This window comes from Rhinolophus hipposideros (assembly GCF_964194185.1).
Source record: "Rhinolophus hipposideros genome assembly, chromosome: 21".
Lineage (NCBI taxonomy): Eukaryota > Metazoa > Chordata > Mammalia > Chiroptera > Rhinolophidae > Rhinolophus > Rhinolophus hipposideros.
Window position 1 is genome coordinate 47589904 of NC_138067.1, and position 103950 is coordinate 47693853.

The 103950-nt window shown below is 54.7% G+C and overlaps 9 protein-coding genes across 23 annotated transcripts; 3 read left to right on the top strand and 6 right to left on the bottom strand.

Moving 5' to 3' along the window:
- Window positions 1–322: 322 nt before the first annotated feature.
- On the bottom strand, window positions 323–4947 carry UBE2S (ubiquitin conjugating enzyme E2 S). The gene is made up of 4 exons (XM_081032117.1): window positions 4750–4947; window positions 3978–4125; window positions 2300–2490; window positions 323–784 (listed from the first exon to the last, which is right to left on the bottom strand). The coding sequence occupies exons 1-4, from the start codon at window positions 4750–4752 to the stop codon at window positions 455–457; spliced, it is 672 nt and encodes a 223-aa protein (XP_080888243.1). The 5' UTR covers window positions 4753–4947; the 3' UTR covers window positions 323–454.
- A 10920-nt stretch (window positions 4948–15867) lies between these two features.
- Window positions 15868–31414, bottom strand: SHISA7 (shisa family member 7). 2 transcript variants are annotated; one of them, XM_081033151.1, is made up of 6 exons: window positions 31175–31414; window positions 26056–26786; window positions 24498–24652; window positions 23000–23065; window positions 22362–22511; window positions 15868–20644 (listed from the first exon to the last, which is right to left on the bottom strand). In XM_081033151.1, the coding sequence occupies exons 2-6, from the start codon at window positions 26733–26735 to the stop codon at window positions 20004–20006; spliced, it is 1692 nt and encodes a 563-aa protein (XP_080889277.1). In that variant the 5' UTR covers window positions 26736–26786; window positions 31175–31414; the 3' UTR covers window positions 15868–20003. The 2 variants fall into 2 exon arrangements, with proteins under 2 accessions (XP_080889277.1, XP_080889278.1); XM_081033152.1 differs by lacking the exon at window positions 31175–31414 and adding an exon at window positions 30347–31160.
- An 83-nt stretch (window positions 31415–31497) lies between these two features.
- On the bottom strand, window positions 31498–38465 carry ISOC2 (isochorismatase domain containing 2). Of its 4 annotated transcripts, none has more exons than XM_081033155.1 (6): window positions 38353–38454; window positions 34397–34534; window positions 34070–34279; window positions 33709–33779; window positions 33451–33568; window positions 31498–31907 (listed from the first exon to the last, which is right to left on the bottom strand). In XM_081033155.1, the coding sequence occupies exons 2-6, from the start codon at window positions 34529–34531 to the stop codon at window positions 31827–31829; spliced, it is 615 nt and encodes a 204-aa protein (XP_080889281.1). In that variant the 5' UTR covers window positions 34532–34534; window positions 38353–38454; the 3' UTR covers window positions 31498–31826. The 4 variants fall into 4 exon arrangements, with proteins under 4 accessions (XP_080889281.1, XP_080889280.1, XP_080889282.1 ...); XM_081033154.1 differs by having other exon boundaries at window positions 38288–38410; XM_081033156.1 differs by lacking the exon at window positions 33451–33568 and having other exon boundaries at window positions 31502–31907; window positions 38288–38410.
- A 1266-nt stretch (window positions 38466–39731) lies between these two features.
- LOC308490384 (uncharacterized protein C19orf85) lies at window positions 39732–46007 on the bottom strand (the record flags this gene model as incomplete). The annotated part of the gene is made up of 2 exons (XM_081032501.1): window positions 39732–40173; window positions 45835–46007. 2 exons carry the CDS (start codon window positions 46005–46007, stop codon window positions 39732–39734), a joined length of 615 nt encoding a protein of 204 aa, XP_080888627.1.
- Window positions 46008–54254: 8247 nt separating this feature from the next.
- On the top strand, window positions 54255–60909 carry ZNF628 (zinc finger protein 628). The gene is made up of 2 exons (XM_081032052.1): window positions 54255–54450; window positions 57575–60909. The coding sequence occupies exon 2, from the start codon at window positions 57580–57582 to the stop codon at window positions 60688–60690; it is 3111 nt and encodes a 1036-aa protein (XP_080888178.1). The 5' UTR covers window positions 54255–54450; window positions 57575–57579; the 3' UTR covers window positions 60691–60909.
- A 63-nt stretch (window positions 60910–60972) lies between these two features.
- NAT14 (N-acetyltransferase 14 (putative)) lies at window positions 60973–63774 on the top strand. Of its 4 annotated transcripts, none has more exons than XM_081032056.1 (3): window positions 60973–61277; window positions 61949–62055; window positions 62665–63774. In XM_081032056.1, exons 2-3 carry the CDS (start codon window positions 61984–61986, stop codon window positions 63211–63213), a joined length of 621 nt encoding a protein of 206 aa, XP_080888182.1. In that variant the 5' UTR covers window positions 60973–61277; window positions 61949–61983; the 3' UTR covers window positions 63214–63774. The 4 variants fall into 4 exon arrangements, with proteins under 4 accessions (XP_080888182.1, XP_080888180.1, XP_080888179.1 ...); XM_081032054.1 differs by lacking the exon at window positions 60973–61277 and adding an exon at window positions 61285–61557; XM_081032053.1 differs by lacking the exon at window positions 60973–61277 and adding an exon at window positions 61285–61551.
- A 93-nt stretch (window positions 63775–63867) lies between these two features.
- On the top strand, window positions 63868–88369 carry SSC5D (scavenger receptor cysteine rich family member with 5 domains). Of its 7 annotated transcripts, none has more exons than XM_081032046.1 (16): window positions 63868–64001; window positions 64182–64343; window positions 64617–64744; window positions 65240–65266; window positions 65581–65889; window positions 66055–66174; window positions 66356–66469; window positions 66763–67071; window positions 68003–68320; window positions 68539–68715; window positions 70645–70962; window positions 72426–72983; window positions 73057–73371; window positions 73532–73696; window positions 80484–80633; window positions 83484–88369. In XM_081032046.1, exons 3-16 carry the CDS (start codon window positions 64720–64722, stop codon window positions 84902–84904), a joined length of 4326 nt encoding a protein of 1441 aa, XP_080888172.1. In that variant the 5' UTR covers window positions 63868–64001; window positions 64182–64343; window positions 64617–64719; the 3' UTR covers window positions 84905–88369. The 7 variants fall into 7 exon arrangements, with proteins under 7 accessions (XP_080888172.1, XP_080888171.1, XP_080888174.1 ...); XM_081032045.1 differs by having other exon boundaries at window positions 64652–64744; XM_081032048.1 differs by lacking the exon at window positions 80484–80633 and having other exon boundaries at window positions 64652–64744.
- Window positions 88370–90925: 2556 nt separating this feature from the next.
- On the bottom strand, window positions 90926–95520 carry SBK2 (SH3 domain binding kinase family member 2). 2 transcript variants are annotated; one of them, XM_081031283.1, is made up of 4 exons: window positions 95458–95520; window positions 94391–94642; window positions 92472–92674; window positions 90926–92117 (listed from the first exon to the last, which is right to left on the bottom strand). In XM_081031283.1, the coding sequence occupies exons 2-4, from the start codon at window positions 94638–94640 to the stop codon at window positions 91527–91529; spliced, it is 1044 nt and encodes a 347-aa protein (XP_080887409.1). In that variant the 5' UTR covers window positions 94641–94642; window positions 95458–95520; the 3' UTR covers window positions 90926–91526. The 2 variants fall into 2 exon arrangements, with proteins under 2 accessions (XP_080887409.1, XP_080887410.1); XM_081031284.1 differs by having other exon boundaries at window positions 95423–95500.
- A 614-nt stretch (window positions 95521–96134) lies between these two features.
- Window positions 96135–101489, bottom strand: SBK3 (SH3 domain binding kinase family member 3). The gene is made up of 4 exons (XM_081031324.1): window positions 100875–101489; window positions 100165–100315; window positions 99467–99669; window positions 96135–98157 (listed from the first exon to the last, which is right to left on the bottom strand). Exons 1-4 carry the CDS (start codon window positions 100917–100919, stop codon window positions 97468–97470), a joined length of 1089 nt encoding a protein of 362 aa, XP_080887450.1. The 5' UTR covers window positions 100920–101489; the 3' UTR covers window positions 96135–97467.
- Between the last annotated feature and the right edge of the window lie 2461 nt (window positions 101490–103950).

A 103950-nucleotide genomic window follows, 5' to 3' on the forward strand; every position in this document is an offset into this window, starting at 1 on the left:
ATGCAGGAATACACATAAATCTTAAGGCCCGAGCTGGATCTGGTGACAGAACTTCGCCCTAGTCCAGGACGGATGGACAAGGCTTGTCAGAGGGAAAGCAAAGCACCTCATACCTGTGTCTTGGCCAGCAGGCCCCAGACCCCCTCCCCTCCACTCCAGTTTAAGTGGGAAACCTGACTCCATAGGCGGCCTCAGAGCTCAACCAGAGGGCCCACTGAGGGCCCAGTGTTGAGGCCTGTGCATGGATTTGAGGGTGGGGTGTCCACCACTTGGAGCCCACAAGGCACAGGCTGGTCCTGGGGCATGTAAGAGGCACAGCAGCTGCTTTTCCAACTTTATTTAGAAAAACAAATCCAGGTCCCAGTGCCCCCGTGCCCTCCCCCACCCCAGCCATAACTTAAATAACTTAGAGACAGAGTTGAGGGTTGGGCAGGGGTGGGGAGGGAAGAACCCATTACAGCCGGCGCAGGGCCCGCTTCTTGTCCGTCTTCTTCTTGGCCGCCAGCTTCTTGTCACGCTCGCCAGCGTGCTTCTTGGCCATAGGCCCCTCGGCTCCCCCTGGGCCCCCAGGGGCCGAGGGGTCAGCGGAGGAGGCCGCAGCGGCACTGGCCAGGGCCCGGCCAGCCTCAGCCCTCCCACTGCTGGGCCCGCCAGCACCGCCATGGATCTCTGTGAGCAGTCGGGCGCGGGCCGCGTACTCCTCATAGTTCTCCAAGAGCAGGCGGCCCGCCTCCTCATTGAGTGCAGACTCGGGGTTCGGGTGGATCAGCAGGCACTTGATGGTCTGTGGGGAGAGGGCATGGGGTCAGGGTGCCAGGCCAGCACAGGCCACACCACCCTCCACCCTGGCTGTTCCCTCTGCTCCTAACACTTCCTCCACATCTGACAGTCACCTCCTCTTGGTCTTCGCTCAGTGTCACCCACATAGGCTCACTGCGGCCTGGACTGGGGAGGAGAAAGGACTTCCCCAAGGTCCCTCACAAGGTGAGGAAGACAACTGAGGAACTCACATCTGGCGGGCCTGGTAGACTGCAAAGCCCCTTCCACACCGCGACAGTAAGGTGAATAGCCCCCGAGCTGTCCCTGGCTTTAACAGAAATCCCAAGTGCACACTCTGGCTGGGCTAGACCACATGCGAGAAAGGGACCAGGAAAGCAAAGGGGTCCTGCCTCTACATTCATTCTAAAAGGAAACCCAGAATGCCCCAGAATGTGCCTGGCCTTGAGCAGGTGACATAATCTTTCTGGACTATAAAGGAGGGGCAGTTACAAGTGCTACCCAGGGCGTTGTGACACGTGCAAAGCACCTGGCCCAGCAGACATCAAGGACCCAGGATCACACCCTAATTCTGCACTGCACAACAGAGGCCCTTCCTGTAGCTTCCTCATGGCCAACCCTGACACAGTACTGGCACCATGGCCCCCAGGGATCACCGGGACACTCAGAATTACTCTATGCTCATCGCCAGTGTCCCCTGGCAGCCACCACTGACACTCCAGGGAGCGGGAAACGTTGGGGGAGGGGGGGAGTGTCTGTTTATCTTGGAGTTCAAGCCTCCCAGGTGCCCTGCAGGAAATCCCAGTTCTCTGCCCTCCCTACCATCTTCCCCAGGGGCTCATGAGAAATCCAGTTTTCAAAAACCTTAAGCTTCAAGCAGGTGGGGAGGCAGCCAGTGACCTAAATGCTTTAGGTGGCCTGTGGGGACCTTGGAGCACCACTGTAGTCCAGGATGTCGCCATCTGGGCTCGACTGACTTTGGCTGCTGCTCACTAGGGGCCATTCTTGCACTGCAGGATGTGGAACAGCAACCCTGGTCGCCTGCCCCACTGGATGCGACAATTAAATGTCTCTGGACAATGCAAAATGTCAGAGGAAGGGAAGGCAAGGCACCTTACACCTGTCCCCTGACTGGCAGCTATTGAGAGCAGGCCCCGGCCTCCTCTCCTCAGACCATTTTAGATGGGAAATCTGACTCCAGAGGTGGGGCAGAATCACCCCGGTTGAGAAACAATGGTTTATGAAACCATTCTGGAATTACGGGGAGATGACTGCACAAACTTTGTAACTACTGAAAAACCCATGAGCTGTATACTTCAGGTGCCCCAAGTACTGAACAACCTGTACAATCACACTTGTCCTGGGTCCAGCACTGCCAACCCTTTCAGAATTTTACAGAAAAGCTGTAAACCCGAATTTGGAAGCCCCCAACCACTTCAGAGTTGGTTTTAAAAAATAAATAATGCACCGATGATGCTGAGATGTCACCGGGGTGTCCAGGCCCAGGGCCCCCAGATCTTACCAGCAGCACATGCCGGATGCCCAGCTCAGCCGTCCAGTCCCTCTTGAGCACGTTGACACAGATCTCGCCATTGGCGCCCACGTTCGGGTGGAAGATCTTGGTCAGGAAGTAGCCCTTGGGTGGGGAGGCGGGAAAGTCCTTCCCCAGCAGGAGTTTCATACGGAACAGGCCTCCAGCGTACGGGGTCCCCTCTGCAGTGTGAAGACGGGGACTGGGTCAGTAGGCTCAGGACTCCCAGGCACCCCGCAAACCCCTAAGCTCTGCTGCATCCTCCACAAGTCTAGGGGATTCTGGAGAGCAGGACCGGACTAGGTTCCCAGGGGCTACAGGCGTCCCCCTGAGAGGAAGCCCCGATTGTGGCCCCACTTGTGTTGCCACCAAATCCTCATCTCCATCCCGGATGCCTCTTCTCTTCCAATAAAGGCCCCAAGTCATGCGCCCTTCCCAAAAGACAGACACTGGCATCCACTTGTCTTCCTGGAAAAACATCTACTTGGAAGCCTTGCGGGGAAATGATGGGACAGTTGGGAAGTCCATGGTCCTCCCAGCCTCAGTCAACAGTTCTCCCGTCCACCCACTTGACCAGATAAAACACGTGTGGGAGCCAGTCTGGGCCCATCACTGTTTTTCTCACGCCCCAGTCCCCACGTGACCCATAAGCGGCCAGGAAGATGACCTCAGGGTCCGATCCTGACTGTCCCCACCTCAGTCCAGCTGAAACACTTCACCCCTCACCTAATGGCAGCAGTATTGATGGCTTCCTGCCTGGCCTCCAGCTTCGACTCCCCCGCCCCTCCAGTTCACCGACTGAAATCAAAGTCAATTCTGTAGAGACCTGTCACACCTGCTTTAAACCTGCCAACAACTTCCTTTCCAAATTCCTTACAGAGGCCTACAGGCCCTCAAAGATTTACTCCCTAAAAGCTTCACCTGTCCTTTTTCTTCTTTTTGTTCCTACAAAGCACCCACTGCGCTGTCTCAGGGCCTTTTGGGATCCTCCCCCGGCCCCTACCCCTCGTGGAGCACAGTGGGAATCACCTCAGGAAGTCTTCCCTGAGCCCTTCCCCACTATCCCCTCTCCTGACTAGGTCCTTCACTACACTCTTGTAACATCTTGGCTTACTCTGTGGCTTCAACTAACAACAGAAACCAAGTGCACCTGAAATGATGCGCTACGTCACTGCAAGATGAAACAATCAGACGCAATCACTCGGTTATTACTGTTATATCCCTCAGCACTCTGTCTGGCGAGTTGGCTGTTACGTCCTAAGAGATCCTGACAGCAGGATGGAGTCTGAGGTTGCCAGCCAGGCCCTGCCTGCTGATGCTGTTCCTACGGCCTGGCACCATCTCCTACTCCCACTGAATGCCAACCTATCTTCCAGGTCTGCCAGCCTTGCCCCAGCCCAGATAAGGCCCCCGTTAAATGCTCCCACAGAAACCAGGGTTTTCTCACAACCCTCACAGGAAAAGCATACACGATCATTTGTCACCTGTGCTGTCTGTCCTGCCCTGCAGGCTGAGCACCTCTAGAGTTAAGAGCCGTGCGGGTCCAGTCTACCATTACGTCCCCTGCAGCTGGCAGACTTCAGCTTACAATGGGAGCTTCCTATTCTTGTCCTAAAGATGACAAGCAATCTAGGAAGTGCGCCTCTCCCTCTTCCATTCCCACACTCACCAGGGCCCTCAATGGTGACCTGCAGGTCAGTGAGGTCCTCCTCGTTGGGAAAGACCTTGATGCCATCGGGAGGGTCCGTGGTCAGCGTCGTCACTTCCTTGTATACCAGGCGGATGATGTGGGGGGGTAAGTTCTCCACGTTGGAGTTCTGGGCACGGAGACAAGGGGGTGAGTGGCCGCAGCGCCCAGCAGGATCTAGGAAGCAGTGGCCCCCCCCTCTTGACCGTGCAGTCCCAGGCGGTCCATCGCACCTGGGCTCGCAGACCCCCACCCCGGATGCTTCAGGCGGCCGTCCCAGGCTGACCTCCCAGTAGAAACGGGGGCGGATCTCCGAGGGGGCCTGCGGATGACTCCACCCTCCCAGAAGCCCCCAGTGCCCGCTCGTAGCCCCGCAAGGGCCCCTCATGATTCCGGGTAGGCCACGGCCTACCCTGGTTCCTTTCCCCACTAAACGTTGGTTGAAACAATCCTGGAAATCCCAGCTCGGGTCTGGAGATGGCGGCCGAGCGGCTCCCGGAACACCCACGGGCGAGCCACAAAGCCCGGACCTCCCCCCTCCGCCCCAGGGCTCAACCAGGCCTTCACCTCCAAGGACCCTGCGGGCCGCCCGAACTCCTGCCCTGCCTACAGGAAGGCCCGTGGGCCCCTCCCCGCCGGGGATGCCCAGGCGGGCCCTCTAATACTGGACGCTGCCGCGAGAGGCTCCTGAGACCCCGCCTTCTTCTCCGGGGGGGCCCTCACCACCCTTCCCGGGTCTGGCCGCGGCGCTCACCATGACTGCGGCCGGCCGGGGGCGGGTCCCCCCGGCCCCCTTCCTGCGCTCTCCGGGCCGCCGGCCGGGGCGGGGGGCCCAACTGCTGCCGCTGCGGCCCTGACGAGGCCCCGGCGGGCCCGCTCCGTTACCCGCAGCCTCAGACGCCCACCTCCGACAGCACCCGCAACTCCACCCACCCCGGATGCCCGGCCGCACTCAGCCGGCCGCGCGCTCACCGCCACCCTTTTATATCCGGCTACAGGCCGCGCCCCCTCGCGCCCTCTGAGCGCCGCGCCTCGACCCGTGACGTCAACGCGCACGGCCCTGAGCATTCGACGCGCTCGCTCCCTTTCCGCAAGCTTCGAGCAGAAGCGGGAAAAGTTGTGGAAGGGGCGCGCGGCGGGCCGACCAATGGGGGAACGCGGGGGTCAAAATGGGGACCCCAGAGTATGGAGGGGCTGAGTCGGGAGAGTCGAGAGGGAAAGAACGCGAGAGGCAATACGACTGCTGATTGGCCCGTTTGAATGAAACGCCGCCATGGTCCGGCGTACGCGCGCGCACCCAGACGCTCAGGAAGTCGCGCTCGCGACTAACGGTTGGCCGCGGCGCTCGGGAGGGGCGAGGGGAGGTGGGACTTGGGGGGGTGGGGTTTAAACGGATAATGGAAGGCGCTACAGCCAATAGAAAAGCGCAATCGTGGGACGGTGTCCCGAGACTCGCACGGGCCAATCCTTGCCGGAGAAGGCAGAGCCGGGGGGGGGGAGGTTGGAGAGTGACCAATAGGGGCCCTGCTTAGCGCGGGCCAAGCCGCTCACAGCCAACGAAATTCGTTAAGTTTTGTATATGCATGAAGTGTGCGGGGTGTGCGGGGGAGGGCGTCCACGACCCCTCCTTAGCCTGTGGTGGGGGTGGGCGCCGGGAATCGCTCTACTTTTTTCCTTGAGGCGCCATTTTATGTGGAGAATGACCTGTGATATGTGTTCTGTGTTGTGGAGGTTCCAAGACCAGTCAGTGCGACCTTGAAGGCTTGGACGCCTGGCTCTCCGAAGTGTGACCCCTGACCCTGGCCAGGTCTCAGTTACTACGCCTCGCCTCAGTTTCCTCCTGTGGGAAATGGGCGCTGGGATCCCTCGTGATACCCGAGAAAGAAGGAAGCATCCCCAGGCCTTCAGGGCACCGCCCTCCCCTGGGACTGACCCACAGCCTCCAGGCCTTCGCTACTCACCTCCTCTGTCTGGGAAATGGACACACAGTTACTGGGAAAGGGGGGCTTCTCCAGGTCTCAGAAAATGGGCTTGCAGTGCCCTGAAAATAGGCCTGTGTTGATGCCAAGAGAGGAGAGACTCAGAGGCTGCAGTGGCCTAACTGGCTCGTCTGTGCATTGCGATTGTGGTGCCGTCTCAGGGCCTCTGAGCTCAGTCAAGTAGGGTCCAGCTTGGCCACAGTGTCCTTAACGGACTCCTGGCTACCATCTGCCCCTCGGCGCTTCCGTTTCTGGAAAAGGAGGCAGAAGGGTGTAAAAGACAGCCAAGCAGTAACACTCCTGGTGACAACTGAGGTTGGTAGCGGCCTGCCCGTGCGGGCATCTCCCACACCTGACCTTCAGTCTCAGCCTGCCCGTTTAAGAACAGACGGGGATACTGAAAGAAGAGCTGGCTCAAGTGACTCGCCCCGGCTCCCCCCAGCCGGGACAAGGCAAAGGTGATGGTCACATTGAGCCCTGTTTCAGAAACCCACCCGACAGACATGTTGATGACGGTAATGGATATTGTTTGTTACACACTTGCCATGTGCCAGGCCCTGTTCTGTTTGCACGCTTGATCTTAGGTAATCCTTGCAACAGCCCTGTTGGGGTAGTTTATGTTTCCTCTCCAGACACCTCCATTCATTCAATGAAGTGTTTGAGCTCCTGTGATGTGGCAGGCAGGAAGCTGTGGGATATGGCAGAGTCCAAAGCACAAAACCCCTGTGCTCATGGGGCTCACGTCCTTATAGGGGAGCCAGACAGTAAGCAAGGACGTCTACACCATCATGTGGCCAAGTGATAAACCAGGGTCAGGGGATAGGGAAGGTGGGCTGCTATTTGACCTCCACGGGGCAGGAAGGCCTCTCTGAGGAAGGGTCATCTGGGCTACAGAAAGGTCTATGGGAAAAGCATTTCGAGAAAAGGGAACAGCAGGTACAAAGGCCCAGGGAGGGGATTGTGCTTGGTGTGTTTGGGGCACCGCCACGAAACCGGTGAGGCTGGGTCAGAGTGAGCTGGGCAGGTGGAGGGCACTGAGGTCAGAGACGTCAGGGGAGCAGTGCCTTTGTCACATACCTGGGCAGTGGTGAGCAGTGTGTTCTTTTCCTCAAGCACTGGGGAGCCACGGAGGCTTTGACAGCATGACTCCACGTGACTTAGAGGCAGGAACAAGGGCCAATGGGGAGGTGATTGCAGCCGTCCAAGTGGTTATGCCGTCCGCTCTGACAGGTTGGTGGCAGGGGGATGGGAGAGGCAATGGGGTTCAGTGAAGTCCACAGGAATTGGTGTTAGATTGAACCTGTTATGAGAGGGAGGAAAGGGATGGCCTACACCCTGAACAGTTGAAACCTTTTCAGTAAAGGTTTTTGACGTTGTGGGCCATCAGTCTGCCCAACCTACTCAGCTCTGCTGCCATAGACGATATGTAGATGGAGGGGGTAGCTTTGTTCCAATCAGACTTTGTTTACAGAAACAGGCAGTGGCTGAAGTTGGCCCTCAGTGAGGCTGTCCTTTACCGACCCCTGAAATCCAAACGTGCCCCACCCCTGCTAAAAACCCTCGAAGAGGCCCCTCCATACTTAATTTTGAATCAATCCCAAACTCCCATGAGGTCCATCAGTACACTATCCCTGAGGCCCCCTTGGCCTTCTTTCCCTGGTCTAAGCCAAGCTCTGTCTCACCTGAAGATGTTCACATATGATTCCCCTGTACCTGGAGAGCATTCCACCTCCTCTTCTGTCCTCCTTGTGTCCTTGGTCACCTTAAAATGTCACCTCTCAGATCAACTTCCTTTGCCTCCACTTTCACACTGTTCACATCACCCTCTATGATCTTTGTGGTCCGTTAGAATTTGTAATTACTTGTTTACATATTTGTCTCTGTCTCCCTATCTAAATCAGACCCAGGAGAGCAGGGACTCTGTCCTCAGCCCCTTCTGGAATGCCTGACAGATTGAAGGTGTTCATTCCACAAATATTTATTGAGTACCTACTATGTGCCAGGCACCTTTCTGAGTGCTTGGGATATAGCAGTGAACAGACGAAGAAGATATTTGCTCTTGTGGGGCTTACCGTGGTGGGGAAGACAGACACAAAACCAAAATATAATAAATAAGTGAAATGCGTTGTATGTTACAAGGGAACGAGTGTTGTGGAAAAAGAGAAAAGTAGAGCAGGGAACAGGCTCAGAGTACCAGGTTGTGCAGATGCCCTGGTGAATTTTAAGCTAGATGGCCAGGGTAGGCCTTACCAAACAGGTGTCACTTGAACCCAGCTTTGAAGAAGGGAGGACATGAGCTATGTGCTTCTCAATGGAAGAGCATTCCAGGCAGTGGGAACAGCTGGAGCCTAGGTCTAGAACATTACAGGAGCTGCAAGGAGGCAGGTATGGCTGGAACAGTGCTCAAGGGGGAGCATGTGGGGCAATGAGGTCAGAGAGATGTATGTGGTCAAGGTTGGGGAGGGGTCATCATGCAAGTCCTTCAAAACCATGGTGAGGACTCTGGCCATTCCTCTGAGGGAGTAGGGAGCCACTGCAGCATTTTGAGCAGAGGACTGCTGTGGTCTGACTCAGGTTTTCCCAGGTCACTGACTGCTGGGTGGAGAAGAGAATGAACGGGGGTAAGGGCAGAGGCAAGGAGGCCAAGGAGGAGGCTGTTGCAGTGACCCTGAGAAGTGGCAGTAGTGGTCAAAGAAGATACACAAATGGCCAATAAGCACATGACAAGATGTTCAGCATCACCAGCCACCAGGGAAATGCAAGTCAAACCACAGTGACACCCCACTTCATACAACCAGATGGCTATGATCAAAAAGTCAGATAATAATAGTGTTGGGGAGGATGTGGGGAATTGGAACACTCACACATAGCTGGTGGGAATGAAAATGGTGCAGCTGCTTCGGAAAAGAGTCTGGCAGTTCCTCAAATGGTTAAACGTAGAGTTACCATATGACCCGGCAATTCCACTGGTAGGTATGTACCCCAGAGAAAGGAAAACATGGCTATACAAAAACTCACACACAAATGTTCATAGTGGCATGATTCACAACACCCAAAAGGTCGAGACAACCCATGGTCATCAACTGATGAGTGGATAAACCAGCTGTGGCACATCGGCACAATAGAATATTATATGGCCGTAGTAAAGAAGGAGGCTCTAACACTCACTACAACACAAGTGAGCTTTGAAAACAATGCTCAGTGAGAGGAGCCAGTTACAAGGGACCACATATCGTGTGGTTCCGTTTACATGAAATGTGCAGGACAGGCAAATCCATACAGACAGAATGATTAGTGGTTATTAGGGCTGGGGGATTGGGGAATAGGGAGATGAAAGTTAATGGGTATAGATTTTCTTTTGGGGATGATGAAAATGTCCTAAAATTGATTGTGGTGATGGTTACACAATTCTAAATATACTAAAAACCACTGACTTATACACTTTAAATCTGTGAGTTGTATGTGTGGTATAAATAAACCTGTTTTGTTTTTTAAGAATTGAAAAGAATGATGGGAGGAACTGAAAAGCAGCCAGAAGGGTGGGTAAAGAGAGAGACGTGAGGGAAGAATGTTCCAGGCTCGGAGAGGTATGCATGGAGGAGCCAGGCTTTGCTGGCCTGAGGGCCGTGGGGAAGGGCTCGGTAGAGCCCTGGGGAGCCAGTGAGGAATTCTGACCAGGAGGTGTGAGTGGATTTCGTATTCACACTGAGACTCTAGCTTGGGGCTACTGGGTAGAGACTGGGCTAGAGGCTCAGGTGGAAGCAGGAAATCCAGCTGTGAGTTGGTTATGACTTGGGTTAGGGTGGTAACCATGGTGTTCAGAGAGAAGCAGGTGGATTTGAGAGCCACTTGGGAAGTGGCTTAGTGGTGGACTTTCTGAGTCATTAAAGGAGGCTGGACTCGGCAGAGGATGGGCTGGAGGTGGAGTGGGGAAAGGGGTGCCCTTTTGCTGAATATTGGTGCCTCAAAACTTACTTTTGTACAATGAAACCCAAATTGTCCCTCCAGCTAGAATTCTGGCTTCAGAAATTAATTTTCATTTCTTCTGTTCATCTGTACTAAATTACAGAGAAATACATGCTTGAAGGGAAAGTCACACGGTTTCTGAAGTGCCAGAAGTACAAGTGGGAGGTGTGGCTTAGCCCTCCTTTGCCTGCCACATGGACATCCCTGTAGGCACCCACCAGTGACATCCGGGGTGTCCTCCCCACACATCCGGGGTGTCCTCCCCACACTTCCTGGACATTTACAGAGGTGCATTTGTCCACATCCCCATACATCCTGCTTGGGCAGTGCGCGTAGATCAGCGGGCCACGCAGCATTCCTGGATGAGAATACACCAGAGTTTCTAGCAGTCTCGGACTGACTGACGACTGGCTACGTGGAAGCTGCAGTGAGCATCTGCAAACATTTGTCTCCGGACACAGCTGTCTGCTTTCCTGGAGGAGAAATTCCTAGAAGTGGAATTGCAGGGTCAAAGGGCACATGTATTTGCTATTCCGCCAAGTGGCTTTTGGCAAGGTTGTACATATTTGCATCTTCACCTTCAGGGTCTGACCATTCATTCCACAAGTATTTATTTAGCACCAGCTGTTTGCCAGGGGCTGTTCTAGATGCTGGGAAAATATCAATTACTAGGACAGGAAGCAAATCCCCACCTTCCTGGGGTTTCCATTCTGGTGGGGAGACATAATGAACAAGAAGCCATAAAATCAAATGGCCAACCATCCGGGGTTGCCCAAGACGCAGGACTTTCAGTGTAACATGGGGAACGTTCAGGTGAGTATGCAGGAGAAGTTGGAGGTATCAAAAGATGTCAGTTACTATAAAATTGGAGCAGGGTGAGGTGGTTCTGGAATGCTGGGGGCAGGGACAGTAGATAGGTAGGGTGGACCTTCATTGAGAAGGAGACATGTGAATTAAGATTTAAAGGAGATGAGGGAGCAAGTTTTGTGGAAATCCAGAGAAGACCACTGTAGACAGAGGAAGCAGCGATAGCAACGTCCTGATGCAGGAATGAACCCGAATCTTAGCAGTCTTCAACATACTCGTACATGCCAGCCATGGGCAAGCAAGGGGGCCTTGCCACTCACTGTGGTTCCTCTCTTCCCAGTACGTGTGGGCATCTTTTTGTGGGTAAATGCCTTCCTCTTCATTTCTGAGTCCTCCATCTGTGGTTGCTAGCAGGCCCTCTGCCCCCTCGTGGCCTTAGTATTTCTCAGCATGTTGTCTACACGCACTGTGCAGGTATTATAACGAGAACCTCGTTCCTTGTGTCCATGAGCAGAGGTTAGAGCTCTCCGGGTGGGATGGATCACGGCGCTTCTTCTAATGACAGTCACACCAGTCATGAACCTCATCTGACTCTCCTCCCAGCCTTGCAAACCCTAGAACGCAGGGCAGAGACTTCGCATTGGATAAAAACAGACTTAGTACACTAGGGGCTTCCCTTTTCTCCCCCCTCTTCTTCTGCCTCCCCCCTCCCCACTCCAATTCAAGCCATTGTTTCTCAGTCTAGTTGTGTAGGACACAGCTCCCTGGCCCATGCTGGTATTATGAGCCTTGTTCCCCATGGCTGAGGCAGTCGATTGCTGGTCGTTGGTTGGCCGCTCACAACAGCTCATGGAAGCTCTCGCCATCTGCCGGCCGCTCACGCTGGCCACCGGCCACTCATGGCAGCACACAGCAGCCCACCGCAGCACACACCGACCTCCAGCTGCTCATGGCAGCCCAGCTCCAGGGAGAGCCGTTGTTCACAATCTTAGCTGTAGAGGGCGCAGCTCACTGGCCTATGTGGGAATCCAACCGACCACCTCAGCATTAGGAGCACGGTGCTCCAACAGCCTGAGCCGCTGGCCAGGTCCGGGGCTTCCTTTAATGGCTGTAAAACCGACACCTCTGATGCACATTAAGGTTAAGCAGAATAATGAATGTTGCTGGTGAGGGTGGGAGCAAACGGACATTCTCACTCACATATGTGAACTTGGCAGAGCTCACAGGATAGCAGCGTGGTGTTGGGGAGCCAAGTCTTCAAAACGCACCTGTCCTCGAGTTCAGATGCACCTGTTTTCCCACATCCTGGGAGCTCATCCTAGAGAAAAGTAAGTGAACGCAGCACGTGGTATGCACAAGGATATCCCTCAAAGGATTGTTTATAGTAGTGAAGAATGGTGGGGGAACCCAAACGTCTAGTGGTAGGGACTGGAATAAAAATTACGCTGTGCCTACAGAGTGTAGAATATTGGATAGCCATGGAAAATCCTGGTGACTTTGTGGTTGTTGAAATTATTGGCATCTCAAAGAATCTAATGAAGGTACTGGATTCTCTTCCTCGCCCACCAAAGCAGAAGCAAATGCAAGCTAAGTAATGCCAGAGGAGTGGTGAAGTCAGAAACATCATTTGGCAAACACCATAATATAATTGATTCAGGCAAGAGGATCAGCCATGGCAGCTCAAAGCAGCAGGAACAAGATATCTACGGGTGTCAATGTATCTCCAGAGAAGTTGCTTCCTAATTACAGAGGATGCCCTGGCCAAGGGGTCAAAGCCAATGTCTCCAGTGACGGCGCTAGTCAAGAGCATGGGCCCCCAACACTGATGTGCTACCATGTCAGCATCCCTTCTGTGGGTCTCCTGCCAAACACACAGAGGCCCGGGTCTAATCATGAGGAATCATGGACCCAAGTGCTGGGGCGTTCTACACAGCAGCCTTCCTGGACACCTCTGGAGCATCAATGTCATGCAAAAGACAGAGGGACTGTACATGCTGAAGGAGCCTCGACATGATGTAACCAGATGTGGTACCATACCCAGAGTAGCAGGGACTGAAAAGCAGATTGCCCTCAATGACAGTAGCGGGACAGCTGGTGAAACTTGAACATGGCCTTGATCAATGTTAAGTTCTTGACTTTGATAATTATACTGTGGCTGTGTAAGAGAATATCCTTATTCTTCAGAAGTGTCCCTTAGGGGTACAGGATTATGATGTATGCAACTTACTCTCAAGTGCCTCTGGAAAAAAAAATATTTACATGGAAAGAAAACCATATAGCAGTGTGATGAAACATTAACTGGTGAATTGGTGAATTCTTTGACTTCTTTTTGTATCTGTTCTGCAAATTTGGAATTATTTCAAAATATAAGGTTAAAGAGAAGTGCGGGGGTGGGGGGAACATGTGCACACAACATCTGATGTGGATTTCAGAAGTTCGCAATCCCACCCATTAAATGCAGCTTAAGAACAGATGCTCAGAGGCTGTGTTTATCGACATGGCGGAGGTGCACAACGAGCAAGTGTTAGGTTACAAAGGCACAAATGCTCCCATCCAATCTTATCCTCAACTTGTCCAAGTGAAGTATAGTATATGTGGATCAGGTTGAACACAAATGAAGGGGTTGACTGGGTAGGTTAAGTGGTAGAGGCCACGTTGAATGAAAAATACACAATTTAAGCCCTGGCATTACAACTCAGAGTGGGCTGCCAATCACCCTGTATGGGAGAAGGATGAGACACAGATCATCCCACACTCACGCCTGAGCATATGCCCAGTGAGGGGAATGGCTGCCAAAACCTGCATCTTTTACATTTCCATTCAAACTTTATTATTTTTTTAAGGTAAAACACTTACACAAAAATTCAGAAATGCAAAAGACTATACAGTGAAAGGCCCCCGACCCTCCAGTTCCCTCTCCACAGGCAATAGCATCAGCCAGAACAGGCTACACTCTCCTGCAGTCACAAGTAGCCCTGATTTACCAGTTGTTAAAGCAGTGTTTGTCTTACTCTCGCTTCTTGTCCACTGAGGGTTGGCCAATGCCCCCAGTTGGCATCATGCTTACCCTGTATCTATCTGGGATCCAGGCTAGAAACGGCAGCCCTTACCTGAAATAGTGCCAGTCACCATGGCAGAGGGAAGACGGAGAGAGTGAGGATCACACACTAACTCACAGAAGCTTCCATCTGGAAAGGCACTTCTGCTTCTACTTCAAGCACACCCCACAGGCACATCTAACCTCAGAAGAGCAGGGAAGTGCAGTCCTACTGTGTGTCCAGGAGGAGCATCTCTGAATGCTCAGAGAACCATTCTCAGATGCACTACATCACCACCCTTCTCCTCACCCACCTCCAGTTATCTGTGGACAAAGACTCCAATGCGAAGCGATTTCTAAGAATATGCAAACAGCTCTCATAGGCACTGAGTGGGGGGTGTTTTGCATATGATCACAACACCAGTACTTGAATGCCTCACACCCCCCCCCTCGCTCCATTAACCCACAGCCAAGTAAATGAACCTGAGCTGGTGAAATCTAGCCAATGTGAACACTTGACTGCACTGAGGAGAGGAAGCTTTCTCAAACACAGATCACATACCTTCCTCCAGTGAGCACTTCCCTGCAAGGAGCGTGTGTGGCTCACATTTCACGTACCCATTCGGCCAGCCTATGGTGCCCAGTTGTTGGGTCAAACACCAGTCCAGGTGTGGCTCTGAAGGTATTTTGTATATGTGATTAACATCTATAATCAGTTGATTTCAAGTAAAGAAGATGATTCTAAATCATGTGGTGGTCCTCATCCAATCAGTTGAAGGCCATAAGAGCAAAAACTGAGGTTTCCCAAAAAAGAAGAAATTCTGCCTCAAGACGACAGCATAGAAGCCTGCCTGAGTGTCTGGCCTGCCTGCCTGCTGGGTTTCCTAGTCCTCACAATTGCATGAGCCAATTTCTTAAAATTAATCTACACACACACACACACACACACACACACACACACACAATTTGTTCTAGTTCTCTGGAGAACACTGACTGATACAAAATGAAATCTAATATTTGGGAGGCAAACACTTAAATGCACTAGAGAGGAAGGGGTTTTCTTAATGATAAAATCAATATTGAAATGCACTGCACACACAATCCACACCGAAAGGGGTGTGCGAAGGAAGGTTTTGACGCAAGGTAAAATTCAGCAACTTGTAAAAACACACTTAGATGCCCTTCGGGGAGTGCTGTCCTCAAATTCACAAAACCAGGCCTTACAGGCACCTCCTGAGAAGGGGGTTGGGCAACTCTAGTCATCACTATGCAAATACTCTAATGCAATGAGTGGGAGAAGAGAGGTGAGGAAATGCTTCCTAGTCATCATAAAAACTGATACTTAGGCTGTACCCTGTCACATCCCCTGTGAAGGGTTGAATTATGTCCCCCAAAAGATGTTGAAGTCCTAATTTTGTGGACCTATGAATGTGACCTTATTTGGAAATAGCATTTTTGCAGACGGAGTTAAGACAAAGTCATTGGAGGTGGGCCCTAATTCCACATGACTGGTTTCCCTGTAAAACGGGGAAAGTTAGGCACAGAGACAGATGTGTATAGAGGAAAGATGACATGTACAGGAATGCCAACCACTGCCAACAAGCCACCAGAACTTAGGAGAGAGGCAGGCAACAGATTCTCAGCCTCAGAAGGAACCAGCCCTGTGATACCTCGATCTTGCACTTCCAGCCTCCAGAACTGGGGGACAATACATTTCTGTGCTTAAGCCAGCCAGTGTGCGGTACTTTGTTACAGCAGCCCCAGGAAACTAGTATAGCCCCCCACGCCAATGATATTCAGAGAGAATTCAAATAAAAGGAGCTGCAAACAGAATCTACCAACAGATGCTTAAATGCTCAGAGGTAAGAGGTCTTCTTAGGAAGAAACTGAGGACTTAAAGGCAACTTCCATGCCCCCATGTCTGACTCCTGCCTTGGTGAGGACACAGGGAGGCAGGACCTGACCACGTGTAAAGACACTTAGATGCCCGCCCTCCACCTCAGCCACACGGGGACTCCCCAGTGACCCATAAACGTGGAGGTGGAAACCCACCCCTTCCTGACAGTGAACTTGAGACTGGGGCTCAGGAAAATGTCTGTTTATTCCAAAAATATCAACTTGCAGCTCAGCTGGCTGTCCTCATCAAGGGATGGTGGGAGGGGCAGGGGTAAAGGGACCTGTGGGGGGGGAGGGGGGAGTGGGTTAAGGAAGGAGACAGACCTGGGGAGGGTCTTCTGGTCCAGAACCATTTATCTTCTCATCTCTGCACCACCCCCACTACCTATGACCAGAAAGGAAGGTGTGTGTGTATGTTTGTGTTCATGGGGTGGGGGCGAACAGGGAAGACTCAGATGGCGAGGTCCCAGCTCTGGAAGCATCCAGGGGATCTGGCAGGACACACCTACTTCCTCACCTCCTCAGGACCTTTCCCCACTATGGCTTATTTAAGATAAGAGGTCAAGGCCCCTGGGTCAGGCAGCCTGTGCCGAGTGAGTAGGGGGAGGGGGGACAAGAGACCTGGAACCCAGGCCAGGAGAGAGCAAGTTGAGGGGGCCATACAAAAGCTGAAAGGCCCCAAGCCCCCTAATTCCAGGGGCTGGAGAAAGCTGAGTCCTCTGTGGGGCTGACGAATAGACGGGTTGGGTCTGGGAGGGGCAGGTGCTCAAGCTGGCTCTTTTTGGGGGAAGTCACAGCTGCCCAAAGGGCACTGGGCATGAGAGGCCCTAGAAGGGGTTGGGGAGCCCACAGGAGCAGCTATAAGCATGGTATTGAAAACTAGCATTGGGGCCCAGGTAAACCCACCCCTGTGTTTCCTCAGTGTTTGTGGGAACAGAGGGCTGAGTAGGCATGAATCGAGGTGCCAGTACTGGGGCAAGGGAAGACAGAAGAGGGAGGGGGACGGCCCAAAGAAGAGAGAAGAGGCCCCCCCACCTTGCCCTGGGGGCTGTGGAAGGGGGCGTGTAGCCCTTTAAGAATGGGAGAATGGCCGCCTCCCCACAACATGGCTATGTACAAAGAAAATTGGGGGCAAATTGTGCATTGTGCATTGGGGAATCCTCAAAACCCCTGGGGGCTCCCCAGTGTGTGAGAGGGAGATGAAGGAGAGAATGCTGTTTGTCCAATTCTTGGGATGATGCAGAGCCCCTCCCCCCACCACAGATGGTGTTGGCAATGGTGTGGCTCTCCAGGTGTGCCTGCCCTAGGACCAGGCCAGCAGAGGACATGATTGGAGGCCCCAGGGAAGTCATCAGCTGTGGTCCAGCCCACAGGAGTCTCTGAGGAGCATTTAGCCCAAGCCAATGGAATGATGCTCCTGGAGGAGGTCCAGGTAACAGGGATTGGGTAAGGGGCTGTGGCGTCACCTAAGGACTGGAAAGCCCTACCCTCTGGTGGTGATGATAAGAGGTCTCTGTGTTGACCCTGTCACCAATCAGATGGTTGGATGAGGGCAGTGAGTTACCAGGAGGGGCCTGGTTGCCCTCAGCAGATGAGTGATGGGGGGCTGGCCAAGGCCATGTCTTGGTGGGTTTGTTGCAGGCATCAGCCTAAGTCACGAGTGAGTCAGTGACATCATCAAGAAGGGCCGGAGTAGAGATGGTGTCATCAGAGGGGGCCCCACTGTACTCCATTTTTGAGGCAATGGGAAATGGTGTGCATTGTGCTGGATTCTCTTAATGGAACAACTTGTAGATGCCATGTGACCCCAGAAGACAATTGAAATACAGCTGTTGTAGTACTTGGCTCCCAAGATGCTGGATCCTGGAAGATGATACATAGTTGAAGTGGATCCTGGTAAATGACAACACCATTGGGTGTCCTGGATCCTGCAAGGTGATGACACTATTGGGTGTCCTGGATCCTAGGAGACGATATCATGATTATGATGGATCCGCTAGATGACAACACCATGGTTGAAATGGATCCTGCCAGGTGATGACATAATTAGGTGTCCTGGATCCTGGAAGATGATGACACTATTGGGTGTCATGGATCTTGGGAGGTGATGATGTCATGGTTACGGTGGATCTCAGCAGATGATGACACCATGGCTGAAATGAATCCTAGGAGGTGATGACACAATTGGGTGTCATGGATCTTGAGAGGTGATGACACTATGGTTGAAATAGATCCTGAGAAGTGATGACACATTTGGGTATCATGGGTCCTGGGAGGTGATGTTATGGTTATGGTGGGTCCTGGTAGATGATGACACCATGAAATGGATCCTGGGAGATGATGACATGATTGGGTATCATGGGTCCTGGGACACCCCTGACTCTCATGGATGCTGAGGGGTGGTGACACCATGTCTGAAGTAGATCCTGGGGCATGCAGACATTATGGTTGAAGTGGATCCTACAAGTTAATGACACCACAATTATCATCAGTCCTAGTAGATCCTGGTAGAGGATGTTACCACCAGCCACAGAGAATTCTGGAAGGTAATGACACCATTGGTCATGGTGAATTCTGGGAGATGATGACCCACGGTTGTGGAGAATCATGGAAGAGAGTGACACCATTGGCTATGGGGAACCTTGGGAGAAGGTGACCTTATAGTCATGGTAAATTCTGAAAGATGATACCATAGTTGTGGTGGATCCGGGGAGATGAAGACTCCATAGGTCACAGGGAATCCTGGGAAATGATGTTATCATCAGGCATGGTTAGCATTTGACCCCAGGTGCAATGCCATCATGAGTGGTGGCAGTCTCATGGTGCTGATGGTGTCATCAGCAAGATCAATAGCAGGCAGACCCCTCCCCCTGACCCCAACAGGAGGCCCTGGCACCAACAGGAGGCCAGGACATTGTTGACACAGGTGATGATGTCTCTAGTTACAGCAGAGAGAAGTGGTGCAGTCCTTTGGGCCACCTACGAGTCACAGGATTCCAAGAGCCTAGTGGGCCAGAGTGGCTCTTTGAGAGCAGAAGCCAGTCTGGGAGTGTTGTCCTTCAGGAATCACACAGGAGGTGACATCATTGAACAGGGGTGGGACCCAAGCCCTAACCTCCCTTTAGAGGGAGTCTGGCAGAGATCCTGCAGGGCATGTTCCTGGGGTCAAGGGAAGGAGCAACCAAGCTAAGTCATGGAGGGACAAGGCAGAAACTGGTGACACCATCACAAGTGATGGCCCTCCAGGGTGGGCAGTGTTTCTGGTGATGACATCACAGCACTGGGGCAGAGCTTCAGACGGAGGTGTGGAAGCTAACAATCTACAGACAGACTGTCACCTCTGGGGAGACCTTTCCAGACAGGGCAGCCACCCCAGTGATGACATCCCTCAGGTGACATCGTAGGACAGGGCACTTTCTCATGGACTCTGGGCATGCCATGCCTTCTCATGATGTAGCAGTAGCAGTGAGGTGTCTCAGGGAGTCATCTCAGATCAGGCAAAGTCTGGTTGGTGACATCACAGAAGGACTCTCCCCTTTGGTGATGACCCCCTGGAAGATGTCTCTCTGGTGATGTCATAGGGCAAGGCACCTTCTCTAGCGAAGGCATCACAGGAAGGAGACGGAGTACCTGTGATGATGATGTGGAGTGTCCTCACTCCTTATGTCTAGTGAGGACACACTAGGTGAGGCATGTTCCCCTGTGACATGTCCCAGTAAGATGGCTTTGTCTGTAGCAACGATATTGTAGACAGAGGCATCTTCTCGGGAGGAAATATTTTCTTGGTGGTGATGATGTTAAAAGAGGCCTTTTGGTGACATCATAAGGATGAGACTTATCTCTGCAGTGACATCACAGGAAGGAGTCTTTGTCTCTAGGGATGATGTCATAGGACAAGGCATTGTCTCTGTGACATCACAAGAAGGAAGTCTTTGTGATGACATCATGGAAGTAGACAGGGCTTCTAGTGATGACCTCAGGGGTGGGCCTCCTCCTCTGTGAAGACCTCATAAGAAGGAAGTTTTGTCCCTGTGGTGATATTTTCATTAGTAATAACCTCACAGGCAGGCCTCTTCCTCTGTGATGACGTCATGGGAAGGAGGCTGGGCCTCAAACAGTGACATTGGAGCAGAGATCTTATCTGCATGACATTCTAGCAGGCTTTGTCTCCAGTGACGATTTCGTCCAAAGCAGTGTCCTAAAAGGCAGCTCACCCCCTCAGGCGTCAGGCCAGTCTGGGTCCTGGGACCCTGGAATTTGTTGGGGGACCCAGGCTGGGTTGGGGAACCACGAGGCTGCAGCCCCCAAACCCCCAACTTGGCCTCAGACAGTCACCTCGTTCTTGCTGGCGGTGCGCAAGTGTTGGGGCAGGTGATGGCCGGGAATGAACTGCAGCTGCTCCAGCGTGCCCTGGCGCTGGAAGGGCGGCCTGCGGGCCAGCGTGCCTCCGCCCCCGGCGTCCGCCATCCAGGCGGGTTGTGGCGAGGTGTGCAGGCCGTGGTGGTGGTGCGCGTGCAGGCCGGGCGGTGGGGGCAGCCCATGCAGTGGCGTGGGGGGGCCCCCGGGCCCTATCAGCAGATTGGAGTGGGAGGCTGCCAGGCCCGCGCAGGAGGAGGGCTCAGGGGGCAGCGCAGGGCTGCGAGGGGGCGACAGCAGGTGCTCACGGCTCTGGCGCAGGGCCTCGGGGGAGGATAGGAGCAGGTGCTCCTGCGACACTAGGCGCGCGCGCGGTAGCGTGAACTCATAGCGCGCCCGGCCACCGTCACCCAGCAGATGCTCCTGGGACATGACCCGCCGAGGGTTGGGCGCGGGCGCCAGGCCCAGCTCCTCCGGGCTGCCCCAGACTTCCCTGCGGTAGCCGCCCCCTGTGCCGGGTCGCCGCAGCGTGTGCAGGGGCAGCGTCCCGCGAGGCACCTCCCCCAGGTGCCGGCGCTTCAGGTAGGCGTCATCCAGGTCCTTCTCCGCTGGGAGGAGGGAAAAAGCCACAGGGTGGGTTCCCAGCCAGCCCAGACCCTTCTGCTCCCCTGCTTCCTTAAATCCTGCCCAGCGCTGGACCCGCACCCCAACGGCGACCCCTGGCATCACCCAGAACACTCTGGTCATAAGCCCGGGCAGGGGCCCCATTTTACTGTCAGAACAATCAGGCTAGCAGTGTGGCCAAAACACAGACTCCCGGGCCCCTCCTGCTTCGCTGAGCCAGAAGATGCGGGGGCTTTGTTTTTCCCTCGGAGTATCCTTTTTCTGGGGAGTAGAACCCAACGCTTCCTTTTGAGGAATCACCTTTCCTTTCCTTTTTCCTGTAGCAGTGGTTTTCAAACTTGGAGATGCGACCCACGTGTGGTTTGTGAAGTCAATTTTGTGGGTAGTGACTAGCATTTTGAAAAATGAAATGTCATAGAAAATTATTTTTATCAAAAGGCATCCCCATAATAAGGCAATAAAGGTGAGTACCGGTTCACAAAATTTTTATTTCAGCCGGCGTGAGCGGCCAGCAGCCTGGGAGAGCTGCCGTCAGCTGCTGTGAGCCACCGACCAACGACTGGCGACCGCTGGCCTCAGCCGGGGGAGCACAGGCTCCTAACACCAGCGTGGGCCAGGGAGCTGTGTCCTACAACTAGACTGAGAAACAATGGCTTAAAAACCGGGTCGGGGGGCAAAAAAAAAAAAATTTCAGTTATGTGTGTGTTAAATACTAGTGTATTAAGTGGCATAATACCAGGATTTGTTTAAAAATAATCCACCAAAAGGTGGGATGGAGGGAGAATAGGTTAACAAAAGGTTGCTCATTGTTCAAGTTGGATGATGGGAACATGGGGGTTCATTTTAGAATTTTCTCTGCTCTTGGTATGTTTGAAAATGTTTTGTTTTTGTTTTGAGAATTTTTATGAAAATTTATTTGAGCCAAACAGAGGATACGCCTGGAAGCAAGATCTCACAGACTGAGATAAATGCTACTGAAAATGTTCTTAATAACAACTTAATAAAAGCTTTCCTGTATCTAAAAAATACACAAATATACATGTGTCTCATGGGTCATAACGTAAAAAGCATTTCTTACTGTGGCTCCCAGTTTAAAATGTTTGAAGGACACTTCACTGCCAGGGATGGGTTACTGATCCAAAAATGTCCAATCAGAGTTACAGTGATTGGTTCAGGGATGAGCATGTGACACAATTTGGGCCGATGAGACCCAGGCCTGGAATTGTTGGCAGCCTGAAAATTCTCAGGCCACTCTTTGTTGTCACAAGGGGAGAATCTGTCTGAAAATGAAGCCATCCAACTCTTGAGCAGAGCTGAGAGATATAGAATCCTGGAGACAGATTTGAGCTCCTGGATCCAGCCACACCTGAAGTTCATAACCCCATAGCCTTTCCATTATCAAGCTCACTTAGTTACTTTTCTGTATGTGTGCTTAAGTTGTGTATTTCTATTAATTGCAAATTAAAGTCCTGATAAATACAGATCTTAGGGGGTGGGGACACCATGAATTTGCATTTAAAAAAGGGTCCCAAATAATTCTGATACAAAATTGTCTCAGGTACTTCCCAAACAAACGGAGAAAAACCTGAGGGAGGATCTAAACCTTTACAGGTCTGTTAGGCCACTGTCCACGGTCCTAAACCCAGGCCCTGGGCTTGGCCCATCCCACTGCCATGGCCACTCCCCTTCCCAGGGACTCACCCAGCCTCTTGAGGGAGGAGTAGCGGTTGAGTTCAGATTTCACAGCAGCCTCGTAGGACGGGGGCAGATGTGAGAGGTTGTGGAAGGAACGAGAGCAGGACAGTGTGGAGTAGTGCAAAGAGGGGCTGGGTGGCGGGGCGGCCCTCCAGTCTGGGACAGAGGGGCATGGCTGGGGTCAGTCCAGCCCCTCCCTCAGACCCAGGAGTCCAGGCCCCCAGCCCCTCCTCCCTCAGACCCAGGAGTCCAGGCTCCCAGCCCCTTAGGGAGTTCTAAATCTGGGATTCCAGCCCCTCAAAGCTCCAGCAGTCCAGCCTCCCTCGGCTCACTCTCCCATGTCAGGAGTCAGGCTCTTTGCTGGGGAAGGAGGACATGTCACAGGAGGAGGGGCAAGTGGCACTTGCTCAGCTGCTACCCCAGGCTGGGGGTGCATTCCATGCATCTTCCCCCCAACTCAGGTGGGAGGGAGGTGACCCCTTCTGGTGTCCAAATGGGGAAAGTGGTTCGCTTGGCTACCTCACCAGACTGTGAGAACACGCTCTATCCCGTGTCACATCTCTACCCCGTGTACCCAGCTTGGGCTCCGTCAAGGGTGGGAGGGAGAGGCGCCCTGTGGTCACTAGCTGGGCCCTGGTTCCTACCCAGCGTGGCGGTGTGGTGCTTGGGGCTGCTGACGTTCAGGTGCAGGTAGTTGTGCTGCAGGTTATCTGTGGGGATGGAGAACGGAGGGAGCATCACTGCTATCGCCTGCTCCCATCTGGTGCCACGGAGCTGGAAGGATCCCTACACATCCCACTGGTCCCCAGCCCTGCTCCTTCCTACCTCCTGAATCTCTGCCCTCATCTGCCTCTCCTTTCTGGATCATCAAAGCGGCTTTCTGGTCATCTGGCCAGACAAATGCAAGGTCCGCCTCTCTGTGGTACTCCTACGCCCACACGGTCCCTTGCCCCTCTGCTGCTCTGCTCCTCCCATGTCTTGTCACCCACATGGGACAGTCTAAGCCAGCAATGTCATTTGAGGCCCATGGCACTTGGCCCTAGCTGATGTCTGCAGTCTCATCTCCCATCCCTCCCCTCAAGCTACACTTCTCTTTGATATCTGAATGAGCCCAACTTGGTCCCGCCACGGGGCCTTTGCACATGCCGTCCTGTCTGCCTTCAATCTGTACCTCCCCTCCTTTGCCCTAAGAACTCCTTTTCATCTGTCAAGATCCAGTTCACATGTCTCTTCCTTCTGACTACTGTTCGAACCAGTTCAGTCCTGTCCTTTACAACCTGGATCGGCATGCCTTCCTCCTCTTGATCCTCCTTCTTCTCAGCTCTCATCTCTCCCCCTACACATAGCATAGTTTTCCCCTACTTCTGACTTTGCTCTAAACTCCTTCGTGGCTCTCCATCACCCTCAGGACAAAGGCAGGGCTCCTCAGCTCAGCTTAGCACTCAAGGCCCTTCACCAGGTGTCTGCTCGCCCTCTCCCTGGCCTAACAAGCTTTGCTGCAACCACCCAGAGCTCCCCCAGCGCAAGCAACTCCCCTCACCCTCCAGGAAACTGTTTCCTGAGGGAAGCCTTCCTCCTCCTTCTCAAGAGGAGACCCTTTCATCCTATTCCAGCTCCCAGAGCTTTCCATTGGTGCATTCACCATGAAATATAAGAACAACAGCTCACATTTACAAGGTGCATTTTCTGGGCCAGGCAGGGCTCTGAGCATTTGACTCATTAGTTCACTGTGTCTTCACAACAGCCCTATGAGGGGAGCACTATGTGCTTCTCATTTTATGGGTAAGGGCACGGACTTGCCCAGGTCACACAGGGGCAGAATCGAGATGTCAACCCAGGCAGTCTGGTTCCCAACAAGTTCTAACTCAATAGTTAGGTGTGTCCTTGGCTGTCGGGTGGTCTGACTTGGAGTTTCTCAAATGCAGGAGATGAGAATGTCTAAATCTAAATTACCATGGTGTCCATGGCGCCCACCCCATGGGTCCACAGGAGGCAGGAAGAGGGTCTCACTGTGAGGGCAGGAATGCTGCAGCTGGGGGTGGGGTCTGGGTCGTGGGAGGTGAGGCCATCTGGAGAGGGCGGGGCTACAGGGATGAGAGGCGAGGTCAGAGGCGGCCACCGAAGCTCCCAGGTCACACTCACCGAGATTGGAGGGCTTCATGGTGTTGTAGAGGTTCTTGGGCGTCCTTGGGGGCATGCTGTCGGGACCCCCGACCCCCGTGGTCAAGGAGCTGCTTCGTGCCCGGTCGGGGCGGGTCCCAGGCCCGGCTTGATGTCTCAGAATGTCCACCAGAGCCCTAGAGGTGGCAGAGGAACGGTCAGTGACCAGTAGGCTAGGGTTGGGGAGAGGGACCCAGCCTTCTTTCCCCTCCGTATTCTTACCTTCGGGGTAATTTGTCAGCTCAGCGAGGCTGGCCTTCTCCTTTGGCCACGTCCCTCGCTAATGGCAATCTGAGCATTGACAGCCCCAAAGTCCCTCGGACCACACTTCCTGCTTGAAGCCCACCTTCCTGCATTCATTTGAACCCTACCCCTTCTGTGGTCCCTCTCACATCGTCCTCCTTGTGGCCCTGCCCCACCCTGACCTGGGACCACCATCCTGTTGCAACTTTCCTCATGGCGATAAAGGGTGCCCCATTTACCCAGTTATTCAGATCCTACATCTTAGAATTACCCTTGACATCTCTTTTTCTTTCCTTCATGCCCTTCAGCAATCTTGTGGATTCGACCTCCAAAACATATCCCAAATCGGACCACTTCTCACTACCTCCGCTGTTACCAGCATCATCTGTCACCTGGGTCATTGCTACAGTCTCCAAAGTGGTCTCTGGCTTCTCTGCCCTTGTCCCTCGCAGTGTACTCTCATTACACAGCCTGAGCTCAGGACCCTCTCGTGGCTCCCTCTTCACCCTAGAATAAACCTGGCCTCTGCCTGCTTCTGGCCACCTCCTTGTCACCCACAGCTCTGCAGCTCTGTTGGCCCCTTCGCTGTCCTGCAAACACTCCAATTCAGGGCCTTCACATACTGTCCCTTCTGTCTGGAATGCCATTCCCACAGATACGTGTTTGGCTTGCTCCTTTCCTTCAAATCTGCTCAGAAAGGCCTTTGATGACCACTTCATATAAAACAACACCCCCCTCAACTCGCTATGCTGCTTTATTTTCTTCACAGCAGTTATCAGTATCAAATAGTATATTGCATATGTGTTTGTCTACTTACTGTCTCGACCGCTAACATTTATGATAATGGTAGCCAATATTTATTGAGGGCTTACCATGCGCCAGGACTCAACATGAATCAACCCAGTTAATCGTCATTACAGTCCAAATGTGTGGGGAGCGTTTATTAGCGCCATTGTACAGATGAGGAAACGGAGGCACAAAGAGGTTGAGCAACTTCCGGGGGGTCACACAGCCCACAGGCAGCAGACCTGAGATTGGAAGCCAGGTTTACGCACCAGGACAGGGACCTTGTTTTGTTCACTGCTGATGCCCAGGTTCTGGCCCACAGAAAGTGCTCAAGAAGTACAGTATTTGTTGAATGAATGAGGCCGGAGCCTCTCGGGACACTCAACAGCCAGGCATTGGCAAGCTCTGTCCACGCCCCTATTCCTGTAGCCCCGCCCTTCCTATAGCTCCACCCTCCATTGCCCAGGCCCCGCCCCCAGGTCTCTACCCTCCGGCCGGAGCGCACACACACCTGGGAACGTTGATCTCCCGGTGCGCCCTGGGCGCACGGGACGCCTTGCTGAAGGCCACTTTGGCGCCGACGCCCACGGCCAGGGCGAAGCTGATGACTCCGCACACTACGTAGGCGGTGCTGCCCCCAGGCCCCTCGCCCCCACGCACTCCAGCGCCCCCTGCCCGGCCCCCTTCCAGCCACCCGGCCTGGCCGGGCCCGGGCCCCCCGCCCGCACCCCCTGCGCCCCCGGCGCCCCCGGCCAGCGGCGGCGGCGTGGTGGCCCAGCGCGGCGTGTCGTAGTTGGAGCAGGAGGCCTGTGCCAGGCGCATGTGGCGGTGCTCGCAGCAGAAGCGGTAGTGACAAGTGCCGCAGCAGAAGCGGTAGGAGCCGGTGCTGCAGTTGAAGGTGGCGTCGTACTGGCCCATGACGTCGTAGTAGCCGTGGCAGAGCTCCGCGGGAGGAGGCGCCCGCGCCGCTGCGCCCGGCCCGCTCGCTTGACTGGTCCTCGTGCCGTTGGCGCCGGGGCCAGCCGCGCCCGCTCCACCCGTCAGCGCCCCCGTCAGGCGCCGCAGGTGCGCCAGCAGGGCGGGCAGCGGGCCCGGGGGCTCAGCGCTCGTGGCGTTGGGCGGGCGCGCCCCGGCATGGCCGGCGGTGGAGGCCAGCAGCAGGACGGTCCCGAGGAGCAGGAGGGCCGGCATGAGGCACGCAGGAGGTCGGACGGGGCCGCCAGGCTGAGCGGAGAATCAAAGCTGGAGCGGAGGGCGGGAGAGAGATGGCCAGAGGTGGGGAGATGTGGAGACGGTGCCCGGAGAGGATGAGGAGGGCGGGCCAAGGGAAGGTAGACGAATGGAGACAGAAAGGATGGATGGAGGGGAGAGGCATGGGCCCAACGTTGGCCGTCCCACCGGGCAGTGGACGGTGTGTGTGTGTGTGTGTGTGTGTGTGTGTGTGTGTGTGTGTGGCAATGGAAACATGCCCAGACCAGGCCAGAGTGATAATGGGAGGACAGAAAGGATCAACAGGAGTGATGGGTGGGGAGAAAGTTTGGGAAGGAGACGTCAGACAAGTGGACAAAACCAGAGGACATTTGTGACAGAAGGCGAAGGAACCATGGAGGTGGATAACGGAGAGTGAAAGGTGAGATGTGTGACAGAGAGGTCGGCGGGTGGAGAAGGGCAGAGGGGCAGGGCCATGTGGAGAGGAGGTGGGAAAGGTCAGTGGGGACAGGGAGAGAATGAAGGCAGATGGGGAGAAGAGGTGTGGGTGGGGAGAGGACAGAGAGAGTGTGAGATTGGAGTTGAGAATTTGAGATAGACGGGGCACGCAGGACCAGGGAGTGCACAGTTCTCAACCTCAGCAGTACCGACTTTTGGGGACCGATGTTTAGCAGCACCCACTACTAAGCTGCTGGGGTGACAGGAGCATTCACCCCCCCCCTGGTCGTGACAGCATAGGATGCCTCCACACATTGCCACATGTCCCCTGGAGGGCACACTTGTCCCTGTGAGAACCACTGGCTTAGACCCACATGGTCCTCAGTTCTCCCAAATGCTTATTTCTCTCTCTTATCTAGGTCTAATAATTAAGGAATTTCAAGCCTCAGTCTCTCTCTGTGTCTCTCTCTGTCTCTCTCTCACTCACACACTTCAAAGGAGGACACCAAGGTTCCAAGAAGTCCCCTCATTTGCCTGAGCCCCACAGTGCTCAAGCAGTGGAGCGGGGCTTTGCACTTGGGCCTCAGGGTATTACCGCCCACAGAACATGGATGATATTATCCCACACAGAGAAATGGTTGACATGCAAGCAGTGTCAACCCTTCCAACAGTGACACATACGTGCAGAGATGTATATATGTGCGTGTGTGATTCTTTCATTCATTGAGGGCTGCTGCATATGGTTGGGCAGATTGTGCACTGCACAAAGGGGTCTGGCTGGAATCCAGCCCGGCTCTCCTCTGTAAGGGGCTGTATCTGTCTGTGGCAAGGGGCACCATTTTTAGATTCATACAAGGGTGCCATCTGCCTGCCAAACCATAGACACTGGGGAGCTGCATTGGGCCAGTGGGCACCTTTGCCTCAGCTGCACAAAAGCTGTTGTATGGGCTGGCAGTGTGCCTGCTCAACGTTCACTGTGTCCCAAGCCTCCACTGGGCTCCATGGACACAAGTTCTCTCTCTACTTACAGAGCTCCTTTGTCTCCTCCAACTGCACACATGTGCATACACCCAGGGAAACACAACTCCAGGCCATTGACAACTCTGGGGGACAGGTAGCAGTGGCACAAGTTTCCTTAAACCCAGTGCTGCACCCAGACACAGCGTACGCACGCACATGATTCCTCTGGTGATGAAGGGACCCACAGCTTCCTGCCCCTGCTTCACACCTCCCAATGTAGGGCAGCAGGGACAGGTGCTGCAGGTGGGGCGCGGACACACACCTAGGGACACAGCGGCCCACGGCCAGGGCAAAGCTGATGACCCCACACACTACACAGGCAGTGTCCCTGGGCCTTCACTCCCATGCACCCTGGTGCCCCCTGCCTGGCCCCCTTCCAGCCACCCAGTCTGGACGCCCCCACCCGCACCCCCAGCTGATCTAGACACAAGGATACAGGGGAACAAGTTCTTCCCTTAGCTCACACTATGCATAGATACACAACAGAACTTATATACACACAATGACACAGAGTACAGGACACTCAGTGTCCCAGACACAACATTCAAGGACACCCAGTGTCATCTTGGTGGTATACCTGGGGACTTCTCCCAACACACACGCACAGCTCCACATGGACACACAGCCGTGCATGTCTATGTTTCAGCCCACAGCACACAAGACCCAAACACAATCTCAGATATTGTGACACACTGGGACCACACACAGCTTAAGAATGAGGCCAGGGCCCTGCCTAAGCCAGCTACATATGGACAGCCACACATAACAGCCCCGGTCATGCAATCTTGTGGGTGTATATACACGTGTGCAAACACACCCTCACCCAGCAGTGGAGATTCTGGAAACAGACATGCAACACACACACATACATACACACAAACACACACATGCAGCCCTACCACTGCCACCATCCCTGCTTACACACACTGAGGTACTTTCCTCCTCCACAGCTGGAGAGGAAGCACCCCCCCCCAACACCAATCTCACTCCCCATGCCCTGTATGCCCGGCAGCTCATGGCCACAGATCTGGCTGTAACCCTAATGCCCCCAGCACAGGGTCTGAGAGGCACAGATGTGGGGACAGAGATCAGCTGAGCCCGCTGGAGGAGGGGTCCCAGAGCAGGCCCCATTCAGTCCCTGGGCTCCTGGAGAACACCCGCTCTCCCACCTGCCACCCTGTACAGCACTTTGCCCCAACCCCTGCCCCCACGTCTCTCCTGACCCTACCAGCTGGAGGTGGGGACTAGGGCTGGGTAGGATGAGTGGGGCCACGAGAGTTGATTCCTGAGAAGACTGGAGGCAGTAGAGATTATGCGACATGGAGCAGGACCTGGGGTGGGGGACAAGGAGAGGGAGCCTAGGAGGGGAGTAAAGTTCCAGAGAGGGGGACAGAGAACCACAAAGGGGTAGAAACCCAGAAAAAGAATCAGAAGCTATGACCCAGGGAAGCTAGGGGTTGGAGGCCGGACAGCAGGAGGCAGTGGAGGGGGGCTCAGGGTTGTGGTGGGTGGCGAGGGAGAGGCAGGGGCCAGACGCTTGGGGTTGGAGTGCAAAGGGAGGGTCTCCCAGGAATATTGGGGGTTGAGGGTCAGATTGGCACAGGGATGTGGAACGCAGGCAAGAGGAGGCGGGGATCGGGGTTCAAGAGGAGGCGGACCAGCAGGTGGGTGAAAGCGGAGGAAGAAACAGAGGGGTCCGGATGGGGTGCAGCAGAGTAGGGGTCCAGCATTGCCCTCCATCCCCGCCAGTGGGCTGTCCCTCCCACGTTCTCATGGCCTCCTGCCCAGACCTGATCCTTGCGCCCCCCGCCCCGGTCCCGAGGCCTTCAGGTTTCTTGCGTCTCCCGGTCCATCTCTTCTCCTGGGACCGCTTCCCTTTGCCCTTCCCTCGGTAGGCGTTAGGTCTCTAACGGGATCTGTCCTAGGTCTTGGTCTCTCTTAGCCGGTCTCTACTAGTCTCATCGTTTCTCTGAGTCTATGTCCCATGTCTCCATCTCTCGCTGTCCCCTTCTATGAGTCTCAATTTTCTGTGTGCCAACATTTCCCTCCTTCCCGCTGCGGCCCCCCTCCCCGCGTCTCTGTCTCCCTGAATCTTGACTCTGTGTCTCCCTGTCTCCACATCCCCATCTCTCTACCTCTCTGACTCCATGTCTCTGTCTGTGTCTCTTTCCAGGGTTTGCAGTCTACAGATCTCTCTGTCCGTCTATCTCTGTGTCTCCTCGCCTCACTCTGGACTTTCAATCTCCCTTCCGGTCCCCCACTCTCTCTCAGCTCCGGGTTAGAGGGGCGGGGTGGGGGGGCGCTGCGGCTGGAGCTGTGTGTTCCCAGCGCAAAATAGACTCCTGTTGCCATGGCGACGTGAGCGCGGCCTCCAAGACGCGATGCTTCAGGCTAAGGGATGAGGAGGGGGGACACCTGGATCCGGAAGGCGGGGGCCCGGGGCGCCAACGCCCGGTCCCAGGGGCCCCTGGAGAAGGGGGGAGGTTGGGACTCCTAGGTCCCTGGGGAGAGAGGGTGTTGGGGGCTCTGACGGCGGGTCTGGGGACCCAGCCTTCTGGGAGAGGTCTGGGACCCAGGGTTGAGGGGCCTCTGATTCCTCAGTGGAGGCGGTCTGACTGAGAGCGCTGATACCTTGGTTCCTGGGAGACTCAGAGGTTGCCTTCTTAGGTTCCCAAGGCGGGGGTGGGGTGGGGATCAAGGACTGCGAATCTCAAGGGACTGAGGGGCCTTCACTGGGGCCAGGGTCTGTAGAGTATCCACTCCCAGATTTCCAAGGGGGCTGCAGAATCCTGGGAGCCCCCATGTGGATTTCCTGACTCCTGCGTCTTAGGGGCGCAGGGACTACTCAGATGAAGCTGTCTGTCTTCCTATCCGTTCATCCATTCATCCACATGCCAGTCTCTTCCTCCCGTCCCCATGTACCCCGTGCCTCAGTTTCCCCCTCCGCACTGGGATGCGCTCACCTCACTTTCCGGATGCGGGACGCTTGGGGAATCTGGGGTGGCGGCGGCGCGGGGGGATGGCCGGGGGAGACAGAGCTAGCGCGTGTCTGCAGCCGGCCGGGCTCGGCGTGCGCGCGCTGGTGGGGGGCGGCCGGCAGCGTGCTGGTCGACCTGGCCGGCAGTTCTCTTCCGCGCAGATGTGACAGGGCCAACCCTTGCATTTGCCTCGCGCCAGCTTGGCGCTGAGAAGAGGCACTTCCCCCTCCCCACCTGCTGGGGACCCGCTTCCCGCCCGCAGCCCCCAGTCGCCCCCGGGATACACCCCCCAAGGCCAAGAATGGTTCGGTCCACAGCCACATCAATGTTTATTCTGCGAGTCGTGGTCCCACAGACTGACACTCCCTCCCCCTCCCTTTCCTGCTTCTTGATGTGGCCCGGGACCGAGCCCCGCCCCCAGCACAGCTTAACCAACGGTCTTCCAGCTTCCAGGAGTTTCATTTGCATTTCCGGGAGCTGTCGCCCAATGGCAAAGCAGCACCTGCCTCCCCTCCCGAGGGGGCTGTACTCCCGATGGACTGCACTACTCTTGGGATCCTAGGATGGGGGGGGGGAAGCGCTTCTACCGAAGTCCAGGTGACAGGAGGGAGGTATTCTCTCCAGGCAGGGTGGGAGTTCAGGAGAAAAGGGGGTTCTGGCCTTGGAAGAGGCTAAGCAGCCCGCTGTCCGGGACGGGCTCCTTGATGATCTTCTGGATCTGCAGGGGCAAGACCGAGGTCAGGAAGATTCCAGGGTCTCCATTTCCATGGCAGATCCCAGGGACACTTCTCCCATTTTTTATCTCCCATGCCCTCTTGGCAGCAAATGGCCAAAACAACCATGTCCTGTTTTCAGAACTTTTCCTGGGTCTGCCCTTTCACCATACCCACCTGGATTAGCTCCTGATCACCTGCCATCTTGGTCTGCTTTTTTGGCTTGGGCCACTAAGGGTGATGGGCTTTGTCTTGGGGCTTCTTGTCTACACCTGCTCCTTCTTAAGTCATCTCACCTCTCCCTTCCCCCAGCTCCAATATCCAGCCCATGCCTTGACCCTCAACTCCAGACTCATTTATCCAACTGCCTCTTAGAGGTCGGTCGCCACTTGACTTTTCAAATTTGCTTTTCTGTCCAAATCAGTAGACAACATGAGCACAGCTTCTCAAGCCGACAACCTAGGGCCCTTCTTTGTGCTGCCCTCTCCTGAAGCCCCACATTGCACCCATCCGCAAGCCCTGTCATTACCTCCAGAAAGTAAACAGTAAAAATAAGCCAAGCCTGCATCCCAACACTGCCACCACTCTGGCTTCTCTTATTCCTGACACCTACCCACATCCACTGGACACTCAGAACCAAAGCTGTGCAAGGTCCCAAGACTGCCCCTTGCTAAAATCTCAAATCTTTGGGAAGACACAGCTTGGCTCCTCCACACTCTCCCAGCACTCATGCCTTGTTACAGCTCCTGAAAAAAGGCAAGTTCAGTCCCACCTCCAGGCCTTTGCCCCAGGTAGTCCCTGGGCCAGGAAAACTTTCCGCATGACTGGCTGCTCCTCCCCTTTCAGGTCTCTGCTTTAAGGCCACCCCCTGGGACAGGCCTCACTGCTGCTTATCTTATTTCTCATACACTCAGTATATTCCTTTCTCAGCTCTAGGCCACAATGTTTAATGGATTACAGATTGGCTTTTGCTGTTGCCGCCGCATTTGTCACAGTGGCTGGCACATAGCGGGTGCTCAGTAAAGGCTCCACAGGCCTGAACTAAGAGGGGAAAGGGCAGAGCTTGAAGGGTCAGGAATGTGATCCTGCAGGCCTAGGGTGTGAAGCAGTAGGGGTCTACCTGCTCAGACCTAGGAAGGCCACTGGGCAGTGGGTGTGAAGGCTGAGAGCCAGAGATGAAACAAGAGGAAGGGAGGGTTGGAGGAGGGTTCTAGGGGCTTCCATCTACAGGGCCTCTGCTGGATTGTACTTGCCAGTGTCTGCCTGGCTCCCTCCAGTCCTCAGTTCACTCCAAAATCACCTTCTCCCACCACCCTGTGCAAGTCCCTCCCTGCTTTCTCTCTCTAGTCCTCACTGCCCACCATCAGCTTCTCCTCTCATTGATTTATGGTGTTGACAGGGTGTCTCCCCCCAGAGAACTCAGCCCCCACTGGAGGCGGCAGCCTGCCGTGTTCCCAGATGTATGTATGCCCGGATGTATTGAGCAAAGACATGGTGGGTGTTGAGATTTGCTGGATGCATGGGAGGTGGGGGGTCGGGGGCCAGTACCTCCTTGAACTGGGGGTGGGCAGCATCACCCACAAGCTGCAGAATGAGCCCTTCGCTGGTGGAGAGGAAGGCACCGCTCTGCCGCATGCGGGCCAGCGCCACCACCCGGTCCACCTGGCTGCAGGGGGTGGGAGGCTGTCAGCACATAGCCTGGACATCCAGACTGCTGGCCAAATCAGCAAGGATCCCCCCCCCTGGTTCTTTCTGGGCTTCCCATTCACACCCGACATGCACCCACCCCTTGAGAGACCCTCTCACCTGCGGGAGGTACAGGCGTCCACCACTACATGGACCTGCAGCCCCCGGTCCAGTAGGTCCAAGGCCGTGTTCTGGGGGCAGAGAGAGGTGAGGGCCGACCCCAGACAATAACAGGGGTCCTGGGTGAGGGACTGGGAAGCAGGGATGGTGATGAGGGAGGCCTGGACAAGGGCAGGATGGGCACCCCAGGTGGAGTGGGGTCATGAGTGAGGATCAAGTCCCAGGTGAAGAGGGGGACACAGGTCAGGAAGGGGGTTCTGCTGGGAGGATAGAGGGTTTTGGGTCAGGAAAGGATATCCTTTTTAGAATGGGGCATCCCAGGTGAGAGTGGGAGGTTCTCAGGGGTCAGTCAGGGTCTCACCAGGATGCAGGCCTGTGTCTCAATACCACAGAGGAGCACAGAGCGCATCTGGGGCCGCGCGTCCAGCTCCTGCCGCACCACTGGCACCATGCTGAAGCAGGTCTTGGGCAGTGGCCGCAGGCCCTCAGCCCCTAGCTCAGGCACTGTGGGGCCCAGGCCTTGTGGGTACTGCTCCGTCAACACAACTGGCACCTCCAGCAGCCGGGCCACCTGTGCTGGGGCAGGGAAACAAAAGCTCAAGCCAGAAGGAAGGCTGGGGGCTCAGACTCCTGGACTCCTGAGGGAGGAAAGGACTGGACCCCTGGTCTGAGGGAAGAGGGACTGTACCTTGAGCATTCGGGCAGCCACAGAGACAATCTGGGGGAAGTACGCGATGTGACGGAACTTCTCCTGCATGTCACACAAGAATAGGATGGACGATCCAGGGAGCACTCGGCCCAGGCCGGGCCTCAGAGCCGCCATGTCCTGAGGGTGAGCAGAGGGGTCCAGCGGGGTCAAGCAGGGTGTGTGTGGCTTCTCTGCACATCCAGGGTTCTGACACTTAGACCCTTGAGGGCTCATAGAAGTCCCTTATTCCCACCTGCAGGCTTTGCATCTGCTGTTCCTGGGCCTGGAACACAGTTTTCTTAATGTGTCCTATTTAGCTGGGAGGTCACTTTCTCGGGAAGCCTCCTCTGACCCTCCCCCCCATCCCAAGATGTCAACCTCACTCCCCCTGGAGATCTGGGAAGCCAAGCCTTCTCCTTCCTGGAGATGGCGCAGTGTATGAGAACTTCTTCCATCGCCATTACCAACTGTCCTACTGCATCTCAGGTTTCAACTGTGACCCTCCCCTGCCCCCAGGGGTGAACTGAGGCCCAAGCAGTTCCATGGCATGCCCAGTAACACGGAACAGGATGCGATTCCTGAGGAAAAAAGCCGCATTCTCCCCAGCTGTGTCTCCTCCCTCTTCACGGCCTAGGATGGAGCAGCAATGCTCTGGGGGCCTTCAAGATGACTCTCCTACTTGGCTTCTGAAACTCAGTTCACCCACGTGTAAAATACCAGCTGAACCCCCTTTAAGGTCTGAGAAAGGCTGGTGTACTGTACAGTGGAATATTACTCAACCACAAAAAGGAATGAGGCACTGACACACACTGTCTCCTGGATGAGCCCTAACCCACTGCTCAGTGAGAGGCCAGTAACTAAAGGCCACATGTTGTAGGAGCCCATGTGTATGAAATGTCCCCAGTGGTCAATCCTTAGAGATAGGAAGCAGACTGGTGGTGGTCGGGGGCCCGGGGCAGGGCCGAGGCGGTGGGGTTGAGGAGTACTGCCTAATGGGTGCGGAGTTTATGCTTGGGGCGATGAAACCGTTGTGGAACTATGTAGGATGATAGTTGTACAACATCATGAAGGCACTTAAATGCCACTTAATTGCACACTTTAAAATGGTCAATTTTATGTTATGTGTATCTTACCACAATTTTAAAGAGAAAAGGTGGGGCTGGTGGAGACACTGAGATCCAGAGGGGCCTGAGGTCCCGCCTGCCTGTCCCCCTGTGAGAGTGTCGGGAGGGGTCCTGGAGCCGCAGCACGTCCCAGCCATGTCCCCAGGAGGCTTGTCCCAGAGCTGCTGCACAAATGCGGGTTCCAGCTGATTTTGTTTGTAGCTTTCTCAGCCTCTGCGGGCTCACCATTTATCCTTTAATTTACTTGGAAATCGAGAACCAACAGACCCAGTGGAGGGCAGGACAGCTACCATGGCTGACGGGGAAGTTGTCAAGCGGGGTGTTCATACATGCAGGTGCTTATAATTATTCTTTCAACCGAACACATCTACCAATGAAAATGTTCTGTGTGATATATCTGCAATTTAAAAACCAGTGGATGGTTGAAATGGTGGATTTTATGCTATATGAATTTTATCTCAATAAAAAATAATGGAATGGAAACGCCCTCCAAAACAAAACACTACACCGAATGAATTAATCGCATAATTTACAACTGTGATCTGAGCTGGGGTTTCTAGGGAGCCTGTCTTGGGCTCGTCAAAGTTCTCCCAGATGAACTGAAGAGAGAAGCTTTTGCAATTCTTTTTAACCTTTTAAACCACAATTACTTTTGCACCAATCTAATATTTGAAAACACAAAGCTGACCCTGTTACTCCCCTGTCTCAGCGCCGCACCCCCATGCTTCTCCCTGTCCTCAGGACTAAGACACCCCTCCTGCAAGGCACTGGGGACCATGTGCCACCTCAAGGCCTTGGTCCATGTAGTCCCTCCACCTGGAGGGCTCTCCCTGCCACTCATGGTACTGACTCTTCTGGAGGTGGGAGGGCCAGGGCCAGATGAGGCCGAAATGTCCAAAAGCCTATGGCAGGTGTCTGTAGCAACCAGGAGCTCCTCCTCAAGCTGGCAGGAGACCTATGGAGAGCCCCTAAAATTTTGGAGACATTTGTCAAAATTATAGGTACACAAAACTTCTGACCCAGGAAATTCGCTGCTATTTATCCTTGTGACATGCTTGTGAAAGGACACAAAGTTATGCACTATGGGACTCCGTCAGAGCAAAGGAGTAAAAATCCATCTACACATCCAAGGTTAGGGTACTCCTTAAGTAAATTATGGTATATACACACTATGGAATTCTTCACAGTCAGGAAAAAATTACAAGGAAGCTCTTTAAGAAACAATATGGAACGGTGTCCAAAAGATGTTAAAGGGGGAAAAAAAGAACAACAGTGTCCACAGCCATGTTCCCATTTGTGCCCCCTTAAAAGGGAGGAAATGAAAGTATGTGATGGCTGCTCTCTGTATCAGCTCTTTGGTAGGCACTAAGGAGCAGGGACTTCAGGTGGGGGAAGAGGTCACTGAGGGACAGAGTGTGAAGGAAATCTGTGATTTTCACTGTGTACCATTCTGTTCCTTTTGCATTTTGGACCGTGTGTAACAGGTTGTGTAGTCAGGAATACTTACAGCACAATAAGAGATTTACGTAAGGTAAGAATCCAGCCAAACCCATCTGCGACATTAAAGGTATTATAGTGGTTATCCTTGGGGGACAGTGACAGAAGGGTACAGGGGGCTTCTGGGGTGTGGGGGATGTTTGATTTCTGGATTTAGATGCTGTCTACACCAGAGTGCTCGCATTGTGAAGTAATTTCAGATAACGTATCTGTTATTTCTACATTTTCCTGCATATGTGGTATACTTCCATTAAAAGATGTCAAACCATAAAATAAAATTGGGGAGGGGCGGCCGTTTGGCTCAGTTGGTTAGAGCGCAGTGCTCATAACACCAAGGTCACCCGTTTGATTCCCACATGGCCAGTGAGCTGCGCCCTCCACAACTAGATTGAAAACAAGGACTTGACTTGGAGCTGATGGGCCCTGGAAAAACACACTGTTCCCCAATAAAAACTTTTTTTAAAGTTAAAAATAAATAAATAAATAAAATAGGGGAGGCCTTGCTGGTCACTGTGGGGCTGGACTGGAGGCAGAGGCCAGGGAGAAAGCTGGAACTGGGGTTCAGGGAGGCAAGGGTGAGGCCTAGAGTCCAGTTCAGGCAGAAGGCAGGACAGAGATTCAGGGCATGAGTGGGACTGGCTGTGGGGGAAGGGGGAAGAAGGAAGACCCCCAGGTTTCTGGTCTGTGGATGGCAGGTCCCAGGAATTAATTGGGGACCTGGACAGGGGAATGGTTTTTGGCAGAAGATGAAAAACTGGAGATGTATGGAGTGTGGGTGTGAATGTGGTAAGGTCTGGAGACAGATGTGGGGTGTTGTGGGGAGTGACGAGAGGGTCAAAAACAGAGCTGTGGGTGGGGGCAGCCCAAGGCCGGAGGAAGAGGGTCGGCCGGAGGTGGGCAGGAACCTGGGGGGCGGGGGGAGCTGCTTAGATCCTCACGTGGCCTCGGGTAACTCAGCCCTGCAGCCCAGACTTCCTGGCTGTGCAATCCTGGGCAAGTTCCACGCTCTGTCCGAGCCTCAGTTTCCTCCTCTGAGAAATGGGTGTCAAACCCACCCACCCACCCCGCAAGAACGATGCGAAACTTGGCCCCGGCGCGACCGCGGAAGGCTGGAATCCCTGGCCAGCCAGTTTTGTAAGGCCCGGGCAGGAGTCCTCGCCAAGGCTGTGTGACCTCGGCACCGGACGTCCTGGCAGAGCCTCAGTTTCGCCACCTGCAAGGTGGGAAGTTCGTGCCCCCCAGCGCCGGGGGCGACGGGGAGTGACCTTACCCAGAATGTAGTGTATTCGAGCCTGGCCCGCCGACCCTCCGCAGGTGAGTCCAGGAGTCACTCACCTCTCAGACCCCAGACTAACACCACTCAGGTCAGCCCGCGGGGTTCCCAGGCGAGGTCACTTTGGCAGGGTGGAGACACGTGGCCCTCCCCGTGCCCTGTCCGCGTCCCGCCCACCCTAGCTGAGCTGCCCAATCGACACTAGCCCAGCTCTGCCCCGCCCCCTCTCCCGGCCAATTCGCAAACGCCACTGCTCCGCCTGACAGCGTAATTGGTCTGCCGGGCGTGGGGGGTGGGATGAGGGAGCGGGAAGCTAGCAGGTGCGACCAATGGGGAACCGTAGAGGGCGTGAATGGCGGGCCCGGGGCGGGGCAGCACGGTGGGTGCTGAGACCGCAGACTTTAGCGGTAGAAGCTGGTGGCGACCCGCCTCACTGTATGCGTCAAATCACTGAGGTAGATGGAGGGAGGGGCCGTGCCCAGCGTAGGGGCAAGACCGGGGTTTCGAACCCTCGGCTTTGTGTCTAGAGACAGAAACTTACAGAGACCCAACCACTTTCCGGGAAATGGTTGAAGGCAGGATTAAGTCAGGAGCTGAAGTCCTCCCCTCTACCCACACCCCCCCAGTCTGTGCTCTGTGCAGCCTGTTTGCGCATCTCTACAGCACCTGCCTCCTAGGGGGGTGTTTCTAGTATTTAGACTTTGTGCTTGGAAATGGGGTTGAGAGAAACAGACACATAGAACTTCCCATCAGCCTTGGAATAAAATCCAAATTCCCAATTCATGCTCTGCCTTTGTCAACCTCTGCGACCTCACCTCTCTCCACTCACCCCTGCTCTCTCCACTCTAGCTACGCTGGCCTCCACTGCTGTTTTCCAGTGTCCAACCTCAGGACCTTTGCATGGCCAGCTCCTTCTTGTCATTCAAGGTCTTCCCTGACCGGTGGCAAATAGACACTTAGTCAGATTGTTGTTTTATTTTCTTCACAGCACTAATTCCAATGTGAAATTGGAAACTGAATTGATCTTGCATTTTAAAAACGTATGGATGTGCTCATTTTTGTCAGTCTCCTGACCAGTCCCCCACCCCCAAATGTGAACTCCACAAAGGTAAAGCTCTTGTCTGTTTTATTCAGTGCTGATACATCTTTGGGAATAAATGAGACCAGACCGGACATTAGGCAAAGGTGAACCAAGGTGAAAGGGGGCTAGAATGAGGACTATGAAGAGATGGGGCTAGGTAGGGAGAAGGTGGGGGAAGGACAGAGTAGGGGGTCCCCTGGAAGAGGCAGAGGTGAGGCTGTGGTCTAAGCTGGGAATCTGGTCATTTTTTTAGGGGTTACCAGGTGGGGACGGGGGCATCCTGGGAGGCAGAGGGCTGGAGAGCTGTCATAGGGGGGCCTCTGGTTTTTCCCGGGGCCTGGGCTGGGTTGTGATTGGGTGTCATGGGGGGCAGGTCCCCCAGCCCTCGGGGATACCGTGAGAATGGCAGTCACAAGTCACCTCCCACCTGCCCACCCAGTTCCCCTCAGGAGGCAAGAGTTTGTCTCCTCCCCGCAAGGCATATGGGGTTAAGGGCAGGGGATCATAGAAATGTGGGGCCTGGCTGAGGGACAGCTGGGACAGGTCACATGGCACTGAGAGACACTCTGGGGTGAGTGCAATGTCATCAAAGAGGTCGAGGGTGGAGGCATCCAGGGCAGTGGGGTTCAGGCTGGGGCTGGCATGGGGTGCCTCTGTGGGGGCCACAGCACGGGCCACCCCCAGGAAGGGTGATGGAGGCGGCAGGGGCGGCCTTTGGGGCGGTGGTCTTTGGGGAGGCGCTTCCTGGGACAGGATGGACAGGGCCAAGCGCTGGGTGGCAGCCTCAATCTTGGCAAACTGCCTGCAGAGAGAAGGGCATTATTAGTTGAGTGACCACGAAGGAGTCTCCTCCATTTTTCATCCCAGAAGTGATTTGTCCCTTCTTTCCCTCCAAATTTTTCTTTTCTATGCTAGTCTCCCCACTAGTCTCCCTGCCCCTGGATCCATTTTCTTGAGTTTGACAATTCAATATTTCTGACTCCATTTGTAGGAAAGCTTTGAACAGCTGTGGGGATTGTGCAGTGCACAAGGGCAGCACGTCTTGTCCTGCACTATGTATGTTTTTTTTTGGGGGGGGGTGGATATTGGGGAACAGTGTGTTTCTCCAGGGCCCATCGTTGTCCTTCAATCTAGTTGTGGAGGGCGTAGCTCAGCTCCAAGTCCAGTCCCCATTTTCAATCTTAGTTGAAGGGGGCACAGCCCACCATGCCATGTGGGAATTGAACAATCAACCTTGTTGAGAGCTCGCGCTCTAACCAACTGAGCCATCCAGACTCCTCTATGTACGTTTTTGACGTGTAGGTTTATTCAGACCATGGTCCAACATATAAAAGTAGAAAATGCCTTAAGGATAGGCTGCATTTAAAAAATAACTTCACACAAAGTGTGCTATGAATTAGCTGTGTCTGTAACAGTGACGCCCTATGGATTCTGCTTCCTCTTAGCTCTTGGATCTGCTCATCTCTCAGCATCTCCATCCACCACTGGCTGCAGTCTCCAGCTCCGTCCAACTGGACGACTACACTGGTCTCCCCTCAATAACAATAGGACGGATGGGTCTCACAAATTGTGATGGGCTGAACTGTTTCCCCCTGAGATTCATATATTGCCTGCTGTCCTAACCCCCAGGACCTCAGAATGTGATGCATTTAGAGAGAAGGATTTTAAGGGGGTAATTAAATTAAAATGATGTCATTAGGGTGGGTCCTAACCCCATAGGACTGGTGTTACAACACAGAGGGGGGACCAGGTGTGGACAAAGGAAGGAGCTGGCTGTCTACACCTGCCCAAACCCTGATCTTGAACTTCCAGCCTCCAGAATTGTGAGAAAGTAAATTTCTGTTCTTCAAGTTGGATGATCTATGGTATTTAATTATGGCAGTTCTAGGAAAGTAATGCCTAAGCGTAATGTGAGCAAAGGTGGCAAGACTCACGGGTAGTAGCTGTGTGACTCCATTTGAAAGAAAGTTGAAAAACTGGATAACCTGGTAGACGATAAGAGCCATCAGGATGGCGGCTGATGGGAACAAGCCACTGCTAGGGTCTCTGGGGGCAGGAAGTGCTTTATTCCTGGATCTGAGTGTTGGTCACATTCGTGGGTCCACTTAAATATAATCCTTCCATCTCTACACTGACATTTGTGCACTATCTGTATGTGTGAACCTTCCATGAAAAGGCTTATTAAAAAAACATGTATATAATTCTGTTTATAGAAATGTTCAGGATAGGCAAATCCCTGGAGATAGAGAGCAGATTAGTGTCTGCCAGGTGCTGGGGGGAGGGGAATGGGAAGGGACAGATAATGGGTACTGGGTCTCCTCTGGCAGTAATGAGAATGTTTTGGAACAAGATGGAGGTGATGGTTGCAAGACATTGTGAATGTATAAAATGCCGCTGAACTGTATAGTTTAAATGGTTAACATGGAGAATTTTATGTTCTGTGTATTGTACCACAATAAATATATATCTGGCTCTAAAGGAAATTAGTGAGAGCTATGACTCTGACACTTTGATGCCAAAGAGGATAGTTAAGCTCTGAGTGCCCCAGGGAAAACTTTGAGAAGTGGGAGATCAGGTTAAGTGAGAGGGAGATAAAGGGAGGGAGAGAATGAGAAAGAAAGATAGAGCCAGAGTTAGAGCTAGAGCTGGAGCTGGAGCTCGAGGTAGAGATGGAGATGAAGACGGTGACAGAGCTAGAGCTAGAGCTAGATAGATAGGTAGATGGATATTGAAAAAAGACATAAACAGACAGAGATAGAGGTAGAGATAGATATATAGGGAGAGACAGTTGAGATTCACAATCAATACATGTTCTATATGGCCCCCAACTTAAACAAATTAAGTATAAATGACATTAGGGCAGAAGAGCCGTGACATTTTCAATTTGTTTTAAACTTTTAAAAACACTGATGAAGGAAGAATGCTAAGACGGTATGGACAGCAGAACATAAGTAAAGGTACATGAGTGATCCTCAGGACATGGTTCTCAACAGGACACCTGGAAGGCTGGTGAAAACACAGTCTCAGGACCCCTGAGTTCCTGGTTCTGCAGGTCTGGGCTGGGGTCTGAGAATTTGCATTTTTAATGTTTCCAGGTGATGCTGAAGTGTGATGTTGTTGGTCTGGGGACCACCTTTGAAAACCAGTGCATCAGACAACTGTCTTGACTTTTCTGTAGGTTTGAAATGTTTCACAATAAAGTAAAAAATCTATAGGCATGGGTGGGATGGGGCTCCTGCGGGAGCCAAGCCCGAGGAGGCCTGGAGATGCTGAGGAGAGCTTGCTTATGATCTGGGTTTGATCTGGCTTATGATCTTGCTTATGATCTGTCCGGCTGAGCCTGGACACTTAGGGGAATGTCCTCTGGGCTGCCCAGCTGCCCCCAAGGCCATTGGTGGGGGGCTGGATCTCTGGGGAGCATGTGACAGAGCCAGGCACAGGGGTGGAATTGTCTGGGATTCTTCCGCAGAGAAGCTGGCCCTGGGAGCAGGGAGCATGAGTAGGGGAGGATGGGGAACCTGGGGTGGTGAGGAGCTAGCATTAGCATAGGGTCCAGACTGGTTGAGTACAGGGAACACAAATGGGGGCTGAAGATGGGGAGGGGCCCTGGAGCAGCTAATGAGGAGGGCTGAAGAGGAGTTAGAAGGCCCTATTTGGGGAGCTGCATATTTTCCTCTTCAGCTCCCCAAATAGAGAGTGGTAGTGAGCATTTTGCGTGTGGCCAGTGCTGGGCATCCTGGTGGAAGGAGGTTGTGGTGTGGGGGCAGGGGTTAGGCTGGACCAGGCTCCCGTTTACTCAGATTTGGTTCTAAGATGTCCTGGGGCAAGGTCGTGGGCTCGCTGGGAGGGTTACTTACAGAAAAGCAGCTCCTTGGGAGAGTTAATTTACCTCTCTGTGCCTCAGTTTCCTCACTGAAAAATGAGGATTAGCACCTACCTCCTAGGGTTGCTGTGGGGGATTAATGAGTTCACAGGCATTGTGTGTGACAATTATGAGTTAATACTAAAGTGCTTAGAAAACTGCCTGGAACATATTGTTAAATAAGTGTTAGCTACTATCATCACCATCACCATCACCATCATCACCATCACGACCACCATCACCATCACCATCATCACCATCACCACCACCATCACCACTGTTGTGATCACCATCACTATCATTCTCACCATCACCACCATCACCACCACCATCACCACCATCACCACCATCACCACCATCACCATCACCACCATCACCATCACCACCATCACCACCACCATCACCACCGTTGTGATCACCATCACTATCATTCTCACCATCACCACCATCACCACCACCATCACCACCATCATCACCATCACCATCACCATATCATCATCACCACCATCACCACCGTTGTGATCACCATCACTATCATTCTCACCATCACCACCATCACCACCATCACCATCACCACCATCACCACCACCATCACCACCATTGTGATCACCATCACTATCATTCTCACCATCACCACCATCACCACCATCAACATCACCACCATCACCACCACCATCACCACCACCACCATCACCACCGTTGTGATCACCATCACTATCATTCTCACCATCACCACCATCACCACCATCAACATCACCACCATCACCACCACCATCACCACCACCACCATCACCACCGTTGTGATCACCATCACTATCATTCTCACCATCACCACCATCACCACCACCATCACCACCATCACCACCATCACCACCACCATCACCACCGTTGTGATCACCATCACTATCATTCTCACTATCACCACCATCACCACCACCATCACGTCACCATTAAGTGCCCGACATACTGTGTCCAGGCAGGACTGCAAAGTGGAAAAGAGCCTGGGCTCAGGCCGCCTGGGGTTGTGTCCAGTCACTAGCTGTGCAGCCTTGGGCAAGTCAGTGACTCTCTCTGAGCCTCCTCGTCTGTTATAGAAGGATAAAGACAGATCCTGCGAAGCAGCTTTGCTGGGAGCTTTAAGTGGCACGTGTCCTAGCCTTAGTATGGTGTACCTGGCACACGGAAAGTGCTGCTCAAACAATAGTTACTGTCACAGGGCGAGGAGAGAGCACAGGTGGGGCTGGTGGTGTGCGAGAAGGAAGAAAGGCTTGAGCAGAGACCTGCAGGAGAAGAGGTCCCCATCCGCACCTCAGACAGGGAAGGACATTGCCCAGAAAAGGAAACAGCATGTGCAAAGGCCAGCAGGCTGAATGACTATGTGGTAGATGGCGAGCAGGGGCTGATGGGCCCAACCAAGTCTTTGTCCTGAGGGCAATGGGGAACTATGGGAGGTCCTTGAGGAGGAGAGGGGCTGAATGTGGTATGGGTCTTAGAAAGGGCTGCCTGGGCACAGCAAGTCCCTTGCTGCCTTCAAAAAGCCCTAGCGTCAGACCCCATGTCTGCATCGCAGCCCCTACCCTGGTCTGAGCTGTCATCATCCCTGGCCTGGTCTCTCACTTTCACCCTCGCCACATTACACAATCTTTTTTCCACTCAGCAGCCAGAGAGATCCTTTCAGATCCCCCCATACCCCTGCTCAGAGCCCAGTCCCTCCAGAGGCCTATGAGGTCTCCACCCACGTCCCTCATTCCTTTGAAGCCTAATTTCCTCCCGCTATCACTCTGCTCCAGGCACACTGGCCTTAAACCCACCAGGGATATTCCTGCCTCAGGGTCTTTTCACTTGCTGTGCCCAGCCTGGTGTACCCTTCCGTCAGCCACCTACTGGGCTCCTTCCCTCCCTCTCCCAGGCCTCTGCTCAGATGTCACCCTCTCAGTGCCACATTCCCCAATGACACCTTACCTAAAATGCCAGCCCTCCTCCAGCAGGCCATCCGCAGCATTTACCACCTTCTAACATACCATATAATTTTTAAAAATTGAGGTAAAATTCACGTAACTTAAACCATTTTAAAGTGTGCAGTTCAGTGGCATTTAGTACACTCAAGATGTTGTAGCACCACCTCTATCTACTTCCAGAACTTTTCATCGCCTAAAAAGGAAACCCCGTACTTGTTAATAATCACTCCTGTGCCCGTTCCCCAGCCCCTGGCAACCACTGATCTGCTTCCCGTGTCTGGTTTGCGTGTCCTGCTTCACACACAGTGAACCCACTCTGTGTGGCCTCTTGTGTTTGGCGTCTGGACCTCAGCATCTTGTTTTCAAAGTTCATCCATGTTGAAGTATTACACGTACCACTTACTTCTTTATTTCAGCTGCTCCTAACTGGTTGGCTTCCCCACCACTGGACACGTGAAAATAGGGAATGTGGTCAGCTTTGTTCACTGATGGGTGTCCTGGGCCTGGTATGCAGTAGGCGCTAAATAAATGCATGCCGGGTGTTGATGGCATTCAGCCCTGGGGGCCACTTCTCTCTGTTCTCCATCAAACCCAGGGCTCTGACCCCTTCCCACCCATCCCCCCTCAACCCATCCCCCCTCACCTGCATATCTGGTTGTGCAAGAACCTCCTGTGGTTGGGCTTCCTTTTGGGGGGCCTGGTCCGCCGTGGGTGCAGGGCGCGCAGCATGTGGGCAGCCGCCCCACTTACGAAGGCACACAGTTCCCGGGGGCTGGGCTCGGATACTCCAGGGGCTGCAGGAGCCCCGGGGTGCATGTCTCGGGCGATCTAGAGGTAACTTTCCACAATATTCCTGCTGATCAGAAAGCACTCCTCCAAATCTGCGAGGAGAGCGGGGCAGCCAGGGCTGGGGGCTCAGGGCTGGGGCAGGGGACCAGGAAGGATGGTCTTTGCAAGGGGCGGGTGGACTATGGAGGTGAGGGCACAGGCTGGCTGCGGGAGGTAGGGCTCAGGGAAGTACGACCAGGCATCCCTCCCGGGTGCTAGACCCTGAGGTTTGAGGAACAGTAGGTGGGGGCTGATATAGGAAGGCAAAGGGGCGGGCAGGAAAGAGGACTTTCTGTGCACCCCCCAAGAGACCCAATTAGCACATAGTTGGACCTGGGATATGGGGCAGGATGGTGTAGGTTGGGGGAGGCAGAGAAAAGCACCTGGAGATGGCCAATTAAGGTGACAAAGGCCTCAGCAGGAAGGCAATGCCAGGAGCTGAGTCAAAGAGTCAACCGCAGCAGTTAGCTTTGAGGACCCTTAATTGGAGGGGGCGGGGGAAGGGGAGAAGGACAGTGGGAGGCTATGGTGCAGGATGGGAGAGAGGGGGAGACACAGGAGCCTTGAGCTGTGGCTCATACACCCGCCCACCTCCAGATATACCTGCCGGTGCCTTCCTGCCTCCCTCTGCTCCAGGCCCAGCATCCTGGGGAAACTGAGGCTCAGAGAGGCGCTTGCCATACTCAAGGTCTCCAGCCAGCAGGAGGAATTAGCTTCTGGTGGGGGTGACCCCCAAACCCTGCATTTCATGCCCAGTGAGCAGGGGAGGGGGCGGGGCACCTGTGGGCTGGGCCTGGTTTCTCAGGTGACTGTCACTGGGGGCTGTTTTGGGCACAGCCTGACTGGTGAAAGAGAAGAGAAAACATGGGCTTGGTTTCCCTCAAGGCATTTCATGGAGGCGTGGGGGGGGGGCACCTGGTGTTTGGGGAGGTAGAGAACTGCCAGGGCTGGCAGGTGGAGGGGCTTACTCCCAGGGCTGGGAGTAGAGTGTGGTCCTCTAGTCTCTGGGCAGGTTGGCCAAGTGGGCTGGCTGGTCTGGTGGGAGCGAGCATGTCAATGTTGTTCTGAGGGACTGCATTGGGGGTCTGCGTCTGGAGGTGTGTATGTGTCCTACGGCTGTTGTGACACATGACCAGAAACCTAATGGCTTAAAACCTACTCATTTATTCTCTCACAGTTCTGGAGGACAGGAGTCCAAAGTGGGTCGAACGGCTAAAATCAAGGTGTTTCTTTGGAGACACAAGGGGAGAATCTGTGCCCTTGCTTCTCCCACCTTTTAGAGGTCCCCCAAATTCTGTAGTTCGTGGCCCCATCTTCCGCTTCCATCATCCTGTCTCATTCTCTGACTCTGTGCCTTCTGTCTCCCTCTTATGAGGGTTAAATTTAGAGCCCCCCCAGAGAACTAGCATCATCTCCTCTGCCTGAGATCCTTAGCAGAATCACATCTGCAAAGCCCTCTTTCCATGTAAGGTGACATAGTCACAGGTTCTGGGGTTTAGGACCTGGTCGTCCTTGGGAGGCTGTTGTTCAGCTGCCTCAGGAGGGGAGAGGAGGCCTCAGTGACGGCTCCTCCCAGGCTTCCCTCCAGTGGACGGTCATAGGGCCAGTGGTTGCAATTGCTGAGGCTGTGTCTGGGGCTGTGCTGGTGTCCCAGCATCTGCACAGGGAGAGAGACACAGAACAGTGAAGACATTTCCTGGGGCTCCCCAGGGCCCAGGGAACTCGCTAAGGCCCCCCTCCTCCAGCACTGACAAGGATTACTGTCCCTGTTTCCTGAGGGAGAAACTGAGGTCAGGGTGCAGAGCCACTCAAAGTCACAATGGTAGAGCTAGGATGTAACTCACGTGGGGAAAAATAGGAGGGACACTAAGAACTTTCCAAAGCTCTCATACTCATTAAGTATTAAAGAACAATATTTCTATTATCCTCACTATAAAGATTTCCCTCCCAAATGATACCCTGATAAAATCAGCAGCAGTACATTATAAGACTATGGTGGAAAACCACCTCGCTGGAAGCAGAGAATAGAATAAGGGTTCACCTTGAAACCAGAGCTGCCAGATGTCAATAGGCTGTAACCACACCCAAACGTGGAATGTTACGAAATAAAAAAAAAAAAAATCCTGGTGCCGACACTTAAGAAACCCCATGTCCTTTCCAATTTGAGCCTCAATGACGTCAGTGGTAAAGCTGGATAAGAAGGTAGCATGGGGGTTAAACTGAGGCTCCGTGACTTGTCCATGCTCACACAGCAAGTTAAGTGGCAAAGCAGGGGTTCAAGCCTGGTCAGCGGAGGCTCCGAGACCACGCCCTTGGGCAGGGACAGCACAGTGGTGGCAGCCCAGAGCCAGCAGCAGGCAGCTGGCGATGTCCCCAGAGGGGCTGTGAGCATGTGTGGGCCACAGAGCACAGTGAGATCAGCAGCCGTAGGTCCAGAGGCGCCCGGTTTCACCCTCCCATGCCCAGTACCAGCAATGTGGCACTGCCAGGGGCTGGGGGAAGTGGATCCCTGGCTCTCTGGAAGACTGGAGGTCAGGCCCCCCGGGCAGGCAAGGGGTCACTGCCGCATGGCTCCAGGGCGGATTCACATCCGCCATCAGCAGCCAAGCACATTTGCCGGTCAGCTCTGTGCCACCGCCCTGCGGGCCCTGGAACATATCCAGGGCCACTGGCCCTGCAGGCTCTGACCTGGGATGCTCCTCCAGGGGGCGCCAACATCCCAAGCTGGCGCTGGGAGGCCCTGTGCACTGCATGTTGCCCACACCGTGGGCCCTTTTCTTTCTGTCTCAGTCATTGGTAAGAATCACCCACAGCTCCGGCCGCCCTCATCTGGTGTTTGTTGAGGACGTGCCCTGCCAGACAGTGGAAGGTATTCACAGCTGCTTTCCTCTATCCCAACCCTTGCAATGGGAGGGGCCGTTTAGTCATTCAACAAACATTTATGGAACACCTGCTGTGCAGGTGCCGCGGTGAGCTGAGGAAGTGATAACTGTCCTGCAACTTGACTGGGGGAGGTGGCAGCCAGGAGCCTCCCAGGCAGAGGGCAGAGCAGGTGCAAAGACCCTGAGGCAGGAGTAAGCTTGATTGGAGAGAGAGAATGATGGGAGGAGAATGAAGTCAGAGAAGTGGACAGGGGCCAGACCTGCAGGGCTTTGTAGCACAGGTAGGAATTGGGTCATGAGGGCAAGAGTGAAGAGGAGCCATGGAGGGTTTGAGGCAGAGACCCAGGGTCCTGCCCCCAGCCTCCTTTGCAGGCCTCACTGCGCCTGGAATGTGGACACCCCAGCACTAAATCCTCCTCTAATCTGAGGATGGGAGAAACTGAGGTATCAGGACCAGCCAGGAGCCCAGACAAGATTTGCCCCTCCCTGCTTCCATCCTGCTCACGTGCTCCCTCTCTCACCCAGTCCCAGCCTCTCTTATCCAGTCCCAGAAGGACTTTGTTTCCCTTAAAATATATTGTAAAAATTTAGAGATGGTAGTGTCCTGGTGGTCCCAATTCAGAGGGGCCAACCCTGTCATATTTGTTTCACATCTTTTCTTCTGAGACAGAATGTGACTCTATTCGGAGATGAATTCTTTAAAGAGGTGACTGAGGTAAAATGAGGTCATTAAGGTGGGCCCTAATCTAGTATGACTGGTGTCCTTATAAGAAGAGATTAGGACACAGACACGTACAGAGAGGACCATGTGAAGAGAAGACAGCTGTCTATAAGCCAAGGAGAGAGGTCTCAGAAGGAACCTGCCCTGCTGACACCTTGATCTTGGACTGCTGGGCTCCAGAAATGTGAGAAAATGAATTTCTGTTGGTTAAGCCCTCCAGTCTGTGACACTTTGTTATGGCAGCCATAGCAAACTAACATAAGAAGTATAGTAGTTATCTATGCTGCATAACAAATTACCACAACACAACAGACACTAATTTTCTTACTGTTCCTGTGGGTCAGGAGTACAGGCACCATGGCTTAGCTGGGTCCTCTGCTCAGGGCCTCACAGGCTGCAACAAGGTGTTGGCTGGGCTGGCGTCTCATCTGAGGTCAGGGACTCCTTCCAAGATCACGTGGCAGAATTCATGTCCCTGCATCTGTGGAAACCAAGGCTAGTAGGAGAATGTGTCTTCAAGGCCAGTAGGAGAATCACTGATGCTTCACATCTCTGCCCTCTAGACCCAGTGTAAAGAGCTCACCTGATTAGATCAGGCCCACCCAAGAAAATCTTCCTGTATTAGGGTTCTCCAGAGAAACAGAACCAATAGGATCTATATTTATCCATATCTATATTTATCTATGTATCTAGAGAGACACAGAGACATTATATTTATTATATACAGAGGGTGCCAAAAAATGTATACACATTTTAAGAAAATAAAAAAACTGTATTAAAATTGTAGTACTCAATATATACCAATAACAAAAGATGACTACAAGTCACATTTGACTTCTGCAATTATAAGAGGTGCTCAGAGTGGTTACCATCAGTGTAATTTTAATACAGTTTTTTCCTTTCTTAAAATGTGTATGTATTTTTTTTTTGGCACCCTTTGTATATAAAGAGATGGTATAAGGACTTAGCTCATGGGATTATGGAGGCTGAGAAATTCCATGATCTGCTATCTATAAGCTGAAGACCCAGGAGAGCCAGTGTTGAAGTTCACAGGCCTGAGAACCATTGAGCTGATGGTGTAGACTCTAAGCTGGGTCTGAAGGCCTGAGAACCAGGAGCACCGAGGGCGCCGGAAGATCAATATCCCCACTCAAGTAGTCAGACAGAGAGCAAATTCAACCTTTTTCTGCTATTCGCGCCTTGAACAGATTGGATGCTGCCCACCTACAATGGGAAGGGCCATCTGCTTTACTCAGTCTACCAATTCAAATGCTAAACTCTTCCAGAAACACTCTCACAGACCTCCCCCCCCCCCGCCCCCCGCAAAATCACGTTTAACCAGAAATCTAGCCATCCTGTGGCCCATTTAGTTGACACATAAAATTAACAATAACATTTCCTTTTGATTAACTCAAGGTCAACTGAGTAGGGTTCTTGGTTGCCAAGACCCCTTCACCTGTGTCATATAACATAACCTGTCACAGGAGTGACATCCATCATACCCACTGGTCCCCTGCTCACTTGAAGAAAAGGCACAGGCCGTCGGGGAGCATCATAGAAGGTGGCAGCCACTCTTGGAGAGGGGATTTGGTCTGTATCAGCCTGTATCCACATTTTTGTACTTAAAACAGATGGGTCTGTTTTCCCTGTGAACTGTCCTCTTCTGGGGAGTCTGCCCAAGCTCCCCCCACACAGGGTGAGGTGTCTCCTCTGGCTCCATGGGCTCCTGACCATGCATGTGAGACCCACTAGAGAAGCCTTGGATGGAGATCGTCTCTAGAATTGGATACCCTCCCAGTAAGATCACTTCCAGTTTACAGGAACCACTTTCTGGTTCCAGGAGTTTCCATCACTTCCTGGCTCTACATCTGGTGGATTTCAGAGGGCCTTTCTTTACCCTGAGTGAACTGGGGATAATACTCTTTTCATGTGGAGAGGCGAGGCAGAGCAGGCTGGGGCACCCTATGGGAGCCCCAAGAGACGTCAGAAAGGAGCACCCTTAGCCTGTGGAGAGTACAGGCCAGTCCCCTTGACACTCTCCCCCTGGGGAACAGATGGCAGGGTGACCTGGGACTCCTCCTCCTGCCTGCCCCACCACCCTTACAGTGCCTCTCTGCTCTCTCTACTCCACTTCTGTGGAAAAGGATATTTTATTTTTAGTCTCTGGCTCTGGGAGTCTTGTCTTTGTCTTACATACTTCCTCTGGGCACACCTCTTGTGCTAGCCCCTTCTTTCTCTTCTCTAGTGACTGCAGGCTGTGCCTTCACCAAGGCAACAGGGTGGCTAAAACCAGAATCAAATTGTCCACTCAGCAGGACACTGCAAATGGAAGGGCGGGGGTTGGAGGGCTTGAGTACCTAAAGGCCAGAAGCATGGGTGGGGGCATGGTGAATGGGACCTGAGCTCCCTCCCCAACCTGTGATCAAAGGGGGCAGGGCCCAGAATCTGGTCCTGGACAGGCCACCTTGGAGTTGGACTATTCCAGAACCTAGGGACACATCCTCCTCTGCAGTGCACGGGGGTGGCAAAGAGACTTGGCCTAGCAAGGGCAGGTGCTAGGACTCTGCCTCTCCCACCTCCCCCATAATGCCTGGGACAGGCAGATAAATGAGGGCTGGCTGGGGCTCCTTTCATTTCTGCAGCAACCTCCGTGGCTGGAGACAGAAGGGCTGTATACCCCTGGAACACCTCCTCCCTCCATCCGGAGGCAACATTAGGGGGCTGGGTTTGGTGTGTTCGGCAGCCCTGGATACAGGTGGAGTTGCACCCCAGGAGGCAGACCTCCTAGCTCTACCTCTGGTTTCTGCTACTCTCTTCCTGTCCTCCTCTCTTCCTCCTCAGTAGCTCATGATTCTGCTCAGATGTCCCAGGGTCTCTGGCAGCCTCCTTTCTGGTGGGGGAGGTAGAAGCTGAAGGGAAAGGAATGTTTGGGTTGAGCAGGCAGACAAGGATTTTACAGGCACAAATTCACAGGAACTTCATAAAGACCATGCACAGACAGGTCAAGTCAGCTCAGGTCCTGCTTGAGTTCCCACCTGCCTGCGGGCCTTGGGAGATGGTACAAATAAACTCATCCAACAGGGTTAAGACAGAGGCTTTGTAATGGTGGCACTAAAGCTTTTATTTTGAGGTTTGAATCTCTGGTATAATTTAACGAGTATAATTTAGCTTGGGATTTTTTGAAAGCTTTTTTCCTTCTTTCCTTTGCTTCCTTTCCACCAACTGTTAATGGTTCTGCTTCCTATAATTTACTATGCAGACCAGTTTTAATGTTTCTATTTACTTCCGCCCAGTGCTGGCCCTGTGACTTGGGAAAGGCTCTGCATCTGTATGGGATCCACTCCTGACTTCAACTTAAATTTACATAACATATACAAAGGTGGAGATAACAGGCTTAACTGCACCTTCCCCCACCCCAACCGACAGAGCCAAACTCTCTAGAAAATTCCACTACAGGCTTAAGAAATTTATATCCTGACTAGAAAGTATAAAACTAAAGATGAAACAAAGACTCGGGGCAGTAGTTTCCAGCAGTTTCCAGTAGTTTCCAGCCGACTCTCCTCTTACTTTAATAAATCTTCTCTATTTCTGACTCGTGAATTCTTTCATAGGCCGGGAGCAAGCAGCCACGACAAACAGGGTATCGCCCGCTTCTGAACAGGCCCCTATTGATTGTTAGGGACAGTTGGGTGTTAAAGACAGACCCTTCCCTGCTGTCATGGAACACAGATAGATGAGTGCCGCTGAGCAGGTAATGGGACCACAGCTAACATGGGGGGTTTCCAGTGGTAGTTGAGAAGGGATGGGGTAGGGGTAGGTAAGAAACAGCATGAGGAGTGGCCCTCACGCTGAGAGGGATGGCCGAGTAACAGTGGTTCTCAACCGGGGACCTGTGGCCACCTCTGGAGACAGCTGTCATAAAGTGTGGGGGAAGGGGACCGGGCAGAGAAGGGTACTATCGGCTTCTCATGGGTGGAGGCCAGGGATGCTGCTGACCACGCTACCATGCACAGGACGCCCTCACGGCAAGGGCCCAAATGTCAATAGTGCAATGGCAGAGAAACCCTGTGTTGGATGACCCGCAGAAAAGTCAGTGTGGCTGAAAGGCTGAGGCCGGTGGGGGCTGAGCGTGGAAAGGAGGGAGACAGCTCGGTCCCGGTGACCTGAGCAGCCCTCTGCACTGCAGGGCCCAGGTTCAGGCACAGCCGCACCCGTACACACAGCAGGCGCCTGGGAACCGCGGACACGCGAGACTTCTGCGGGTGGGAATCACTGCACTTCAGTTTCCCTTCTCGGAAAGGGAGCTCCGAGGGCCTGGGCGCAGGGGCCAGGCGAGGAGTGACCACACCCCTGGTGGGCGAGGCCTGCTCGGACACGCACTTCCTGGGAGAGTCTCTGTCAATACTAAAAAACGGGAACGTGCGACCCCGCATCCCCACCTGGCTTGGCCCAGCCATGGGCTGAGCCCCGCGACTAACCCCAGGACCCAGCGGTTGGGGTCCGGAGAGAACTACAGTTCCCAGGATACTTCGTTCTGCAGCTCCTGGGGGAGAGCCGCTAAGGCCGGAGGCCAATAGGAGGGGCGGGGGCGGGGCTTCAGCGCACGTGGCGTCGTGACGCGCAGACGGCGACGTCGGGGTTTGTGTGCGCGAGAGGCCGCTGATAAAGGTTGGGTGCCTCGTGCCGGGGGCCGTTGGGAGGGAGCGCGCCCCCGCCCCCCTCCCCGGCCCCCACTCCTGCACGGCCGCGGCCGGGGCCCCGCCTTCCCGTCGACCCCCGCGGGAAGGTCCTGGGTCTCCTCCGCTCGTTCCCCGAGTCGGGGCCGCAGGTGAGAGACCGGACGGGTGGGGGTTGGGGGAGGGACCGGAGGGCGGAGACGTTGGGGAAGCGGCAAGCGTGAAACCGGAAGGGATGCCTTAAAGGGAAAGGCGCGACTTCACCTCCGACTTTTGTGGGCCGGGCCGGTTCCTCCCTCTTAAAGGTCACGGGGCTGCTTTTTAGAGGGGCGGGGCAGGTTCGGCAGTATATTGGAGCACCCTGCTTTTCATTCCCCGCTAGGAATGGGTTATCTCTAAAGGACGGTGACAGTGTCCCAGACATTGAAGGAAAAAACGTATGAATCCCGGTGGCTTCAAAGTGGTACCTATTTTAGCTCAACAAAGGTGGAGCACCCTCTTAAAGGGGAAGTAGGGCCTGATGCAAGGGTGTGGTCCGGCCTTTCTGATGGTTTGCTCTTTATTGGATAAGATGGGTTCCAACTCTTCAGAGCAGGATGTCTCTTGTTTAAGTCATACTCAGCCTTATGAAAGGCACATGCAGCTTCCTGGGATAATTGTCTCTTAAAAGGACTTGCTTACATTTTCAAGGGGACACGCAGGTCTTTAAAGGGAATGTTTATGACCTGTCCAAAGGATGCCCAGCCTTCGTTCATTCCAGATATTCTTACTGAGCACTCACTCTGTGCCCGATGTGATTTTAGGCGCTAGGGTGCAACAGTCAATAAGATGAGGCGAGGGATGCTGCCAAACACCCTCTAGTGCACGCTGCAGCCCCCTGGACACTGGTCCAGCCCCAAATGGCAACAGTGCTGAGGGTGGGAAACCCTGATTATAAAGTAGGTTAGAACATGATAAATGCTATGGAGAGAAAAGTAAAGCAGAGAAACAGAATGGGGAGTGTTGGAAGCGGTTGCAGGTTTAAGTAGGCTGGCTAGGGAATGCATCCTGCAGGTGACACTGCAGTAAAGACTTGGAGGTGAGGGAGGGGGTATTACGCAGCCGCCGGTGCGAGTGCCCCAGGTGGGAACGGGCATGTCCAGCCAGGCTGGGTGCCTAGAGTGGTGTGAGGGTTGGAGAAGCAGGAGGACAGGGAGAGGACGAGGCCATGGACTATGGGAAGCCTGTAGGCTCTTATAAGGGGTTGTCTTCTGCTCAAAAAATGGGAGCTGTGAAGACTTTGGGCAGGTTTGCTTCAGCCTATGTGCTGGGAACATACTGGGGGTAGGAGGGGTAAAGCTGGAAACACAGAGTTCTATTAGGAGGCTGTGGCAGCTGCCAGAAGGGAGGTGCCCTCGACAAAGGTGGCAGTAGGGGACTTGGTGCGAAGTGTATGTTCCTGCTGGGCCAGGGGAAGCTGCTGATGGATTGCTCACAGAGTGAGAGCAGTGAGGAAGCCCTGAGGCTTTTGGCCTGAGGAAGAATAGAGCTGTTTTCAGGGATGGAGAAGATCATGGGGGAAGGTGAGTTTGGGGGAGAGCAGGAGCAAAAACTCCTGGAGTTAGATTTTGGGCATGTTAAGTTTGAGGTGTCTCGGTCCCCACATGGCACAGCAGGGGTTTGGAGTTCAAAGGAGAGGTGTTGATATGAATTTTGGAGTTATCCTGTGTCTAGATCGTGAAGGCTTGAGAGAGGTCAGGGTTCCCAGGGAGAGGGTGTTGAGGAGGAGGAAGACCCTGGAAGCTCCTACAGGCGCCAATGAGGGTGATGAGAAGGAACAGCGCCTGAAACAGATGGGGTGGCAGATGAGGAGTGTAGTATTCCAGAAACCAAGAGGAGTAGTGAAGGAAGGAGGGATCCATTCTGGGCTGGGCGGAGGCCATGAGTCGAGTTGGCGGAGGAGGACCTGATGGGCAGATGCCGGATGGGAACGCGTAGTAACAGCACTTTTGAGTTGTTTTGGTGCAAAGGGGTGGAGAGAAAGGAGGGCTTTGCTGGAGAGGGAGGTGGAGTGAAGGTTTTTTTAAAAGATAGGAGACATAGCTTGTGGGTACGCTGATGAGAGTGGTGCAGATGAGGAAGGTTGCTGTAGGTGGGGAGTCAGGGTCCATGGGCCTGATGGCAGGCCTGGGGATTGGGGGATAGTGCGGGTTTCTCAGTCTCAGTACCACTGGCATTTGGACCATGTCATTCTGCTGTGGGTGCTGTCCCATGCACTGTAGGAGGTTGAGCAACGTCCCTTGCCTTACCCTACTATATGCCAGGAGCACCTACCCCTCCAGTAGACAGCCGGACAACCAGAACAGTCTCCAGGCATTGCCCTTTGTCCCCTGGGGTGGGGGTGCCATGGAGAGGAACTCAGTTGCCCTGTTGAGAACTAGTGGTGTAGTGGTTGGAAGGTGAGAATGTTCTCTTCTGATTGCTTTTAGTTTCTCAGTGATGAAATCAATGACAGGGTCACCTGCTAAGAGCAGGAGGGGAAAGCAGAGAGGTTTGAGAGGAAAAGAAGCATGCAGGTATCACCTGGGGGATGGATGAGCCATGCGGGTCAGTGGGGAGGAGCTCTGCTATTGGTGGGCATGAATGCAAAGGGAGACTGAGGCCTGGCAGTTTCAGTGCGCCCAGAGCCCTTACCCTGGGTAAGAGAAAGTGAGAATGGGGGTGGGGCAGAGGGTGCAAAGCCCACAGGCTCATTGGATTGGGAATCTGGTGGAGTTTAGGGAATTTTGGTCAGGGTACCAAGAAGGAGCTGGTGAGCAGGATGGGAAGAGTGGGAAACTCACAGGGGCTTCACTTACAGTGAAGGGGTTGAGGGTCCCACCGTGGGCGTAGGTATTGAGGCAGGGCAGAGCGAGTCTTTACAGGGAGAGGGGTCAAGGGTGGGAAGCCAGCGTACTGGACCCCAGCCTTCTTCAAGGACACTGCCCATCTTTAGAGCATAGCCCTATATGCCACACGAAGTCTTCTCAGGCCTGTCCAGCCTCCTCAAGGAGATGGCTGATCTATGGCTGGTGACCCACTCGTCACAATTTGCGGGAAGCTTAGCACCTGAAGTCTTGCATCCGGGGACCAAGCTGGACCATTGGGGGCCTTAATCCTGAGGGAGGTTCCTGCAGCAAGGGAGGGCTAGGGAGGCGCCCCTGCCTGTGAACGGGCAGCTGCCAGTTTGGGGTTGAGATGAGTCCTTGTGCGGGTGGAGGGGGGAGCTGCCCTCCCCTGACCCGGAATCCCCCCCAGGTGTGATGGTCGGCTCCCACGTGGACATGGCGCCGGCCTCCACCACGGAGGGCTCCGGGGAGAAGCCAGGCCCCGCGGCCCCTGCCCCCGCAGCTCAGTACGAGTGTGGGGAGTGCGGCAAGTCCTTCCGCTGGTCGTCGCGGCTCCTGCACCACCAGCGCACCCACACGGGCGAGCGGCCCTACAAGTGCCCTGACTGCCCCAAGGCTTTCAAGGGGTCCTCAGCCCTGCTCTACCACCAGCGGGGCCACACAGGCGAGCGGCCCTACCAGTGTCCTGACTGCCCCAAGGCCTTCAAGCGCTCGTCGCTTCTGCAGATCCATCGCAGCGTGCACACGGGCCTGCGGGCCTTCACCTGCGGCCAGTGCGGCCTGGCCTTCAAGTGGTCCTCGCACTACCAGTACCACCTGCGTCAGCACACAGGCGAGCGGCCCTACCCCTGTCCCGACTGCCCCAAGGCCTTCAAGAACTCGTCCAGCCTGCGGCGCCACCGCCACGTGCACACGGGCGAGCGGCCCTACACCTGTGGTGTCTGTGGCAAGAGCTTCACCCAGAGCACCAACCTGCGGCAGCACCAGCGCGTGCACACCGGCGAGCGGCCCTTCCGCTGCGCGCTCTGCCCCAAGACCTTCACGCACTCCTCCAACCTGCTGCTGCACCAGCGCACGCACGGCGCCGCCCCCGCGCCCGCCCCCGCGCCCCCGCCGCGTGCGCCTGCTAAGGTCGTGGTCACTGATACCTACCTGCAGCCTCACCTGCGCGCCCCCAGCCCGCCCGCACCTCCGCCGCCAGCGCCCCCGCCTGTGGTACCCGAGCTTTTTCTGGCCGCCGCTGAGACCACGGTGGAGCTGGTGTACCGCTGTGACGGCTGCGAGCTGGGCTTCGGCAGCGAGGAGCTGCTGCTGGAGCACCAGCCCTGCCCGGGACCCGAGCCCGTGTCTGCGCCGCAGGAAACGCCTGCGGAGACGCCCAGGGTCTCCCCGCCGGCTCCGGCTCCGGCCCCGGCCCCACAGCTACAGACCCCTCCTGTCACCGCCGCCTCCGGCTTTGCCTGTCTTCCCTGCGGGAAGTCCTTCCGGACGGTGGCTGGCCTGTCCCGCCACCAGCACAGCCACGGGGCGGCCAGCGGGCAGGCATTCCGCTGCGGCAGCTGTGACGGCGCCTTCCCGCAGCTGGCCAGCCTCCTGGCACACCAACAGTGCCACGTGGAGGAGGCGGCGGCTGGGCGCCCACCCCCCCAGGCGGAGGCCGCTGAGGTCACCTGTCCACAGGAGCCTCTGGTCCCTGCTGCGCCTGCGCCGCAGCCGCCGGCGCCCGCCTCCGCCTCCGCGCCGGCCTCCACTGAGCGGCCCTACAAGTGTGCAGAGTGCGGCAAGGCTTTCAAGGGATCATCAGGGCTGCGCTACCACCTGCGGGACCACACAGGCGAGCGGCCCTACCAGTGTGGCGAGTGTGGCAAGGCCTTTAAGCGCTCGTCGCTGCTGGCCATCCACCAGCGCGTGCACACGGGCCTGCGGGCCTTCACCTGCGGCCAGTGCGGCCTGACCTTCAAGTGGTCCTCGCACTACCAGTACCACCTGCGGCTGCACACGGGCGAGCGGCCCTATGCCTGTGGGGAGTGCGGCAAGGCCTTCCGCAACACGTCGTGCCTGCGACGCCACCGCCATGTGCACACGGGAGAGCGGCCGCATGCTTGCAGCGTTTGCGGCAAGAGCTTCGCGCAGACCTCCAACCTGCGGCAGCACCAGCGCGTGCACACCGGCGAGCGGCCCTTCCGCTGCCCGCTCTGCCCCAAGACCTTCACGCACTCCTCCAACCTGCTGCTGCACCAGCGCACGCACTCAGCCGAGCGCCCCTTCTCCTGCCCTGTCTGTGGCCGCAGCTTCGTTATGGCTGCCTACCTGCAGCGTCACCTGAGGACGCATGCCCCCGCCACCCCCAGCGCCGGTCCCCCACCCCCTGCCCCACTGGCTGCGGCCCCAGTTCCGCCAGCTACCCAAGATGTCCACGTGCTCCCCCACCTTCAGGCGACACTTTCCCTCGAGGTTGCAGGGGGACCTCCCCAGGCCCCACCTCCGGGCCCGGCAGCCCCCAACTCCCAGACGTTCCTCCTGGTGCAGACCTCCCAGGGCCTCCAGCTTATCCCCAGTAGCATGCAGCCCCCACCACCCCCGCCGCCGCCTGCCCCTCCCAAGCTCATCCTTCTGCCCTCCCCTAGTACTGGTGGTGGGGGTGGCCAGGCAAGGCAGGGCCCAAAGGCAGTGGGGAAAGCTGGACAGGGGACTGGAGTAGTCTGGCTGCCAGGCCCTGGGGGACTGGGGGTGCAGGGAGGGGGCAACACTGGGGTCAGTGGAGGAGGGCAGAGCCTCATCCTTCTGCAGAATGTAGGGGGTGGGGAGGCGGGGCCGCAGGAAGTGAGCGGGATCCAGCTCCAGCCCCTCCGGCCAGCCCCGGAAGTGACCACAGTCCAGCTCCAGCCGGCACACGAAATGACCACGGTCCAGCTCCAGCAGGCACAGGAGGTGACCACAGTCCAGCTGCAGCCTGTGGCGGGCCAGCTGCCCAATCCCAGTGGCGGAGCTGTGACCACGGAGGCCCCCAACCTGCTGGTGGTGCAGAGTGGGGCGCCAGACGAATTGCTGGCAGGCTCTGGCCCTGGGGAGCCGGGTGGTGGAGAGGCCAGCACTGGTGTCGTCCAGGACGTGCTCTTTGAGACGCTGCAGACGGACGAGGGGTTGCAGAGTGTCCTGGTACTGAGTGGGGCCGATGGGGAGCAGACCCAGCTGTGTGTACAGGAGGTAGAGACCGTCCCGTCAGGCCTGGCAGAGTCGCCTGCCCCTGGGCCGCCAGGACAGAAACTGCTCATCATCCGCAGCGCGCCAGCCACCGAACTGCTGGAGAATAGTGTTGGGGGTGGTGCCACCACGCTGCAACTGCTGGCCCCACCACCACTTGGCCCAGCCTCTGCCCCTGCCGGCATCCCCGCAGGCCCCACCTCCCAGATGGTACAAGTGGTCCCCGCAGGAGCTGTGCCTGGGGGCATGGCCCCTCAGGGCCTACCCTCCATCCAGATTCTCCAGGCGCTGCCCGCAGTCCAGCTAGTGCACACATTTTGAGTAGAACCACTGGTACCTCTTCCTGCCCCACAGAGACCTAGACTCACTGTCTGCCTGGGCTGGGCTAGGGGCAGGAGAGCTGCAGGCTGGGCTTGCTAATAAAGACCAGAATCTCCCCTCCTGTGTTTTGTTTTCTTGGGGTGAGGGGACAATGTCATGGCCATAGCAACTGCTTGGGAGCTTGGAGTCTTATCTCTTGCATCCTGGCTGGCAGTTGAGTTGCTTGGGGGCCAGCCACTTTTACGTGGGGCTCTGTTTACTATTAAAAAGGGGATGTGGAATTTGGAATTCTGGTCTGCCACTTGTTCACTGTAACTCCACCTCTCTTCATTTGAAAAGTCTGTGTGGTGGGGGGAGGGGAATGCTTGTCCCGAAGGTCACTGAGCCCGGGTGGGTTGGGGCGGAGGTCCTTGGGGTGGGCCAGTTTGGGAGCTGGTGGGCTCAGGATGCTGAAGCGGCCCCTCCCACGAAGCCCCGGGCACCAATGAGAATCGATTCGCTCCCATCACCGCCCCCACCCGGCACTCAGGTTGCTTAGCAACCAGGGAACCTCAAAAAGCGAGCGGGCGCACCCCCTCAACTGGCCGGTAAGTACAGCTCCCACCCCCAGCGTCTGTCTTACGGGTCCCCTTTCTCCATCGCCCTTGCCCTACCCCACACCCAGCAGAGTCCCTGCGCCCTGCCCTAGCCCCTCCTCAACCCCCCCCACACCCCACCCCCGCCAAGGTTGGCAACAGTTAAGACCGAATGCAGGCACCGCACCGCCTCCAACGTGTGCGGTCTGACATCACTTCCGCCGGCGACCCCCTCCTGACCCTGTTCTCCCCATACCTTGTCAAAGAATCGGAGCCACCCGCAGAGGTGCTTGTAGGTTCTTGCTCCAGCAGCGACTGTGGGGCGGGACGCTTGGGTTTGGGGAGCTCGGTCCATTACCTGGCCGTGGGGTGGGGGGGGTTCGATGACCTCCCCCTGTAGAAGCCCCGGAGCCTGGGAGGGGGCCCTGTATAGCCAGGTGTTGGTGTCTGCAAGGTGTTTAGGGTAAGACCGCTGAACACCACGGGTTGGGGGAGTGAGACCTCGGGAGACGTTAGGAAGGTGGCTGGGTGAAGGGGGCAGCCTGTCCTGCGTGGGATCTCGCTTGGGGCACCCCAAGCACCCTCACTGTCCTAATCTGGGACATGCTGCTGCTGGTCCCCACCCCTGGGGCGCTAGGAGACCAGAGGTGCCCTCCTGACGTTGATCTGCTTGTTTTACCCAGGTGCACGCCTGCTCCCTGGGGGTACGGGGACTGCCATGGCCCCCAACCACCTTTCAGTGCGGGAGATGAGAGAAGATGAGAAGCCCCTGGTGCTGGAGATGCTGAAGGTGAGTACAGCAGGGGCACCTGGGGGCAGGGGCAGCACTGTGAGCCAGCTTTTCCTTCGAAGCCACTTCTGGCTCGGCCCCTTCTCCCTCTAGTGCCTTCTGTCTACTACCCCTGGGATCAGGACAGTTTTAATGCTGGAGGGCTATGGGGTCTATCTCCTACCCCACACTCCTCAGAGCAGAGCCTGGGTCTCAGCCCTGTACTCATTCTCTATTCCAGCAACAGAGCATACCCATTTTCTGGCCGGGGGGCAGTCGTCCATTTTGTTCTGATCTCAGTCTTCCCTGGTGCCTCCCGCACATTCCTCTCCTGAATTGGGTGTCCTCACAGTTCCTAATTCATTCACTCATTCACTCACTTATTCATGCACTCATTCAAAGCCCAGTGTGCCAGATGGAGTGTTTGCTGGTGCACAGAGCAGATGTGGCCCAGGCCCTGCCTGTTCTTCTACCACAGGCACACTTCTGCCCCGTCCCTTTTCCTTTGGGAACCCCCACCCTGAGTCCCTCCTGGGTAGGGTCTGCTCCTTCTCCTTGTTCCTGGTGTTCACGGGGACCCTCGTGATGGGAAGCCGAGTCCCCTGCTCTGACTGCGCCTCTTACCCACAGGCTGCTGTGAAGGACACGGAGAACCGAGTGGCCCTCCACGCCCTGACACGGCCGCCTGCGCTGCTGCTCCTGGCGGCTGCGAGCAGCGGCCTGCGCTTCGTGCTGGCCTCCTTTGCCCTGGCCCTCCTCCTGCCTGTGTTCCTGGCCGTGGTGGCCATGAAGCTCGGCCTACGTGCCCGGTGGGGCTCACTGCCTCCACCAGGTGGCCTAGGGGGGCCCTGGGTGGCAGTGCGCGGCTCAGGTGATGTGTGCGGGGTCCTGGCCCTAGCCCCAGGCTCTAACTCTGGGGATGGGGCCCTGGTCACACGCCTCTCTGTCTCCCGCTGGCACCGCCGCCGAGGCGTGGGCAGGCGGCTGCTGGCCTTTGCCGAGTCCCGGGCACGTGCCTGGGCAGGGGGTATGGGGGAGCCCCGGGCCCGCCTCGTGGTCCCAGTGGCTGTGGCGGCTTGGGGCGTGGCAGGGATGCTGGAAGGCTGCGGCTACCAGGCTGAGGGGAGCTGGGGCTGCATGGGCTACACGCTGGTAAGGGAGTTCAGTAAGAACCTGTGACTCCAACTTATGCACCTACTGTGTGCGGGCACTTTTACATTCTCCCTGTGCGAATCCCCAGCCTGCCCAGGGCCCAGAAACTGAGGCCTGCAAAGGGAAAGACAGCCTGAGGTCTGTCTTTTGTGTCTGAACTTCTCAGAGTGGTCAGCCTATCTGGCCTCCTGCCTCAGATTCTGTCTGCACTGAGACATCCCCCCAGTCTGTCTCTGCAAAGCCTGCACCGTTTGTGCTACCAGCCTGGGTGACAGAGAGGAGGAAAGGAGTCTGAGCAAGTGTGCCTCCCCAAGGGTTAGGACTTGGGGCAGGGGCACCCCAAACTGGGATGAGGCCCCCACCATGAATGGGGTGTGTTTGATGCCTGTGCTTGGAGAGGATGAGTGTGGAGCCAGAGGGGATGAGAAGAGCCTCTGCAAGGAGGGTTGTCTCCTAAAGAGGCCCTGCAAGGAGGGGGTGGGCACAGGAAGGCTGGTGGCCCTTCCCTGGGGGAAAGGGACTGTTAAGAAGGGTGGGCAGAACTGTCTGTTTTTTTTATACCCGATTGTTAATAAAGCCTGAAACTGCTCTGCGCCTGGCTCTCTCTCTCTCTCTGATGCCTTTTCCAGTCTGTCTTGGAACCTCTCCTTCAGTCTGGCTCCTCCTTTCCTGAGTTGACATCAATTGGTGGTGGTGGTGCTGGCTCAGGAGAAAGGGAGGCATGAGCTCACGGCAGCCTCGCTCCTAGCCAGCCCTCTGACTCACGCTCCCCATTACCGAGGTTTTCCGCCTCCCAGCTGCCTGGTGCCGAGAGAGTGAGTGTGTGTGCGCATTCAGTCACCTCTGGCGCCCAGGCCTTGACCTAAGGTCTGCCCAGTTCCCCACCCCAGTTGCCTCGGGGTTGGGGGACGTATAAGTTCAACCAGTTCTCCCTCAGATGGGGGGCTTTGCTTCCAACTTCACCCTGGGGAACAGAGTCTCTTTTCCCAATCTAGGAAGTCCTTCCTGGTGTCTGGCTGGAAGCCTCTTGCTGCTGAACTTTGATCCCCAGCTGTGCCAGGTCCCGAAGGCCCACAGCTCCTGTGAATCTACCCTCTAGCCCCTACACCCTGGTCCAATCCACATTTTCCTGCTTGGATAAGAGAGGAAGCAGATGGGTGGGTGCCTCGCCCATGCCGTCCCTTCCCTGAAGCCTGCCCTGAAGCCTGCCTTCCGTCCTCTAAGCATCTCTACGCCCCGCATGCCTGGCTGGCCTGTGTGGGTGTTTGCAGTTGGACATCCTCCCTCCAGCCCGCCACCCCCCCTCCCCCCCAGGCCTCAGCCGCTGGCCAGCCCCCTCCCCGCCCCCCTCCTGTCCCCTGCTGCCTCCTCGGCAGCCTTTCTTGCTCCTGGCAAAGCGTCCAGCTCCTGCCTGCTCCTCCCGGGTCCAGGGCGCTTCAGCAGGCGTTTTACCCCCTCCCTCCAGTGGCTGCCGCCTCCTGCCCTCTCCTTATCCTCCCCTCTCACCCCATCTTTGCCCTGGACTCTGCAAACATGAGGGTCTTGGCCTGCCTGCTCGGTGAGTGACCTCTTCTCCTTGGGGACTTGGGCCCCACCTCTGACCCCTGAGCTCCTGCATTTGAGGGGCCCATTCTTCCAGGGCCCATTCCTGGTGCTTGGGGACACAGGATGTCTGCCCTCCTTACCTGACCCCCCAGGGCCCAGCCTTCTACATTCCAGTCTCACTCTCTTAGGAGCCCCAGCGACCTACCCATCCTCACCACCAGCCTTGACCCTTTGGGGGGGTCCCACACACTTTGACCTTTAGCTGGGCCTCTCTCTGGGGGAGCACAAGGGCCTGGTCCCCAGCCCTGACCTGTTGCATCTGGGGTCCTGCCCAAATGCAGGACTCCACCCCCGAGTCCTGCTTTCTTCCCAGTAGTGGTTTCTGGTTCAGAGGTGCAAGGATGTGTGTGTGTGTGTGTGTGTGTGTGTGTGTGTGGTATTCAAGACTGGGGAAGGGACCCCTGGACCTGCCCCTCACTGTGTCCCATCCCTCCAACCTCCCTTCCAGTGGCTCTGATGGGGATCCAGGCTGTTGGTAAGTGTCCCCAAACACTCCTCTGTCTGGCCTCACCCCGCTCCAAGCCCATCCCATTCCCAACCTCGCCCTCCCCTGGGATCCTGGCCACCTACCATCTGGTGATGACCTCAGGCACCATTCCCCCAGAATTACCCCGGCAGTCAGCCACCCGCTTCCTGCAGGGACCAGGGTCTCTCACCACTACTTTCCTGGACCCCCAGGACTTGGGGTACCCACCAGCAGCAGGATACTGGCCTCCCAGTCGCACTCTGGAGGACTACCTTTTGCCCCAGGGCTTCCAGGGTGTCATAGCCTTTCCTCCATTCCCCCAGAGCGGCTGCGGCTGGCTGATGGCCCCCACGGGTGTGCTGGCCGGCTGGAAGTGTGGCACAGTGGGCACTGGGGGACGGTGTGCGATGATGGATGGGACCTGCGAGATGCCGCAGTAGCCTGCCGGGAGCTGGGCTGTGGGGCTGCACTGGCTGCCCCCGGAGGTGCCTTCTTTGGGGAGGGTGCAGGCCCCGTGTGGCTGAGTGAGCTGGCCTGCCGGGGCGGCGAGGAGCAGCTGGGCCTGTGCCCCCACAGAGGGTGGAAGGCCCACGTCTGTTCCCATGAGGAGGATGCAGGCGTTGTCTGTGCAGGTAAGGACCCCAAATCCTCAGCCCAGTCACTCTGAAGATCCAGTAGTCCCAACATTCCCTCCAGAGCTAGGGGTCTTCCTCCAGGACCCCAACTTATCACTGCCCAGGGATCCTGGCCCAGGCTCTCCCAGGGCCCACCCTCTTGAGCTCCCCTGCTCTCCGCAGGTCAGCGCGTGGCTAACTTGAGGGACATGGACGGTTCACCTTCGTTCCTGGACGGGGACCCCTGGCAGGGGATGTCTGGGGAGCTGAGCCCCAGCTCTGAGGAGCCCCCTGTGACACACAGTGAGCCCACCCACCCCTGTCCCCTCCTGCTTCAATCGTGGGGAAGAGGGGCCTTCCACACTCATTGTTGCCCAAGGGGCAGATGGATGCCCATCTCCTCCCCAACCCCGACGGTCCTGGCTCAGCCCCCCAGGCAGGAGGAGCAGCTCCCTCCCACCCTCCTTACTGTCTCTTTTTCCAGCCCCCCGCCCAGCTGGGACCCCCCAGAGCAGCTCCCGGAAGAAAAGCCCCCGGCCTCCCAAGCAGGCCAAGTCCACCAGAGCCCCGGCACTGACGGCTGGAGCCCCTCCCCACGGTAAGTCCCTTTCAGGCCTCCCCTCTGCAGATCTGCACCAGCTTGGGCCCCCTGCGTGTCTTCCTGAGTCAGGCCTGGCCCCCCACCCCACCCCACCAGGTCAGGGAACCCAGGTGTCTGTTCCCGGCACCCAGGCACCCTGACCCACTTACATTCCCACTCTCCCTTTAATGGCCAGGTAGATCTCAGGCCACTGCTCTCTCCAGGCCTCAGTTTCCCTAGATGGAAAACAAGGGGTGTTTAAATCCACTTATCCCAGCTGCTTCACACAAGGCTCCTGTCCATCCCCACAGAGCGGCTGCGCCTGGCCTCGGGCCCCCACGGTTGTGCAGGTCGGCTGGAGGTGTGGCACGGTGGGCGCTGGGGGACTGTGTGTGACGACGGATGGGACCTGCGTGACGCAGCTGTGGCCTGCCGGGAGCTGGGCTGCGGGGGGGCACTGGCCGCCCCAGGAGGGGCCCGATTTGGCCCAGGCTCAGGGCCTGTGTGGATGGATGATGTGGGGTGTGGAGGTGGAGAGCAGGCCCTGAGGGACTGTCCCCGGAGCCCCTGGGGTCGGAGCAACTGTGACCACAGTGAGGACGCAGGGCTGGTCTGCACAGGTGCGTTTCTTCCCTGAGCCTGGGTCTGCCCACAGCACAGTGGAATCTGCAGTGTCTCCCTGGGTGTCTGGAAGCATAGTGTGCAGTGGCGCACAGAGCTGGGGGCCAGGGACAGTGAGGAGTCCCTCCATGTGCCACGGGGTGGGAAGCACGTGGGGCCAAAAGTGGGGCCCAGTTCCTGGGAGGTAAGTTGAGGCTTCAGAGAGGGTTACTTTGTCGGGAGAAGTGAACCCCACTGAGGTGCCTGGGGGAGCTCAGTGCCTTAAGACATCAGTGCGACCCTGTAGGGGAGGGCCTGTCACTTCCGAGGAGAAGTAAGTGCAGGCATTTCTGGCCTCTCTGTGGCCTGCAATTCCGCCTCCCTGCATACTGATTGGTAGAGATGGATTCCACATTTCCCCCGCGGCATCTCAGCTTTTATCTCAGAAAGACCCAACAGAAATGAACCCTAAAACTGACAAGAGGTTACTGTCTAGACTAGTGGTTTTCCACGAGGGGTGATGAACAATTATCCCATTCCCCAGGGGACATCTGCAAATCCTGGAGACATTCTTGGTTGTCACAACTGTGGGTGCTCCTCGCATCTGGGGGGTGGAGCCCAGGGGTGCTGCTGAGCGGATGTGCTGGACCAGGCCCAGGACGGCCGTCCCAGATGTCTGCAATGCAGCTGGGAGTGGGGACCCAGGCCAGGAAGGGGGGTGGCGGGGCCCAGGGGCAGAGCTCCTGGGCAGCAGGGACACGGAGAGGCCAGAGCTGGACTCTTGGCAAGTGATGCCCTTCTCGGACCCTTTTCTTCATTTGCAAACTGAAGATGGAACATCCACTCTGCAGCATGACCTTGGGCCGGAAGCATGACCCTGGCGAGGGGCTCTTATTTGCTCACCCTTCAGGGTTCCCCTTTCTCTGTAATCTTCCCTCTCCCCACATCCAGGCCCGGCCCCCCGGCTGCGTCTGGCTGATGGCCCCCATGGGTGCGCTGGTCGCCTGGAGGTGTGGCACGGTGGGCGCTGGGGGTCGGTGTGTGATGACAGCTGGGACCTGCGGGACGCCGCGGTGGCCTGCGGGGAGCTGGGCTGCGGAGCCGCACTGGCCGCCCCTGGAGGGGCCTTCTTTGGGGAGGGGGCCGGACCCATCCTCCTGGATGATCTTCGGTGTCGAGGAAATGAGACGGCGCTGAGGTTCTGCCCGTCGAGGCCTTGGGGCCAGCACGACTGTCACCACCGGGAGGATGCCGGGGCAGTGTGTGATGGTGAGGCTCAAGGAAAGGCTGGGGAGGTGGGTGTGGTGGAGCCTGGTGTGGAGAGGCCAGAAGTGGGGGCTTGTGTATTTCCCTAATGTACCCCACGACCCTCAGTCCCTCCATCCAGACTGCCCACGTGCCCTGTCTTCCCCGTGAAACCTCATCCTATATCTGTGGTCCTGGGTCAGGGTGGGTGGTGATTACCTGTTCCCCTGCCCCTGTCTCAGGTATGCCTCTCGCGTATGTCCCTTCCACGGCCCCCACAGCTGGCAGGAACAGCTCAATGCCCAGGGAGGCAGTGTCCAGGCTCCCACCCCCGACGGCAGGCCAGGCCCATCAGACAGCAAGCAAGTTGCCTCTGCCTGCCTCCCCAGCTGCCCCTTGGGAGCCTGGGCCAGAAGCTGGTAAGTCTGTTCTGCACCCCAAGAAAACGGGTCTTAGCTTGGGAGCGATCCCCCCATCAGCTCCCAGTGCCCTTCCTTCTGTCTCAGAGACCTTCTCATGGGGCAAAGAGAAGGGTGGGGCATAGGCACCCATGGCCCACGCTCACTTTAGTGCTCCATGTAGCCTTCTGGAAATGCAAAGTGCTTTTTGAAGGCTGCCTCCTCCTCACAGAACCGAAACGACTGAGTCAATGATGGCTGTTGTTTTGAAATATAGGTCTTATTATTATTTAGGGGTGGCGAGACCAACAGATCAGAAGGTGATGTCGTTGGGAAGGTAGTGGTTTCTTAGTTCCCAAGAAAAGAGGCCATGCATGCTATGCCTGCTCACGTGGAGATCAGAGTCAGTCCGGTGGCAGAGGGAGTTGGGGGACTGTTAGCAGGAGCCTTGCCTGGTTTCTGCAGGAGGAACAGGCCCTTGTCTGTTTTTGTGGTATCTGCCCTGGGGGGATGAGGGCAGGTGGACTTTGGCCCGGAGACCGTGGGCTTTGGCCCAGCTGGTTTGCATACGAATGAATAAGCATGCTATAGTCTTTCCTATCTGTAGGAGTCAGCTATCCCGGGGAGAAGTCCCTCCAGTGTCAGCAAGGCCCAGAGATGTTAAAGCCTCAAAAACACAGAAAATATAGGCATGATTAACACAGCTGTCTCCTGAAGGTTGGAAAGGGCTGGAAAAAGAGGGTACTTGTTTACTCTTATTGGAGGCCTCTTTCCCCTTTTTCTGAAGAATAGTAATACTAATAATGGTAACTACCATTGACTCAGCACTTGCTGGCTCACATGTGGCTACTGCTATTGCAAGCACTCAGGGTTCTTAGCAGGTACCCGTCTACCGCTTACCCCGGGGGGTGCTTCTGGTCTCCGTGTCACAGATGACGCCACAGCTAAAACGCGGGACATCCAGGACTCCAGTGAAGGCAGTGCACTCTGGAGCCCCAGCCTTTGTTATTTTTTTATTGTGGTAAAATATACACAACACAAAATTGACCATTTTAACCATTTTTAAGGATACAGTTCAGCGGTGTTAAATACATTCAGATGTTATGCAGCCATCACCACCTCCATCTCTAGAAAGCCCGGGCCCATTAAACACTAACTCCCCATCCCCTTCCTCCAGCCCCTGGCACCCACCATCCTACTGTCTATGTCTGAATTTGATGACTCTAGGGACCCCATATGAGTGGAATCATACAGAATTTTCCCTTTTGTGTGTGGCTTATTTCACTGAGCATAATGTCCTCAAAGTTTATCTGTGCTGTACCATGTGTCAAAGTTTCCTTCCTTTTTTACCGCTGAATAATATTCCATTGCATGGATGGACCATCTTTTGTGTATCCGTCGATGGAATTTTAGGCTTCCTACCTTTAGCTCTGTCAATAATGGTGCTGTGAACCTTTGCATACCAGTGTCTGTTTGACTACCTGTTTTCACCCTATTTTGGGTAAGTCCCTAGGAGTGAAATTTCTAGATCACATGGTAATTTTATGTTTAGCTTTTCTTTTCTTTCTTTTTTTAAAAAATATTTATTGGAGAATATTGGGGAACAATGTGTGTTTCCAGGACTCATTAGCTCCATGTCAAGTTGTTGTTTTCAATCTAGTTGTGGAGGGTGCAGCTCACTGGCCCATGTGGGAATTGAACCGGCGATCTTAGTGTTATGAGCACTGCGTTCTAACCACTGAGCAACCAGCTCCCATGTTTAGCTTTTCGAGGAACCATCAGATTGTGTCTGGCTCTTTATGCCTGTGCCTAATGCAGATGATGGCACAGCACAAGTTTTAGTAAATACTTGCTGTCGGGAAAGAAGGACGAATGGCAGGGGAGGTGGAGGAGGACTCAGAGAGTGAGCTGTGTCCCTGACTCTAAATCTTTGGGTCTCTTCCACCCCAGGGTCCCCCCAACTGCGGCTGGTGGCTGGGCCCAGTAGGTGCTCAGGTCGGCTGGAGGTGTGGCATGCTGGACTCTGGGGAACAGTGTGTGATGACAGCTGGGACCTGCGGGACTCTGCTGTGGTCTGCCGGGAGCTGGGCTGTGGGGGAGCTCGGCAGCCAGACCCCTCTGTGGACCGTTTTGGCTGGGGTGCTGGTCCCATCTGGCTGGATGATGTGGGGTGTGCAGGGACAGAAGCTTCACTCTCTGATTGCCCTGCCGCTCCCTGGGGGAAGCACAACTGTGCTCACAATGAAGATGTTGGTGTCACCTGCACTGGTAAGGAGTCATCTGCCCTTCCATCCATTTGCTCTGGGAGGGCTTCTTGGAGGAGGGAAAGGGAACTAACATCGGCACTAAAGTTGATCCAGCGCCCGCCTCTTAAGCCCTTACCCTGGACTGGATGTTTTTGTACTTGAGACTGCATTCACACCCCACAATAAGTCCAGGTTAGTGGATGTTACTGATGAAGATGCTGGGGCACAGAAAGGTTAAGTAACTTGCCTGAGGTCACACAGCAATTAAGTGGCAGAGCTGGGATTCTTCCTCCTCCTCCTCCAAGAATCAAGGAAGTCTCCTTCACAGAGGGGAGCTTTGTCCTCTCCAAGATTCGATGAAGCAACCATAGGGGTACCAGGACATGGAGAGAAGCCAGAGTGAGGGACCGCTGCAATAAACTCAGGCATCACGTTTATCATTGGTTTGCCAGCATATATCGAGTGCCAGACACTGAGCTCTTGCTGTTTCCTCAGAATGCAGTGAATGCAGCCTGGCCTTTGAGAAGCTCACTGCTCATGGTGGGAAAGAGACGCACCAACAAATCACTACAAACCTGTGTGACACATTAGAAATTGGGGGGTTCTCCAAGACTGTCCACAGCTTCCATAATTTTCTGGAAAGACTCACAAAAATCAGAAATGCTGTCATACTGAGGGTTTGGTTTATTGTGAATGGACACAGATTAACATCAGCTGAGAGTAGAGGCATGTGGGGCAGGGTCCGGGAGAGACCCACGTGGACCCTCCAGCCATCCTCTCCCAGGGTTAGTGACAACACACATGCTGAATTGCCAACCAGGGAAGCCCTCCCAGCCTTGGTGTCAGAGTTTGTAGAGGAGCTCAGTCATGACAAACAGACACTCTTTACAGGCAGGACATTCCCAGGGCTTCAGATCACCTCTAGGAGCCAGGGGCAAAGGCCAAAGCTTTCTTTGGGTGAAGTTAATCCTTTACTGCACACAGGTGCTAATCAGAAAGATGTGGTGAGTAGTGGCAGCCACAAGGATGGAGTCCATCTATTTTGCCTGGAGCTGAGGCCCTTTCCCTCTCTTAGTGTGGCCACAGGAGCCACACAAGTGTCTTGAGTTAGGGAGTGACCTGTTAGACCTGGTCAGTGAGAGGTGTATGGGGAGGAAGGGAGACAGTCAGAAGGTACAGGAAGAGGCCACGTTTGGGGAGATAGAGAGTACAGGTTGGGTGTGAGAGGTGAAGGGAGTCAGTCACATCACGACTGTGAGTGCCAGTAAGCAGGGGACAGTGTCGGGTTTGACTGGCCAGAGTGCCCCGGGTCAGGCACAGTGCCTGGCTCAGAGGAGATGCTTAATACTATTTGTGACACGAATGACTGACTGACTGAATGGGAGCTGGGTGACTGCCAAGGAGAAGGTGAGAGGAGGGGCCTGGACTAATGACCTTGACATCATGGGGTCTGCCGTCTTCCCTGTCCTCCCCTCCACCTTCCAGGGACCCCTGGCCTGGACTCCATCTCAGACCCTTTCAGCTGGAGCTGGATCCCTGGCCTGGGCAGAGACCCGGATGTCTGGCTCCCTAGGGAGCTGGCCACCAAACCCTCTGCAAGGCTGACCCCCAGTGTTCCCGAGAAAACCACCAAGGCCCCTGGGAAAATGCCCAAGAGCACTAAGAAGTGGGTGACCAAGCATGCAAAAAGGCCGTCCACTCAGCCCCCTGTGATGCCAACTGCTAAACGCTCCAGGGTCCCGGGTACCCAGGGTCCTCCAGAACTGACTTTGCAAACCACCAAAGCCCTGAACACTGAGGTCCCCCACAGGCTGACCTCACATACCACCACAGTGCTGACCCCCCGGGGCCCCCGGGTTTGGACCTCTAAGACTTTGGCAATGCCAACCACTCAAAGCCCCAGACAGATGACCTCTGAGGCCACCATCAAGCGAATCCCTCTGGCCTCTGTGGAGCTATCAGCCGAGATCCCAGCAGAAGGTTCTCCAGAGTCATCCAAAGACCCACTCCCCTCCCCCACGGGAGGCAGCTCTGGGGGGTCAGGTGAGTAGAAGGCACGTGAAGGGGCGAGGCTGACCCCAGCTGTCCCCTTTTGACCTGGGACCTTCCACTATAGGCCCGTTTCGAGTTCGTCTGGCTGATGGACCCAACCGGTGTGCTGGCCGGTTGGAAGTGTGGCATGCTGGACGCTGGGGGACAGTGTGCGATGACAACTGGGATCTGCGGGATGGCACTGTAGCCTGCTGGGAGCTGGGCTGTGGACGGGTGCGGCCACGCGTGGGCAAAACCCACTATGGCCCAGGGACTGGGCCCATCTGGCTGGATGACATGGGTTGCAAGGGGACCGAGGCCTCGCTGAGCGACTGCCCTGCTGGGGCGTGGGGACAGCACAACTGCGGCCACGAGGAAGATGTGGGATTGACCTGCACTGGTACTGGGGACGGTGGGGGTGAGGGTGGTCAGGGGCTGGAGTCGGGTCCACGGGGGTCGGGGTCCCAGTTGCACCAGGACATTCTGGAAGGGGGGTTTGAAGCAGCAGCAAGGACCTCTGAGATGGGACGAGGCTCAACTGTCCCCCACGTTCTCCCAAGGCCACGCAGATGAGGAAGACTATCCCTCCTGGACTTGGGACCCCACCTCTGGAGAGGACCTGGCCCAGGGGATCACCGCTGCAGGGGCATCTGGACAAACTGTCTCCTGGGGCAGCACCCGGAGCCCTGGGTCCTTCCCAGCAACGAGGCACTCTCCGAGCCCAGGTGAGGGCATGGCCGGGTGGCGAGGGGCCTCTATTCATCCCCTGAAGGGCTTCCAGAAAGACCCTCCTAAATGAGCAGGTCTGGCTTTCAGAGACCCTGGACACATTTTCTCGGCCCCAGGGACCCTGAAAATAGTCCCTCCTTCAGCTCGACTACAACGCTCGCCTCCAGAGCCTAGAAGAGGTGACCCTGTGTGGCTCAGCCCAGCCTGAGCCCACGTCCCTCTGCTAACCTACTGGGGGCCTTGGGGAATCAGCCGTGATACCCAAGCCCACACCCCTCAATTCAGAGCCAGACCCCACAGCTGAGGTCCCCCCTGTCACCACGTTGCCACCCTTACCCCAGCTCTGTCAAAGCCCTTCTCATACCCCACATCCTGGTCTGTGTGGGTCTGTGGCTCAGAGGTGGGGTGGGGACACCTTGGATGGAGGGTCCTGTGGCCTGCCTGTGCCCAGCAGGGCCAGCCTCCAGCCCCGCAGGTCTGTCCCCCTCTGCCCTGTGGCCTGCGTCTCGCTGTCTCCTGTCTCTGCGCCATCTTCCTTCTGTCCCTGTGCGTGAGCGCGCACGTGCATGTGACGATCTCTATGCCAGCCCAGCACTGCCAGGTCTGCTCCTCTTTTCACATCCCGTTGTCACCCTTTCGCTCTTTTTCTTTCATTATGTATTTCTCACCCGCCTCACCCGTCTTTCTCATGGTCAGTTTCTCTTTTTCCCTCCGTGTCTTTTTCTTTTCTCTTTCATTTTCAGTTGCTCCCCCTCCGCATGTCACTCTCGTTTGCCAGCGTCAGTTTCTCTCGCTGGTTCTCTCTCTCTTCCCATGCCTTCTCCATGATCACGTTCACACCCCCGTCATTTCTATCTCTTACGGTTTTCCAGTCAACGTCTTGTCATCTCCCCACCGCCCGTGCCGTTCCCTTTTTTCCTCCTCCTCCACGGCTCACTGTCCTCATTGCTATCACTGGTGTCCTCGGGGTCAGTTTCCGTTTGTCCCCACCTTCCCAGGTTCCCCTCCTCAAGTTCCCAGCCCAGCCTCTCCCTCACCACTTTCCAGGCCGGGCTCTTGGTCTCCCTCCTCCGTTCCCTGCCCCACCCCATCTATCCCTTCCCCACCCTCCCTCTCTCCTGCCTTCTCTGAACCCCTATCCCATTTTGTCCCCTCGTCACCCCCTCATTCTCTCACTACCTCCGTTCCTTTCACAGTGGCTTCTTCCCAGCTTCCCTCAGACTTCCCAGGAGTCCTTATTTCCGCCCCTTGTCGCCCGTCGCACCAGCTGTGCCCCTCGTAGCTTCTCCCTCTATTTCTCCCTGAAAGCCCCAGCCCTGCCCCTGTCGCCCCTGCCCCTTGGTCCCCTCATGTCCCCTCAAAAGGACCCCGCTCCTTGTGCCCTTTCCTGCCTTTTTCACGATCTCAGCACGCGTGCGCACACTGGGCCCTGGGCAAGAGAGGTGGGGCAGAGGATGAAGGGGCAGGAGGAGCGTCAATCGTCCTTGAGCCTTGTGACGTCACCGGGCGCTGCGCCTCCTGATTGGCGGGTTGGCCCAGATCCACGGGAATAAAAGCCGTAAAGCTTGCTGCTGGCCCGCAGGGTGGCTGCGGGTCTTGACAGGTGAGGCAGGTAGGTGCAGGAGAAAGGAGCAGGCCCTGGAGGTGCCGCGATTTGGGGGCCCCAAATTGTGAGTTAAAACTAACTCCTCCTGCCGGGATTCCAGAGGTGCGCTCCTGCCGCAGCGTAGCCAGGATCCCAGAGCCTTCGTTGTCCGCAACCGTGCGCCGCCTCCCTATCCTATAGTGCCCCCTCGTGGCGGAGACGGTCAGGTAGCCGCTGGGCGCTGACAGCTACGAAAAAGGCCAGGCCCCGCTCCACGGGAATCGCTGCCTAACGGGGAGAAGGCGGTACCTGAGCACAAATACGTGCAGAAGTGCAGGCTGTGCAGGGGAGATACCAGGACAGCCACATACACAGCTTTAGTAATGGGAAGACTTGGAGGCAGGGGTCGGGGTGGTGCGGGGTGGGGAGCTGGAGAAGCGACAGACATGATGAATTCCTATCCTCACTAGCAAGATGACCTTGAAAAAAATGACTCCCGCCCATTTGAGCCTCAGTTTCTTCCTCTGGAAAAAGAAAAAACAGAGCTCCAGGGTTCCTGACAAGAGTCAAGCAGAGCTCTTCCTCTGTGCTAGACACATGATTCCAACAACTGGGTGATATAGGTCCTCTTGTTACGCCCATGTTTCAGGTGGAGAAAAAGTGAGGCTCAGAGAAGTTAAATTAGGACTCAGGAGCCACGCTTGAGATCCATTTTAAATGATTTCGCACACATTTCGCTCATGGATTTTGAAAGATTACTGACTGAAGTAATTACAGTCGTGAGTTCTGGAGTCCAACTCCCTGGGGTCCAGTGGTGTCTCCACCAGGATTAGAACTAGCTGGGTGACCTCAGGTCCCCAAGCCAATGAACAAAATGTGTGTGAAATTGTTTAAAACCGCAAAACATTGGTGGTTAGTATTATTTACATCTGCACAACAGCTGCAAGGACTCAGGGCGGGAATGACTTTGTCATTGAGCAATCGGAACAAGCCTCACAGAGGAGATGGTATGACTTCCACCAGCTGGCGCCAGGAGAAAGGGACTGTCAGAGGGGCAAAGGCTGGAGCTGAGGACATTGCACTCCCAGTCTAGAACACGGTCCTCTGTTAGCTCATCATGTATCGCTGTATCGCTTTCTGTCGCTTGCATAACATATCACCCCACATATAGCAGCTTAAAACAATACGCACTTATTATTTTGCAGTTCTGTAGGTCGAAGTTCTGATGGGTCTCACTGGGCTCAAATCAAGGTGACATCAGGTCTGTGTTCCTTCAAGGGGCCCTAGGGGAGAATCCTTCCCCTTGCCTTCTTCAGCTTGTAGAAGCCTCTGCATTCCTGTCTCATGGCTCCTTCCTCCTCTTTCAAAGCCACCAGCCTTGTATCTCTCTGACCCTTCTTCTATCTTCAGATCTTTCTCTGTCACCACATTTGGGCAGAGTTCTCTAATTTTAAAGATTTGTGTGATTAGATTGGACCCACTTGATTTCATCCAGGATAATCTCTTCATCTCAAGGTCTGCACCCTTAATCACATCTGCAAAGTCCCTTTGTCACTGAAGGTAACGTATTCACAGGTTCTGGGGATTAGGGCATGGACATTTCCGGGAAGCATTATTCTGTCAACCACGGGTTCTGTGTTGTAGAGAGTAGAGACTCTTTATATGTTGTATGATAGAATGAATGAATGAATGAATGATGAGAAACTGCAGTGTAAATCTGGAGAGAGTGTACAGGAGATGAAGCTGGAGGTTTATAAAGTTTGGATTTTCACTTTGCAGTTCCTTGAAGCAACATTACTTGAGGCTTCCTGCATGATGGATTTTAGAGACGCAGACATTGATTCATATGTCAAGGGTCTGCTGTGAGGCAGGAATCAGTACTCACCCCTGGGAACATAGCCATGGTGAGCAGAGCAAAGCAGGGGAAAGGGAGGCTGAGTGGCAATTTAAAATAGGGTAGTCAAGAGTGACTCACTAAGAAAGTGATGACCTCAAGGTGGAGAGGGAGACAACCATACAAATATCTGGTTGGAGAGTGTTCCGTACAGAGGGAACAGCACATGCAAAGTGCTCAGGTGGGAGTGTGCTTAGCTGGTTCAAGAAACAACAGTGAGGTCAGTGGGGCTGAAGTGGAGTGGTTGATGGGGTGATGGCAGGCCATGAGATCTGTTATCCATTGTGAAGATGTCTGCTGGGGTTGGGAGCCTGGAGGGACCTAAAGGAGCATTCTGGGCAGAGGGAACAGCATGTGCAAAGGTCCTGAGGTTTGGGACCTTGGGAGACTGGCCAGGACACCAGTGTGGCTGGAGAGGAGTGAACCAGGCAGGGGGGAGTGAGAGGAGGTGGCGCCAGAGTCTGGGTTTCATTCTATGTGCCATGATAAGCCTTGGAGGAGGACACGCTAGGAAGGACATGATCACTTGTGCATTTTCAAAGCGGTGACTCAGGATGACATATGGGGAGTGCATACATGGAGACCGGGAGGTGCCAGTTGCCTCGACCAGGGTGGCAGTGGAGACTGAGAGAGAAGCACTTGTGTTTAAGCTATATTCTGAGGGTTGACCTGATGGGTTTGGGTGGTGGGGGGTGAGGACAGGAGATTGGTATGGGGACCTGTCTTTTACTGGATCAGGGAACACTGCAGGGGGTGTCACAGGTCCCAGAGTGGGAATATTAACCACTCCATTGGTGATGCATGTGGCACACCCAGATGGAGACATTCTATATACAATCCTGGAGCTGAGGGGCGCCTGGGCTGCACATGGAAATTGACAGGATGGAATCTGAAGCTGTGGGAATGGATGAGGCCAGGCAAATAGATATAGCCGTGTCTAATGTCATTTCACACCCAGCTGGGAAGGTGCGGTGACTCATGGATTTGGGATATCACTGTCTGCTATGGCTGCAGGAGGTCTGGAGAGGGGAGGGGGTCCGAGGTTAAATGCAGGACTACATTTAGAGGCCAGACGGTAACAACAGTGATAACAGCAGATGTCCACTGAATCCCATCTCATGCGCCAGGCCCCGTCTAAGTGCATCGCATGGTTTAACTGACTTCCTCCCCACAGTCCTATGAGACAAGTACTGTCCTTCCCCGGCTTCTACAGAGAAGTCGGGGCAGCAAAGGGCACCCTTAACCACTCCAGCCACGAGACTGGAAAGAAGCGTGTGATGGGATTAGCTCTGAAGAACCCAGGGGCTGTAGAACAGAGCATGACCTCATCGAGGGTGAATGGAAGCTCACCAGGGAAGGAGTGACTCGGAGGTCTGCCCTGTTTAGAACCAGGCAGACTTGCCCAGGTCTGAAGCCTAATGTTGCTTCTTAGCTGTGTGACCTTGGGAAAGCTCCTTGCCCTTTCTGGGCTTCAGTTAGGTCACCTGTAGTGAAACTGGCTTGTCCACCCACCCTCTCTCCGTGAGATTGCCAAATTACAATGTCTGACAGCTCCTAGGATGTGGGATGAAGGTGGGCGAGAGAATCCGCCCCCACTTATGAAGGCAGTTGACAATACCTAGGCAGGTACATCCGCCTGTCACAGTAACCACAGTTAGTTGTTGATAAGCTCTCCCTCATCAGCCCGAGGACACAGATGCAAGGAGCTCACTGCAGCCATATCTGGAACAGCAAAACATCAGCCACAGCCTAACCGCCCATCCACAGGGCCACAGACAAATCAGCGCTTGTGTATTCCGACGATAGAATAGTATACGGAGATTAAAAAGAAGCTCGAGTTCTGCGTATTTAATTCAAAGAACAGCTTATCACGTGCCAGGGCCTGCGACCCCATGGAGTAGAGGTCCTTGTGGTCCCCATTTTACAGGTGAGGGAACAGTCATGGAGAAGTTGTGACATGCCCACCCAGCTAGGAAGGGATGAAGCCAAACAGCAAGCTGCGAGGGATGTGTGCAGTATACATGCATAAGTACGCAGTCTTACACTGGTCTAGGAAGCTAAAGCACGGAGAAAGCACTAAGGCTTTCAGGGAGTCCTATATACGTGGTTAAGGTGCAGACACCTTGAGAATAAGCTAAATTTTGGGCAGCGGTTCCCCCGACGAAGGGAAGGTATGTGATTTGGCCTCACAAGGGCTGTAACTATGTGTATTTTAATGAAAAAATCTCACACGGTGGACCATGAGCAGGTGGCCATGCCTTAGAGCACATGCGAGTCTGCACAGACACAGGGGTGTGCCCTCAATTGCTGGGGTCACATCTGAACAGGACGATAGCTTCAATGTGTGTTGTTAGAGGAGCCCTCCTAAAACTCAGCATCTTGGAAAGAAGTCTTTAGTGATTCACCCCAAATGGGTTTTTTCCCCTAAACTCTTTTCCATTTTTCATTTTTAAATTAATAGTACCACTAATAGTTTTTAAAATTCCAAGTGAGTATGGCCATTGGGTAGGATTTCACAGTTATCCTCTTACAGTATTTAACAGGCACAGGAAAGTATTTCATTAGGAACGGATAATAACATGAAGGCTTTACTGTGCTGGGTGTTGGGGTGACAACTGACCCTTGTCATTAGCATATAATGAGAGCAAGGAATTTCTGTAGTTGGGCTGGGTAGCTCAAAGTGACTGTGACAAACACGCCTGGTGTCTCGGACACCATTCTGCCTGGTTTTGTGTGCGGGGTGGGAAAATGTCTTAACGGGCTCACATGGATAGAAAATAGAGGGGAATTCCAGGTGGGGTAACAGCACGAGCAAAGGCTCAGAGGCGTGGAAAGCTGGATGCGAGTACCTCAGAACATTGTGTAGAAGGAGGCGTGGCGAGAACTGGTGCTGGAGAGATGGGGCAGTTTGCAAAGGAAGGTGAGCGCGTGGACTGTATAGTTACACAGTCTTGTGAAGGTACCAAAAACCACAGAACTGTGTACTTTAAGTAGGTGAATTATAAAGTATGGGACTTATATCTCAACAAAGCTATTGTTACAAGTTTTTTGATCAACCAAACTAGAAGACTGATCTATCTTTCTATTTTGACTATGTAAAAGAGTGTGTGTGTGTGTATATATATAAATTTATATGTTATTTAAAATAGTTATGTAGAGATTATCCAAGTGTATTCATCCAAAACACAGGAAAAATAATATTATAGAAATGTTCTAGGTAGTTTAGTTTGGTAATAAAGATTTTTTTCCTTTGGGGAAAAAAATCAAGCGGAAGTGACACTCAGTTCTTCCCACATCTCTCAAGGTGATGAAGATGGTTATGAGGATACACTTTCAGGAGGGGCCCTGGCCGAGAGGACCCCCACTGCAGACATACCTGGGCCCAGTCTTACCACTAGTACCACCAGGAGTACAGGTCATCCGTCTCCAGCTCCAAGGGTCCGTGGAGACACAGGTGAGGCATGTGGCTGAGGTGAGGGGACTAGGGTATGTGTGGTGGTGTACACAGATGGACTGCAAATTCCCTAACGGTGACACGACTCTAACCCCAGAAAGATCCAAGGGAAATATGTCCTAAAATAAGGGGTTATTATCTATACCAGTGGGTCCTCAACTGGGGCTATTGGCAGTCTCTGAAGATGGTTTGGATTGTCACTACTGGGAGCAGGGAGGCTACTGGCACCTACCTAGTGGGTGGAAGCCAAGAATGTTGTTATACAGCCTACAATGCACAGGACAGCCCCACAACAAAGAATCATCTAGCCTCAAATGCTAGCAGTACGGAGGTTAAGAAACCCTAACCTATACTATGCAAGTCACTCTGACAAATGACAGGAAACCCTAAGGAAATGGGCAAAAGTAATGAACAGGTTATTCAGAAGCCCACGTGGCCAATGAGTATGTGTAATAATGCTCGCACTTATGAGGAATCAGAAAATTCAAATTAAAACAATGACAAGCATGGAAAAAATTTGAAAGGTAGATAACACTGACTGTGGGTGAGGATGTGGGGAGACAGGCATCCCCCCTTGATATAGCTATTCAATTAAAAACAATCTAGTAGTATTTAGTGAAATTAAATATGATTATAAATTGTGACTCAGCAATCCTGCTATTCCAGAGGAATTCTTGCACAGGCTTACGAAGGAACATACATGAACGTGTTGTTTGAAATGCTGTGATATCAGGGAGTTGGAAGCAAGCTAAGTGTCCAACAGAAGGGGAATGGATAAGAGAAATGTGATGGGGCACATGGTGGAATTCTATGCAATAGATAAAGCAATGATTAGTTGTATACAGCAATACGGATAGGTGTTAACAACATAACATTGGGAGGGAAAGTCAGAAACAGTGAGATTTCCCGCAGAATGTTATTTGCAAAACAATAAGCATACTTATATAGTAACATAAATATACATGTACATTCTATATTATATAAGGACATACTTGTTGTCAAGTATATTCATGGAGGTACAGATGGGAGAAGGTGAGGGGGATGAAGAGTGGGGATAAGAGGAGAAAAGTTAAAATAAAATAAGAGGAAACTGTTGGTGACAATGTACAGAGGAGTATGATTAGCTTAGCTCTCTGCATATTGGGTCTGAAAAATTAAAAATCAACACCACTCTAGGTATCTGAGCCCTGACAATATCTAAGTAAGCTGAGATTCTTAAAATAATAATCCCAAACAGTTACTATTTATTGAGCAATATGCCACTTGTCAGGCACTATTCTAAGCACTTTCTATGTATTACTCCTTTAATCCTCATAAAACCCACATGAGCTCTGTCATGTAGGTGCTATAATTATGCCCATTTCATAGATGAGAGAAATTGAAGCACAGACATCAATGACTATGACAATATTAATAAACACAAGAGTGCTTATTATGTGGCAGGTATTGTGCTAAGTGCTCTGCACACACACGATCTCCCCGAATACTCATGAAAATTCTACAAGGAAGGTTTATGGGTCCTCCATGGTTTATATATGGGGAAGAAACTGAGATTCAAGGCGGTTAATTAACTTGCCCATGGTCACCCAGCTAGGGAGCGAGAAGCTGGGGTTTGAACCCAGGCAGCCTGGCTGGAGGCCAAGCCCATTATTCAACCCTGAAGACAGATGGTAGGGGGACAGGATGGTCCTCAAAGACCCCACAGGAACAAGTGCAACCAGCACAGGTGGCAATTTAAATTTCAATGGCTCAAAAGTGAAAAAGAGAAACATTCAGTTCCTTAGTGGAACCAGCCACACTTAAAGTGCCCAGTAGCCACATGTGACCAGTGGCTCTCATTTGGGACAGCACAGAACATTCCCATCACTGAGAAAGTGATGCTTTGGGTGCAAAGGACCTGCCTGGACTCAAATCTCGTGCAGGCAACTTTCAAACTGTGTGTGGGACCTCCTGCAAGTTACGTACCCCCTTGGCCTGAGTTCCCTCATCTGTAAAAAGGAGTTAAAATTTGCACTGACCTGGAAGCAGGGCCAGGGAGAGGATGAGGCTTCTCACTGTACCCAGGCTCAAAATTTCAGGGGCTCCCCAAACCCTCAGTAGTCAAGATACATAAAATCTTAATACAATAGTTTTTTAAAATAAAAATGAATGCAAAAATAATCCACGGTGAACTAAAATAAATATCAAAATTTTAACTAAAGACAGGATCTGACCTACCTCATTGGACTCCCCCTAATCTCGGCTCTGTCAGGTCCTGTCTTGGGTCGAAATTTTGACTTTTTGCTCATCGTGGATCTTTGCATTCATTTTGATTATTTAAAAATATGGTATAAGAATATTGATCTTGATTACTGAGATCACCTTTCAGAACCCTCCTGTGCCCCCCTCATGCTTCTGCACCTTCTGGCATCTCCAGCACCCCCACACCTCTCCCTCTTGTCCCCCTTCATTCCCCCCATCCTTCCACCCGCTTCCGCATCTCCTGTACCCCTCCACATCCCCACTTTCCTCTGTCCCATCCCCACACACTTCCATACATCCACGCCCTCTCCAGTCCCCCCACCACCCTGCATCACCCCCACATTTCCACCCCCTCCGCATCCTGTACCCCTCCACATCTCCTATTACCCCAGCCTGCGCATCCCCTCATCCTCCCACAACCGAAGGCGAAGGCGCCAAGTGGCGCCTGGAGACATTGGAGGAGGCGAGAGGTGGGGGCACTAGGGTGGGGTGAAATCTGCCAGCGACCCATGACGTACACAAGGCTCTGCGCCTTCCCATTGGTCGGCCCATCCCTGGGGTGGTCAGGGCAGGGTGACCTCAGCCTTCTGTCCATCTTTCCTCCTACAGGTTCTGGGAGGAAACCAGGGCCAGATCGCCGGCTGCTGCGGCCCACAGCGGCCAGGACGGTGCCCCATTCCCCTTCCCCAGGCCTACCACTGACCTCCAACTCGGCGTCACTGCTCATCCCGGATACACCTTCAACGCAGGTGACCTCTCACCCTCCTGACACTTTGCCATCCAGCCCAAACCCAGCCTCCTGGAAGAACTCTGACCTCACTTTGACAACTCCTAGCCTTACTTCGTCCACCTCTGATGCCACTGTGGTTCCAGCGCTGACCCCTGAGCTTTCACCCACCCCACCAGCCACCTTGCCCAAAGAACTGACCTTTGACCCTTCTTCACCAGCAGTGGTGACCCACCTTTCTCCTACCTCAGAGCTGACCCCAGATTCTGACACAACCCCAGTTTGGGACACAACTCCATACTCCATTACAGTCTCAGGACCTTCCAGATCCCCAGACCCTTCCACAAGCCCTCACCCCACTACCACCCCTCCCTCAACCATGACCTCTCACCCCACCACAACCCCTCTCCCAACCATGACCCTTCACCTATCCATGACCTCTCACCCCACCACAACCCCTCATTCCACCAACACTGCTCAACCCACCACAACCCCTCATTCCATCACAACCCCTCACCCCACCACGACCCTTCAGCCCCCCACCACTACTCACCCCGCCATGACTCCAGACTCGACCTCAACCCCTATGATTACTACCAAGTCCCTTCTAGTTTCCTTGGGAACAGAACTTCCCTTTCCTACTTCAGCCCCAACAGTGAAGCCCAGCCTGCCCTCCCAGTTTACATTCATGGAGGCCCCTCACCCCTTCACATCCAAGGTGTCAAGCCTAGAACTCTCTCCAGCCTCAGAGTCCAGCCCCTCCAAGCCTTCTCCAACCCCAAACATGGACACATCATCCACTGAGGACTTCAAACCACCCAGAAACCAGAGCCCCAAAGTAACCCATCTACCTATCGAAACCCCACACTCAGCATCTGACCCTGTTTTGACTCCTGACCTCCACCTGTCCCCCATGGCCCACCCCTTGGATCAACCTCCTCCTGACCACCTCACCCTGGGGCCAAACCCTGGTCAGGGCCTAGGCCCCCTAGGCCCATGTGTAGCCCCAGTGCCACCTGTAAAGGTCATGGCTTGTGAGCCGCCTGCCCTGGTAGAGCTGGTGGCTGCAGTGAGGGACATGGGTAGCCAGCTGCGGAGGCTGACACAGGCCCTGGAGAGGGACCAGCAGGAGCGCCAAGCCGTGGAACTGAGGCTGACCCAGCTGGTGGAAGCTGCCCAGGGTCTGGGGCAACTGGGTGAGGTTATGAAGAGACTGGCAGAGGTGGCCTGGCATCCCAGCACACCTGCACCAAGCACCACCACTCCGGAAGAGGAAGAGAGGCCTCTGAGGGGAGATGTGTGACCTGGGACTTGAGGGGCTTAAGACACTCCTAACCCAAAAAAAGGAAAACCAAAGTATTGAATTAAATACAAGATGTCGATGACATTTCTGGGAGACTAGAGGCAGCCTGGAGAGATGAAATTCCAAGACTGATCTGTTTGTGAATACCACAGGCACTGTGCAAGGCAGTGAGGGTGCTGTTGATACTGGTGATGAGCATGATCATGGTGATTGTGATAGTGAAGATGATGACAGTGAGGGTGGTGGTGGTGCTGATGGTGGTGATGGTGGTGATGGCGGTGATGGAGACGATGGTGGTGGTGGTGACATCATGATGGTGATGATAATGACGATGAGATGATGGTGCTGCTGGTGCTGGTGATGGTGATGAAGGTGATCACAGTGATGATGGTCATAAAGATAACGGTGATGATGATGAAGACGGTCATGGTGGCAATGATGGCGGCGATGGTAATGAAGACGATCATGGTGGGGATGGCCATGATGGTGGTGATGATATTGATGAAGGGGATCATGGTGGCGATGATCACGATGGCAGTGATGATAGCGATGATGAAGCCCCATGAAGGCAGGAATCTTTGTCTTGCTCACAGATGTATGTCCAGCTCTTAGAGCCCGACACAATGCACACCCCATAAGTATCTGTTGTATGCATGAGTGATAATAACACTAATGACTCATGTTCGTTGGGTACTTCCTAGGGATCAGGCTCTGTTTGCAGGACTTTGCATGAGGGATGTCATTTCATCTTCATGAACACCCACTGAAGAGGGTATAGTTCCCACAGCTCAGTAGAGAACGCTGAGCTTGGAAGCCTGAGTTTGGGTCCTTGGGAGCATGAACCTGAGCCAGTTACTTAACTTCTTGGTCTGGGTTCCCTGAATATAAAGGGGTAATCAATCATGGGTTTGTGGTGACGATGAACTGATGAGTTAACACATGTGAGAGAGTTTTTAGCACAGGGCTGGCTCTTAGAAAGCACTCATTATGTGATCGTATTATTGCATTTATCCCTATTTCACAGCTCAGGGTACATGCCCAGGTCATGCAGGGAACACTGGTGCCAGTCTGACCAAGACCCCTTGCTCATAAGATAAGTACGTGCCTAAGTCCAACAATCCCAGTTTCAAGGCCGTGTCCTGGCTGTGGGTCTCTGGCACTTCCTTTCCTTTCCCTGAACCTCAGATTTCCCCCGTACAATGGGAATAGTACTAGTCCTGGCCTCTTGGGTCATTGTATAGATTGGATGAGTTAATGTGGAGAAGGACAGGGCTCAGCATGTACCATGTGCTTAGTTAACCAGCACGATCACGAGCACTCCCGGCTGTGTCCTCTGTGCCTGACACAGTGTAGACTCTTAACACCACCCATCCTCACCACAGCCCTTTGAGGGAGGGACTGGGCTCAGAGAAGGCTAGCTCCTTGCCTCCAGCTACACAGCAGATCGGAGAACTCAAACCCAGAATAACTCAATGCATATGCCCCTGCTTTGACTTTGGCCTGGGGTTCAAGGTTCGGACTTCTGTGATGGTGTCTATCTGGGCAGGCCCCTTCCCCTCTTTGGGCCTCAACTTGTAAACTGGGGACTGTTTTGGAAGACCCCCAAGTCCAATCCTGGCTCCTGCAGCCTCAGGCAGGAAACTATTCTTCCTTCTCCTCTCTCCAGTCAGCCTGGCTCACAGGTCCTGGAAGGTCAGGGAGCTGGCGCCCCCTCAGTCCTACAAAGGTCAGCAGGGTCCAGTTACTTGCTGGGGCGGGGGGGAGGATAAGGTCTGGGGGTCCTGATAGTGGACTGTCTGCCTCTGCCAAGAGGCAAAGGAGCATGCAGAGAATCCCTGTTCCGCAGACCTCATTAAGCCCAAGACTTAAATAACTGCTGACGGGTGACGTGACGTGGGAGGGGCTGAGGGGACAGATCCTGCCTGCATTCCCCTTGCCATCTGGGGAGTCGAGGGCTCAGAGGATGATACCCCAGGTTGGAAGCAAAAGGTCCCCTCCAGCCCCTGTCACCTTCCACGAGCTCTGGGTCACTCCAGAGGGCCCAGCTCCTAGCTCCTCTCTGCAAGCCAGGGTTGCGGGTGCTGTCAGGCACCCTGGCCCAAGGTCCCCCCACCCCCTGTCACCTTCCACCAGCCCTAAAGAAGTGGGTACTTAATTATCTGGTCACTCTATCCCTGTTTGGCCAGGCAGCTAAGCCCAAACATCTGGCCCCAGTGCCCAAGGCCAGGATGGGTGGCCAGCCCCCACCTACAGCTGGCCCTGATCCTGGACACCTCCCCTGGGACAGCTGAGCCTGAACCAGTGCCTGCCAGCTTGCAACAAGCTGAGAACAGTAGCTTCAGAGGCCTAGCAAGCTTGACTGATGCAGAAAAAATTCAGTTCGCACACACACACACTTAGTGAAGTAGAAGCAGAGGGGACTTCCCTTAATCAGATAAAGGATGGAAAGGAAGTTACAGATCTGGTATATCCCTCCGGCCGTAGAAAAGCCCAAAGAATCTAGCGGACCAATGGTTTGTGTTCCTAAAAGTTTAGCTAGGATGTGGGATCAGTACTCAGAAACTGTTCTTACAGTTCCTCGCACCTGAAGTGTGACTCAGGGACCTGAGAAGCATGGGCCTCACCTGGATGTTGGTTTGAAAAGCAGAATTTCGGGTGACACCCCAGACCTACTGGATCAGGTTCTATCTTTGAACAAGATGGGGAAGGGGTCCAATTCGTGGGCTGCTATTCAAGTCTGAGAAATGCTCCTCACGTCACTTGCAGTCTGTGTGCTAGCACCAACTTGAAAATGAATGACTGAAAAAGGTAGTGTTTCCAGAGGCCTTGCAAGTCTAGCTGTCTTTTGGTGGGTCTGGTGGTGAGATTCCTAGCCTTCTGCCCTCAGGCAGGCACCAGGAGGGGAAGGAAAAAACTTTTTTGCTGTTGTTTTTTAACAAGAAACTGGACGCCCACAAATTTTGTGACTGTCCTGCCTGTAAGCATGGGGTTCCCTGGCTGTGGGGAGCCCAGAACTCCCAGTAATCACTGGCCCAAGTGAATGGGTCCTGGGTTGAAGGACTTAGTTCACGGTGAATAGGTCCTGAATTCAGAGCTATTAGGAAAGCAGGGGTCTTCTTTCCTTTTTAATGGCAATTCAGAGGTTCAGTGAAGGAAAGAGATCTGATCAAGGTCATAGCACGACAGCCTTGGAAACACATTTTTTAGCAGCCTCATTGAGGTGAAATTTGCATGCCATAAAATTCACCCTTTTTATATGCACAAGCCAATGGTTCTTAAAGAATTGTGCAACACTCATCACAATCTAATTTTAGAACTTTTCCAACACCACCGTCACCACCCCCCAAAAGAAAACCGGTACCCATAGCAGTCCCTCCCCATTCCCTCCCCCATAGCCCCACACCTGACAATTGCTAATCTGTTTCTATGAATTTGCCTATTCTGGACATTTCCTATAAATGGAATTCTGCAACAAATCAACTTTTGTGATGGGCTTCTTTCCCTTTGAGATATGTTCGAGTTTCGTTTATGATGCAGGACGCAACAGTGCTCTCTTCTTTTTTATGAGTGAGCAATATTTCATTATATGGATGGACCACATTTCGTTTATCCATTCATCTGTTGATGGACATTTGGATTGTTTCCACTTTTTAGCTATTGTGAATAATGTTGCTATAAATGTGTGTGTGTGTATGTATGTTTTCTTTTCTCATGGGTAGATACCTAGGAGCAGAATTGCAGGGCCACATGTAATTCTGTTTAACATGTAAAGAGACTGCAGACTCTTCCCCAGCAGCTGCAATGCACCAGGGTTCCCACTTGTCCATGCTTTTGACACCACACATCATGGTCTGTCTTTTGATTATGGCCATGCTGTGGGTCTGAAGGCTTTTGCAGGCCCTCTTTTCGGTCTTCATTTAGATGCCCCAACTCCAGGCTCCTCCAAGGAAGCCATGAGCACCTCACCGACACAGACACATGCTCACACAACTTGCTCACCTACACTCCCAGTCACCCCCACATATACGCACAGTTTCTCAAACTTACCCTCCCATCACACACTCACACCCACATTCGCACACTCACGGTGAATACTCATTCACACTCCTTCACATTCACACTCTCACATTCCTACACTCACACCGACACTATGTCACACATGGTAACATTCTCACACACAACACACATTCATGCTCACACTTACACACTCTCATACTCATACTCTTACACACTCATGCTCACACACTCAATCATACTCTTACACCAGACTCACACCCTCACACACATACACTGACACACGGACACACTCTCACCTATGGTAACACATCCTCACACACTCATGCTCATCCTTACTCTCTCACACTGTCACCCCCAGTCCCTCGCACAGGACCCCTTCATCAGCTGATGGCAGCAAGACACCCCTGTGGTTTAAGAACATGGACCCTGGGCAGGAGCCAGCCCAGGTTCGAGTGCTGCCTCTTCCCTGACTTGCCGTGAATGCAGGCTGACAACCTGGCTGCTCTGGGCCCTCCGTTACTGCCTACCCGTGACCCATGACCCCGGGGTAGCTCTGAGGGACCAAGCAGATGCCACCTCCCCTCCAAGGAGCCGCTTGAGGAGGAGCTGCTTCATTAGCATTAAGTGTTACTATTAGTATTAGGTATCACATAATTAATATTCAATCAGCATTGTCCCGCCCTTTCCAGGCCCTTCCTGGGACTTTCGATCCTCTTCCCCTGTCATGGGGCCCATCACAGGGTTATTGTCACCTCCCAGTTAATCCTCAGCTGCTGCCACTAATTAACACTATCTGCAGCCACCACAACCTCTGCTCATCTCCACTCCCCTCTCACCTTCCCCAGCCTAGCAGCGCCTCCAGATTTTCTGGGACACATTCTTGGCCTAATTGTTTAGGCTATTTCAGATTCACGGATAAGGTGGTAAGAGGTCCTGTTCATGCTCCCCCAAAATGCACCCCCCAGTGACCCTCTACTCCAGGAAGCTCACCTGGATTGCCCAGGACAAGGGCCCGTGTCCCCAGTTCTCTGGATTGAACCTAGATTCAGGGGGCCGTTGGGGTCACTCCACACACGCTGTCTCACACACACCCTGCAACACCAAAGTGGCCACAGCAGGGGCATTGGGGTGTGTATGCAGGGGCCAGGGACAGAGACATATGATCCAGCTCTAGTTGTAGCCTTGTACTGGGCTGGTGGCCAAGGAGGGCACGGAGAGGAAGACAGAGTGTTTGCAAACAGGGCTGCCGCCAAGAAGGGGCTGGGCTGAGAGGGAGAATGTGTGAAGGGGCCGGAGCCCAGCTGGTGACTGGCAGTGGTGTGCGCCCGTGTGACTTTTCTCCCCTTGCTACACACACACACACATGCATACTCAAGTCCTTATGGACACACACACACGGATTCAATGTCCACACAGAGTGAGAAACACTCAAGCTTCCATTCTGTCCCCTGGAGGACACAAACGTTCATGTCATGACTGGTACACATGCGGGCTCAGAGGCTCCTGGACACGCAGATACACAGAAATACATGCTCTGGTCCAGCTCCCTGTCCACAAACAGCCAGACACTTTCACACTGTCTTTAATCCCTCTCCTGCTCACACACACGGATGTGCAGAAATAGGCCCAGGTGATCCCGACATAAACAGCTACACTTACTCCCAGGCAAACCCGCAAACCTAAATGCACACCCAGAGCCAGCCTCTCACCCAGTGACACTGTGGGACAGTTTTCTGCCATTCTGTCTGTCTCTCTCTTCCTCTCTCCATCTCTGTCTTTCTCCCTTTGTCTCTCCCTTCTTCCCTCTCTTCCTCTCTCTCTCCCGTGCTCTGTCTCTCTCCATCTCTCTGTGTCTGTCTCTCCGTCTCCCTCTCTCTGTCTCCCTCCCGCACAGCATGCTGTCCAGTGCACATGCACACATACTGTCCTTCCCTTTCCCAACCTGACGGACCAACAGCATGATGGTGACCTAAGTGTCAGAGGGACTTTATAGAGAGAACAATTGGGGTGAGAAGAGAGAGAGCACTTTATTAAGAGGGCGTTGCACAGCATGTGGGAGTGAGTGAAACCTAGGGAGAGAGGAGAGTCAGAGGAGGGCAGGAGGACAGGGCCCGGACAACGCTACAGGGGTCCGTTGTGGGTTAGCCTTTACAGCCCACCTGCCATGGCTGGGATTGCCCAGCTGCGCAGGACACATCAGAGAGCAGGACAGGCCAGACCCTGCGTCCAGGAGCTCACACTCCAGCTGGACACTCAGAACAAGCACAGTGAGTACATCGCGCAGCTAGGAGGGATGAGTGTAGCAGGGGAGAGTCGGGGGGCAGTTCCGGGCCTCCAGAGGGGTGAGCTGTAAGCACGTCAGGTTCATGGAAAGGGGTTGATAGCAAGTGCAAAGGTCCTGGGGAAGATGGAAACAGGTATGGGTAGAAACATAGCAGCCCCAGAAACCCCACAAGGCAAGGGAGGGAGATAAGGAGGACAGAAAGGAGAAAGTAATGAGACAGTCGCAAACAGACAAAGGAGAAGCCAAGAGCCACCACATGAACACCCAGACTTCAGGATGTATACGCTGGTTTCCTTTCAGTCTCCCCCGTCCCGGCCCTTCTCACTCTCCAGCCTCCTTGACCCCCGCATCTCCCTCTGAAGCTTCCCCCTCCCGCTGCCTCCAGGGTTGCCCCAGGTAGCCCTGGATGGAGCTCACAGGGCTCCTCCTTCGGGGCTGGGGGTCCAGCAACCCCCACAGGAGAGCGTCTGCCACTGGCGTCAGGCCGATCCAGGGCTGAGGCCGGTCCCGGGGCTGGCCCGAGCCCTGCCAGATGAGGAAGTCCTCGTAGAAGGGGTCGGTTTCAGCCAGGGGCTGGTCCCAGGGGAAGTAGCCTGTGAGAAGACAGAACAGCAGGACCCCCAGCGCCCACGCATCCAGGGCAGGCTGGATGGGTAGGCCCTCCGGGAGGGGAGGGGGTGCACAGAGCTCAGGGGCCGTGTAGGGGATGGGCGGCCCAGTCAGGCGGAGCAGGGTCCCGCGGGGCCGCGTGTGGCCGAAGTCGGTCAGCTTGACCCGCAGGCAGGCCGGGTCGCACACCAGCACGTTCTCGGGCTTGAGGTCCCGGTACACCAGGCCGTGGGAGTGAATGTGCTCCAGGGCGGAGGCCAGCTGGGCCGCACAGCGCTGGGCTGCTGACTGTGGGAGGCCCACCTGAGGGGGAGACGGGTCAGGGACCACTGCCCCCCGGCCAAGGGGTCTGGGGTCATACAGCTGCTCCACACCCAGGGAACGGGCCCAGGAGAGTGCAGGGCCTCAAAGGGTTGGCCCCGGTGATGCCCAGAGAGGCCCAATGTGACCTCGTGAGGGCTGGTGAATCTCAGAAGGGATAGTGTTGGCTTTGTAGTGTAAGTGAAGTTGTCAGAGGACTAGCAATCCTATGAGACCTGTGGGCCCAATAAAGGGCCTCCGGGGGGATGCCTGAGGCCTGGCACAGTGAGCGTGACCCTGAGGCCCAGGCTGTTTAGGGACATTCCTGCAAGAACCAGCAGGGAGCTATGTACCGACCTTGGGCTGGATGAAGGTGATAAGGTCCCCATGCAGGACGGCCTCCGTCAGGAAGTTGTAAGAGTCGGCGGACTCGATGCCAATGCCGTAGGGTGCCACCACCGCCTCGTGCGCACCCAGTGAGAGGCCCACGCAGAACTCATACAAGAAGCCGCGGAGGGAAGTAGAGGCCTTTGGGAGCTGCTTTAGTGCCAGGAGCGTGCCTGGGGGTGGCAGGGACAAGTGTGGGAGCAGGAAGAGCCTGGGGTCACCTTTGCTGGCCCCCAACCCACACTCTTTCCCATATACCACATCCACCCCCTCACGCTCCTGCCTCCTTATTAAGCCCACCCTAAACACAGCATGGCCACCACAACACGGGGGGGCGGGGTAGCAACAATAACTGCTGATGATACCATGACAGCTGAACTCAAGAGTCCCCAGTGATCTACTGTGGCCCCTCAGTCCTCCAAACACATGCCCAAAAGCTGCCTCTGAGGCCACTGGGGAAAAGGTACCCTGCACTGGGTGTTAGATGCCATGAGGAATTATTAGGAATTCCATCCTAATAGTAACTTCCTAGGATGTAAGCTCCCGGAGGCAGGACCACTGGTCTTTTCAGTTTTATAGTCACCATCTGCCAGGGTCCAACCGTGCCCATCAGGAGGCCATGTGTGGCGCAGGACAGTCACTCCCACACCTAACATGCTGACCGTCCTCTTCCACTCACTCCCCATCTGGATGCCGCTGCGGGAAACGGCTACCCCGCCCATCATGACACATACCACCTTCTGTTCTAGTGATCTCTGTGCACCTGTGTGTCTCCAGGCCAGAGACACCTTCAGGCCCCCAGCACTGCCCTGCCCGGGGGTGGTGTCCAGAGACCTCTGGAGGTGTGTTGAATGAAGCGTCAGCAGACGAGGCCTCCTTTACACGCCCCGTCCCCACTCACTGCTCCGGCCTCCGCGGCCTCTGGCGGCCCAGGTCTTGGTTGTGTTTCTCTTTGTTCCAGCTGAATTGTGCCGCCCCCCGAAATTGTGTCCCTCACTCCTTATATGATTATGTTTGAAGATAGGGTCTTGAAAGAGGTAAAATGGGGTTGTTAGGGGGTCCCTAGTCCAATCTGACTGGCGTCCTTATGAGAAAAGATCAGAACACAAGTCTGTGCACAGGGAGGACCCTGTGAGGGCAGGGACAAGACAGCCATGTACATGCCGAGCATGGAGGCCTCGGGGGAGACCGACCCTGCTGACGGACAGCTTGATCCGAGGCTTCCAGGCACCAGGACGGTGAGAGAATAATCTGTGTTGTTTAAGCCGCCCCGTCTATGGGACTTTGTAATTCCGGCCCCAGCCGACTAACACACTGTCCTCTTTCATGCCATGAGCTCCTCCTTGAAATCAGGGCTGACTCCCCCTCCTGTCTGGGTCCCCAGCGCCACCGAACAGGCTGAGCCCCCAGGGGAACTTGGAAGGTGAGTCTTGACTGACAGTGACTCCGAATTCTATCCCCAATGTCCCTGTTTTGTGGGAAGGACGGAAGATGTATGCACACTTGCCAAAAAGGAATCAGATTGGGGCTGGGGAGCACCCTGCCCATCCACTGTGCGCTGGCCTTGCTAGGGGCCTGGCAGACAGCCTAGTTCCGAACCAACCCCATGGTGACCACTAAGCCGGCCACATGTGAGGGCCATGAGGGGAGACCTCTCTGCTCCCCGTTGTCGCCAGAAACTATAACCATGGACATGTGCTCAGAGAACCACAGAGAAGGAATCGTCACCATGTTTTCAAAGGAGGAGACTGAGGCTGAGGGAGGGGTGGGGAACGCCGAAGGATACACAGCCTGGAGGGGAGAGGCAAGACTTGTCAGGTTCCCAGGCTCCCAGCCTGGCCCATGCTGCAGACCCCTGCAAGCCTGCTGATGTCCCCAGGCCCAGCTACCTTTCTGACGGTGGGTGACCAGCAGGACCCGGCCGAAGCGGCCCTGGCCCAAGGGACGCACTTGCCGGTAGAGCTCATCCACCTCGGCTCGGACCAGGGTCTGGGCACTCAGGGCCATCATGCTCTCCAGTGCGAGGGCCGCCTCCTGGCCCTGCTGCAGCTCCTCCAACATGAGGCCTCCCAGGTCCTCATCAGCTTCATTCTCAGCAGACCCATTCACCTGTTCCTCATCTGACTGTTTGCCTGGCATGTCTGCAGAGTCAAGGACAGAAGGTGACCTGGAGCCTGGGCCCACCAGATCTGTGGCCCTAGGGAAGAGGGCTGGGGCCGAGACTCCTGGGTCTGAGGGTGGAGGCGATGGGGCTGTAAGATTTGGACCCGAGGCCTCTCAAGGGCTTGGGGACTGTTCCCAAGTGCTTGCTCCTATCTGGAACCCAGATATTCCCCAGGCCCTGGTGTGTGAAGCCCTGCCCTCCCAGCCCCTGGGGGTAGAAAGCACCTGTTTGCGCTTAGGAGACAGAGGCTGCTCATCCCCTCCCCACTCCCCCCGCAGGGCCTCAGTCTGTTTGCTTTGGAAACAAGATGGGGGTGTCTCGAGTTATCGGGTTCATCTTTCACCCTTGGGCCTTTAGCTAGCACATGGATGTGAGGGCGGGGTAAGGGCCCTCTGTGACCTAAGGCTTGACCTCACCCCAACCTGCGACTGGTTTCCCGATCCTTAGATGCCTCTAATGAAGAGGGAGACTGAGTCACAGTGGGAAGGGCCAGTGAGCCCCCAACCCCCTCCTCCCTCAGACCCAGGAGTCCAGGACCGCAGCCCCCTCCGTCCTCAGACTCAGGGGCCCCCAGACTCCTCTATTCCTGCACACATAAAACTCACACATCTTGGGACACCCAGACTTTCTGTCCCTAACACTTAAACACTCTACAGTCTTAAGGTCCAGCTTCTGCTCCCCTGAGGGACCCAGGACTCTGGCCACCAGCCCAGCTGCACTGTCAGGTGCTGCCCACCTCAGGCCCATTAACTCTTACCTCCTCCTGATGTGGGCTCCGACCTCCAGACTTACCTTCTCCAAGGCTTGCCTGGCCCTTCGGCTGCCTGCTGTGGTCAGTGCCCGGCACTTGAAGCCCATGCCAGCAGGGGCCTGCCCAGGAGCAAGACCCCGCCCCCTCGACCCCACTGGGGATGCAGCGACATCGTGTGTCTATTCCCAGAACTGGCTGTGGCCAGACAGAGGTCCCAGAGCCAGGGAGCCCAGTGACTCCGCCCTCAGACCCAAGCAACCCAGTCCCAGCCTCCTCCCTCACACTAGGGAGTCTAGGCCCCCTGTAGAGGATGAAATCATTCCTCTTTTGCTCCCTGGCTTTGACCCCCACTCGGCTGCCCCATCAATGCCACATTGATAGGTCAGACACAAGTGTTCGGGGAGGGGTGTCCAGGGGACGAGACACTGGGGTCCTGTTGGGGCAAGGATGAGACAACGAGATTCCAGAACGATGTAGTGAGAGATGATCTCAGACTTGGGGCTGAGGGGAAGCAGGTGGTGGAGCAACTGGGAAGAGAGGGGCCTGAGGGGAGAGGGAGCAAGGAGTGGGGTCTGTGTTCTGAGTCTGCTGACTTCGAAGTGGGGCGGAAGCTAGGCAGGGACCCCAGGTCTGAGGGAGGGGTCTGGGGGTCTGGAGGGCCACACTCACCCCTCAGGATTATAGTGAGACAGCAGATGTGAACACACTGAATTCTTTTAAAATAAATGTTTATTTTGGAAAAATTTTAGATTTATGGAGCAGTTGCAAACATGGTGTGCCAAGAGCTCCCATATTCCCTCGCCCGGCTTTCCATTGGGAGATAGCTCCCAGGCAGCGCTGCCTTTGTCCAAGCTCAGAAATTCGCTATCAAACCTTAGACTCTTTCTATTTCCCCAGTGCTCCCGTCAACAACCTTTTTCTGTCCTAGGGTTCAACCCAGGACACCGTGCTGCATTTAGTGGACCCACTTTTTAATAGATCTAGAAATCATGCAGGATAAAGTCCCAGGACGGAGTACAGTTCCTGCGCTGGACCCTGTGGGCACTGGGATTCACATCAGACCCACGCAGCTCTGCGCAGCTCCGGGCTTGCTGGCAGGGTGTCAGCAGCGGGAGGCAGGAGTGCTGTGCTGGGTGCTGCCTGGGGAAATGAGGCCCGTGCAAACCGGCGTGCCCCTGAGCACAGGCCGTCTGAGGGCTGTTGGGCCCAGACAATCACCTAGCACGTGCTTTGTGCTGTCCAGGCAGGCACAAGGCACTCACCCATGGGGGCAGAAGCTGAAAGGCTGTAGCAAATCAGTTCTGGAGCACCTAAGAGGGGGCCTGAAGAAGATGGAGACACGGTCACTTGGATAAGAGTTCCTGGCGGGACAGAGTGGGCAAGCGGGGCCACTTCTGGAGGTATTGAGCTGGGCAGAGGGGGGGCCTTCTGGGAGACAGAGGGTGTGCAAATGCCTGCGGGCGGGAAAATGTGCGTACCTGCGTGTGCGTGCAGATCTAGGCCTAGAAAGAATGAGTGGCTCCCTCAGTGTCACCTAGAGCCCAGAGACATGGGAGAGGCGGAGAGTGAGGTTTCCATGGTGTCATATCATTAAAGCCCAGATTTGGTGCCATGGACAGTGGGAGTCACCCAAGGTCTTAGAAGAGAGGAGTGACCGCATCGGAGCTCCATATCCCCTTATCCAACATGTCCTCACAGTGCAGAAACGTGTCTGCAGGGGAAACAGCACCTTCCTGCAAGCAGACACATTCAGGACAGGAGGAAAAGGAAGGGTTCTTGAGGAGGGGACGAGAGTCCTGGACCTCTCAGTCTGAGGGAGGAGACGCTTGGGGCCTGGACTCCTGGGTCTGAGGGAGGAGGGACTGGGGGTCCTGCTCCCAGGTCCTCAGTTGGGAGGGGAATTGTGCAGCCAAATCTGGCCTTTAGTAGGAAGAGATGCAATGTGTTCAGCCTCTGTTGTCCCTGGGAGCAGCTGTCTCTCCATCCAGGCGGCCGTAAATCTGGGGAGGGGCCTTTGGCCCAGGCTCTGGCCACCTGTCTGAGTCACCTGGTCAGGAAGTTTCCCCATCTGTCCCCACCCTCCCACTGTCTTTGTCATCTGCCTCTTCCTCCTCTGTCCACTCCTCCAGGCTTGATCCCCTCTCTTCCTCTTCCTCCTCATCCTCACTGGACTTACTCCCCAAGTCCCCAGGTACCCCTCTGTTCCCTTCCAGCCCCCAGTCGTCCCCCAGGAAATCCAGGACAGCCAGTGGGGGACTCCTCATCTCAGGATCCAGGTCCAGAAGCCCCTGCAGCAATGCCAGAGCTGGGGGCGCAAACTGGTCCCAAGGGGATGGTGGTTGAGGTGGCTGGGGCTTGGTGGTCATCCAGCCAGCAAAGGCCTCAAACTCGGGGTCAGGGGTCAGGGCCACATCCCAAGGGAAACAGGCCGTGGCAGTGCAGAAGAGAAGTACACCCAGGCCCCAGGAGTCCAAGGATGGTCGCAGGGGCAGGGTATCAGGTGGCAGCAGGAGACAGAGCTCAGGTGGGATGAAGGGCAGTGGCCCTGGGGGGGCAGGAGTTGGACTGCCCTCAGGCCGGGTCAGACCCAGGTCTCCTAGGGCCACACGGCTGCAGGCAGGGTCGAAGACCAGCACGTTGTCTGGCTTCACATCTGCATGGACCAGCCCCCGGCTGTGAAGGAAGTCCAGGGCTCCGGCAAGCTGGGCCAGCACCCGCTTCACCAGCAGCTCGGGGAGGCCCTGGGGTCCAGGAGAGAAGATGAAGGTCAGGGGGCTGTGGCTCCCTCTTTATTTTGCTTCTTGGGGTTCAAGAATCTAGAACCCCAGACCAGTGGCTACCTCTAGTATCCCTGCAACGTCCCCCCAATACCTTCTCCACAATGTCCTCAACGACATGTACTCCCAGGCCAATTCCCCAAATTCTCCTCAGTGGAATATCAGTTCTGATCAGAAGCTTCTTTAGTTTCCACCAAACTGTCCTCACCCTACTACTCAAAACCACTCCTTACGTTCCTTATTTATCTCCTCTAAACTCAGATCTTCTCCTATAAGAGTCCAAACCTCATGTTTAATCCTAGTCTTAGTCCCAGACTAATTTAGATCCCATCCCATCTCTAACTCAGACCTTGTTGTAACTTCTGCAGTTTATCTCATCAGGAGATGGATAGGTCTGTCCATCCAGCTAGACAGGCAGCCAGCCAGCAACCTGTCCATCAAGCCAGTCATCTACCCAACAGCCTACTCTACAGTGTTTCCACTCAACCGTCCATCCACTAGCCAGTTAGCAACCCAATAATTTATTCAATTATGTACTATCCCAAATCCATCCATTCCCCATTCCTTGCTTTGTTCCATTCATCTAGCCATCCATCTTCCTTCCTTCCTTCCTTCCTTCCTTCCTTCCTTCCTTCCTTCCTTCCTTCCATCCATTCTCTTCTTTCCTTCCTTCCTTCCTTCCTTCCTTCTTTTATCCCCAACCCTATCTCAAATCCAAAGCCTATCCCCAAGATGACCCCACCCTAATCTTCAAACTCAAGTCCTCCTAGAATCTCATGGATTCAGTCTGACCTGTTCTCCTTTCTAAAGGAAATCTCATTACAGCCCAACTCCAACTCAATCTACGAGTGTCCATATCCTCAGCCATCTCTGCCTCACTCTGCAACCCCATCATGCTCTTCTCCACACGCATCACCAATCTACAATCAGCCCTAAAGTCAGCCCACCCAGTCCACTCACACCCACACCCCAATCCCATTGCTTGCCAGAATCCCAACTCTGTCTCCTCCCCACCGCCTTCATCAGACCTACCCACCCTCCATCCCAACCCCAACTCCCCATGCATCCAAGCTCATTTGGGTGGTTGGATGGCATAGGCTCAGGGTCAGACATGGAGTGCGTTGAGGATTAGAAATAAGGAGGTCATCTGGGGGTTCAGGGCGGACCTAGGTTGGGCACTGATTTGGGGGTCAGGGTTGGACATAGAAATGGGGTTGGGACAGAGTTGGACCTGGGCTAAGCAGTCCCAAGCTTTGTCCCCAACCTGCCTCACCCGTTCCTGCAGCATCCCACTGAGATCCCCACAGGGCGCATAGTCCTGGGCGAAGGCGAAATGTCGGGGGGTCTGCAGGGGTCCCGCCAGGGTCTGGAGCAGGCCTGGGTGTGATGAGACGCAGCGGCCCACACAGAACTCTCGCAGGAAGGTGGCTCTCAGGACTGAGTCCCGACGTAGGAGCTTCAGAGCCACAGCTGGACCTGCCAGGAGATGGGAGCAGAAGGGAACTCAGGGTGCTCTGATCTTGCTTTAGGGCCTTAGGCAAGCCACTTAACCTCTATGAGCCTCAGATGTCTCAGGTAAAACCAGAGGGGCAAAGCATGCTGTCTGACCTCTGTGTTTCCAGTTTCTCCATTTGTGGAGTGGGAGTTGGAGGACACCTTCCCAGAGGACTCTTCCTGCTTTACCTCCGACTGCTGTGTGGCCTTGCACAACTGCCTTAACTTCTCTGGGCCTCAGTTTCCTCTTGCATAAGGTAGGGGTGGTAGTGACTTGGGTTCCAATTCAAGTTGTGCTCCTGCCTTCTGTGACCTCAGGCAAGTCTCTTACCCTCTCTAAGTGGGCTCTGGTTCTCAGATCACAGACCTCTAAATATTCACAGACCCTCCAATGAGAAGGGTCCCGATCAGCTACTCCTGGGACGCACAGGGTCAAGAGCCCTACTCTGGGGCAGTCCTTTTGGTGGCTGAACTCACCCCCTTGGCGAGGCCGGGCAAGGAGCACTCGGCCGTAGGAGCCCGAGCCGAGCTTTCGGATGAGGCGATACTGGACACTTAGATTCCTCACCAGGGTCACCCTGGTGGCCGTCAGCTCAACGAGCCGTTGGAGAGCTGTGGCTGTGTCCTCCTGCAGGAGAGTAACAGAGGTGGGGAGGGGTGAGTCTGGGACCCAGTGAGAGCATCAGGGGAGATTGGAGGCCAACTCCAGGGCTGACATGGGGGCTCAGGAGGTGAGCCCTAGGAAGGAGGCTGAGTCACAATGACTCACGCAGCCTCAGGTCACCTGTTTTTGTTCCTGGCAGGGTTAGGGGTGATTGTCTCAGAGCGCTCACCCACTGGCATCTGTGGGAGCCCCCAGAAGCCCCCAGCCCCAACTGGGGCTGCGTGTTCAGCCCACACAACCCCCCACTCCACTCATCTCTTTCTCAGTCCTCCTCTCTCCCTGTGCTTCCTGTTCTTTGTTTCTGAGCCCATTTCTCTGGGACCTTGGTCTTCCTGTGTGTCCTCAGGTTTACATTATTCTGGGTCTCTGATATCTCCGATATCTCACATGGTTCCCTGTGTCTTTAATGTGTCTTTCTGTCCCTCTGCATCTGCTTCCGGCCCCGCTTCATCTCCATCTCTGACTCTATCTCTGCATTGTCTCTCTGGCTCGCTTTCTTCCTCCCTTGTGTCCCATCTCTCACCTCTGTGTCCCCATCTTCGTGGTTCTCGGGCTCCCTGAGCTCCATCTCGGAGTCGCCTGGTGTCAGCTGACCCTTGGGCTCCCTCTTGTCTTGACTCCCCAAAAGTCAACCGGCCCACTTGAGCCCACTGTGCCCCAAGGTCCAAGGTTTAGGAGCTCATCTAAAAGGCTCTGCCTTGGTCTCTCTGTGTCTGTCTGAGTCAAAAGAGTTCTCTGACTTTCCCTACCTGACTCCTCTCTCTTTCACCCTCCAGGTCCTGTCCTGCTCTGTATTATACTGTTGATTTCTTTTGCTCCCTCTCACCCTCCTACCCCTCCCTAAACCCCTACACCCAACCTCCCTCCCTGTCTCTGTCTTGCCCTGTTTTAGCTCTCAGGTCTCTAGAGTGGGTCTTCCTGTACTGCCTCTATTCGTCCCTGGCCCCTCTCTCTTGTTCCCACACTGTTCCAACTTTTGTTGCCACTGTCTGTGATTCAGGATATCCCGCCTCTGCATTTCCCAACCCTTTTCTCTATGTCCCTGTTTTCTCCTCTCCTGGCTTCCCTCTGGCCTCCTCTCCCCAGTGGCTCTCCCTTTTACTCCTCCTGTCTTTGTTCGTGACTCTCTCTCAGGGCCTTTTGTCCCTCCCTTTTTCTGGGCTTGGGACAGGGTTGTGTGTGACAGCTCAGAGACATCCCGTACCCCCCCCACACCCCTCCCTCACCCCCTCTGACCTGCTGCCCCCTCCCTCCCCCTTCCAAACTTAGACCAGCTTGGTGTCTGGGCTTTGGTCCCAGAACAGAGGGGACAAAACACATTGTGAACCCCCAGGGGCCAGGCCTGAGGGCTGTGGGGAAAAGGGGAGACAGGCTCCTTCACATACTTTACCTAAGGTGGATGACCTAGAGCTCGTGCATTCTGGCTCCTCCATGTGCTGGGAGTGCTGGCCTTAGGAGCCAGGAGACCATTCCTGAAGCTCTGCTCCTTACTGCCAGGAGCCCAGGCCCCCATTCCTCCTCCCTCAGACCCAGGAGCCCAGGCCCCCATTCCTCCTCCCTCAGACCCAGGAGCCCAGGCCCCCGGCCCCTCCTCCCTCAGACCCAGGAGCCCAGGCCCCCATTCCTCCTCCCTCAGACCCAGGAGCCCAGGCCCCCATTCCTCCTCCCTCAGACCCAGGAGCCCAGGCCCCCATTCCTCCTCCCTCAGACCCAGGAGCCCAGGCCCGCATTCCTCCTCCCTCAGACCCAGGAGCCCAGGCCCCCATTCCTCCTCCCTCAGACCCAGGAGCCCAGGCCCCCATTCCTCCTCCCTCAGACCCAGGAGCCCAGGCCCCCATTCCTCCTCCCTCAGACCCAGGAGCCCAGGCCCCCATTCCTCCTCCCTCAGACCCAGGAGCCCAGGCCCCCATTCCTCCTCCCTCAGACCCAGGAGCCCAGGCCCCCATTCCTCCTCCCTCAGACCCAGGAGCCCAGGCCCCCATTCCTCCTCCCTCAGACCCAGGAACTCATAGCTAAGAGATGGGGGAGGGCTTCTGCCATGTCCTCAGCACCTACTCTGAGCTTGGCTCTATGTATGGGGCTTTACATGGGATCCTCCCAGCCACCCAATAAAGGTGGGGATTTATCCCCAGTTTACAGAGCAGGAAACTGAGGTTCCGAGACACCTATCACCTTACAGGAGGCCAGAGGGGGAGGAGGTGTCGGAGGGACCTGGGCCAGGCTGAGTGACTCACGCTGGCTCAGTTTTCACTACTACTACAGTCTGCTATTAATAAAGACGCAGCAACAACAAAGTCACTGACACTCTGGAAGGATCCCCGGAAACTCGTTTCCATGCAGCCCTGGGGACCTGGGTGGAAGGGATAGGGGTGGGCAGAGGGAGAACTTCCTTTACTCTTTGACCCCTTTGGAGTTTGACTGTGAGAAGCTGCTAATACACAGAAAAGTCGAAAGAGCCACAACAGACACCCTTCAGCCATTGACCAGAACTCTGTGCCATCCTCCCTTTATCTCTGTTTTCTTTGGGAGGAATGAAGTATTTTAAAGTAAATTACCACCTAGGGGAAAATTTGGGGTGAAATGATACACTGCCTAATGTTTGCTTTAAAATACTCCAGTCAAAGAAAACCAAAGCTTGCATGGGGGCTGGGGTGGTGATGAAAAAGAACACAAGTGTTGCCACTTGAAAACAACGTGCTTCTTTTTACTCTTTAGTTTTTGTTATGCTGGAAATGTTTTCCTTATTTAAAAAGCTCAAAATGATAAAAATAAGATACAGACATAATACGTTCTGCCCCAACACTCATGTTTATGGCTGTATAAAAGCAAGGACAGTTTCTAGCCTAACTGCTATGCTATTAATCACATTGAATGGCATTAAAGACAATTTCTCAAAATCAGTTAATAGCCCTTCATACTCATTTCCCCCCCGGTTTTCCCAGAGAAGGCCTTTATTGCTGCTTTAGTCAGGTCAGCAATTGCTGTCCACACTCGGCTTTGGGGGGGTCTTTTTTATCACTGTGTCTTCTGGATTATTTGAATTTCCCCCATAGCATATGTTACCTATTCAAAAAGTAAAATTGAAATGAAATAATGCCATGATGACTATTTATTCAGTGCTGATCAGGTGCCAGCCCCTGGCTCACCCTTCCTTCCTTCCTTCCTTCCTTCCTTCCTTCCTTCCTTCCTTCCTTCCTTCCTTCCTTTTTTCCTTCCTTTTTTCCTTCCTATCATTCAGGACCTTGTGGAGTCCTTGCTGCCAGCCCTGACTTGTAGAATAATGTTTTCCAATTTATTGATGGGGAAACCAAGGCACAGAGAAGCAGAGGCATTGACCAGGGAGCCAGCAAGAGGCAGAGTCAGGATTCCAGGAAGGTCTGGGGACTTCAGACTGCTCCCCGTCCCCCTGCCCAGGCAGCTTGAGTGAGACAGAGCCGGCCAGTGCCCTATTGGAGCTGAGTCCCTCCCTGAGGACTCGAGTGACTGTGTGTGTGTGTGCAGTGGGGATTGTACAGCAGCTGCTACCCCAGAGCTGAAAGGTCAGGCTGCAGAGCCGGCCACCTGGGCCCCTGGGAGGAGGGTGACAGGGGACCCTGCAG

Excerpts from the sequence above, each read along its gene's own strand:
- UBE2S (XM_081032117.1), bottom strand. Across the intron at positions 2,491-3,977 it reads GGTCACCATTGAGGGCCCTG|AGGGGACCCCGTACGCTGGA; the intron begins GTGAGTGTGGGA and ends TTCACACTGCAG. Across the intron at positions 785-2,299 it reads GCATCCGGCATGTGCTGCTG|ACCATCAAGTGCCTGCTGAT; the intron begins GTAAGATCTGGG and ends CTCTCCCCACAG.
- SHISA7 (XM_081033151.1), bottom strand. The coding sequence starts at position 26,735 with ATGCCGGCCCTCCTGCTCCTCGGGACCGTCCTGCTGCTGGCCTCCACC. Across the intron at positions 24,653-26,055 it reads CGGGAGATCAACGTTCCCAG|GGCTCTGGTGGACATTCTGA; the intron begins GTGTGTGTGCGC and ends TGCCACCTCTAG. Across the intron at positions 20,645-22,361 it reads CTCCTCCCTCAAGAGGCTGG|CGGAGAAGGACCTGGATGAC; the intron begins GTGAGTCCCTGG and ends CCCTCCTCCCAG.
- ISOC2 (XM_081033155.1), bottom strand. The coding sequence starts at position 34,531 with ATGGCGGCTCTGAGGCCCGGCCTGGGCCGAGTGCTCCCTGGATCGTCC. Across the intron at positions 34,280-34,396 it reads TGGCTGCCCGAATGCTCAAG|GTGGCCCGGCTGCTGGAGGT; the intron begins GTACAGTCCCTC and ends GCCCCAGCACAG. Across the intron at positions 31,908-33,450 it reads CCCACCCCCAGTTCAAGGAG|ATCCAGAAGATCATCAAGGA; the intron begins GTACTGGCCCCC and ends TTGCCCCTGCAG.
- ZNF628 (XM_081032052.1), top strand. The coding sequence starts at position 57,580 with ATGGTCGGCTCCCACGTGGACATGGCGCCGGCCTCCACCACGGAGGGC.
- NAT14 (XM_081032056.1), top strand. The coding sequence starts at position 61,984 with ATGGCCCCCAACCACCTTTCAGTGCGGGAGATGAGAGAAGATGAGAAG. Across the intron at positions 62,056-62,664 it reads TGGTGCTGGAGATGCTGAAG|GCTGCTGTGAAGGACACGGA; the intron begins GTGAGTACAGCA and ends TCTTACCCACAG.
- SSC5D (XM_081032045.1), top strand. Across the intron at positions 68,716-70,644 it reads GGAGCCTGGGCCAGAAGCTG|GGTCCCCCCAACTGCGGCTG; the intron begins GTAAGTCTGTTC and ends CTTCCACCCCAG. Across the intron at positions 73,372-73,531 it reads TGTGGGATTGACCTGCACTG|GCCACGCAGATGAGGAAGAC; the intron begins GTACTGGGGACG and ends CGTTCTCCCAAG.
- SBK2 (XM_081031283.1), bottom strand. The coding sequence starts at position 94,640 with ATGCCAGGCAAACAGTCAGATGAGGAACAGGTGAATGGGTCTGCTGAG. Across the intron at positions 92,675-94,390 it reads GGTCACCCACCGTCAGAAAG|GCACGCTCCTGGCACTAAAG; the intron begins GTAGCTGGGCCT and ends TGCCACCCCCAG. Across the intron at positions 92,118-92,471 it reads TCACCTTCATCCAGCCCAAG|GTGGGCCTCCCACAGTCAGC; the intron begins GTCGGTACATAG and ends TCTCCCCCTCAG.
- SBK3 (XM_081031324.1), bottom strand. The coding sequence starts at position 100,919 with ATGGAGCTCAGGGAGCCCGAGAACCACGAAGATGGGGACACAGAG. Across the intron at positions 100,316-100,874 it reads ACGAAGATGGGGACACAGAG|GAGGACACAGCCACAGCTCT; the intron begins GTGAGAGATGGG and ends ACTCTCCTGCAG. Across the intron at positions 99,670-100,164 it reads TGCCCGGCCTCGCCAAGGGG|GTCCAGCTGTGGCTCTGAAG; the intron begins GTGAGTTCAGCC and ends ATCTCCTGGCAG.